Source organism: Coregonus lavaretus (genome assembly GCF_964263955.1).
Source record: "Coregonus lavaretus genome assembly, chromosome: 18".
Classification (NCBI taxonomy): Eukaryota; Metazoa; Chordata; class Actinopteri; order Salmoniformes; family Salmonidae; genus Coregonus; species Coregonus lavaretus.
In genome coordinates this window covers 42,148,770-42,292,948 of record NC_140005.1, presented here as the reverse complement: position 1 = coordinate 42,292,948, position 144,179 = coordinate 42,148,770, and the positions used below count along the sequence as shown (strand labels likewise).

The window sequence follows — 144,179 nt, the reverse complement described above, 5'->3', positions numbered from 1 at the left end:
TTCTAAACTCTAAAACTAATTGGAGAAAGTTTGAAGATGAAAAAATATTTTTTTAAAGGTTTTTTTTTCTCCACTTTCTTCCTCTCCCCTCTCTTCTGTAATCTGCTAACGGAGGAGCTCCCTGTACCGAGATGCATATTTGTTGGTGGGGAAATGCTCTCTAGTCATTAACGACAAAAGTCTTCACTTCCTCCCTACCGCTGTACAGCATGCTGGGTAGTGTATAATTAGAGCTAAACTAAATGTACCTACAAATTGCTGCTCGCACAGAGAGTTTTTCTTTTTACATGGATGGTCGGGCAAAATATCCAATCTGTCTGTAAGTGGAGCTCTTAACGACAATTATTTTCAGCATTTTTTCTGCAGCATTTATGTTTTTTTTTTGTCTGTATATTCTTCCCTATTATGTTGTCTTTGAAAAAGCCAAATGCATGGCCTTAGTTTATGGCATCGTTTCTATTGTATAGCGAATGGACTGTACTTAATGTAGTTAACCGTGGTTCAATTAGGTTAGCCTAGACTTTTAAATAGTTATAGCCATCCATATAAAGTGAGTCCAATCTCTGTGAATTGAGAATCATTATCTGGTCGTTCTGCACGTATCAACAGCAGACTCACGCAAGAAAAAAAGGATAAATAGCCCAGACACTAACATCTGTCGCCACCCAACGTGTTCCAATAAAGTCCTATAAGGCAGAGAGATCAGAGTGTACAGGAAATCTATGGTGTTGATTGGTACTAATCAGCAGGGAGCATAACTACATTTTGCCCGTTGATTTTCATTCAGGAGAAAACCTCCTCCGCAGACGCATCAATATGCCACGGACCCTCTCCCACTGCTATCAGCAGGTAATAGCATTAGGGGAGAGAGGTAGCACATTACCTGTGCTTGTTTGGTTTTACGGCTGTTTCGACTGGGGACGAGAGCTGCCATTATAGGTGTAATAGAACTTTTCGTTCCCCTCTATGTTGGGATTGTGAAAGCTAGACGGCAGACACTCCAAAGGAAAAATCTGACTTCATCTTTAAACCACCTAGCTGACATTGACTGTTGTATTCATTGAACTGGTGGTGTTAGGAGAATTTAAGAACTTCATGTGATCAAGTGAGACACTTGCCAAACTGTCTTGTAAAACAGCTAGCTCCTGAGGTAGAGCAGATTTAAAGGTATGCAGATATTACTGAGATATATGGGTCCCGTTTGGCTCAGTTGGTAGAGCATGGTGCTTCCAATGCCAGGGTTGTGGGATTGATTCCCGCGAGGGACAGTATGAAATTGTATGTACTCACTACTGTAAATCGCTCTGGATAGGAGTGTCTGCTAAATAACTAACATTTAAATGTCAAATATGTAACTTTCACTTCAAATGTATTTATGGATAGAAAGAAGGGATTGAAAGAAAGTGAAGTTTTAATGAGGAAACCCACTTATTGTGTTGTTATTACTGAGCTGATTCCCTCCCCTGATGGAAGTAATGAAAGGTACAGTTGAAGTCGGAAGTTTACATACACCTTAGCCAAATACATTTAAACTCAGTTTTTCACAACTCCTGACATTTAATCCTAGTAAGAATTCCCTGTCTTAAGTCAGTTAGGATCACCACTTTATTTTAAGAATGTGAAATGTCAGAATAATAGTAGAGAGAATGATTTATTTCAGCTTTTATTTCTTTCATCACATTCCCAGTGGGTCAGAAGTTTACATACACTCAATTAGTATTTGGTAGCATTGCCTTTAAATTGTTTAACTTGGGTCAAACGTTTCGGGTAGCCTTCCACAAGCTTCCCACAATAAGTTAGGTGAAATTTGGCCCATTTCTCCTGACAGAGCAGGTGTAACTGAGTCAGGTTTGTAGGCCTCTTTGCTCGCACATGCTTTTTCAGTTCTGCCCACACATTTTCTATAGGATTGAGGTCAGGGCTTTGTGGTGGCCACTTCAATACCTTGACTTTGTTGTCCTTAAGCCATTTTGGCACGACTTTGGAAGTATGCTTGGGGTCATTGTCCATTTGGAAGACCCATTTGCGAACAAGCTTTAACTTCCTGACTGATGTCTTGAGATGTTGCTTCAATATATCCACATAATTTTCCTTCCTCATGATGCCATCTATTTTGTGAAGTGCACCAGTCCCTCCTGCAGCAAAGCACCCCCACAGCATGATGCTGCCACCCCCGTGCTTCACGGTTGGGATGGTGTTCTTCGGCTTGCAAGCTTCCCCCTTTTTCCTCCAAACATAATGATGGTCATTATGGCCAAACAGTTCTATTTTTGTTTCATCAGACTAGAGGACATTTCTCCAAAAAGTAAGATCTTTGTCCCCATGTGCAGTTGCAAACCGTAGTCTGGCTTTTTTATGGCGGTTTTGGAACAGTGTCTTCTTCCTTGCTGAGCAGCCTTTCAGGTTATGTCGATATAGGACTCGTTTTACTGTGGATATAGATACTTTTGTACCTGTTTCCTCCAGCATCTTCACAAGGTCCTTTGCTGTTGTTCTGGGATTGATTTGCACTTTTCCCACCAAAGTACGTAAATCTCTAGGAGACAGAACGCGTCTCCTTCCTGAGCGGTATGACGGCTGTGTGGTCCCATGGTGTTTATACTTGCATACTATTGTTTGTACAGATGAACGTGGTACCTTCAGGCATTTGGGAATTGCTCCCAAGGATGAACCAGACTTGTGGAGGTCTACAATTTTTTTCTGAGGTCTTGGCTGATTTCTTTTGATTTTCCCATGATGTCAAGCAAAGAGGCACTGAGTTTGAAGGTAGGCCTTGAAATACATCCACAGTTACACCTCCAATTTACTCAAATTATGTCAATTAGCCTATCAAAAGCTTCTAAAGCCATGACATCATTTTCTGGAATTGTCCAAGCTGTTTAAAGGCACAGTCAACTTAATGTATGTAAACTTCTGACCCACTGAAATTGTGATACAATGAATTATAAGTGAAATAATCTGTCTGTAAACAATTGTTGGAAACATTTCTTGTGTCATGCACAAAGTAGATATCCTAACCGACTTGCCAAAACTATAGTTTGTTAACAAGAAATGTGTGTAGTGTTTGAAAAACGAGTTTTTTAATGACTCCAACCTACGTGTATGTAAACTTCCGTCTTCAACTGTACATCTGCATCAACCAAGCAGGACAACAAGACATTACATTGTCATTCATTTGAATGAATAAAGCAGGCAGATGTAAGACGTACTAATGAGGACCATAGCGGGATATAGTACACTATGAAAGGAAGTCGTTAGCCAGCCATCTAAATAGCAACAAGACCTAGTGGAGACAAGCAGGAAGGTAGTTCTAACAGTTTGATTTACCTAGATTCTAAAGAGAAAGGGAGAGGGGAGAGAATACATCCCGTGACGTCTTGTTCCTATTTAAAAAAATATTAATATATTTGTGTATAAAATTGAGTTTGGGCAAAAATGATGTTGGTTTGACACACAGGCATTTCCAATTCAAAGTTTTATGAAGACAGAAGTCATTGCAGTTATTGCTACCAAGCCCATTGTTTTTTATGATGAGCATGGCAAGGCACCCCGAGATACCAGAGATGCCTCATTAGACTCTGACTGACGATATCAAACAGTCATAGTCTTGTCACAGCGAGGCAGGTTAAATACTCTTGAAGTCTGTAAGGATCAGGGCAGATGCTTTCTGAGGGTTTTCCTTTCATGTGTCCCTCCCTCCTCAGAAAGACCTGACTTTTATCTCTATTATCCTGGCTTTATGAATCAAACACACACACCAACTGACACATACTCACACACACTGTGTCTGTCGCTCTCTCTCTCTCTCTATATATATATATATATATAATCTCTCTCAATTCAGAGGGCTTTAATGGCATGGGAAACATATGTTCACATTGCCAAAGCAAGTGAAAAAGATAATACACTCACAAAAGTATGAGTAGAGACATTTCAAATGTCATATTATGGCTTTATACAGTGTTGTAACGATGTGCAAATAGTTAAAGTACAAAAGTGAAGATAAATAAACATAAATATGGGTTGTATTTACAATGGTGTTTGTTCTTCACTGGCAACTGGTCACAAATCTTGCTGCTGTGACGGCACACTGTGGTATTTCACCCAATAGATATGGGAGTTTATCAAAATTGGATTTTTTTTCTTCTAATTCTTTGTGGGTTTGTGTAATCTGAAGGAAATATGTGTCTCTAATATGGTCATACATTTGGCAAGAGGTTAGGAAGTGAGCCTAGAGGGGGGTGTAATGCTCCCCCCTCCCCAAACCCCCTGGCCCCTCTTATCAGCATGAGTAATGGAATCAGTTTAGGATGGAAGTCATAATTATGTGTACACTCTTTGGAGAAAGGCAGGCTTAGCTGTAGCCCCTTCAGGCTTCTTTGTGTCTCAGAGCGAGCAGGCAATAGTTGTAATGCGATCCCCCTAAGGTATATTTCTGAACTGGAAGTTGCATTAAATTGGATGGTGGTCGGTTTTGATAGCCAATGAATTTGAGCTGCATGTTTTTCAGAAGTGGCTGAACCCAAGCTGAGATGAAGCAGGAAGATGGAAAAAATGCATTTGGCCACAAAGGTCAGGTCCAGCACTGCCTATCGATCCACCGGGTCCGTTTCGGGTTTGCAAAAACTCGAAAATCAGACCGGCTCAGAAAACCGGAGAGGACGGTGGGGGATGCGTCCGGATAGACCTGCCTTAATGCTGGTTTCAATTTCATTGGCTAATCAGTTTCCATTCCCTGTTCTCGCCAGCCTGTCGTTTGAGTGACACTGATGGATTCTCGATGGAAAGTGGAAAACTGTCACTCTGTTTTGGCTTGTTCTAATGTGGTCAGAGGTATAGGGTTGTGACAGGCCGTGTTTGCCAATACTTAGGAAGTGCTGAGACTGATGTGAGAGCGTGAGGACCAAGTCTCTAAATGCGTACAGTAACTTCAGGGATAATCACTGTAAGCATAGGGGAGAGTGGAGCTGGGTCTCACGTTGGGTTAGTTGTCACAGTGCTCACTACCAAATATCTGCAGAGTGCTGTGAATTGAGCTGTAATTTCTAGGTAAGAGTGTAAAGTGTGAGAACCAACCCCGTCTCTGTTGCTGCGTTATTATTATCGTGATAGTAATAGCAACACTGCAACTGAAGCGCTAGTGATGTCATCGGCCCTGAAAGGAGTGTCTGAACGACTCATCATGTTTTAAACATGGCCGGCAGCTTCTGAGAGGAGATTTGCATAAACAGCTGTCTCTGAGACGACGGCCGAGGTGTCGGCGGGCTGTAGGCGTATCCCTGAAGACAGTGCTTCCAGAGGGATGGGAGAAACTTGTGTTCTCTGACTTTCAATGGATCACTTTTTTATATCCATCTTCCTCTCTCCTCTCTCTCCCTTCCCATCTGTCCTTCACCATCACATTTTTACCCCAAAGAGAGAAAACATGGCATTCTCTCGAGCCCGAAGATGTTGTTTTCTTTCAGCTGTTTTTTGTCCATGTTTTTTGTTATGCATTCACCAAATGCAGGCCATCATATCCTGTGAAAATTGCTGCCGGTCCAACTCACCTCCACCTCTCCAATTAGCTAACAGCAGGGGGCAACAGGAGGGTGGGGTTCTTCTCAGAAATAATTTGTTGTATTTCTTTATTCACAGTGACCTCCTACATGCAGACACACCTTGAGATGGAGTTGGAGTGTGTCTGTGTGAACGCCGAGCTAGAGATGACACACAGACAGTAATTATCACTCTCAGATTGGCAGAGTAGATACCGTGCTCTACAGGACATTATGTTGAACAGACGTGGCTCAGACGTTTGATTCGATTTGATTTATTAGGATCCCCATTAGCCGACGTCAATGGCAACAGCTAGTCTTACTGGGGTCTGACACATAACGAAAATTACATTACAGACAAAAGACTTTACAATTTACATGCATTTAAAAAATCAACATGTAGTGTGTGTGCATCTATCAGTTACACATACATGTCAGTACATACACACAACAAGTAGGTCACATGGGCGAGAGGCGTTGCTTTATTTGCGGCTCAGTACTAGCCTCGTATAAGGAAAGATGTTCCTAAAATATAAAATATAAATTAGATTAGTATGGCCACTCTCAACAGTGACAAAGTAGGCCAAATGTAAGATTTCAGAACAGCTAGACTTGATACTGATAGGTGAACACAAATAATATAACTTAAATCAAGCTTCAAGTCGTACGTAAAGTTTCAAAGCATTAGATTGTAATGATTATGCCATCATCTATAAAATCACCTGTCCATCCCTAAGCACGACTCAGATCAATTCTGCCCTCAACAGAGATGGATATTAAAGTGAATATCTATTTCCACTCCAAAATAAAGAGAGGAGCTTTTAGCCCGTCTTAATATAGAGAGGATCCAGGAAGGGCAGCATTTCCATTTCAGTTTTTGACTTTGTGAATTATCAAAAGAGAGCGTAATGAAACCACAGAAGAGTGGCAGTTTAGTTGAAGGTTTTATAGTAATCAGAATCGTATAAAAGTGTGAATACATCCATTATGTCCCAAAAGTAGGGTAGAAAACGAACTTAGTCCAACTGTTAATAGGCTGGTTAAGTCTTTACTATACTGTTATTCTGGGTTTGGAAGCAGTGTTATTACACCCTTTTCTTTACATAAACAGTAAGATGCGAAAGCTATCACTTTTTCTGTAACCCAAGTGGTTAGAAACACAGCTTGGCAGTTTCTTCTTATCAAGGCAGACTTCTTTCATCTGAACCTTTCAATGGTACTAGCTCTCTATCTGGGGTAGAGAGAAACTTCAATCAGTAGTGGGAAGGACGGTTTCCCTTTTGTCCATTTCACAGTATGTACTTTATGCTATCATTAAATAATCAGACATATTGAAAATTAAAGTGTGTGTGTGTGCTAATGGAATGAAGACCTGGTCAGGATGATGGGGAAGGCGTTAGTGCAGGTCAGCGTGTGTTCTCGCCCACTCATGTTTATTTTATAAAGCCCAGCCGCTGGCGAAAGCTTGCTACCTTCTTGCTGTCGCCATGGTAATGGATGTTACCGCCTTGACGTGTTGCCTTGTCTGTTTATTTCAGTCCATTTAAGTCGTGGCATGTGAAGTTCTGTGGCAGGCGGCGAATGGGAGTGTTTTGAGTGGTTCACGATGAGGTACTCTAAACTTTTCAAAGTATACTAACAGCGGCCTGGCAGTTGTTAGGCTAAGTGTTGTTGTTTTATTTATTTAATAAGTAAGAAACCCTGGTCTGCCAATGTAACATCGGTTTGGGTGTGCTATTTTATCAGGAGAGGAGAAGAGCTACACATTTCCATGCATATTTTCTCTGCAAGCATTATAAACCCTGGTAAATAAGCACTTCCTTCCAAAAACACTGACAGATGTACAAAGCTGGACCATGTTTTTAAATGTTTCTAGTTTGGGTAACCAGGTGTTTGAGACCAGTCATTTCCTTCCTCTTCAAAATCGTACAAACCCTCACAGGGGGAACTGAGGTTTGAGCCGAGTGGTTTTGAAGGTGTCCAACTCCATACTCCATAGCAAAGGGTGTCTAGCAGGGGTAAAATAGTACCCCTCTGCTACTAAGTTAGTATGGTAAAAGGACAGTCAGGTAATTGGAAGTCAGTTGATTTCCAGGCAGTCACTAGAGGTGAGGAGGAGAGCCTTGTGGAGCCTGAAGATTCAGGTCACCGCAACCACACACACAATAAAGAACAGCCTGTCAAAATACACCTGCAGAGTCAGTGGTAGAAAATCGACCACTCTCAGGGGAAGGATAAGCCATCAGGTAGAGAGAGGGAGGGAGGGATAGAGAGGAGGTATGGGGAGGGATAGAAAGAGTGAGGGCGAGAGAAACAGAGAGATGGAGAGAAAGGTGGGAGAGGAGCTTTACACCTGTTCTAAAGGAGAGGCTAATCTTTTTTTGTTCTTCTACAACATTTATGAGAGCACTGGGGATGAAAGGTGGGTGTATGTGTGTGTGTGTGTGCGCGTGTGTGTAACCACTGCTTACCCCCTACTATTATGTCAAGCAGCAGCCTGTCAATCCAATCATTAATTGGATGGGATTTAAACATTGACTGAGCAAGATGTAAGAACTAGCTGTTTGTTTTGATTGAAGACCCATCACATTCCAGAACTAAACCGCTTATTATCTTGTTTTCCATAGCAATAAAGAGAAAAAAACAAGCCACAATTTTATACAGCCTCAGTCAAAGATACGCAAGATCAACATAGCACTTGAACATTGGAATCCTTTGTCATTGATTTGGCCTGAAATATAATTTACACCTGAAATATAATTTCCATCATACTCAGAATTGTACAATACATGCCCTCATCTATAGCATGTATATCTAAAGTTAATAAGATACAGGTACTATTTTTACCTGACAACCTTATTGTGTCAACTAAAGTAGAGATGTGAAGAGAATGCCTTCAAACACCTCTCTAAACCACACCAGCTCGCTAAGGCAGCGTCCCTGTCCATCTCAGTGCTGTTTGCCCTCTCTACCTGTCATTCCCTTGTCTTGTTTGACAGATCACAGAAAGCCTGGTTTACTTTGAGCCTGACGGGAATCAAGGCAGGTAAATAAAAACAGATGAGGTAGAGGATTTGAAAGACAAACAGGTAGATACCATCAGGGGGATTTTGTTTGATTCGACCATCCAATCTCTGTCATTCAGTTTATTACTTGAAATGGTGGCCACCAGCCAGTCCTTCCAATAGAATTCAGCCAGTCCTTCCAATAGAATTCAGCCAGTCCTTCCAATAGAACTCAGCCAGTCCTTCCAATAGAATTCAGCCAGTCCTTCCAATAGAACTCAGCCAGTCCTTTCAATAGAAGTCAGCCTGTCCTTCCAATAGAACTCCGTCAATCCTTCCAATAGAACTCAATCAGTCCTTCCTAATATAACTCATGACAGGCTCTGTCACTTTCCCTCTGTCACTTTCCCTTCTCCTTCTATGGTCCCATCCCTTCTCTCTCTATCTATCTGTGTCTGTGACTCCCAGTGCTGCTCCCATCAGTCCTCCACATCTCTCAGTCACCTGCTGCTCCTCATTAAGACAAAAACAAGTTTCCAGGGAGCTGGGGGTCAAAGGTAAGAAATACACACCATTAAAGTCTTTCTGTCACCCAGACACAGACACCATAGCAGCCAGACATACTGTAAATAAGGCAAGACAAGAGAAAAAACACAAATTACTGAAAACAGGCCTCGCTTTAGCTACAATCGACTCAAACTCCAACTCCAGACCCTCTTCACAGTCACACAGATGAAAACTTCAGTGTTGTCTCTCCGCCGCGGTCAGTGTCAGATAGCGTTGACTCTCTGACTAATGCAAAATATTTCGCTGTGTAGCGTCGCTCACCTGTGAACTCTGCTTGGCTTCCCGCACCCTCTGGTCTCTGAACACGACTGATACTATACTAGTGTAGATGGCAATTATGGGATGTGCTTTTACAGAGCGAGACATGGTAATGATACGGTACATTGGGTAAACTTCGGTAGCCTAAACAGTACTCCCACGCAAGGGCCAGCCAATTATGGGGGCCAATCTGTCTCTGGTATCATTACAGCTGCTGGGATAAAAGCATCAACGATGACAAAAATACCTTTTAGAGGTTTCTCCTGTGGTGTTGAAGCCTCTTTTTTGGCTATGACCTATATGTTCTCGCCTTTCCAGTGTTGAATACACATCCCCACTCACAATGTACAGCATCTTTGTCATGATTTTGGTAAAGCAAACCAGTGGTCAACATTTCAGATCTATCAACATTATATCAACAGTATATCAACAGTTAACAATGTTGTATTTTGGTTGGTTGCTTGTCCATGTGTCATCATGACCAATATTAGAAATTAAACTATACACGCCTGTCTTAAACTGCAAACTGGAAGCTTATATCTGTGAGTGGGTACTATCTTGCGATGTCATTTGACAACATGTAAAAAAGGTATGTTTGTATGCAATGCAAGTTGTTGAATGGAGCCCTTAATCGGCAGTTAGGAAACCCCAAAGTGCTGTCACTGCAAGTAGATCAATAGGAAGAAGAAATTAGTCATCTTAAAAAATATAAAAAATCTCTAAAGGCACAATATGGTTTCTCACCAAAATAACTAATAGCAAGGAAGTTTAGAAGTCGTAAATCAAAATATAAGTCACTGTATTCTTCTCAGCTCTGCATTTCAGTATCCAGCAGTAGCTGTCAATATTAACTCAAATTAACCCATTGCCTTAAGCTGCAGATAAACTTGATCTCTTTTCTTATTTCATTCCACAAATCAAAGTGTTGACAGGGAGACAAATTGCAGGGAAGGGAAGCGTGAGTTTCAGTGAATCCTGCTCTGTATGTGGTCCAGACACAATCATGACTCAAATGACAGGTTATTCACACCGCTCCTGAAAAAAACAGAGAACTGGGTCATTTTAGAATGATATTTTGGCCGTTTTATTCCAGGTAGAATAAATAAGTACAAATAATCCAAAACTAGAATGATCTATCTTCCGGTATCATTTTTCATCCCCTCCAGCTACCCACAAGAGATGGAATAGCTTGATCTCGCCTTAATGGCCACATGTACTCTTAAATCTCCACCTGGTACAGCCAGAAGAGGACTGGCCACCCCTCTGAGCCTGGTTCCTCTCTAGGTTTCTTCCTGGGTTCCTGCCTTCTAGGGAGTTTTTCCTAGCCACTGCTTCTGCATCTGTATTGCTTGCACTTTGGGGTTTTAAGCTGGGTATCTGTAAAGCATTTTGTGACAATTGCTAATGTAAAAAGGGCTTCATAAAATACATTTTATTGATTGATTGAATAGCTTGTAAAATAGCCTTATGGCTGAATATCACTAATGATGATGGAGCACATATCCTTGTACTCAGTTCATGCATGCCTGTGTGTGTCAGTGACAGTGAGTGTCCTGTCCTGTCCTGGCTTGTCCTGTGCAGACCATGCTTTCTGGTCAGCATTTCAGATTCATTACAAAGTCATTTCAAGTTCTCTCCCTCCAGCTCTCTTGCTCTCAACGCTCTCTTCATCCCTTTTTTCTCTATTTTCCCTCACTCTCTGGCTCTCTCCCTCTCTCCTTCATTTCTCTCCCTCCTTTCCTCCCCCCTCTCCCTCGCTTTCTTTCCCTCCATTCCTCCTCTCCTCGCAGGGACTGTCGATTCAAGCAAGTTCTCAGCAGTTTAAATGGCCTGGCATCTGCCTGTGTTTGCAGTATACTGCATGGCTTGGCAGGCACAGCGGCAGTGGCAGCAGCAGCAACAGCAGCAGCCAGTGAATTAAAAGGCTCGTTCTGCCTCATCAACACCTTTGATATCTTCATAAGCCACAGCCATGGGAGCTCCTGAGTGTGTGTGCGCGAGCGTGCATGTGTGTGCGCGGCTGTGTGTGTGTCTGTGCGCGTGTGTGTGTGCGTGTAATGGCATGTAGACCTGGTCAGGATGATGGAAGAGGCGTAAGTGCAGGTCAGCGTGTATCAGGGTTCTCATTAGGAATTTGTTTTTGTGGCACCGGACATTTGACCAGCAGCATTTTAATTTACCGGACATTTGAGAAATGTACAGGACCAATATGGGTGCGTAACCTGATTGGGGCATCCACCCATTGTGCTCAGAATGACAGAAATCACATTTTGATTATGGCAATTCATATTAACAGAACATGCAAGTCGAGGATGCAGTGATGTGCGGTCCTTCTTACCAAATTTTTATGCGCACTTTGAAGATAGAATAACTGTCCACATTTACTTTTCCTCAGCCAACAAGACAAGTAACGAACAGTAAAATCACTAGCCTATGTCAATCTATTATCCCCCATAGTAGAACAGTTTACCTATTCCTGTCGAGAAAGAAATGTGACCGACCAGCTCGATTCGGTCTTATGTAGCAAAATTTGAAATTGGGTTTTTTACATTGGATATAGGTAGAGACTCAGAGCTAGAAAATGGTATATCATACACTACAGTTGAGGAACAATGGGAAAGTAATTCTGCTTTGAAAGTTGATACATTTGTAAAATCCCTTTTGAAAAATGGCCCTTGAATGTTTTGGTACACCTACTGGAGAGCTCTTCTTTGTCTACACCCATTCAGCATCGTTCACACCCTCTTAAGCTTTAGCCCCACCCATGTCTCTAAGGATTCACATAAACAACCAAAGAGTTCAAGACTAAAGGCTGGTTTATACTACTGGTGTGTTTGTACATTTTATCTGGAGTGCCAGAGTGTTTTCTGGGCGTTCGTAAACTCAGAGCATTGTCAAATTGTCAGTTCGTAATTTCAGAGCGTTTCGCTCTCGGAGCGTTCAGAGCGCACACTGGATGCTCTGGCCGAGGAGTAGGGTTGATTCGAGCGTTCTGACCTAACAACAGCAGTCAAGCACCCAAGCAGTAGATAGCCAGATCGAATTTACCAGCTATGTCTATCGACAGTGACATCATAAACATTCTATTGAAATGGTTACTTGCATAGTGGAGTCTTTTGTTTAGACATGTAGCTAGCTAGCTAGCTAAACAATGAACCATAATCCCAACTAATAACATTACTACCCTGCATGAATCTGCAGGTAGCTAACCAACCAGGTTCAAGTTAGCTAGCTAACATTAGGCTATAACTAGCAATGCAAATTGCTCTGATATACAAATTATATTACTACACAGATCATACATGTAACGTTAGCTAGCGAGCCAGCCAGCTAATGTTAGCTAGCTAGCTAACAGTACACTTTAGTTTGGAAAGAAAATGACTTTCTGACAAAATTAGAAACGTGTAATATCTGAAAATGTAGCTAGCTAGACTATCTTACCCGTATACATGGATGGACACTTCACCCTCTCTGTCTTGGATGCCATGGTTGCCCTTAGTTTGAAGATGTAATCCAGAGACAGGTGTTCTCTTTTCGACTCCGTCTGCATATTTGCAATCAAATGCCAAATTTTTCTCCATCTCCTTAGCTATCATACTCTAATTCCACTGATTTCTAAACTCAGTCCTCCAGAAAGTGGAGAGCAACACTTATGCAGTTCTACTACGTGATATCGTTAAAAAAAGCTGAGTTAGAAAGGATTACTTACACATTCTGACCAGCTCATATGAAGACAGAAGCGCGCTACGTGGCAGACCAATCCAAACTCATCTCTCGGCATGTCCAGCCCACTCATTATCTCAGCCAATCATGGCTAGCGGGAAGGTTGCTGTCTTTTTCCGTGGCTAAACCAATTTATTTGTATTTACAGATGGCATACAAGTTTGTTATTGAGGCACATGAAAGTTCACATGTTCCAGAAGGCATTTCTGCCAAAAGACGCATTTTGATTTAAAAAAAAAAGTTTAAATGGCTCTCCTGTGAAGTAGTGATGCGCGACATACACCTAGTCTCCTGAAACGAGTCACAAATAGCCTATTCCAAACAGACTCTGGGACAGTTGTGGGATGAGAGATCCCAAATTCATACAAGAAGTAGGCCTAGGCTATATAAAAATAAAACGTTAAAAAGCAATGAGTCTGATGCAACAGATAAACTATTATTTCTTAACATCATAAGCACTGCAATGCACACAAGGCAGTAGGCTAGGCGCAGATGTTCGTTCCATAATGCAATTAGCCGGAAAACACCTTTGTCAAAATCACATTGCACATGCCAGTGGTTTCATGTAACAGAGATGAAAATATCCATTAGAAATTTAAGAAAGAGGGGAGATCTAATATGCAACAACTAGCATGGGTTGCTAATATGACTAAGATTGTGCCTTTGGCTACTGGACAATGAAAGAAAGTTGATATAAAATAATTGCCTCCACGGATATGGTCTGATTTTGACTGTTTTCCGTTGCCTGTGCATTTGCTGTTTGAGATGCTGTAGCAGCAGCTCTCGTACTGTCTGACAGATTTTCCACTCAAAGGTTCTGTATCTGTATGCTGTACGCGTGTGATAAATAAGATACATAACAAATATACTGTACACGCACCAATTTAATTACACTAAATTATGCAAATTATCCTATAGACCGATAAGCATGACTAGTCAAATGTATTTCCATTGAATGGTATTTCCATTAATGAATAGGCTGAAAAGCATTATTTCGCAATGGGATATTTTCTTCTTCTCCCGGACAATTTTATTTATCTGCTTTTCAATTTTTTTATAGTTCAAAAGCCGGCTATTACCGGCTAACGGAAACCCTGGCGTGTGTTCAGCCCCACTCATGTTTATTTTATAAAGCCCAGCTGGTGTGCGTGTGTGTTTGTGTATGTGTTCCTCCTCTCCCATTGATAGCAGCTTGAAGATTGTTAGTGGATGGTAACCATATGGTTTATTGCCCCTCTCTGTGAGAGTGTTGAGGGAGTTACTGCTGATTGTCAAAGCGATGCGTTTAAAAGTTTTGTTTTACGGTGGATCATTGTTGAGTCGGCTGATTTAGGTGTGAAGGTGTATCTTTAAGTATCCATTTAGTGGGTAGGAGTCTGTGCTTTATCTCTCCCTCTCGTCCTATCTCTCTTTCTCTCCATCTTTTTCTCTCTTTCTCCTGCTCCCTCGCTCTCTCTCCTTATCTTAATGTATCTTATTCTAATGATCCAGTTAGTTGACCTTATCTTGCCTGCATAGCTTTTTCTTAGATGCGAGCTTAATGTTCAGACCCATCCATTTTGTTTACTCTCCTTTCTTTTTTAAATGCACCAATTTAAACTCAATTTTCAACTTATAACTTTAACAAGCAAAGCACAATGCACATTCCATAAAATAACTGAATTAGAGCAGCAATGTGACCCTTTGTCTCTACACTAATTGTCTGCGTTTGTACATGGCATTAACCTTCTGACCCAACATAATTGTTTTGCTTTTAGCAATTCAGTATTCAGGGTTGCCATGGTAATCTAGGATAGACGTCCTTCCTTTTCTGCATGCCTGCGGAGAGAAGGACAGACTCGAAAAGTCACACATACTTGTTTGTAATAAAGTCATGCACAAACACACACACATGCACAAATGGAAACACACACACACACACATACACACACAAACACACACGGACACACAGGCTCTTCATACAGTCACAATGTCTTGACCTTGATGTTAATAACTACAGTTATGATCTCCTTTCAACAAAGGCCATATTGTATCAGTGTCAAGTTGAGTCTCACAGATGCTCTTTAAAGAAAGGCATCCAGATTAAATTATTAATGAGCCATGGTCTGCCCTATTCAAGCAGATTATCATAGAACAGATACACCAGACAGATGACTTTGAGACACACTTTTACCCTCCAGCAGGACTCTATAACCACTTGATATAGTTATACACAAGCTATATAGGTTTTGTACATGTGAAATACATATTACGCATGTGTTTTGAATGCAGTATAAACGCATTTTTCATGGAGATGACATGCAGCTTGTAATTGTGGCCCCCAATCGTGCTCCCAACATGCATCATGTACAGTGAGGGAAAAAACGTTTTTGATCCCCTGCTGATTTTGTACATTTGACAAATAAATGATCAGATTGTAATTTTAATGGTAGGTTTATTTGAACAGTGAGAGACAGAATAACAACAACAAAATCCAGAAAAACGCATGTCAAAAATGTTATAAATTGATTTGCATTTTAATGAGGGAAATAAGTATTTGACCCCCTCTCAATCAGAAAGATTTCTGGCTCCCAGGTGTCTTTTATACAGGTAGCGAGCTGAGATTAGGAGCACACTCTTAATGGGAGTGCTCCTAATCTCAGTTTGTCACCTGTATAAAAGACACCTGTCCACAGAAGCAATCAATCAATCAGATTCCAAACTCTCCACCATGGCCAAGACCAAAGAGCTCTCCAAGGATGTCAGGGACAAGATTGTAGACCTACACAAGGCTGGAATGGGCTACAAGACCATTGCCAAGCAGCTTGGTGAGATGGTGACAACAGTTGGTGCGATTATTCGCAAATGGAAGAAACACAAAATAACTGTCAATCTCCCTCGGCCTGGGGCTCCATGCAAGATCTCACCTCGTGGAGTTGCAATGATCATGAGAACGGTGAGGAATCAGCCCAGAACTACACGGGAGGATCTTGTCAATGATCTCAAGGCAGTTGGGACCATAGTCACCAAGAAAACAATTGGTAACACACTACGCCGTGAAGGACTGAAATCCTGCAGCGCCCGCAAGGTCCCCCTGCTCAAGAAAGAACATATACAGGCCCGTCTGAAGTTTGCCAATGAACATCTGAATGATTCAGAGAAGAACTGGGTGAAAGTGTTGTGGTCAGATGAGACCAAAATCAAGCTCTTTGGCATCAACTCAACTCGCAATGTTTGGAGGAGGAGGAATGCTGCCTATGACCCCAAGAACACCATCCCCACCGTCAAACATGGAGGTGGAAACATTATGCTTTGGGTGTGTTTTTCTGCTAAGAGGACAGGACAGCTTCACCGCATCAAAGGGACAATGGACGGGGCTATGTACCGTCAAATCTTGGGTGAGAACCTCCTTTCCTCAGCCAGGGCATTGAAAATGGGTCGTGGATGGGTATTCCAGCATGACAATGACCCAAAACACACGGCCAAGGCAACAAAGGAGTGGCTCAAGAAGAAGCACATTAAGGTCCTGGAGTGGCCTAGCCAGTCTCCAGACCTTAATCCCATATAAAATCAGTGGAGGGAGCTAAAGGTTCGAGTTGCCAAACGTCAGGCTCGAAACCTTAATGACTTGGAGAAGATCTGCAAAGAGGAGTGGGACAAAATCCCTCCTGAGATGTGTGCAACCTGGTGGCCAACTACAAGAAACATCTGACCTCTGTGATTGCCAACAAGGGTTTTGCCACCAAGTACTAAGTCATGTTTTGCAGAGGGGTCAAATACTTATTTCCCTCATTAAAATGCAAATCAATTTATAACATTTTTGACATGCGTTTTTCTGGATTTTTTTGTTGTTATTCTCTCTCTCACTGTTCAAATAAACCTACCATTAAAATGATAGACTGATCATGTCTTTGTCAGTGGGCAAACGTACAAAATCAGCAGGGGATCAAATACTTTTTTTTCCCTCACTGTATAAACGCCTACGTAGGTACATACTGTTGAGGTGAGTTTAATGTTCTTTTAGGCCCTTCTGATGTTGTTAATAATATGGTAAAATGACTGTCACCACTGTGTAAGTGCCTGAGCCTGAAAATACCTCTGTCTGAACACTAAACTACCAACCTCACATGCCTCAATTATCTAGCATTAGTTAAATTGCCTTTTTACTCTTCCCTAGCTCACGTTAAAGAGGTAATGTCTTCATGAAAGGCTTACTCATTTGTTGATAATTGTTCTAATTCCTTGTAAATGTTGGCTTTTAAGACAAATAATATATCAAGCTATTACATCTAAAGCAACTTCTGAGAAAACGTCTACCTAAGACATCAACAACAAAACCCTTTTTTCACTTGCCTGTTATTCCCTGTTATGGCTGTTAGCAATGCTATGTCTTGTAGAATATGTCATCTAAGAGACCCCTTAGTCCAAACGTACTGTACACTCTGTCTCATGTGTTTGTTGAAAACATCAATAATTATAAATTGTGGCTTTGGGCAGGGTTGGGCAGTTACTTTCTAAATGTAATCCGTTATAGTTACTAGTTAGCTGTCCAAAATTGAAATCAGTAACGTAACTTTTGGATTACCCAAACTCAGTAACATAATCTGATTACTTTCTGTTACTTTTGGATGACTTTCCCCTTAAGAGGCATTAGAAGAAGACTAAAAAGGATCCATCAAACAAATTTCATGTGTCATCATAGTGGTCTCTGATTTATGGTCAGACTCGCTCAGGGGGAAGAAACTTAAATTTACGCCTTTTTTCAATGCTGAATTAAATGTCATTGAGAAAACAGAAAGGTGTCAATGTTTTTCTACTTTTAAAAGTAGTACAAGAAGTAATCATGTACTTTTTCAAAAGTATCTGTAATCTGATGTCAATATTTTGGGTGGTAACCAAAATCAGATTACATGTAACTGATCACATGTTATCGGTTACTCCCCAACCCTGACCTTGGGTCAGAGTAACTGCCATTTGAACGTTGTAATTATATTTCCTGGTACCCAACGCAAGATGTTGACTCGAATCAAGTGGCCAAACGTTACGAACAAAAAATATATAATTCTATTCTATCCCGGAAAGTTGTTTGTAATGCTATTGAAGAACAAACAGACTGTTTGTATTGTTCCATCAGTGACTCATAGCTAAACCCAGCCTTTTATTGATGAAACACTTGTTGTCTCTGCTTCGCTGCCCCTCTTGGCTGCCATCTCTAGAGCCAAACCTCCATTATGTTCTCAGCAGTTTACACGCCATTCTCAAACAGGAAGCTCTGTGAATTTCTTAGCCACTTATCAATTTGTGCAGGTGACACCATGGAATCAACCTGCCATCCCTGGGTGCTCAGCACTGTAGCGCACTGCCGCGCTCCAAGGGATGGATCACTATTATGCGCTGTGTCTTTATCTCACCGTAGAGTGAGGCGCGTTAAATGGTAGCGCCATTAGGGGACTATCTCAAAGGAGCCATGGTAATGGAGTGTTGCCTTTTGGTTTGTTCAATGTTTAAAGGAGTCCCCCAATGCTCCCTGAAGCCTTCTAATATTTCAAGGCTAATTATGTAGTAGATTGTTCTCATATATACAGTACCAGTCAGAAGTTTGGACACACCTACTCATTCAAGGGTTTTTCTTTATTTTTACTATATTCTACATTGTAGAATAATAGTAAAGACATCAAAACGTTGGAATAACACATATGGAATCATGTAGTAACCAAAAAAGTGTTAAACAAATCAATATACTGTATATTTTATATTCTTCAAAGTAGCCACCCGTTGAGCTTTCTCTCAACCAGCTTCACCTGGAATGCTTTTCCAACAGTCTTGAAGGAGTTCCCACATATGCTGAGCACTTGTTGGCTGCTTTTCCTTCACTCTGCAACTCATCCCAAACCATCTCAATTGGGTTGAGGTTGGGTGATTGTGGAGGCCAGGTCATCTGATGCAGCACTCCATCACTATCCTTCTTGATCAAATAGCCCTTACACAGCCTGGAGGTGTGTTGGGTCATTGTCCTGTTGAAAAACAAATGATAGTCCCACTAAGCGCAAACCAGATGGGATGGTGTATTGCTGCAGAATGCTGTGGTAGCCATGCTGGTTAAGTGTGCCTTGAATTCTAAATAATCACTGACAGTGTCACCAGCACCCCCACACCATCACACCACCTCCTCCATGCTTCACGATGGGAACCACACATGCAGAGATAATCCGTTTACTTACTCTGCGCCTCACAAAGACACAACGGTTGGAACCAAAAATCTCAAATTTGGACTCATCAGACCAAAGGACAGATTTCCACTGGTCTACTGTCCATTGCTCATGTTTCTTGGCCCAAGCAAGTCTCTTCTTATTATTTGTAAGGTTCTGTATTTGTTTTCTTAGTTCACCTTGTGTTCTTGAACGTAGCCCTGTTTCTTTGTGTTCTTGAACGTAGCCCTGTTTCTTTGTGTTCTTGAACATAGCCCTGTTTCTTTGTGTTCTTGAATGTAGCCCTGTCTTTCATTTTTGTTCATGGATTTCACCTGTGTTAGTTACTCACCTGGTCTCATCAGCTCCTTATTTAGTTCAGTTCATTTTGATTGTGCCTTGTGAGGTATTGTTCATTTTGACTCTACTAAGCCTTTTCCTAGCTCGTTTGTGAGAACCAGTTGTAGCCTTCAGTCCTAGTTTTGTTTCACCTGCCTGTTTGCCAACCTGTGTATGACCATTGCCTGCCTGTGACCACGATTCCTGCCTTTTGCGAAGGCGTAATAAACACCTGCCGCGCTCTGTGCGTGAATCTACACCTTTTTCTCCCTGAGTATTCATTACAGTGTTGGTGTCCTTTAGTAGTGGTTTCTTTGCAGCAATTCAACCATGAAGGCCTGATTCCCGCAGTCTTCTCTGAACAGTTGATGTTGAGATGTGTCTGTTACTTGAACTCTGTGAAGCATTTATTTGGGCTGCAATCTGAGGTGCAGTTCACTTTAATGAACTTATCCTCTGCAGCAGATGTAACTGTGGGTCTTCCTTTCCCGTAGCGGTCCTCATGAGAGCCAGTTTCATCGTAGCGCTTGATGGTTTTTGTGACTGCACTTGAAGAAACGTTCAAAGTTCTTGAAATGTTCTGGATTGACTGACCTTCAAGTCTTAAAGGAATGATGGACTGTCATTTCTCTTTGCTTATTTGATCTGTTCTTGCCATAATATGGACTTGGTCTTTTACCAAATATATCTTCTGTATACCACCCCTACCTTGTCACAACACAACTGATTGGCTCAAACGCGTTAAGAAGGAAGAAATTCCACAAATTAACTTTTAAGGAGGCACACCTGTTAATTGAAATACATTCCAAGTGACTACCTCATGAAGCTGGTTGAGAGAATGCCAAGAGTGTACAAAGCTGTCATCAAGGCAAAAGGGTGGCTACTTTGAAGAATCTCAAATATAAAATATATTTTTATTTGTTTAACACCTTTTTGGTTACTACATGATTCCATATGTGTTATTTCAAAGTATTGATGGCTTCACTATCATTCTACAATGTAGAAAATAGTACAAATAAAGAAAAACCCTGGAGTAGGTGTGTCCAAACTTTTGACTGGTACTGTATATATTTTTTAAAGACATTCATAGTGAACGATTCACTACAGAGGCATTTGTATAAGCTTACTGCTGCTAGCTGTACAAAAAGCTACATATCATCACAACAACATATTGTCACTGAAATGCATCAGAAAGGTATTGTGAAATTCAGAAGATGATTATCAGGCAATAATTGTGTAAGATCTTCTGTGTAGAAAATAACAGCTGTTATTTTTTCCCCAGTCTGATTTAGTGCCTTGACTTGTCCACTCTGTTCTAACGAGACCTGTGAGGCTTGTGGTCATTGTAGAGGGAAATGTACAAGTTCATGAGAGTCTTGTCGTTCAGGAAGATTAGAGCCACATTTGTAGGAAGAAAACAGAAACCACTCTGTTTATTACAACCTCACAAGCGCAGTTCTATGAAAATTTTAATTTTTGTCATTTAGCAGACGCTCTTATCCAGAGCGACTTACAGGAGCAATTAGGGTTAAGTGCCTTGCTCAAGGGCACATCGACAGATTTTTCACCTAGTCGGCTCTGGGATTAGAACCAGCAACCTTTCGGTCACTGGCACAACGCTCTTAACCACTAAGCTACCTGCCGCCCCAAAGCACCATTTTATTTTTTCGGAGTTTCTATAGCGACCCCATTTTAAAATCCTTGCGACCCCTAGTTTGGGAAACGCTGATCTAGAACAATTCCTCATTAATCTCAATCCCCTTGTTAACACTGATCAAATGACTGTCCGTAACTCCATACAGTGTCTTCCACTTGCTGTCTGATGTCTTCCAAACGAACTTGAGAGTCCTGGCCTACATTCCCCCCAGTGCCTTTCTCTGATCAGTGGTGATAAATACTCGACGTGATGATTATACACATCTCCCTCGATACTATTCATCATCTGTCCTTAGATTCTGCTTTGTATACAGATGAGGTGATTCCATCTCTGGTTAACTACAGAGGAAATATGAGGGAAGTAGAAAAGAGGTTGAAAAGTAGAGAGGTTGGAGAAAGGGGATGCGGTCAAGGTTTAGCATGTCATTTCGGTACATTCTGGAAGGTTATAAGTAACACCAGCGCCTCGTTCATTAGCCAAACGTTGTTGAACGTTGCAGATAGAAGCAGGGGTTGAAACCAAAACTATTTTCAAATCGTTTTGTTCTGAACAGAGCCACTATTGTTTTTGTTCTGTTCCACTGTTTCCGACCAGCGTAATAAAGTTCTGAACCGGTTCGAACAACAAAAGAATACCGGTTTATGTCTTTAATTTCTGTCAAATCGACTTGGTTGTTACATTTAGCACATTAAATTAGATACACTACATGACCAAAAGTATGTGGACACCTGCCCGTCGAAGATCTCATTCCAAAATAATGGGCATTAATATGGAGTTGCTATAACAGCCTCCACTCTTCTGGGAAGGCTTTCCACTAGATGTTAGAACATTGCTGTGGGAACTTGCTTCCATTCAGCCACAAGAGCATTAGTGAGGTCGAGCACTGATGTTCGGCGATGAGGCCTGGCTCGCAGTCGGCGTTCCAACTCATCCCAAAGGTGTTCGCGTTTCCACTGCTCTAGAGGGCTCTGTGCAGGCCAGTCTTCCACACCGAACTCGACAAAACATTTCTATATGGACCTCACTTTGTGCACAGGGGCATTGTCATGCTGAAACAGGAAAGGGCCTTCCCCAAACAGTTGCCACAAAGTTGGAAGCACAGAATCGTCTACAATGTCATTGTATGCTGTAGCGTTAAGATTTCCCTTCACTGGAACCAAGGGGCCAAAACTAAACCATGAAAAACAGCCCCAGACCATTATTCCTCCTCCACCAAACTTTACAGTTGGCACTATGCATTGGGGCAGATAGCGTTCTCCGCCAGGAGAACTGCCAGATGGTGAAGCGTGATTCATCACTCCAGAGAACGCGTTTCCACTGCTCTAGAGTCCAATAGCGGCAAGCTTTACACCACTCCAGCTGACACTTGGCATTGCGCATGGTGATCTTAGGCTTGTGTGCAGCTGCTCAGCCATGGAAACCCATGTCATGAAGCTCCTGACGAACAGTTATTGTGCTGACATTGCTTCCAGAGGCAGTTTGGAACTCGGTAGTGACCGAGGACAGACAATTTTTACGCGCTACGCGCTTCAGCACTTGGCGGTCCCGTTCTGAGAGCTTGTGTGGCCTACCACTTCGCGGATGAGCCGTTGTTGCTCCTAGACGTTTCCACTTCACTATAACAGCACTTACAGTTGACCAGGGATGCTCTAACAGGGCAGAAATTTTACGAACTGACTTGTTGGAAAGCAATTCTACTGCCAGTGTTTGTCTATGGAGATTGCATGGCTGTGTACTTGATTTTATACACCTGTCAGCAACTTGTGTGGCTGAAATAGCCAAATCCACTAATTTGAAGGGGTGTCACCATACTTTTGTATATATAGTGTACCTACGGAGGAGCGGCTAATATGGAGGACCTTTGAACATCTGAAAGTTGTCTCAACGCCCTGGACCAGAGCTAGCTATCAAGCTTCTGTGTGATGCGGCACCAGAATTCAAAACACGTCTTACCTTTTTGTATTTAATGAATCCAATGTGAAATGTGCTAACTTTAGTATCCTTAACTAGCCTAGAAAACATGCTGGCAGGCAGACACTGGAAGGAGACGTTTCTGAGCAACAGAGTGAGTGCTTTGCATAGGCGCTATGATGGCATTTTTTTTTGTAAAAAATGCTTGGAACGTAAAGGAACGTTATTAATCGGTTCCCATGCTTTTAAAACAATGGTTTCATGGTACAGCTATATGGACGCTCAATCACTATGGTATTCTTTATTGGTAAGTTTACAAACATATATTATGATAAATAGATTTGAAACTTATATCTCATTATGGTAAGTGGTGAAATAAGAATAGCCAGTTATAATTGTAATGGCTTAGCAGATAATAACAAAAGAATAACAATATTTACATGGCTCAAAGAGAAGGAATATAATATCTATTGTTTACAGGAAACTCATTCAAGAATTCTAGATGAAGTTGTGTGGAAAAAGGACTGGGGGGGGGGGGGGGGGGGGGAATATACTTCTCCCATGGGCAAAGGAACTCAAAAGGGGTGATGATATTAATTAACAGTAATTTCAATCCGAATGTGCAAATTGTTCAAACAGATCCACAAGGTAGATGGATGATTTAAAATATGTTATTGGACCATAAACAGATATGGCTCATTAATCTTTACGGACCAAATAATGATGATCCCCACTTCTTTGACAATATATATAATAAATTATCAACCCTGCAAGCAATACAATACTCTATTATTATGGTGGGAGATTATAATACTGTTTTAAATAGCTCAATGGACCGTAACGGAAATCACACTACAAACTATCACCCTCACGCCCTTAAGGAAATCATGAAGTAGATATATGGAGGCTTAAATATCCTGACCTAGTGAGATATACATGGCGGAGACTCAATCAAGCTAGTCGTCTTGACTTCTTTCTTATGTCATTCTTGTTGGCACCAAAACTTTAAAAAGTGCTGATAGGGGACAGAATGCTGTCGGACCATCATATAATTGGCATATACATTACTCTTACTGAATTTCCACGTGGGCGAGGATATTGGAAATGTAATCGAAGCCTATTGGATGATAACTTGTTTTTAACTAGGACAGAGGAATTTATAACTGTTTTTTTTCTGACATAACATAGGTACAGCAAATCCCCTTATTGTATGGGACACTTTTAAATGTGTCTTTAGAGGCCATGCAATTCAGTACTCATCTCGAAAACAAAAGCAATTTAGGTCAAAAGAGTCCATACTAACAAAGGAAATAGAAGGTCTAACAGAACAGATAGATAGCAATAAAAACTGTAACATAGAGGCTCAGAATAAATTAGAGGAAAAACAAAAAGAAATGGAGAAACTTATTCAAGAAAGATCAAGTGTAATATATTATAAAAATGAAGCAAACTGGATGGAATATGGGGAAAAATGCTCCAAATTCTTTTTTAATCTTCAACATAGAAATGCTACCAAAAATAATTGACTGAAACTGGTTACAAATTACGGAGTCACCCATAATTCACCAAATTATATTTTGAAGGATGATACTTTAAGCATATGTTTTCGTTTCAGTCGCCTCCATCTAAATGTAGGGATTATTGTTCTATTGCTAATGTAAAATTAACAGCCATACAGAAAGACGCATGTAAAGGTGAAATTACAGAGGAGGAACTTCTGGATGCAATTAAAGACTTTAAGTCCGGGAAAACTCCAGGGTTGAATGGAATACCGAGGTATACCAAACCTTTTTTTGATATACTCAGAGGACTGTTATTAGCATGTTTTAACCACTCCTATGTAAATGGTAGATTATCAGACACTCACGAAGAAGGTCTGATTTCATTATTACTGAAACAGGATACAAGTGGGAAATATAAGATCCAGTCCATAAAAAAAATTGGAGGCCCCTTACACTTCAGTGTTGTGATTCAAAAAATTTAGCAACATGTATACCGCATAGAATTAAAAAGGTATTATCGGACATTATTCATTCTAATCAGACAGGTTTTTTACATGGACGATACATTGGAGATAATATAAGGCAAGTACTGGAAACAATAGAGCACTATGAAAAATCTGGGAAACCAGGCCTGCTATTCATAGCAGACTTTGAAAAGGAATTTGTTAAAGTACGACTGGAGTTTATATTTAAATGTCTGGAGCATTTCAATTTAGGAGAATCTCTTATATAATGGGTTAAAAACATGTATAGTAACCCTAGGTGTACAATTTTAAATAATGGCTATTTCTCCTAAAGTTTTAAACTGTCAAGAGGAGTAAAACAAGGATTCCACTATCGGCATATCTATTTATTACGGACATTGAAATGTTAGCTATTAAAATCAGATCCAACAATAATATCAAGGGATTAGAAATCCAGGGCTTAAAAACAAAGGTGTCATTGTACGCTGATGATTCATGTTTTCTTTTAAATCCACAATTTGAATCCCTCCACAGCCTCATAGAGGATCTAGATACATTTTCTAACCTCTCTGGATTACAACCAAATTATGATAAATGTACTATATTACGTATTGGATCACTAAAAAATAAAAAATTTACATTACCATGTAGTTTACCAATAAAATGGTCTGATGGTGATGTGTGTCACGATCGTTGAACGGAATGGACCAAGGCGCAGCGTGATGAGCGAACATACTTTATTATCGAAAGAGATAACACGAACAAAACAATAAACGATAACGTGACGTCCTAGGTTAAACAACCAACACGGAACAAACCAAAAGGAACAAGATCCCACAACTATTGTGGGAAAACAGCCTGTTTAAATGTGGTTCCCAATCAGAGACAACCAGCCACAGCTGACACTCGTTGCCTCTGATTGAGAACCACACTGGCCAACATAGAAATAGAACACATAGAATATACAACACAGAACAAGAACACATAGAATCTACACACCCTGGCTCAACATATAGAGTCCCCAGAGCCAGGGTGTGACAGTACCCCCCCCCCCCAAAGGCGCGGACTGCGACCGCGCCTCAACATAAACCAAACAGGGGAGGGCTGGGTGGGCATTCCTCCTCGGAGGCGGTTCCGGCTCCGGGCTTGCCCACCACCCTCCAATAATCCCCCCGTAGCGCCCCTGGTCCGGTCCCGCTGGCTGGAGCTGGACTGGACATCGTAGGAGCGGATTGCTTAAGCTCCGGTGTGGAGCAGCTGACCGGTACCTGACCAGGCACCGGTGACCCAGGCACGGGTTGTGCCGGACTGACGACGCGCACCCCTGGCTTGGTGCGTGGAGCAGGAACGGGCCGGACCGGGCTGACGATGCGCACCCCTGGCTTGGTGCGTGAAGCAGCAACGGGCCGGACCGGGCTGACGATGCGCACCCCTGGCTTGGTGCGTGGAGCCGGAACGGGCCGTACCGGGCTGACAATGCGCACCCCTGGCTTGGTGCGTGGAGCAGGAACGGGCCGGACCGGGCTGACGATGCGCACCCCTGGCTTGGTGCGTGGAGCAGCAACGGGCCGGACCGGGCTGACGATGCGCACCCCTGGCTTGGTGCGAGTGGCAGGAACAGGCCGGGCCGGGCTGGCGACGCGCACTGTAGGCTCGGTGAGAGTGGCAGGAACAGGCCGGGCCGGGCTGGCGACGCGCACCGTAGGCTTGGTGCGAGTGGCAGGAACAGGCCGGGCCGGGCTGGCGACGCGCACCGTAGGCTTGGTGCGAGTGGCAGGAACAGGCCGGGCAGGGCTGGCGACGCGCACCATTAGCTTGGTGCGGGGAGCAGGAACAGGCCGGGCCGGGCTGGCGACGCGCACCATTAGCTTGGTGCGGGGAGCAGGAACAGACGGGCTGGGCTGGCGATGCGCACCGTAGGCTTGGTGCGAGTGGCAGGAACAGGCCGGGCCGGGCTGGCGACGCACACCGTAGGCTTGGTGCGAGTGGCAGGAACAGGCCGGGCCGGGCTGGCGACGCGCACCGTAGGCTTTGTGCGAGTGGCAGGAACAGGCCGGACTGGGCTGGCGACGCGCACCGGAGGCTTGGTGCGAGGAGCAGGAACAGGCCGGGCCGGGCTGTGGAGACGGATAGGAGGCCTGGAGTGAAGAGCTGCCACAACCCGTCCTGGCTGAATGCCTACCTTCACACACTCTGTGTGAGGCATCAGCACAGGACGTACAGGGCTGTGTACCCGTACTGGCATAACAGCACGTGACACTGGCGCAGGATATCCGGGACCGAGGAGAGGCACTGGAGGCCACGAGCGCTGAGCCGGCACACTCCGTCCTGGCTGCATGCCCACCTTCGCACGACACGTGCGGGGTGCTCGCACAGGACGTACCGGACTATGCCGGACCACTCGTGGCACAGTACGCAGCTCCGCATACCCCGGAACCTGCCCAGTCTCATGCTGCCATGCCTGAGTACGGGGAGTTGGCTCTGCTCTCCATCCAGGCTCCGCCAACCTGCCTTCTGGCCCCCCAAACCCGGTGGCCTCCTCTCCTAATCTCCCATTTTGCCCTGTGGCAGCCTCCTGCTGCCCAGTCGCCCATGCCGTGTGCCCCCCCCCCCTAAACAATTTCTGGGGTTGCCTCTCGTCCGTCCGACGACGACACTGTTGACGCCGTTGCTCCTCTCTCGCCAGGGCCTTAACCTTAGCCCATGGCCCTTTTCCCCCGAGCATGTCCTCCCAGGACCACAATTTGCCCACCTGGGCCATCGCCAACCTCTCCAGCTCCTTTCCCGGCGCTTCCTCCCATGTCCAGGCCGCCTGCTCCTGGACACGCTGCTTGGTCCTGGTGTGGTGGGATCTTCTGTCACGATCGTTGAACGGAATGGACCAAGGCGCAGCGTGATGAGCGAACATACTTTATTATCGAAAGAGATAACACGAACAAAACAATAAACGATAACGTGACGTCCTAGGTTAAACAACCAACACGGAACAAACCAAAAAGAACAAGATCCCACAACTATTGTGGGAAAACAGCCTGTTTAAATGTGGTTCCCAATCAGAGGCAACGAGTGTCAGCTGTGGCTGGTTGTCTCTGATTGGGAACCACATTTAAACAGGCTGTTTTCCCACAATAGTTGTGGGATCTTGTTCCTTTTGGTTTGTTCCGTGTTGGTTGTTTAACCTAGGACGTCACGTTATCGTTTATTGTTTTGTTCGTGTTATCTCTTTCGATAATAAAGTATGTTCGCTCATCACGCTGCGCCTTGGTCCATTCCGTTCAACGATCGTGACAATGTGGATATACTCGGAATACATATCCCAAATGAAATAAATGATCTCACTCCAATACATTTTAATAGAAAGTTAGCAAAAATAGATAAGATCATGCTACCATGGAAAGGTAAATACCTGTCTATTTGTGGAAAAATCACCCTGATTAACTCTTTAGTATTATCCCAGTTTACCTATTTGCTTATGGTCTTGCCTACACCTAGTGAACAGTTTTTGAAACTAGTTTACTCCAATTAGGGAAGGGGTGGTGGGGTTGGAAAGTAATAAAGGGAAATTTATTTTTTTAAATGTAAATGTATATACAGTTGAAGTCGGAGGTTTACATATAAATTTGCCAAATACATTTAAACTCAGTTTTTCACAATTCCTGACATTTAATCCTAGTAAAGATTCCCTGTTTTAGGTCAGTTAGGATCACCACTTTATTTTAAGAATGTGAGATGTCAGAATAATAGTAGACAGAATGATTTATTTCAGGTTTTATTTATTTCACCACATTCCCAGTGGGTCAGAAGTTTACATACCCTCAATTAGTTTTTGGTAGCATTGCCTTTAAATTGTTTAACTTGGGTCAAACGTTTCGGGTAGCCTTCCACAAGCTTCCCACAATAAGTTGGGTGAATTTTGGCCCATTCCTCCTGACAGAGCTGGTGTAACTGAGTCAGGTTTGTAGGCCTCCTTGCTCACACACGCTTTTTCAGTTCTGCCCACAAATTTTCTACAGGATTGAAGTCAGGGCTTTGTGATGGCCACTCCGATACCTTGACTTTGTTGTCATTAAGCTATTTTGGCAAAACTTTGGAAGTATGCTTTGGGTCATTGTCCATTTGGAAGGCCCATATGCGACCAAGCTTTAACTTCCTGACTGATGTCTTGAGATGTTGCTTCAATATATCCACATAATTTTCCTTCCTCATGATGCCGTCTATTTTGTGAAGTGGACCAGTCCCTCCTGCAGCAAGCACCCCCACAGCATGATGCTGCCACCCCCGTGCTTCACGGTTGGGATTGTGTTCTTCGGCTTGCAAAACATCCCCTTTTTCCTCCAAACATAACAATGGTCATTATGGGCAAACAGTTCTATTTTTGTTTCATCAGACCAGAGGACATTTCTCCAAAAAGTACGATCTTTGTCCCCATGTGCAGTTGCAAACCATAGTCTGGCTTTTTTATGGCGGTTTTGGAGCAGTGGCTTCTTTCTTGCTGAGCGGCCTTTCAGGTTATTTCAATATAGGACTTGTTTTACTGTGGATATAGATACTTTTGTACCTGTTTCCCCCAGCATCTTCACAAGGTCCTTTGCTGTTGTTCTGGGATTGATTTGCACTTTTCGCACCAAAGTATGTTCATCTCTAGGAGACAGAACGCGTCTCCTTCCTGAACGGTATGACGGCTGCGTGGTCCCATGGCGTTTATACTTGCATACTATTGTTTGTACAGATGAACGTGGTACCTTCATGCATTTGTAAATTGCTCCCAAGGATGAACCAGACTTTTTTCTGAGGTCTTGGCTGATTTCTTTTGATTTTCGCAAGATGTCAAGCAAAGAGGCACTGAGTTTGAAGGTAGGCCTTGAAATACATCCACAGGTACACCTCCAATTGACTCAAATTATGTCAATTAGCCTATCAGAAGCTTCTAAGCCATGACATCATTTTCTGGAATTTTCCAAGCTGTTTAAAGGCGCCTCTCAACTTAGTGTATGTAAACTTCTGACCCACTGGAATTGTGATACAGTGAATTATAAGTGAAATAATCTGTCTGTACACAATTGTTGGAAAAATTACTTGTGTCATGCACAAAGTAGATGTCCTAACCGACTTGCCAAAACTATAGTTTGTTAACAAGAAATGTGTGTAGTGGTTGAAAAACAAGTTTTAATGACTCCAACCTAAGTGTATGTAAACTTCCGACTTCAACTGTATATGTTTGTATATATATTTATATGTATGTATGTGTATATGAATGTGTATGTATGTATGTATGTATATATATATACATATATTTGCGAGAAAAATAAACATACGGGGGATTGGATGTGATGCAGACAATTACATTGATGGAAGTTATAATCTATCTGCAATATTAAAGCTGATATACCCCCTAAACATTTTCCAAAATAAATAAAAAATAAACAATGGTTCTGTTCCGGAACACGAGAGATCACTTTTCGATTCTGTTCCCTGTTCCCTAAATCTTAATTCTACATGTCAGAGAGGGATGTTTGTTCTACAAACTGTAGCATATTTCTAAACGTTCCAAAACTTTGCGTCCTGCTGAAAGTGTCCCAGCATTGCAGCTAAATGACTGAGTTTGACACATTGATGAATGTGGTGTAGATAGGGTTGCAAATTCTGGTAACTTTCTCTAAATTCCCCTGTTTTCTAGAAATCCTGGTTGGATAATCCCCTGAAACTGGGGGGAATCAACAGGAAATCCAGAACCCTCCAACCAGGATTTCTGGAAAACTGGGGAATTTAGAGAAAGCTACCGAACTTTTGAAACTCTAGTGGATCAGTTTATTTTAGTTTGGCAAGATGGGAAGGGTATGTCATAGAATTAGTATGTGTTGTGTGGATTTGCCCCAAACATAACACTTTGTATTCAGGACATTTCTTTGCCAATTCTTTTGCAGTTTTACTTTCATGCCTTATTGCAAACAGGGTGCATGTTTTGAAATATTTGTATTCTTTCACTCTGTCATTTAAGTTAGTATTGTGGAGTAACTACAATGTTGTTGATCATCCTCAGATTTTTCCTATCACACTCATTAAACTCTGTAACTGTTTTAAAGTCACCATTGGCCTCATGGCGAAATCCCTGAGCGGTTTCCTTCCTCTCCAGCAACTGAGTTAGGAAGGACGCCTTTATCTTTGTAGTGACTGGGTGTATTGATACACCATCCAAAGTGTAATTAATAACTTCATCATGCTTAAAGGGATATTTAATGGCTGCTTTTTTTTTTTTTTTACTATCTACCAATATTTTTAACATTTACATTTTTTTGTAATTTAGCAGATGCTCTTATCCAGAGCGACTTACAGTAGTGAGTGCATGCATTTTCTTATTTGTTCGTACTGGTCCCCTGTGGGAATGGGACCCACAACCCTGGCATTGCAACTGCCATGCTCTACCAACTGAGCCACATGGGACTATAGGTGCCCTTCTTTGCAAGGCATTGGAAAACCTCCCTGGTCTTTGCGGTTGAATCTGTGTTTGAAATTCACTGCTCGACTGAGGGACCTTACAGATAATTGTGTGTGTGGGGTACAGAGATGAGGTAGTCATTATAAAATCATGTTAAACACTATTATTGCACACAGAGTGAGTCCATGCAACGTATTACGTTACTTATTTAGCACATTTTTATTCCTGAACTTATTTAGGCTTGCCATAACAAAGGGGTTGAATACTTATTGACTGAACACATTTCAGATATACATTTTTAATTAATTTGTAAAAATGTCGAAAAACCTAATTCCACTTTGACATTATGGGGTATTGTGAGTAGGCCAGTGACACAAAATCCCATTTTAAATTCAGGCTATAACATTTACATTTTAGTCATTTAGCAGACGCTCTTATCCAGAGCGACTTACAGTTAGTGAGTGCATACATTATTTTTTTAAAATATTTTTTCATACTGGCCCCCTGTGGGAATCGAACCCACAACCCTGGCGTTGCAAACGCCATGCTCTACCAACTGAGCTACATCCCTGCCAGCCATTCCGTCCCCTACCCTGGACCAATTGTGCACCGCCCCATGGGTCTCCCGGTCACGGCCGGCTACGACAGAGCCTGGATTCGAACCAGGATCTCTAGTGGCACAGCTAGCACTGCAATACAGTGCCTTAGACCACTGCGCCACTCGGGAGACTTCCATAACACAACACAGCTTCCTGGGGAAGAAGTCAAGGAGTGTGCCTACTTTCTGAACCAAACAGTGACATTTAGTTCAACCCATCAGCCACTATAGAGTAGGATTGTAAACCATATCTCCCAGATTGGTTCATAATCACAGGTTGGTTTACAGTGAGGAGGTGGAATTGGTCACCTGACCTATCACGTCTGTTCTCTTCCACTATGTGACTCTGTGAGCCTTCACTGCTCATTAATCTAGCTTATCTCTCTGGTTTATTTAACACCATTGATTTTTACAAGTGTGTGTGTGTGTGTTTTAGTGTGTGTGTGTTATCCAGCAGAAGGGGGCCATTAAGGTTAATATAATTACTGATATATTAAGGACTGAGCGAATTGAACGAATAGAGAGAAAGAGAATTCAACCTTGAATTCCTTACTTTCCTACATTCCACAGACTAAGCAATAAAGCAATACATTTCTAGGATTCATTCATTAAATTAACCTATTTTTTAGCAACAAGATCAGAGCATTTAGAACAAAGCATGAGAATTCTATCTAAAATGTGACGCTACAAAATAGTAATTTGTCTGAAAAAATGCAAAGATAGTAAAAAAAAAAAAGAAATCACAAAATGAATTCCTTTGTTTGCGACTTCTTCTAGGAACAAGGGAAGATCGGTGTGACGTTTAACATCGGCACGATGGACATCAGTGTGAGAGAGAGCAGCACCCCTGTGAATGACGGGAAGTACCATGTGGTGCGCTTCACCAGGAACGGGGGCAACGCCACGCTCCAGGTGGACAACTGGTCCATCAACGAACACTTCCCAGGAGGTATGGAAGGCCTCTCTCACTACACCTGCATGGTTTAACCTGTGCTGTGACCTACCTGTTACTTTTGCGTGCGTGGTGTAGGCCTGTGTTATTTGCCTGTAACCTTTGCACGCAAGTTGTGTTTCACCTACCTTTTATCTTTACATGTATTGTTTAACTCATGCACGCAACAAGTTGTAAATGTACCCTTGCATACCCTAACCTCACTGGACACCATCTGCCTCGAAACTCCTTCCCAGAGACCACACCACACCACCCTGGCATTCAGTGCCCACACGACTACTACTCCTTCTGTTCTCTCCTCTACTCTTCCTCCCTCATCTACTTGAAGCTTTTAAGTGCTTTGTTGTCATTATACTACTAGCATATGTTTACAGTTACCACACTATAAAGCCCTTTTGGCAGCTTTGTGTTTGCAGTGCTAAGGAAAGGAAACTAGAGACAAATTGGAAATGTAAAGATCTCCAGCATCTCTTCGAGGAAAACCTTGATGAATGCAACATGTCAGAACTCTTGGTTCTTAATAATATATAGGTATTGACTAGTCAACTTCCAAGAGTTATCAGACATCTTTGATGTTTCCAGTTGGTCCCATGTTCGGCCATAATATGAAAAGACTTCTTCACTTTTATCTAAGGAAGTGTTAGACCATAAGCAGTTCTCTGGAGTGGGTTGCTGTTTTAACCCAGCCAAACACTCTGGCTGTTTAGTGAATGAATAATGATGGACATGGAAGTGGACTTCAGGCTCTCTGGGTTTGCAATTGGTCTGAATACAAATGGAGCGATCAATTCTCAGGACTGGTCGTGATGCCTCAACAGTTGGTTTATTTAGCGGTTGGAAGAGCCGGCCTTATCCCTGTCAGAGTACTTATTTACTAAGGTTGAGCTCTGATATTAAATGGTTTGACAGGTATCAGTATGACAATGACAATACTGGACTGATTCAAGAATGTTTAGCAAGACTCAGGCTAATGAACCTGCAACTACTGGTAGTAATGTAGCTCTCACTGAAGCTGCAACTACTGGTAGAAATGTATCTTACACTTTACATTACACTTGAGTCATTTAGCAGACACTCCTATCCAGAGCGACTTACAGTTAGTGCATCAATCTTTAGATAGCTAGGTGGGACAACCACATATCACAGTCATAGTATGTACATTTTTCCTCAATAAAGTGCCAGCAAGGTCTGAGCTAGTAAGGGAGAAAAAAAGTCAAGCTCACAAAATTATATATTTTTTCAGGTTGAGGAGGTGGTGCAAGGGGGGTGTGCTGTGGGATTATGTAAGATACTCTTTGAACACCAGGCGGGCTGCAGCATTCTGGATATGTTGCAGGGGTTTGATGGCACAAGCGAGGAGCCCAGCCAACAGTGAGTTGCAGTAGTCCAGATGGGAAATGACAAGCGCCTGGATTAGGACCTGCGCCGCTTCCTGAGTGAGGTAGGGTCGTATTCTACGTATGTTGTAGAGAATGAACCTGCAGGAGCGAATCACTGCTTTGATGATTGCAGAGAATATATGTTTGTAGAGAGAGAAGAGGAAAGGAAAGCCTAGAACCGAGCCCTGGGGGACACCAGTAGTGAGAGTATGTGGTGCAGACACAGATCCTCTCCACGTCACCTGGTAGGAGCGGCCTGCCAGGTACGATGCAATCCAAGAGTGTGCAGAGCCTGACATGCCCAGCTCTGAGAGGGTGGAGTGGAGGATCTGATGGTTCACGGTGTCAAAGGCAGTAGATAGATCTAGGAGGAGAGAGAGTCAGCTTTGGCAGTGCGGAGAGCCTCTGTGACACAGAAAAGAGCAGTCTCGGTTGAGTGAAACCCTCTCTTCTTCTCTCTATAAAAACATATATTCTCTGCAATCATCAAAGCAGTGATTCGCTCCTATAGGTTCATTCTCTACAACATACATAGAGTATGACCCTACCTCACACAATAAGCATCAAGAAGATAGTTCTGAGAGAGATAGCGAGAGAGTTGGTCAGAGACAGCGTGTTTTGGAAAGAAAGAATGAAGGGATATCGGTCTGTAGTTTTTGAGGAGAGGAATAGAGTGTTGGTTTCTTGAGGAGGGGAGCGACTCGGGCTATTTTGAAGTCAGAAGGGACGCATCCATTGTCAAGGATGAGTTGATGAGGGAAGTGAGGAATGGGAGAAGGTCTCCAGAGATGGTCTGGAGAAGGGAGTAGGGGAAGGGGTCGAGCGGGCAGGTTGTCGGGCGGCCGGACCTCCCTCACTAGTCGCAGAAATCCATCTGGAGAGAGAGTGGAGAAAGAGGTCAAGGCGTAGGGTAGTTTTGTGTGAGTTGGACCAGTGGACTCAATAGGCTGAGTGAATGAGGAGCAGATGTCGTCAACCTCCTTTTCAAAGTGGTTGACAAAGTTGTCCGCAGAGAGGGAGGAGGGAGCGGAAGGGGGTGGAGATTTAAGGAGGAGAAGGTGGAAAATAGTTTCCTTGGGTTAGAGGCAGAAGCTTGACATTTAGTGTGATATAAAGAAAGTGGCTTTAGCAGTGGATACAGGGGAAGAGAATCCCTGTTCTGTAATCTCACAATGAGTCACTCAGCCACGGAAAAGGAGGGGAGGGACGTGCTGGCCGGGAGGAAAGAGGACAGTGAGAGTCATAGGATGTGGAAAGGGAGGAGAGAAGGGTCGATGAGGTAGAATCAGGAGACAGGAGGGAGAAGGATTTAGCAGAAGGGAGAGATGATGGGATAGAAGTGGAGAGAGTAGTGGGAGATAGAGAGCGAAGATTGTGACGGCGCATGACCATCTGGGTAGGTGCTGAGTGGCTAGGGTTGGAGAAAAGGGACACAGAAAAGGAAAGAAAATAGACCTGGAGGGAGGTTGCAGTGAGATTAATAGGCGAACAGCCTCTAGTAAAGATGAGGTCACGCGTATTGCCTGTCTTGTGAGTGGGAGGGGACTGGGAAAGGGTGCGGTCAAAAGAGGCAAGGAGGGGAATTAATCGAAGGCAGACGTCGGGCAGTTGAAGTCGCCAAGTTTGAAGAGCGGTGAGCCATCGTCAAGAAATGTGCTTATTAAGGTGTCAAGCTCATTGAAGAACTCTCTAAGGACTCCTGATGGGCGATAGATCAAAACAATGTTAAGCTTGAGTGGACAAGTGACAGTGACAGCATGGAATTAAAATGAGGAGATGGACAGGTGAGAGAGGGAGAAATAGAAAATCTCCACTTATGAGAAATGAGTAGCAGTGTGCCACCTCCGTGACGGCCAGATGCTCTCGGAGTATGAGAAAAAACGTAGTCAGATGAAGAGAGAGCAGCTGGAGTAGCAGTGTTGTCTGAGGTGATCCATGACTCCATCAGAGCCAAAAAGTCAAGAGACTGAAGGGCAGCATAAGCTGAGTTGAACTCGCCGTTCTTGACCGCAGATAGGCAGTTCCAAATGCTGCCAGAGAACAGAAATTCCACAAGAGTTGTGCGCGCAGGGTACACTAAATTAGAAGGGTTGCAGGCAAGGGGTGTGGAGCATCTGTAAAGCTTACAGGGAGGGGAGCGAACCAGTATAGAAAACACAAAGTTGCCAAAGATACAAAAGGGCTAAATGAGATAATCTGAAAATAACTAGGTAAGATACTAAAGTGAGAGAATGGTCTGGAGCCTTCCTCTCCTTCCTTCCTTGAACAACTTCGCAGAACAACTCGGCAGAACCTTCTTTGTTTCGCCGACGATCTTAGTTTTGTGATGTGACCTCCGCTTACAGCTGCCGCTGAGAAAACAGGGGAGACTGAAGTACTGATACTTATTGCTAATTGCCTTGCAAAGGTGAAGAGCACACCTCCCGGTACTAATTGCTGATTGCCTAGCAAAGGAGAAACCACTCCCCCTCCAATACAGCCACTGATTACCAAAACAACTACTGTCACAAATTGCCCTGCCCCTTAATCCTGGTTGATGTGTCAACAATCATCTGTAAATGAATAGTAGTCAGCAGTTCACACACCAAGTAGGCTGCTGGGAAGACAGGCAGCACTTAAAGTAGATGGCCCTAGCTAGCAAAATGACAGTACTAGACAACAACAGATAAAGACAAAAATTATACTCCTGGAGATACAGCTCTCACTGCCAACACTGTAAAATGCTGTACAGTACATTATACCATGAGCATTCCCCTTGAAAACATCCCCCGTTGGCATGTGATGTCTCGTTGTCTTCCTGTGTTGAGTACAGTAACAGTACAGTACATCTCCCATAAGAGCTGAATCTTCCCTCTAACCTGCCACACACACTGAGCAGAGCAGCATTGCCTCAGCATCTCCTAGGCCTGCCAGTATCACTCACATTAATGCTTCAGACTGTTCCACGCTGCGCCACTCGGCCTCATTACTTCAACACAGACATGGACTCTGATGGGAATAGGAGCCAGGAGAGAAATCACTTCCCTTGCATTCTCTCTTCGTTTGTCCTTTACATTTACATTTACATTTTAGTCATTTAGCAGACGCTCTTATCCAGAGCGACTTACAGGAGCAATTAGGGTTAAGTGCCTTGCTCAAGGGCACATCAACGTCATTTAGCAGACGCTCTTAGCCAGAGCGACTCACAAATTGGTGCGTTCACCCTATAGCCAGTGGGATAACCACTTTACAATTGGGGGGGGGGGGGGGGGTAGAAGGATTCCTTTATCCTATCCCAGGTATTCCTTAAAGAGGTGGGGTTTCAAATGTCTCCGGAAGGTGGTGAGTGACTCCGCTGTCCTGGCGTCGTGAGGGAGCTTGTTCCACCATTGGGGTGCCAGAGCAGCGAACAGTTTTGACTGGGCTGAGCGGGAACTATGCTTCCGCAGAGGAAGGGGAGCCAGCAGGCCAGAGGTGGATGAGCGCAATACTCTCGTTTGGGTGTAGGGACTGATCAGAGCCTGAAGGTACAGAGGTGCCGTTCCCCTCACTGCTCCATAGGCAAGCACCATGGTCTTGTAGCGGATGCGAGCTTCAACTGGAAGCCAGTGGAGTGTGCGGAGGAGGGGGGTGACGTGAGAGAACTTGGGAAGGTTGAACACCAGACGGGCTGCGGCATTCTGGATGAGTTGTAGGGGTTTAATGGCACAGGCAGGGAGGCCAGCCAACAGCGAGTTGCAGTAGTCCAGACGGGAGATGACAAGCGCCTGGACCAGGACCTGTGCCGCTTCCTGTGTAAGGCAGGGTCGTACTCTCCGAATGTTGTAGAGCATGAACCTGCAGGAGCGGGTCACCGCCTTGATGTTGGCGGAGAACGACAGGGTGTTGTCCAGGGTCACGCCTAGGCTCTTCGCACTCTGGGAGGAGGACACAGCGGAGTTGTCAACCGTGATGGCGAGATCATGGAACGGGCAGTCCTTCCCCGGGAGGAAGAGCAGCTCCGTCTTGCCAGGGTTCAGCTTGAGGTGGTGATCCGTCATCCATACTGATATGTCTGCCAGACATGCAGAGATGCGATTCGCCACCTGGTTATCAGAAGGGGGAAAGGAGAAGATTAGTTGTGTATCGTCAGCGTAGCAATGATAGGAGAGACCATGTGAGGATATGACAGAGCCAAGTGACTTGGTGTATAGGGAGAAAAGGAGAGGGCCTAGAACTGAGCCTTGGGGGACGCCAGTGGTGAGAGCACGTGGTGCGGAGACAGCTTCTCGCCACGCCACTTGGTAGGAGCGACCGGTCAGGTAGGACGCAATCCAGGAGTGAGCCGCGCCGGAGATGCCCAGCTCGGAGAGGGTGGAGAGGAGGATCTGATGGTTCACAGTATCAAAGGCAGCAGACAGGTCTAGAAGGACAAGAGCAGAGGAGAGAGAGTTAGCTTTAGCAGTGAGGAGAGTTTCCGTGACACAGAGAAGAGCAGTCTCAGTTGAATGACCAGTCCTGAAACCTGATTGGTTTGGATCAAGAAGGTCATTCTGAGAGAGATAGCAAGAGAGTTGGCTAAAGACGGCACGCTCAATAGTTTTGGAAAGAAAAGAAAGAAGGGATACTGGTCTGTAGTTGTTGACATCAGTGGGGTCGAGTGTTGGTTTTTTGAGAAGGGGAGCAACTCTCGCTCTCTTGAAGACGGAAGGGACATGGCCAGCGGTCAAGGATGAGTTGATCAGCGAGGTGAGGTAGGGGAGAAGGTCACCGGAGATGGTCTGGAGAAGGGAGGAGGGGATGGGGTCAAGCGGGCAGGTTGTTGGGCGGCCTGCAGTCACAAGTCGCAGGATTTTATCTGGAGAGAGAGGGGAGAAAGAAGTCAAAGCATAGGGTAGGGCAGTGTGAGCAGGACCAGCAGTGTCATTAGACTTAACAAACGAGGATCGGATGTCGTCAACCTTCTTTTCAAAGTGGTTGACGAAGTCATCCACAGAGAGAGAGGAGGGGGGGGGGGGGGGGGGGGAGGAGGATTCAGGAGGGAGGAAAATGTGGCAAAGAGCTTCCTAGGGTTAGAGGCAGATGCTTGGAATTTAGAGTGGTAGAAGGTGGCTTTAGCAGCAGAAACAGATGAAGAAAATGTAGAGAGGAGGGAGTGAAAAGATGCCAGGTCGGCAGGGAGTTTAGTTTTCTTCCATTTCCGCTCCGCTGCGCGGAGCTCTGTTCTGTGAGCTCGCAATGAGTCATCAAGCCACGGAGCTGGAGGGGAGGACCGAGCCGGCCGGGAGGATAGGGGACACAGAGAGTCAAAGGATGCAGAAAGGGAGGAGAGGAGGGTTGAGGAGGCAGAATCAGGAGATTGGAGGGAGAAGGATTGAGCAGAGGGAAGAGATGATAGGATGGAAGAGGAGAGAGTAGTGGGAGAGAGAGAGCGAAGGTTGCGGCGGCGCATTACCATCTGTGTAGGGGCAGAGTGAGTAGTGTGGGAGGAGAGCGAGAGAGAAAAGGAAACAAAGTAGTGGTCGGAGACATGGAGGGGAGTTGCAGTGAGATTAGTAGAGGAGCAGCATCTAGTGAAGATGAGGTCAAGCGTATTGCCTGCCTTGTGAGTAGGGGGGGACGGTGAGAGGGTGAGGTCAAAAGAGGAGAGGAGTGGAAAGAAGGAGGCAGAGAGAAATGAGTCAAATGTGGACATAGGGAGGTTGAAATCCCCCAAAACTGTGAGGGGTGAGCCATCCTCAGGGAAGGAACTTATCAAGGCGTCAAGCTCATCGATGAACTCTCCAAGGGAACCTGGAGGGCGATAGATGACAAGGATATTAAGCTTAAATGGGCTAGTGACTGTGACAGCATGGAATTCAAATGAGGAGATAGACAGATGGGTTAGGGGAAGAATTGAGAATGTCCACTTGGGAGAAATGAGGATTCCTGTACCACCACCCCTCTGACCAGATGCTCTCGGGGTATGCGAGAACACATGGTCAGACGAGGAGAGAGCAGTAGGAGTAGCAGTGTTTTCAGTGGTGATCCATGTTTCCGTCAGCGCCAGGAAGTCGAGGGACTGGAGGTTGGCATAGGCTGGGATGAAGTCAGCTTTGTTGGCAGCAGAACGGCAGTTCCAGAGGCTGCCTGCGACCTGGAACTCCACGTGGGTGGTGCGTGCAGGGACCACCAGGTTAGAGAGGCAGCAGCCACGCGGTGTGGTGCGTTTGTGTAGCCTGTGCAGAGAGGAGAGAACAGGGATAGGCAGAGGCATAGTTGACAGGCTGTAGCAAATGGCTACAAAAATGCAGAGGAGATCGGAATGAAATGAGCTAAGCATCTGGGAGCGGAGAGAGCAGGGCCTCCCTCACCAAAAACTTCTACCTCAGAAACTAAAATTGTTTCACTGAACCACCCGAACAAAAACTCTCCCAACTTCCACCTTTAGAAATCAGAATTGTTGTGAACCACAGCGGTTCAATGTTTAAAGGAATAGACTCAACCCACTTTATTCAACTATGACACCATAGCTAACTAGCAAGCTAGTATCCAATAACAATAACACACCGTATAGCACCAACCCTTGGTCACAACAAACCAACTATGACACCATAGCTATAGCTAACTAGCAAGCTTTACCTTCTTTCTTTCTTTCTTTCTTTCTTTCTTTCTTTCTTTCTTTCTTTCTTTCTTTCTTTCTTTCTTTCTTTCTTTCTTTCTTTCTTTCTTTCTTTCTTTCTTTCTTTCTTTCTTTCTTTCTTTCTTTCTGTGTATCTTTCTTTCCTTATGTGTATCTTTATTTCCTTATGTGTATCTACTGCTCTCTCTCTCTGACACACACACACACACACAATCACATACACTGATCAACACTTGACAAGAGCCCTTTCATTTCTAAATAGGGACTTCTTGATGACTCTATAGCCTAGTCAGTTCCTGTTTGGTTTAAAATGAGCCCATTTAGGCATTTTATCCAGCCCTCTCTCCCCTGAATTTGCAGTTAATTTCCAGATTAGTAACGCCTGTAATTCAACCATCATTGATCTCCCTCCCCTCCTGTAATATCAATGTAATTTACAGTCTAATTGCTAGTTTGGCCACTGCCCTGGGGGACTTGAAATTACACTTGAAAAAGCTTAATGGGAGAGTCTGCACTTGAATCAAGGCCTTTTATACTCTGACAATGAGCCACAGCAGGCCCATAAAATGAATGGCCAGACTTCCATGTCGTCAATGCTCATTTTTCAGTCTCCCCATGTCTTCTGCTTCGTCAAGTAATAGACAGCCATGAAATATGGATGGAATGACACTGGATGGGCTGACACTGCTACATGACTTAGGGTAGTGGAGACTTTGTACATCACTCTCTGGATAAAAGTGTCTGCTAAATGACAAAAATGTAAAGAGTTAGCTGTGCTAATGCCGAGGACCTGGGTTCTCTGGGTTAATTTGCAGTTTAAAAGGGTCTAGGATATGGGACGAGTTGACAGTTGTGTAAGAAACTAGTTGGTTTTATGGGTGTCACATGTTTAAGGTTATCATAAATGTTAGGAAAAGGGTTAAATATTTAAAACTATAATTATGCTATATCTTAAAATGTGTCCTGTGAGATCTCTATCTGGGTGACAACCCTCACCTCACCTAGATACGGGAACCATTTTAGGACACCCTCAGCCTCGAGCCTCAAACCTCATCCGTACAATTTAGTGCTTATTGTCACTTTTTGTCCCAAAGGATGCCTCGTCTTTGTTTGTCCTGGTGTTTTTAGTATAGACATTTTATGCCATGCTAACATAAACAGCCATATACAGCCATCTACAGTGGCAAACTGTAAAGTGAGACTTTTTCATGTGCCGCCTTGGGGACTATAAAGCTTATTAAATCTGAAGACGGGGAAATGGACCAAGGTGTTCTGCGGTAATGGCACCAAACATCTGTGCTTTTTATTTTCTTAATGCTTGGAGGTACTAATCCTTAATGGCTCCTTGGCAGCTCTTTGCCAAATCTGTGATTGCTATTACAGCTGACCTATCAGTCTCTTACCAGGGGAGGGAAGGGCACATATTACTACTTCCTTCACAAGAGGCTTCAGGCTTTAGAAAGTATAGGGAATTAAGTTATGCTCCGAAGCTCCGATAGAATAATGTGTGGTGATAACTTTTACACAGCAATGTTTCATTGGTTAGCAAGCTGCTTCTAGTAGATTGGTACAGGATTTAAGTGTACCCTCCATGAATGCTAGTGGTTTACAGTGTCTTAAAGGATCCCGGGGTCTTGAGATTTTTGTTAATATCCTCACTTAATTACTTAATGTTCTACATTTTATCTTATAGTTAAAGGGATACTTCGGGATTTTGGCAGTGATGCCCTTTATCTATTCCCCCAGAGTCAGAAGAACCCGTGGATACCATGTTTATGTCTCTGTGTCCAGTATGAAGGAAGCTAGAGGTAGTTTTGTGAGCCAATGCTAACTAGTGTTAGTGCAATGAGTAGATAAAGGCCCTCATTGCCAAAGTCCCGAAGTATCCCTTTAACAATGTGGATGTTGGCTCATAGAATGGGATTAGGTTCAACCTGACGTAATCCTACATCCATTCGATTTCTCTATGGCTAGGTTTGAAAGACTCGTCTCTCTCCACCATGTCAGTGGTCTCAGATGGAAGGTAAAGGGTCACCTGGATACACCTGCATACCTATAAACGGGGGGACACTAGAGCTCACAACCTTCATTACTGTTTGGGCCGGGAGCCATTCTCAGATGACGAGCGCTTTTCCAGGAACACTGCCAAGATTCTGATTGAGACCAAACTGCATGTACTGTGCCTGTTCACTCACCCTTACTCTCATAGTCCCCCTTTTAAAAAGTAATCTCTCTCTCTCTCTCTCTCTCTCTCTCTCTCTCTCTCTCTCTCTCTCTCTCTCTCTCTCTCTCTCTCTCTCTCTCTCTCTCTCTCTCTCTCTCTCTCTCTCTCTCTCTCTCTCTCTCTCTCTCTCTCTCTCTCTCTCTCTTCCCTGCTTCCAGTAACTTTGTGCACAATCTCCAAAGTAATTGATTGGTAGGAAAGCATAAACCTGTTCTATGATGCTCACATATTTCAAAGTAAGGTCAAGTAATGAAGTAGCAAAATTACAGTTTTGTGTGTAACACCGTGAAAAAGGTTTGACTAATTGTATTATTTTATTATATAGTATTTGCACACATCTCTTACTGAAGTTCAGAACCACGGCAACTGGCGTGAGAATGAGCACCACATTGCTATGGACACCTTACCTGTAATAAACCAAGGTGTCATGTGATTTGAATATCTCAGCAAGATGAGGTTAGGGTAACTCACAGAGACCCAATCAGCTGACTCCAGGAAAGAGAAAAGTGTGAGCGCATGTATAAATAAGTCAAGCTGTTGCAAGAGAAAATAACAGGTGTGTGATCAGGTAGTTTTGTCCCCTGCGATGGCAGAGAAAAAGGAAGCTATGAAAAGTGAAGACTGTATTTAAGAGACAAGAGAGAAAATGGGGAGATGGACAATGGAGGAGGAGACAGGTGAATGCACAAATGAGTAACTTGGTATCTGGGTAAAATGATTGAGGAAGAGAGAAAAAGAGAGCTGGAGAGAAGGGTGAAGGACAGAACAAAGGCAAGGTCAACAAGACTGGAAGGAAGCGCTGAAAGACACACAGAGACACGGTCATAAGACCAGTGATGACATTAGACAGCCGTAGACAACACTCAAAGACGTTAAAGGTGATTAGGAATACTGTCTGATTGCAGGAAATCCATGGAAAGTTTACATTTCAACACCAAGACCGTTTATTTTGCCAACAGTATATTTCAGTAGTAGCATAAATGTACAGTATATACCCATGAGCTCCAAAAGTATTGGGACAGGGATTTTTTTTGTTATTTTGGCTCTGTACTTGAAATGATAGTGCAGACTGTCAGCTTTAATTTGAGGGTATTTTCATCCATATCAAGTGTACCGTTTAGAAATTACAGCACTTTTTGTACATAGTCCCCCCATTTTGGGGGACCAAAAGCATTGGGACAAATTCACTTATACGCGTATTAAAGTAATAAAAAGTTAAAGCTGCAATATGTAACTTTTTGGGTGACCTGACCTAATTCACATAGAAATGTAAGTTATAGATCTGTCATTCTCATTGAAAGCAAGTCTAAGAAGCGGTAGATCTGTTCTAAGTGCGCTATTTCTATACTTCCAGGTCTTAAGTTTAGTTTCTGTGTCTTTTACTTTAAGTTTTGTACACCAGCTTCAAATACTGAAAATACATTTTTTTTGGTTATGAAAAAGATTGGGATGGAGGTGAGATGAGAAAAGATTGGGATGGAGGTGAGATGAGAAAAGATTGGGATGGAGGTGAGATGAGAAAAGATTGGGATGGAGGTGAGATGAGAAAAGATTGGGATGGAGGTGAGATGAGAAAAGATTGGGATGGAGGTGAGATGAGAAAAGATTGGGATGGAGGTGAGATGAGAAAAGATTGGGATGGAGGTGAGATGAGAAAAGATTGGGATGGAGGTGAGATGAGAAAAGATTGGGATGGAGGTGAGATGAGAAAAGATTGGGATGGAGGTGAGATGAGAAAAGATTGGGATGGAGGTGAGATGAGAAAAGATTGGGATGGAGGTGAGATGAGAAAAGATTGGGATGGAGGTGAGATGAGAAAAGATTGGGATGGAGGTGAGATGAGAAAAGATTGGGATGGAGGTGAGATGAGAAAAGATTGGGATGGAGGTGAGATGAGAAAAGATTGGGATGGAGGTGAGATGAGAAAGATATTTCACAGTGATTTAGATGGTACAATGATTCTCTACACTGTACTTTCTTGATTTGTCACATAAACTGAAATTAGGCAAACTATTAGAATTTTAGCAACCAGAAAAATGGCGGAGCGATTTCTGTATTTGGGCCCATATTCATAGCACGCAATTACTCCATCAAGCTTTTGACTTTACAAATGGACGCATTTTCTGTTTGTTTTTATTGTGTTTCAGATTATTTTGTGCCCAATAGAAATGAATGGTAAGTAATGCATTGTGTCATTTTGGAGTCACTTGTATTGTAAATAAGAATAGAATATATTTCTAAACACTTAATGTGGATGCTACCATGATTATAGATAATAATACATTTGACTCCAAAATGACACAATACATTATTTACCATTCATTTGTATTGGGCACAAAATAATCTGAAACACAACCAAAACAAACAGAAAATGCATCCAACAAACGTGTAGAGTCACAAGCTTGATGTAGTCATTGCGTGCTATGAATATGGGACCAAATACTACACCTTTTACTGCTTTAATACCCATATAAGTGAATTTGTCCCAATACTTTTGGTCCCCAAAATGGGGGGACTATGTACAAAAAGTGCTGTAACTTCTAAACGGTTCAACCGATAGGGATGAAAATACCCTCAAATTAAAGCTGTCAGTCTCTACTTTAACCTCATAGTCATTGTATTATCCAAAGTGCTGGAGTACAGAGCCACAACAACAAAGAATGTGTCACTGTCCCAATACTTTTGGAGCTCACTGTATATTCTGTGTAGTATATTTCTGTAAGGACATCAGACAGCCTTTGTGAGGCCAGTGCCATCCAGGCTGTGTGATGCATGGTGATGTCCCTATGTCTGCCTCAGCCTCCCCTCCAGGCCTCAGTGTCAGTAATAGCCAGCGACAGCGGGGAAAATGGTTGTCAATTACCTCAGCCATTGGGCTGTTCTGTCCTGTTACCCGGGTTACGCTGGCCCGGGTCCCCGCGTGTGGCAGTCAAATCACTGGATCATTTTGCTGGCGTCGGGGAGCTGCGGGACGGCGTGTGGTGAACAATTTCTCTGGAACTGCTGACTGCTCATGATGGAAAAGACACAGACAGGCTCATCTCACGCATATACACTTGCACATTCAATTTTGAGAATGCATGTTATGACATGGTAAAGGTTGTCGTCGTTGTGAACACAGATAGTCTTTGGACGTTCTAGAAAGATGCTAGATTGACTTTGGTGTTAGCTTATGATTTAGCCTGTTTGGCTGTTGTTCAGTTGGTTTTTGATATGGTATGGTGTCACATTACTGATTTAATTGTAGTTAATTATGGGGCTTAGATAGACCACTGTTTTGTTGTTTTGTCCGTAGTGTTTTCACTGTGTCTAGTATACTGTTGATTCTGCTTCAAAACCCCATTGCCATTTTTAATGATCCTTCTGAAAAGCCCATTCTTGTTGCCTTGGGGCAGGAAAGGCAGGAAAGGCCCCGAGCCGACTAGGCGAAAAATCTTTAAATGTACCCTTGAGCAAGGCACTCAACCCTAGTTGCTCCCGTCTGCTAAATGACTAAAATTGTAAATGTAAACTGTAAAATGACTACCCAAAAGGCACTCTTCGTACAATGACCCAGAAGCACAACGTTATACAATGCTACAGTTGCTAGGCACATTCAGCACATGATCAGAAAAGCCCTTTATTTTGTGATTCTGCGACCTCTACGTTTGAAAAATCTACTTCTTGCCTCTAATTCCCATATTATTTCACAGCCATTTAATACAGAGTTATCCCGCGAATTTTCCTTTATCTATTCTCACCAAAATATGTAGTAAAATATGTAGTACTTTAAACTTCATTTGCTCCCTTTCCGCTCAACAGAACATTCATTCCTGTGTGTATGCATGTTTGTGAATAGGTTCCCCCTCCTTATAACATATGAAGAGGTGGTTTAGTATTTTCTTTGTATTTATTAGGATCCCCGTTAGCTGCTGACAATGCAGCAGCTACTCTTCCTGGGGTCCAAACAGGAATGAAACAATATATTATAATAAAACAATACATCAAACTAAACATTGTGCATTATGCATATGTACATTGCTCCATTACTACAGATTGACAGTATAAAATGTACAATATTACAGTAATACAACATTGCAATATTTACAATATGTGGGTGTGTGTACAGTGCGTGTGTTAGAGTGTGTGTGCGTATGTGTGTGTGTGTCTCTTCACAGTCCGCGTTGTGTTGTTTGATGTTTTTTAAATCAGATTTTATTGCTCACTTGAGTTACTTGATGGGGAAGAGATTTCCATGTAGTACTGTGCGTTTCCCAGACTCTATTCTAGACTTGGGGACTGTGAAGAGACCCCTGCTGGTATGTCTTATGGGGTATGTATGAGTGTCTGAGAAGTGTGTTAGCTGTTTGAACAGACAGTTTGATGCTTTCAAAATGTCAATACCTCTCACAAAGACAAGTAGTCAATCTCTCCTCTACTTTGAGCCAGGAGAGATTGACATGCATGTTATTGATTTAAGGGCCAGATGTGCTTCTCTGCTCTAGGCTAACTGTAATTTGCCTATGTCCTTCTTTTTGTCATTTTACCATATAACTGGGCAGTAGTCCAGGTTTGATAAAACTAGGGCCTGTAGGACTTGTTGTTGATTGTGATGTCAAGAAAGCAGAGCAGCGCTTTATCACAGACAGACCTCTCCCCATTTTAGCTACCGTTGAATCAATATGTTTTGACCGTGTCAGTTTACAATCTAGGGTTACACCAAGCAGTTTAGTCTCCTCAATTGCCTCATTATTCATTTCAAGATTTAGATGAGGTGTAGGGTTTAGTGAATGATTTGTCACAAATACAATGTTTTTAGATTTGATATATTTAGGACTAGCTTATTACTAGCCACCTATTCTAAAACCAACTGCATCTCTTTGTTAAGTGTTGCAGTGATTTCACTTGCTGTGGTGGCTGACGTGTATAATGTGGAGTCATCAGCATACATAGACACACAGGCTTTACTCAAGGCTAGTTGTAGGTCATTAGTAAAAATATTAAAAAGTAAGGGGCCAAGACCGCTACGTTGAAGTATGCCAAACTCTACCTGGTTTACGTTCCCCCTACAGAGTTCCATCTCACTTATGGGAGCCAGCCATGCAGATATGATATGTTGTAATCCCACAGGAACTAGCTTAGAGAAACACTTTTTCAGCTCAGCCATGGTCTGCATGCTAAGATGCCGGCGTGGTAGTCGGTGGGAAAGGAGGGTGCAGAGGGACAGCTTCCAAGGAAGGATTTTGAGCACTTAATTATGACACTTTATCATGTCAAAGCTATGACAGCAATTTCTGAGAATAGAGTATAGAGAAGAAAAGTCTGTTTATAAGTTTTAGGGTGCAGAGATACTGTAAGTAAGGCTTTTCAGGACTATATTACTGCAAAAGACTGTCATTTAGACCGTGTCAGTTGTCCTGATCAGATTACATAGTTGGGCAAAACTCATATCCCAATGACTAACTTTAATAGGAAACCTTAACAATGTTCCTTCTTTCCCTCCCTTTAGGGTTTTTCTGTATTCTATTCAGAACCACTCGTTCTGTTCAGGTAGTACTAAAGCACTCCAAACAGTGGTTCATTGCCTCTGAGTTTTCTTGTCCGTGAGGTATACAGTGATGGAAAAAAGTATTTGATCCCTTGCTGATTTTGAACGTTTGCCCACTGACAAAGAAATGATCAGTCTATAATTTTAATGGTAGGTTTATTTGAACAGTGAGAGACAGAATAACAACAACAAAAATGTCAAAAATGTTATAAATTGATTTGCATTTTAATGAGGGAAATAAGTGTTTGACCCCCTCTCAATCAGAAAGATTTCTGGCTCCCAGGTGTCTTTTATACAGGTAACGAGCTGAGATTAGAAGCACACTCTTAAAGGGAGTGCTCCTAATCTCAGCTTGTTACCTGTATAAAAGACACCTGTCCACAGAAGCAATCAATCAATCAGATTCCAAACTCTCCACCATGGGAGGATCTTGTCAATGATCTCAAGGCAGCTGGGACCATAGTCACCAAGAAAACCATTGGTAACACACTACGCCGTGAAGGACTGAAATCCTGCAGAGCCCGCAAGGTCCCCCTGCTCAAGAAAGCACATATACAGGCCCATCTGAAGTTTGCCAATGAACATCTGAATGATTCAGAGGAGAACTGGGTGAAAGTGTTGTGGTCAGATGAGACCAAAATCGAGCTCTTTGGCATCAACTCAACTCGCCGTGTTTGGAGGAGGAGGAATGCTGCCCCACCGTCAAACATGGAGGTGGAAACATTATGCTTTGGGGGTAATTTTCTGCTAAGGGGACAGGACAACTTCACCGCATCAAAGGGACGATGGACGGGGCCATGTACCGTCAAATCTTGGGTGAGAACCTCCTTCCCTCAGCCAGGGCATTGAAAATGGGTCGTGGATGGGTATTCCAGCATGACAATGACCCAAAACACATGGCCAAGGCAACAAAGGAGTGGCTCAAGAAGAAGCACATTAAGGTCCTGGAGTGGCCTAGCCAGTCTCCAGACCTTAATCCCATAGAAAATCTGTGGAGGGAGCTGTAGGTTCGAGTTGCCAAACCTTAGTGACTTGGAGAAGATCTGCAAAGATGAGTGGGACAAAATCCCTCCTGAGATGTGTGCAAACCTGGTGGCCAACTACAAGAGACGTCTGACCTCTGTGATTGCCAACAAGGGTTTTGCCACCAAGTACTAAGTCATGTTTTGTAGAGGGGTCAAATACTTATTTCCCTAATTAAAATGCAAATCAATTTATAACATTTTTGACATGCGTGTTTTTGGATTATTTTGTTGTTATTCTGTCTCTCACTGTTCAAATAAACCTACCATTAAAATTATAGACAGATCATGTCTTTGTCAGTGGGCAAACGTACAAAATCAGCAGGGGATCAAATACTTTTTCCCTCACTGTAGCTAGTAGGCTTGGGCAGTATACCGTATATAACGTATACCGAGGTATTTTAAAATGCCCACGGTATGATTTTCAATACCATCAATTTTTGTTATTTTTAAATAAATACCTGAAGTCAACTTGTGCACTAGGTTAATAGATAAAGCAGATTGCGTTCTTCATTTCGTCTGTTGTATTATTTTTTCATTATGAAGCTGTTCCCTTAAGCAGCTGATTGAGCCAGCCACATGGCATGTTTGTTTACAAAGAGCACACATAGCAAATGGAAGCTTTCGTGATGTGATGATCCATTGTTGTACAGCTCAATGAAGGTGATCAAGTTGCTCTTGAAATTCACTATTGTTTTCCAGCTAAATATCTTATAAATATAAGTTTAACTATCTGAGATGTGCCACATAAATTCTCTCCAGCTCAGGGCTCCAGCTATGCATTTGGTTTGCTAATTTGCTAGCTAAATGGCTAGCATGGAAGATCAAGCTTCTTGGTTACATCAGAGACGATCAATCACCTCATGGATCAAGATCCCTGCTGGGGAGTTGAGGTGTCTGTCCTTGCAGTTAGTTTATGTTCGCTTAGGCTTGTTATCATTTAGCTAGCATCCACTATGGGAATTCACTAGTACTTTGTTAGCATTTGTTAGCATAATTATTATAATAAAAAAATGTACGCTTGGAAATAAATAATTTCCCCTTGTGTGCACTGCTGGTAATACCGTATACCCCGGTATGGTACAGGAACAGTATGAAGGTATGAAAATCTGGATATCGCCCAACCCTAAAAGCTAGAGAGATAGGGATCGATTACCAGAGTCACGCTTGTTGTGGAGAAGAGAGGAATGGAGAAAAGAGAAAGAGAAGAAATACTCTGCGGCAAATTGCCTTGAAAAAGCAGCACCTCATCCTAGCTTATCAGGAGCTGCATTCAAAAGACACACTGCATGTTTGAGGATGATTGCTTTCATTTGCACAGGCCCCCTGTTTCATACGAATGAAGCTGCGCTTCGTCTGAGCCACTCTGTGACAGTAACACCGTCGCAGGTTTATTTTCCCTCTAGCTTTCTGCAACTGGCTCGACACACAATGGAGACAAGGGAGCGGAACGCTATAGCATGCCTCTGAGGCCAGCTCCTCCCCTTTGACTGGCAAAAGGCATCAAGCTGGCATCTCAGAACTTGATAAGTAGGGAGAATTGACCTCCTATCAAGAGTGATCAGATTGATATATAGGTCTGTCAGCCTATGGCTCCATCTGGGAGATGATACGGAGGAGTCTACCGTGCCCGGGGACGTTCCGCTCTCTTCTCGGTATCGGGAACGCGTGTCCATGATCTGAAGGGAGGAGGAGAGCAATACGATGGTCCATGTGAGACCTTTGATGCTGCCTTACGCACTGCAGAACAGTTCACAACATGGACCCAACTCTGTCACTTTCAGAAAACCTGACAATACATACATTTTCTCAAAGGGAGAGAGAGAGAGAAAGCTAGATAGAGAGAGGTGGTGTGGTTGGATAAGAAACACCTTGGGCCACCTTTATCTGCAGAGGATTTAAGGTAATGGTGTCGTGGATAAATACTTGTGTACCCTACAAGCCAAATACAATTACTGCTATCGAAAACAGAATCTCCCGCCCCTATAAATCTCTGCTGAGGGCCGCGGGGAATGGAGGAATGGAGGGAGGAAGGGATGGAGGGAAGGGGGAGAGATAAGCCTTTCAGTATGAGCCAGGCATCTAATCCTGCGATTTAAATGAGAGCAGTGTGGATGGCCAGATAAAGGACCCGGGCTGCCATTGTCTCCTGGAGATACTGAGGGGAAATCTTCCAGAATGAGGCTCCCATTTCCATGGGCAAGGCAGTCAGCATCAAGGAGAGTGAAGAGAGGGGAGGGGGGATGGAGGGGGAGGGACTGAGCAAGGGGAGAGGGAGAGAGGGAGAGAGCGAGACGGCCCTCTGGGAGAGTCAGAGAGCCCTGCGCAAATGAATTCTGTCAGTGGTTCCACTCAGGGAGGAAATGTAAGGGGAAGAAAGAGAGAATTTTAGATGTAAGCCTATAGAATTAAGAGAGTGGTAATAGAGAGAGAGGTAGTGTGGGATGGTGAGCAGGACTGATAGAGAGTGAGGGATAAACACAGACCCACACACACACAGTCCAGGCATAAGATTGCTTTCCATAGCAATCACAAGGGTGATTGGGTGAATGAATCATTATGAAAATGATATGCCTCCTGTTTTGTATAGAGGCGAAAGAAACGCACACCTATTTCAGGCGAGGTGCTGGCTAACGGAGTACAACACTTGAAAAAGAAAAGGAAAGCCGCACACTCCAGGAACTCAGATGCAATAATTGAATATCCTAATAACCAACGTTTCGACAGACAAGCTGTCTTCATCAGGGTATAATGACAAACACTGAGGGTCACTAGTTTATATAGTGTCAAAGGACACACGCAGGTGTCTGTAATCATGGCGGGGTGTAGCCTAATAGCATTGGTTAATTCACAGATAAACAGAACATACAAAAAAAATGGATAGCATACGATCATAGATACAACTTGGCTACATAGGCCCACAAACATTTACAATGAATAGCAAAATCACAATAATCACAAGAATGGCTTCAAATCAAAGTCTACGTTGAGACCGAAGGGAGCAAGGGTCTTTAAATTAAAGATCCAGGCCGCCTCTCGTTTTAACAATAAGTTGTCGAGGTCACCCCCTCTCCTAGGGAGGGTGACATGTTCGATGCCGATATAACGTAGGGACAAAATCGAGTGGGCAGCGACAGGGTATGTCGAGTTTTTGCACCTAATGGTGCTACGATGTTCCGAGATTCGTACATTTAATTCGCACTTTGTTTTTCCCACATAATCTTTACCACAAGGACAAATTATAAGATAAATAACTGCCTTAGTGGAGCACGTAATAACACCTTTGATTGGGATCTGTTTCCCTGTTTGCGGGTGTTTAAAGGATCTACATTTGTAAGTGCCATTGCATTGAGCGCAGCAGTTACACTTGTAGTTTCCATCCGGTAGAGGCGTAAATAGACGTTGTGCAGGGATATTTAGGGGTGGTAAATCCGAGTTTACCAATACAACCAAGGGAGGGTCCAAAAACACATTACCAATACTGTCATCGGATCTTAGAATGTGCCAATGTTTGTGAAAGATTCCCTTATTTGTTCAGAGCACTTTGAATAGCGTGTAGTTAGAACACAAGAATGCTTCTTTTTGCGAGACTGTCCCTGAAAGAGGTCAAGTCTCGATTTGTTTTGAATTTTCTCAATGGCAGTATTAATCTGACCATTTTTGTACCCCCTCTCCTTGAATTTTCTTTGCGTCTTAGCCATATTTCGGTCGAAATCTGATAGTTTTTTACAAATTCCTTTGATTAGACAGAATTGGCTGTAGGGCAAACTGTTTTTCAAGGGAAGTGGGTGACAACTATCAGCCCTCAACAAACTGTTACGATCAGTAGGTTTCCTGTAAAGATCAGTGTATAGAACATTATCCTCACACAAAATCAGAAGATCAAGGAAACTGATTTGACGTGTGTCAGATTGCATAGTAAATCTCAGGTGCTCAGAACAAGAGTTAAGAAAAGCATAGAATGCCTGGAGCTGTTTTAAGTCACCCCTCAATAGAACAAAAATATCATCAATGTACCGTTTCCAAATAATAATGTTAGGCAAGAAAACATTTTTGAGAGGATTGAAGATTGACTGTTTCTCAATGTAACCCACATACAAATTAGCATAGTTAGGAGCCATAGGGGATCCCATAGCAGTACCCTTCGTCTGATTAAAGAAATAATTTAGAAACATGAAGTAGTTGTGTGTGAGTACTATTTCAGCCAGTGTTAAAATGAATGCACTGGAAGGTAGTTCATTTGGGTCACGTTGCAGATTATTTTTTTCCATGGCTTCAATACCGCCCTCGTGTGGAATATTCGTATATAACAACTCAACATCAAAAGTAACTAACAAGGTATTATCAGGGAGAGGATCAAGAGATTCAATAATAGAGATCATACTGCTGGTGTCCTTTACAAAGGAGGGGAGCTGTTCTGCAAGTGGTCTAATAAAAAAGTTAACAAAGGTTGATAAAGGGGTTGTTACTGCATCAATGGCCGCTACAATAGGGCGCCCTGGAGGTTTTGTAACATTCTTGTGTAATTTTGGCAATTTTAGGGTGTTGAATAGTCAAAAAATCTTGTTCTTTTTTGGTGATTTGACCAGAACTGAAATACCCATCTAGGACAGTAAAGATAGTGTTCTGAAATTGGGAAGTGGGGTCACTTCTGACTTTCTTGTAAAAGGTGTTGTCAAGCAGTTGTCTGTGACACTCATTTACATAAACTGTCCTATCCATGAGTACAACCGACCTACCCTTATCAGCAGGGCGGGTAAGAACTGACGTATCGGATTGTAAATCAAGCAAAGCTTGTTTTTCATCCTTGGGTACATTTTGAAATGATATGTACTCCTGTTTGTTCTTAAGGAGATTACCAACATATTTTTCAACGAGTCTGCAATATGTCTCAATAGAATGATTGCGATTGGCTGGAGGTACAAAATAACTCTTTCTTCTGAAAGGAGTCGGAGTAGATGCAGGTGAGCCACCTACATGTTAAGTTGAAATATCACGATTAGGGTAGCTAAAGTATTCCCCTAAATGGATGTTTCTAAAAAACTTAAGCATGTCTACCTTAACATCGAAATCGTTGCACTGAGTTGTAGGCACAAAAGATAACCCTTTATTAAGCAAGGAGACATGGGCTGGACTCAATATCTTGCTTGATAAATTAAAGACACTCAGTCCCGTGGGTTCTGGGACCGTGTGAACTGTCCCCTCTGCCTCTGATAGTCATTTCTTCTTACCCCTTCGGGTACGGCATCTCGTCGGTACGCGTGACCGCGGCCACCTCCGCGCTTCTGTCAGTCCAGTCTCTCATTGGATAAAAAACTGGCACTGGAAGCGGATGAGGCGCTAGTTGTAGAGCGTTGGTCAGACGGGAGTGGATAGAAGTTAGCGGCCTCCCTCCTGCATCTGTCATGGAGAGGAGGAGCAGGACTTCTTTTGTCAGGGTTTCTCCAGAAGTAGACTTTGTCCACGGCCTCCTGTTTTGACAGTAACTGATGCAAATATAAACTGCATCATGCAATAAGTATAGAGGCATCCATAATGTCTTACTCCGCCTTTCTCTTTGTTCTATATCTTGAAATGCTGTCAGTCTTCAGACAGTAACACCAATGAAAGGTGACATCTATGGGACTGATGCTATTTTAGTGCCTGGGAAGGATCTATTTAATTTGTAAAGCAATTTGACAACATCTGGGCTTCATTTATAAACCTTGCATAGGTACAAAATATACCCCAAAATGTGTGTGCGCCAGTTTTCACGCAAAGGTTGACATTTATTTTAAAAAAATACTTGACGTGAGAATGTTCTCACCTCCCCGCAAACTTTAGACCATGCCTACGCCCATTTTCAAGTGGTTGAAATATTGTATTGCAAGCTGGCAAGTAAGTCTTTTGTGCAAATGGGGGATATGATGAAAAGCTTATTCATAAAAAAAACTTAAAACAGGATAACATATTAACAAGAATGCAACCATTTGCCATTAGTGAGAAGAGCTCAAATCTATGTTTTATAATTAGACATAGGAATCTTATAATTAGACATAGGAATATTTTTCCAATTTTATTTTCGTAACCATTACAGAATATATTCCTTACCTTTTCTGGCCATAATGGGTTCATTAGGGAAGGAGCCATACAACAAATTACCATGTGCATCTCTCATTTAATTGGACCTAGTAGCCTAGTAAATATATAGGCTATATGTATTTCAAGTTTTGCAATATCATAGCTGATCTTTTACAGTGAAGTAGGCCTATGTATCAAGTTTCAAGTTTTTATTGTCACATGCACAAGTACAGTAAAATGCCATTTTTTGCTTGCTCTTTCCCAACAATGCAGTAATTAATATCAGTAGTACTATAAAAATATATATTAAAAAGTCAAGTAGATTAAAAACACACAATAAATATTTTTTTTGGGCCTGCCCTACAATGTTTTAGAATTTGCGGGCAGTGACAGTCCATCATATTTAGATTGGGGGAAAAGTCGATATGAAACATTGTTAAATTCAAACGTTCTGCTGACACGTCCATGACAATTTACCATTGTTTTCTCTTTCAGAAATGGACACGATCCTTTACCAGATACAGCATAAATTACTGCTAAAGATGAAAACATTCTGCCAACACAGTAAATAGACTGGTATGGGAAATATCTCAGAGCCTACACTAAGGCAGGATATGTAAACCCAATAATCTATTGATTAACTAAATATTGAACAACAATTTGTCTTCTGCATGCCACGGCCTAATGCCAATAGTTCCACATTATACAGCAAATAAAGGACGTTATTGGCACCATAAAAGGTGAATGGAGGCGTTTTCCAGGCGGAGTTTTAATGCCTCGTTCACGCTTGCACAGTTTTCGACATCTGGTTTATAACGGGAAACATGCATTTGTATGGCATACTTTTTACGGCAAGTTTATACGTCTCAATATTTGTGTACTTGGGCAGACTTTTCAGAAATGGCACATGCAGAAATTGAGTGTGAAATTTATGCAACAGTTATAAATAAGGCCCCTGTAGAGCATCTGACATACAGCAGGCAGGGTAAAGAGCATGAAACACACACATACAGACACATACACACTCAACACGCACACACACAGCCACCTGCTGTCTACCTACAGTTGCTTGCGAAAGTATTCACCCCCCTTGGCATTTTTCCTATTATATGTTGCCTTAGAACCTGGAATTAAAATGGATTTTTTGGGGGTTTGTATCATTTGATTTACACAACATGCCTACAACTTTGAAGATGCAAAATGAAGTGAAACAAACAAGAAATAAGACAAAAAAATAGAAAACTTGAGCATGCATAACTATTCACCCCCCCAAAGTCAATACTTTGTAGAGCCACCTTTTGCAGCAATTACAGCTGCAAGTCTCTTGGGGTATGTCTCTATAAGCTTGGCACATCCAGCCACTGGGAATTTTGCCCATTCTTCAAGGCAAAACTGCTCCAGCTCCTTCAAGTTGGATGGGTTCCGCTGGTGTACAGCAATCTTTACGTCATACCACAGATTCTCAATTGGAATGAGATCTGGGCTTTGACTAGGCCATTGAGGTGTTGGTTTGCGCCAGACATAGCGTTTTCCTTGATAGGCAAAAACCTCAATTTTAGTCTCATCTGACCAGAGTACCTTCTTCCATATGTTTGGGGCGTCTCCAACATGCCTTTTGCTTATTTTTTTCTTTAAGCAATTACTTTTTTTCTGGACACTCTTCCGGAAAACCCAGCTCTGTTGAGTGTACGGCTTAAAGTTGTCCTATGGATAGATACTCCAATCTCTGCTGTTGAGCTTTGCTGCTCCTTCAGGGTTATTTTTGGTCTCTTTGTTGCTTCTCTGATTAATGCCCTCCTTGCCTGGTCCATGAGTTTTGGTGGGCGGCCCTCTCTTGGCAGGTTTGTTGTGGTGCCAATTTTTTTATAATGGATTTAATTGTGCTCCGTTGGATGTTCAAAGTTTCTGATATTTTTTTATAACCCAACCCTGATCTGTACTTCTCCACAACTTTGTCCCTGACCTGTTTGGAGAGCTCCTTGGTCTTCATGGTGCTGCTTGCTTGGTGGTGCCCCTTGCTTAGTGGTGTTGCAGACTCTGGGGCCTTTCAGAACAGGTGTATATATACTAAGATCATGTGACAGATCATGTGACACTTATATTGCACACAGGTGGACTTTATTTAACTAATTATGTGACTTCTGAAGGTAATTGGTTGCACCCCGCCTTATCTTAGCTCATTGGTCACCATAGCAACACCCACCCATAGTATGCGCTCCAGCAGGTATATCTCACTGGTCATCCCCAAAGCCAACACCTCCTTTGGCCGCCATTCCTTCCAGTTCTCTGCTGCCAATGACTGGAATGAACTGCAAAAATCTCTGAAGCTGGAGACTCATATCTCCCTCACTAACTTTAAGCATCAGTTGTCAGAACAGCTTACCGATCACTGCACCTGTACACAGCCCATTTGTAATTAGCCAACCAACTACCTCATCCCCATATTGTGCTCATTTGCACCCCAGTATCTCTATTTGCACATCATCTTCTGCACATCTATCACTCCAGTGTTAATACTAAATTGTAATTATTTTGCACTATGGCCTATTTATTGCCTTACCTCCATAACTTACTACATTTGCACACACTGTATATAGATTTTCTATTTTTTTATTGTGTTATTGACTGTACGTTTTGTTTATCCCATGTGTAACTCTGTGTTGTTGTTTTTATCGCCCTGTTTTGCTTTATCTTGGCCAGGTCGCAGTTGTAAATGAGAACTTGTTCTCAACTGTCCTACCTGGTTAAATAAATGTGAAATAAAATAAAATACAACATTTAGGGGCTTCATAGCAAAGGGGGTGAAAACATATGCACGCACCACTTTTCCGTTATTTATTTTTTTGAATTTTATGAATTTTTTTTTTTTTTTTTTTTCACTTAACCAATTTGGACTATTTTGTGTATGTCAATTACATTAAATCCAAATAAAAATCCATTTAAATTACAGGTTGTAAAGCAACAAAATAGGAAAAATGTACTTTTGCAAGGCACTGTATCTTTGCAGAAGGCTCAAATGAGGTCTCTCTTTCGGGGATAGAAAAGGAGGGAATATACTTGGTAGGGGTGCTCACTTTGGGTAGGCCCTCAGGTACCCCTGTCTCTTTGGGGTCCTGGAATTTGGTTCCTACCTTGGTTCCTTTGGTTCCTACCCCGTGGCAGCTTGTCTCCCCATGGGGTTCCTTGTCTCCCATCACAATTTGACTCTGGTGTAGAAACAGCAGGCGTTAACAGATACCCATCCTAAAACATCCAAAAGCATATTCAACCCTATTCCTTTGCCACCCCTACTGTACCACCTCCATTTGCCCTAAAGTCCTTTTCCTGTTTCCCAGCATGGTGTGTAAATGCACACACGCACACACATGCACACACGCTAAACCTTCTTTGAGTACTGAGGTGAACTGGTTTCTGGGGAAGAAAAAGCAAATGCTGTCCAGTGAAAATTGTTATTATCACAGCTTTACTCCTATTTTTTGTTCTTAATGTTGGATTTGAAGAATGCAAAAAAAAAAATCACCTTAATGCCCATGAACTGTCTGCTAATAGTATGAAATGGTTGCATGGTGAATGTGCATTGGAAGGGTCTGTTAACTGTTATTAGTTTTAAGATACTTGAATACACTTCATCCCATGAGAAACAAATGCTGGTTTTTATGAAGGCTCAGTTCTAAATATCTTTGTCAATGTTTAAATGAATGCAAAAATATAGAGGCGCTTCTGTCGCCTGTGAGTAAAGCCTCGTGAAAACCAGCAGAGCAGCAAATGACCTATTTTTGTTATCACTTTATTTATAACACTTCACCTATCTCATAAACAAGACATAAATTCTAACCTGCAATTAAAAGTGTTAAACTTTTTTAAAATGCTTGCATGAAAATGAAAACAAAAGTTTGAAGTGAGCATGTGTTAAAATGTGTTAAAATGCCTGATGCCAAATGCATACTGTTTTCTAAATGTTTTAAATGTTTTTTAAACTTTAAACAGCGACAACCGATAGTGAACGCCTTGAAATTGCCACTAAGAAATTCCCATTGAAATACGCCCGGCCAGTAGTGGATTGGCTACAAGAGAAAGGTAACCTTAACACAACATCTAACTTTTAAATTCTCTTCTATTGAACTCAACATTTAACTTTTTATTTTTGCATTTGCCTGCTGAACTGTTGCTGATGCTTTGAATTTATTTTACCACTTTAAAATATGATTTTAACATGACCTAATAACTTCCTAACCTAATTTTCTTTCTCAATTCGAATACATTTGATTTGATTTTGTTACCCAAGTTAATTACCCAAATAAATCTCATGGTAATTCATAATTCATAATCACTCTACTCAGTTAAAGGGACTGCTATTGTAGATAATATTTCATCCTATCTCATATTACACATGGAAATATTATTTCATATACTCTACATCTTGAATCCTTCGAAAAATAGCTTTACGATAAAACAGAAATAACATAAAGTTCAAGTATTTCCTAAAGTCCCTTTAACATCCATTTAAACTTGAATGCCATTTTCAACATGTTGTTGTACATCTACAATATTGAGTCAGTTAATAATCTTTTGATGTACAATCATTTATTCATTTATTATTTCAGTAACCAGAATGCAATGTTAATGATATTGGAGAATGATTGCATCAAACTGGGTAAACGATTTGCTAACAGGTTAACAATTTACTCCATTCTTGCTAAATTGAATATTACAATTTGTAGGTTTCATTTTTTGTTGTTTTAGGTTTCAAATATACACTTATTCAAGATGTTGTGTATCGGGTGATGTTACTTAGATTTCTTAGATTTTACATGTATATATCCTTTCAGTAATAATTGTACCCATTTGAAACTCGAAAGCCCCTTGTACTGCTTTTCTCTTTCAGATTCCTGCCCTTCTGATTCATACCTTTGGTATTAGTCCTAGCCTTTTAAACATTAGTTCCTTCCTCTGCTTTCAGGCTTCAGCATTTGCCTTAGCCTTTTAAATATTGGTTCCTACCCCAGTCTTCATCTTCTTAGCTATGGCATTAGCTCTAGACTTTTTAGATGCAGCTGATCAGAGGCTGCCCCAAAGGGCCAGTTTGAGGAGACAGACATAAAGCTTTGACCTTTTCTCCTCCTTTCCATCCTCCTCTCTCCTCTCCTCCCTCAGCCTCAGATCACAACCCGTAATCTCGTAATTACAGCTAACAACACGATGACCTTTCTACAGTGAATCAATCCTGGGAGACATCACCCTTGTAGCCAGAAGTGTTGACCCTGTATATTTGGGGTTAGCTCCCTGGGCCCAGGCTAGTTATAGCCTCTTCAGTTGACCTTTCTTTGTAGTTTCACCTTAAAGGTTTTTACAACCGACCTCATCGTGACCTCTACAATATACTGTAAGGACCATTTCATTGTCAAGGACTCATAAGTACACATAGTGATGCACGCACGCACGCACGCACGCACGCACACACACACACACAATGAGGTCATGGCAGACCAACATTTATCATATGAAGCTCGAGCTTTGAGTCAACCAACATCTCCTCCCATTTCAAGATCAGTTTGGACACGGAAAAAAAACAAAATAGAAACCTTATTTTGCTACTCAGTACCTTGATATTCCTTGATGTGAATGACCTCTGTCTGGTTCCATTCTCTAGGCCGGCAGCTAACGATATTCAACACCCAGGCCACAGTCACCATCGGTGGCAGCGACCGCAGTCGGCCCTTCCAGGGTCAGCTATCCGGCCTCTACTACAACGGCCTCAAGGTCCTCAACATGGCTGCCGAGGGCAACCTCAACATCAAGATCAACGGCAGTGTCCGATTGGTGGGCGACGTGCCCTCTGTGGCCGGGTCGGCTCGCACCACCGCCCAGCCCCCCGAGATGTCCACCACCTTTATCGAGACCACCACCACCATGTCCACCACCACCACCCGCAAGCACCGCTCCTCTCCCACCATACAGGTAGGTCCTGGGGACGGGGAGTAGAGGATGGGGGGCTATCAACGGGCGGAGGTGGTGATAGGGTGAGGTAGAACATGAGAGAGGAGGGTAGGGTTAGGGATGCTGGGCATTCCTTTGACAAATCAAGACACCCATGTAAGTGTTACATTTATTAATGTGGATACCACCATTGGCATAGAAAATATCTCTATTCACATATTTATGTTATTATTGTTATGTGACTGGGGATATACAGATTATGTCATGCTAACCTGCGAATACATGCATACAGCCATATCAACAGCATAGAGATTACCAGCCACATACCAGCGTATTCTATATGTGCTCCATACATGTCCCCTGAACAGCTGCGTTTCAAGGACCACGACAGCCCCATCCTCTCCCCAGAGACAGAGGCTCAGAGACCCTGTGGTCTAGATGGAGAAATTAGCTCAAAGCCCTTCATCATCTTTACACCACAAATAACCACATAGCCCAGATAGCATTTTTATTTTTTGGGTAATGAGGCCAGGAAAGGGAAAGCTATGGAAAACCTACATGTCTGTCAGACCTATGGGTTGAAATACTATTTTTAATTATTCAAATACTTTATCTGTGCTTGATTGAGCTTGCCTGGTTTGATGGACTAAAGAATTGTTACAAAATAGAAAACCCCACCGATCTGGCACTTTCTCGAGCAAACACTCAATGTTTTTGAAAGATTTCAAATAGTATTAGATTAGATTAGATGATTAGATTAGTTTATTAGTCACATGCACAGGGTCACAGATGTAATCGCAGGGTACAGTGAAATTCAGATGCTCCGAGCCCCAACAGTGCAGGTCAAAAAAAGAGAAGTGAAGTATTTGAACCAAGGTCTGTGTCTGTTCATTCCGTTTCTGGGAAACAGAGAGAGAGTTATTGTCACGCTTACCCAGGTGTGTTCAGGTGTGCTAGGTGTTTTAAATATTATGCAAACCATTGTGTACAAAGCCCTGCATGTTTTCAAGCACAGTCAGCCACTGTATCAGGTGTCTGTTGGGATGGTTTGTTCAGGGCCAGGTGTGGTTATGGGTGCTTTGATTTTCAGGTAACTTCAATGAGTGTGTTTTTGTATACCAGACTTTCCCAATTCCTTATCTACTGGACATCTATGAAATATTATATTAATATTACACATGGAAATATAAAATAGTAACAAATAGTGAACAAAAATATAAATGCAACAATTTCAACAATTTTACTGAGTTACAGTTCATATAAAGAAAACAGTCAATTGAAAAAATTCATTAGGCCCTAATCTATGGATTTCACATGACTGGGCAGGGGTGCAGCGATGGGGAGCCAGGCCCAGACAATCAGAATGAGTTTTTCCGAAGAAAGGGCTTTATTACAGACAGAAATACTCCTCAGTTTCATCAGCTGCCGGGTGGCTGGTCTCAGACGATCTTGCAGGTGAAGAAGCTGGATGTGGAGGTCCTGGGCTGGCGTGGTTACACGTGGTCTGCGGTTGTGAGTCTGGTTGAAAGTACTGCCAAATTCTCTAAAGCAACGTTGGAGGCGGCTTATGGATTCAATAAAACCATTTCCTCAGCAATCTACAAACATAATGACAAAGCAAAAACAGGTTTTTAGAAATGTTTGCAAATGTATTAATAACAAAAAACAGAAACACTTTGCTATGAGACTTGAAATTGAGCTCAGGTGCATCCTGTTTCCATTGATCATCCTTGAAATGTTTCTACAACTTGATTGGAGTCCACCTGTGGTAAATTCAATTGATTGGACATGATTTGGAAAGGCACACACCTGCCTATATAAGGTCCCACAGTTGACAGTGCATGTCAGAGAAAAAAACCAAGCCATGAGGTCGAAGGAATTGTCTGTAGAGCTCTGAGACAGGATTGTGTTGAGGCACAGATCTGGGGAAGGGTACCAAAAAATGTATGAGCATTTAAGGTCCCCAAGAACACAGTGGCCTCCATCATTCTTAAATGGAAGAAGGTTGGAACCACAAAGACTCTTCCTAGAGCTGGCCGTCTGGCCAAACTGAGCAATCGGGGGAGAAGGGCGTTGGTCAGGGAGGTGACCAAGAACCCGATGGTCACTCTGTGGAGATGGGAGAACCTTCCAGAAGGAGAACCATCTCTGCAGCACTCCACCAATTAGACCTTTATGGTAGAGTGGCCAGATGAAGCCACTCCTCAGTAAAAGGCACATGACAGCCCGCTTGGAGTTTGCCAAAATGCACCTAAAGACTCTCAGACTATGAGAAACAAGATTATCTGGTCTGATAAAACCAAGATTGAACTCTTTGGCCGGAATACTAAGCATCACGTCTGGAGGAAACCTGGCACCATCCCTACGGTGAAGCATGGTGGTTACAGCATCATGCTGTGGGGATGTTTTTCAGAGACAGGGACTGGGAGACTAGTCAGGATTGAGGCAAAGATGAACGGAGCAAAGTACAGAGAGAACCTTGATGAAAACCTGCTCCAGAGCACTCAAGACCTCAGACTGGGGCGAAGACTCACCTTCCAACAGGACAACGACCCTAAGCACACAGCCAAGACAACGTAGTGGCTTCGGAACAAGTCTCTGAATGTCCTTGAGTGGCCCAGCCAGAGCCTGGATTTGAACCCGATCGAACATCTCTGGAGAGACCTGAAAATAGCTGTGCAGCAATGCTCCCCATCCAACCTGACAGAGCTTGAGAGGATCTGCAGAGAAGAATGGGATAAACTCCCCAAATACAGGTGTGCGAACCTTGTAGTGTCATACCCAAGAAGATTCTAGGCTTTAATCGCTGCCAAAGGTGCTTCAACAAAGTACTGAGTAAAGGGTCTGAATACTTATGTAAATATGACATTTAAGTTTTTTATTTTTAATCAATTAGCAGGAATTTCTAAAAACCTGTTTTTGCTTTGTCATTATGGGGTATTGTGTGTAGATTGATAAGGGGTAAAAAACAATTTAATCAATTTTAGAATAAGGCTGTAACCTAAGAAAATGTGGAAAAAGTCAATGTGTCTGAATAGTTTCCGAAGGCGCTGTACGTAATGTCAGGATTCAATTTTTGTCTTAGTATACTGTATGTGTCCCCTCCACAAAAAAATATATAAAATAATAATAATCGAAAAGCATCTTCATTCCAACTGACCTCCATCTCTCTCTCTCTCTCTCTCTCTCTCTCTCTCTCTCTCTCTCTCTCTCCTCTCTCTCTCTCTCTCTCGCTCTCTCCGGCTGTCTAAATCAAAACGCTTTACAAACACATTTCAGCTTGGAGCCAATAAAAGTCTGTGGCTGAGTAAAAACATAATCATGTTGACCATTTCATAGGTGCCCTGGAGAACAAATGGACCTGGCTAGTGGTCATGATATTAAAGCCATAACTCTCCACAGAGAGACTTTGACATACAGTATGGAGGGGCTAATGTTGAAGGACGCTAGCTCTGCATGAGCTAGCGCCACAAGCCTTTCTCTGCACAGAGCACAGCTACTGTAGAGTAGTACACTGTACCTGGAAAGGCGGAAAGGATCTTGTGAATGTTTAACTACACCCTGATGTTGTACCCATGTAAAGTTTATATGTTTAAACTACTGATGCCTGCAACACCCTTGCTATGAGGTGAATGAAATCTAGAACTATATTGAACAAAAATATAAACACAACATGCAACAATTTCAACGATTTTACTGAGTTACAGTTCATATAAGGAAATCAGTCATTTGAAATTAATTAGGCCCTAATCTATGGATTTCACATGACTGGGCAGGGGCACAGCCATGGGTGGGCCTGGGAGGGCATAGGCCCACTCACTTGGGAGCCAGGCCCACCCACTGGGGAGCCAGGCCCAGCCAATCAGAATGAGTTTTTCCCCACAAAAAAACTTCATTACAGACAGAAATACTCCTCAGTTTCATCAGCTGTCCGGGTGGCTGGTCTCAGATGATCCCACAGGTGAAGAAGCTGGATGTGGAGGTCCTTGGCTGGCAGGGTTTCATGTGGTCTGCGGTTGTGAGGCCGGTTGATACAAACTGCCAAATTCTTTAAAACGACGCTGATGGTAGAGAAATTAACATTCAATTCTCTGGCAATAGCTCTGGTGGACATTCCTCCAGTCAGCATGCCAATTGCACGTTCCCTCAAAACTTGAGACATCTGTGGCATTGTGTGATGTTGCAAAAATTCACATTTTAAAGTGGCCTTTTATAGTCCTCAGTAGAAGGTGCACATGTGTAATGATCATACTGTTTTTCTTGCCCAATTTGTAGTTACAGTCTTGTTCCATCACTGCAACTCCCTTACGGACTCGGGAGAAGCAAAGGTCGAGAGCCATGCGTCCTCCGAAACACGACCCTGCCAAGCCGCACTGCTTCTTGACACACTGCTCGCTTAACCCGGAAGCCAGCTGCACCAATGTGTCGGAGGAAACACCGTCCAGCTGGCGACCGATGTCAGCTTGCAGGTGCCCGGGCCCACCACAAGGAGTCGCTAGAGCGCGATGGGACAAGGAAATCCTGTCCGGCCAAACCCTCCCCTAACCCGGATGACGCTGGGCCAATTGTGCGCCGCCTCATGGGTCTCCCGGTCACGGCCAGCTGTGACAGAGCCTGGGATCGAACCCAGGGCTGTAGTGACGCCTCAACCACTGTGATGCAATGCATTAGACCGCTGTTCCACTCGGCAGACCCCTATGATCATACTGTTTAATCCATTTCTTGATAAGCCACACATGTCAGGAGGATGGATTATCTTGAAAAGGAGAAACGCTCACTAACAGGGATGTAAACAAATTTGTGCACAGCATTTTAGAGAAATGAGCTTTTTGTGCATATGGAACATTTCTGGGATCTTTTATTTCAGCTCATGAAACATGGGACCAACACTTTACATGTTGCGTTCATATTTTTGTTCAGTATACATACAGTGCATTCGGAAAGTATTCAGACCCCTTCACTTTTTCCACATTTTGTTACGTTACAGCCTTATTCTCAAATGGATTCCCCCAAAAAATATTCTCATCAATCTACGCACAATACCACATAATGACAAAGCAAAAACAGGTTTTTAGAAATGTTTGTAAATGTATAAAAAAACATAAATACCTTATTTACATAAGTATTCAGACCCTTTGCTATGAGACTCGAAATTGAGCTCAGGTGCGTCCTGTTTCCAATGATCATCCTTGAGATGTTTCTACAACTTGATTGTAGTCCACCTGTGGTAGATTCAATTGATTGGACATGATTTGGAAAGACACACGTCTATATAAGGTCCCGCAGTTGACAGTGCATGTCAGTGCAAAAACCAAGCCATGAGGTCGAAGGAATTGTCAGTAGAGCTCTGAGACAGGATTGTGTTGAGTCACAGATCTTGGGAAGAGTACCAAAACATTTCTGCAGCATTGAAGGTCCCCAAGAACACAGTGGCCTCCATCATTCTTAAATGGAAGAAGTTAAGAACCACCAAGACTCTTCCTAGAGCTGGCCACCCGGCCAAACTGAGCAATCTGGGGAGAAGGGCCTTGGTCAGGAGGTGACCAAGAACCCGATGGTCACTCTGAGAGAGCTCTAGAGTTCCTCTGTGGAGATGGCAGAACCTTCCAAAAGGACAACCATCTCTGCAGCACTCCACCAATCAGGCCTCCACTCCTCAGTAAAAGGCATGACAGCCCACTTGGAGTTTGCCAAAGGGCACCTAAAGGACTCTCAGACCATGAGAAACAAAATTCTCTAGTCTGATGAAACCAAGATTGAACTATTTGGCCTGAATGCCAAGTGTCACGTCTGGAGGAAACCTGGCATCATCCCTACGGTGAAGCATGGTGGTGGCAGCATCATGCTGTGGGAATGTTTTTCAGAGACAGGGATGGGGAGACTAGTCAGGATCGAGGGAAAGATGAATGGAGCAAAGTACAGAGCGATCCTTGATGAAAACCTGCTCCAGAGCGCTCAGGACCTCAGACTGGGGCAAAGGTTCACCTTCCAACAGGACAACGACCCTAAGCACACAGCCAAGACAATGCAGGAGTGGCTTCGGGACAAGTCTCTTAATGTCCTTGTGTGGCCTAGCCAGAGCCCGTACTTGAACCCGATCGAACATCTCTGGAGAGACCTGAATATAGCTGTGCAGCAATGTTCCCCCATCCAACCTGACAGAACTTGAGAGGAACTGCAGAGAAGATTGGGAGAAACTCCCCAAATACAGGTGTGCCAAGGTTGTAGCGTCATACCCAAGAAGAGTCAAGGCTGTAATCGCTGCCAAAGGTGCTTCAACAAAATACTAAGTAAAGGGTCTGAAAACGTATGTAAATGTCGTTCAAATGTTTGGGGTCACTTAGAAATGTCCTTGTTTCGAAAGAAAAGCATTTTTTTTGTCCATTAAAATAACATCTAATTAATCAGAAATACAGTGTAGACGTTGTTCATGTTGTAAATGGCTATTTTAGCTGGAAACGGCTGATTTTTAATGGAATATCTACATAGACGTACAGAGGCCCATTATCAGCAACCATCAGCCCTGTGTTCCAATGGCACATTGTGTTTGCTAATCCAAGTTTATCATTTTAAAAGGCTATGCACTCACAGTTACAGTTAGTAAGTCGCTCTGGATAAGAGCGTCTGCTAAATGACTAAAATGTAAAATGTAATTGATCGTTAGAAAACCCTTTTGCAATTATGTTAGCACAGCTGAAAACTGTTGTGCTGATTAAAGAAGCAATAAAACTGAACTTCTTGAGTCTAGTTGAGTATCTAAAGCATCAGCAATTGTGGGTTCGATTACAGGCTCAAAATGGCCAGAAACAAATAACCTTCTTCTGAAACTTGTCAGTCTATTCTTGTTCTAAGAAATGAAGTCTATTCTATGCGAGAAATTGCCAAGAAAATGAAGATCTCGTACAATGCTGTGTACTACTCCCTTCACAGAACAGCGCAAACTGGCTCTAACCAGAATAGAAAGAGGAGTGGGAGGCCCCAGTGCACAACTGAGAAAGAGGACAAATACATTAGAGTGTCTAGTTTGAGAAACAGACTTCTCACAGGTCCTCAACTGGCAGCTTCATTAAATAGTACACGCAAAACACCAGTCTCAACGTCAACAGTAAAGAGGCGACTCCGGGATGCTGACCTTCTAGGCAGAGTTGCAAAGAAAAAGCCATATCTCAGACTGGCCAATAAAAAGAAAAGATTAAGATCGGCAGTCTGAGATATTGCTTTTTCTTTGCAACTCTGCCTAGAAGGTCAGCATCCCGGAGTCGCCTCTTCACTGTTCACGTTGAGACTGGTGTTTTGTGGGTACTATTTAATGAAGCTGCCAGTTGAGGACCTGTTTGCACCTGTTTCTCAAACTAGACACTCTAATGTATTTGTCCTCTTGCTCAGTTGTTGTATTCTGGTTAGAGCCAGTTTGCGATGTTCTTTGTTTCTTGCCATTTTGAGCCTGTAATCGAACCCACAATTGCTGATGCTCCAGATACTCAACTAGTCTCAAGAAGGCCAGTTGTATTGGTTCATTAATCAGCACAACAGTTTTCAGCTGTGCTAACATAATTGCAAAAGGGTATTCTAATGATCAATTAGCCTTTTAAAATGATAAACTTGGATTAGCAAACACAACGTGCTATTGGAACACAGGACTGATGGTTGCTGATAATGGGCCTCTGTACGCCTATGTAGATATTCCATAAAAAATCAGCCGTTTCAAGCTACAATAGCCATTTACAATTTTAACAATGTCTACACTGTATTTCTGATCAATTTTATGTTATTTTAATGCTTTTCTTTTGAAAACAAGGACATTTCTAAGTGACCCCAAACTTTGTGTACATTTGCAAAATTTTCTAAAAGCCAGTTTTTGCTTTGTCATTATGGGGTATTGTGTGGAGATTGATGAGGGGAATAAAACAATTTAATCAATTTTAGAATAAGGCTGTAATGTAACAAAATGTGGAAAAAGTCAATGGGTCTGGGAGTTTCCTCTTCATGTGAAAGGAACACACCTGGTGACCCTGTTAGGGTTAAAACAGCTGATCTTACCGTAACTCAGTCAGGCATCACAAACCTAACCCTGTTTTCTCTGGATGACAGACACTTGAAACCCTACCTGGAATAGTATAAAAGTAATCCTTCTACCCACCCCCCCACCCCACCCCCCATAAAAAAAGTGGTTGTCCCACTGGCTATCATAAGTTGAATGCACCAATTTGTAAGTCGCTCTGGATAAGAGCGTCTGCTAAATGATGTAAATGTAAATGGATGGACTGCAGGCAAATTATATGCAAAACACAAGAGACAATCAGAAGAGCAGAAAAGAAAACAGACAAAGGAAAGTTGAGAGAGAGTTTCAAGTTTCAAGTTGTATTACTTGTATGTACAGGATACGCATGGTATACAACAAAATGCTTACTTGCAGGTTCCTTCTCGAAAATGCAACAACAATAAGAAATAATAAAAGATAAGAATAGTGAACATAAAGTAAATGGCTCAGTAGAATAGAATAAACATTTTAGTATAAGTATAATACAGGAAGGCACAATGTAGTCCAATATTTACACGTGTATTGGGGAAGGAGGGGATGAGGGGCAAGTGTATAAATTGAGCAGTACAATAAGAGTCTGGTAGCAGCAGTTGTGATGTGTGTAGCATGCATGTACACTGAGTATACCAAACATTAGGAACACCTTCCTAATATTGAGTTGCAACCCCCCAATTCGTCGGGGCATGGACTCTACAAGGTGTCGAAAGCGTTCCACAGTGATGCTGGCCCATGTTGACTCCAATGCTTCCCACAGTTGTGTCAAGTTGGCTGGATGTCCTTTGGGTGGTGGACCATTCTTGATACACACAGGAAACTGTTGAGCATGAAAAACCCAGCAGCATTGCAGTTCTTGACACAAACCGGTGCACCTGGTACCTACTACCATAACCCATTCAAAGGCCCTTAAATCTTTCGTCTTGACAATTCACCCTCTGAATGGCACACATACACAATCCATGTCTCAATTGTCTCAAGGCTTTACAATCCTTCTTTAACCTGTCTCCTCCGCTTCATCTACACTGATTGAAGTGGATTTAACAAGTGATATCAATAAGGGATCATAGCTTTCACCTGCATTTACCTGGTCAGTCTATGTCACGGAAAGAGCAGGAGTTCTTAATATTTTGTCAGTGTATATGTGTGTGTGTGTGTAAGTCTCTGTGGGTGTGTGCATGTGTGCTAAGGTGCGGAGAATCAGAGCAGGTGGTCAGTCCAGTTCAAGTGTTCAGCAGTCTGATGTCTTGTTGATAGAAAATGTCTCTGAGCCTGTTGGTATCAGATCTCATGCTCCGATTCCGTCTGCCCGACAGTAAGGGAGACAATAGCTCGTGGCTGGGGTGTGAGGGGTCCTTGTTGATGCTGCGTGCCTTCCTCAGGCACTGTTTCGAGTAGATGTCCTGGATGGGTGGGAACACGGTCCCAATGATGTACTGGGCCGTCTTCACCACCCTGCGGTCGTGGACGGAGCAATTCCTGTGCCAGGCCGTGATGCAACCAGTCAGGAAGCTCTCGATGGTGCAGCAGTAGTATTTGGAGAGGACCCGGGGTGGCATGCTGAATTTCTTAAAACTCGTGACTCTCTCTACTGCAGTCCTGTTGATGTGGATCGGGGCATGTTCCCTCCTCTGCTTCCTGAAGTCAACAATCAACTCCTTTCTTTTGCTGATGTTGAGGAAGAGGTTGTTGTCATGACACCACAATGCCAGTTCACTTACCTCCTCCCTTACTCTTCGTTGTTGGTTATCAGGCCTATAACCGGGTGTCGTCAGCAAACTTGATGATGGAGTAGGTGTCGTGCAAAGCCACGCAGTTGTGGCTGAACAGGGAGTACAGTAGAGGACTGACGACACACCCCTGGGGGGGCCCTGTGTTAATAGTCAGTGTCGAGGAGGTGTTGTTGCCAATCCTCACAGCCTGTGGTCTGCCTGTCAGGAATTAGAGGATCCAGTTGCAGAGGGTGGAACATTAGCTTGGATGAAATATACATCTTAACAATTTTTATTCTACATTTGTAGCTAGTGTTCTTGTCAGACCATTTCTTAACCTCCTCATGAACTGTTGCTTATTTTCGATCGCAGTTTCTCTTAGCACAATTTGTTCCACTTATATAGATCCCGAGTAATTTAATTTAATCTTTACTTTCTATATGGATGGGAGGTTTAGAACGCTGTAGTCCTTGTCACATGCGACGCGAGTCTGAGTTGTTGAACATCAATTCAAGTTTGAGTCTGTAATGTATTTTTGCGTCCCTAAAGGATTTGCGGAGCTCGTAGAGAGAGCGAACGAGAGAGCGATAGAGAGAGATTAGAAATGGGAGATTTGAGAGGCTTCCAATGCTCAATAGCAGGTACTCTATTGAATAAAACATATTAAAGGGGGCCAGAGGAAGGAAGTGATTTTTCTTATTTCTTCTAATTTAATGGAGGATGAATTTCCTGTGGAGGTCAATCTGGAGCAGGTGATGAATAACAGCCCAGAGAGGAAGTGACACGTACAGGAGAGCCGTGTTAATCACAGCCTCTTCCTCTTTCTCTCTCTGGATGACCAGGCATTTGTCATCTCACCAATAAAACCCAGGGAAGAAATGAGAAAGAGAGAGGAAGGGAGAGAGAGAGAGAGAGAGAGAGAGAGAGAGAGGAGAGAGAGAGAGAGAGAGAGAGAGAGATGAGAGAGGAGAGAGAGAGAAGAGAGAGAGAGAGAGAGAGAGAGAGAGAGAGATAGACGAGAGAAGAGAGGAGAGAGAGAGAGAGAGAGAGAGAGAGAGAGAGAGAGAGATCGAGAGAGAGAGAGAGAGAGAGGAGAGAGAGAGAGAGAGAGAGAGAGAGAGAGAGAGAGAGAGAGAGAGAGAGAGAGAGAGAGAAGGGGAGGGGGGGGTGTAGAGAGAGAGGCTGTAGAAGATGACTGGTGGTCAGTGGGTTGAGTGGCCCTCAATCAATGTACTCATACACTCCCCATCTAACTACTCATGTCTGCAGAGGGCATGTGTATCACTGCAGCAGTACTACAATAGTGATGTGTGTGTGTGTGTGTGTCAGTGTAGTGGAACTGGCAGGGGGATTCTCATTAAAGACTCAACAGTAGGCTAGGTTAACAAGCTGCTGCTACACACACACCACACAAAGTGGCCCTTACAGTCATGTTTGCTTTCCCTCGTCTTAATTTGAGCAAACAGGATGGGTAAACAAGCTGTCTGTCATAGTTTGGAGGTAATATAATTGTGCTCCTTAGTGTCTGAAGTGGCCTTTCTGGGGAGAGTGTGTGTGTCTATTTATACAGTGGGGTCCGGAATTATTGATCCCTTGATAAAGATGAGAAAATAATACTGTATAATTAGTCTAATGTGAATAAACATTGTGATTGGATTATAATTTTGTATCAAATGACCATAGCACCGGTTCCAATCCAAGCATTACCGAAATAAAATAATAAAATAATAATTTAAAAAATATTTTAAAAATGTGTGAACTAGGCCTTTTTTGTTCCTGTATGAGCGGACAAAAAAACTCCTCAGCACCCCCCCTATAGTGCTCAGTAGGGGCTCCTCAGAGGAGGAAGGGGAGGACCATCTTCCTCAGTGAATTTCATAAAAATAGTGAAACATTAAAAAAGTTATAATCTTTGCTAAAACTATACTAAATATATTCACATCACCAAATAATTAATTAAAACACACTACTTTGCAATGAAGGTCTGCAGTAGCCTAAACAGCACTCTCTGGGGTAGCACCATGGTGTAGCCAGAGGACAGCTAGTTTCCCTCCTCCGCTGGGTACATTGGCTTCTATACAAAACCTAGGAGGCTCGTGGTTCTCACCCTCTTTCATAGACTTCCACAGTAATTATGATAACTTCCGGAGGACGTCCTCCAACCTATCAGAGCTCTTGCAGCATGAACTGACATGTTGTCCACCCAATCAAAGGATTAGAAAATGAATCTAGTATGAAAGCATAAGCTACAGCTAGCTAGCACTGCAGTGCATAAATTGTGGTTAGTAGTTGACTCAGAGAGAAAGACAATAGTTGAACAGTTTTGAACAAATTAATTTCTTATAAAATGAAGAAGAACAAGAGAGAGAGAGAGAGAGAGAGATAGCTATATTTTGTTGTATTACATTTTTTTTCACTTACTTAGCTAGCAAATGCAGCTAGCTAGTTTAGCCTACTCAAACACCCGGCTCAAACAGAGAGGGATGCTATGTTAGCTAGCTGGCTATGGCTAGCCAACACTGGAACTCTTCAAAGTCAAGGTAAGCTTTTGGTTTTATTAATTTATTGCCACCGGGGCCTGCCGGTGTAACTGCTAAACTGCTTGCTGTATACTGTACTGCACGCGTTAGTTCTAGTAGCTATGTTGACTATAACGTTAGCTAATATAGTGGCAACGATGTAGGCTGTGTGTAGTGGTTATCGGTTATGGTATGAAGGTTTGGCTTGGAAAGGTTTTTTTGCCTGGCCACAGACAGCGGTTGTGTTGTGCAATGAAGTCCACAAGCAAAGGGAAAAGCTGACAGGAGGAGAGCGCATAGATGCGAGAAGGAATTATACAATGAGCATGTGATCATGCTGTTTGTATGTGGCTGCTATGAAAGTGAGCTGTGTTTGCTGGTGATCAGGGGTGTATTCATTCCACCGATTCTGTTGAAAAAAAATTCTTAAACGGAAGTAAATGGAACGAAAAGGGGATAGACATATCTGAATTTGTCCAATAGAAACTCTTGTTTTCAACTGTTGGACTAATGATGACACCCTAGATCAGCTAGATGCAGGCAAGAGTGTGCAAGGCGATATTGAATGTGTCACTGTCTGTCACTTTGATAACTCAAATTTGTATCATGTAGTAGCATAAACCTATCAACGTTACATTAAACTGGGTGAATGGAATTTGAATGACAGTCATCCAATATGCTGTAATAGAAATAAGGCAATGCTCATTTAAAAAAAATTGTTTCCTCCTCATCTTAAACGGCACCGACCGCCACTGATAGAGCTTAGATAACAAGATGAAATAGATTTTTTTGAACAGTGTAGAGCTACAGTAGAATTAACATGGTCAAGCCTCCAAGGTACTCCATTAACATCCTTTTAATACATTCTGACTTTCGGTGCGAGTGTGCTCAGAATACGAGAGAGAGAGAGAGAGAGAGAGAGAGAGAGAGAGAGAGAGAGAATCATATTATATTTCCCTTGATGTAGTAATGCTGAATATTAAAAATGGCTCAACTTACCATACTCTCCCCTACATGAGATGTTTTTGTATTCAATTAATTCTTATTACAGTAAAGGTAGCCTATTCTGGATGGGCTGTGAGTTCCTATAGACAGACCCTGTTATTAAAGCAGAGATAGGGAGTACCTGGGGGTGTATGCACAAATACTGTAGCATAGTACGCCACAAACAGTCTACTGTATGTATACTTCATCATTATTCAATTACCTGTCATTCAACGTATTTTAGACTGTGATTTATTAACTCAGCCTTTGGAGGCAGAATAATGTAATTTCTAAAGTTTATCACTCTTCTTAAACTGTATTGCTGGGGTTTCTCCTTTGAAGCTGGATTAGAATAGTGTCTGTCTGGGGCTTATTGAATATCCATCGTCCTCTCTGTCTTCTGTGTTCTCTTTTTTTTCTGAAAAACTATATTTATTCCCCTCTCTCTATCTCTCTCGCTCTCCCTATCTCCCTCCTTCTCTCCTCCCCTGGGTCGATTATTATAGGGGCATTCGTTTGGCTTCATATGTTTGGAGATACCCTCACTGCAGCCTCTGCATTATTCACAACCAGGAAGGGTGTCCTCTTTCACCCCCCCCCCCCCTCCCCAAACACACATACACCACACACAGGATAGTGGATATATTTGGCACTTAGTAGACAGACTCACTATTGGGGAAGGTAGATGGTAAGGTAAGGAAATAAAGTGTCAGGTGCCGAGGGGAGCATGTCTCCATGTGACCAGCCCTGTGGCAGAGGCCTTCATTTAGCTTGACAGTGGGCTGTAAAAATGTTATTGTGTCAATTTATGGAGCAGTAAAAACAGACAAGGGCAGATAAATCGGAACTTTACTGTGATGCTGCGCTAACAGATTCTAATCATAGCTGTTTTAACACCAAATGTAACTTCATCTAACTCTTTTGCTTTACTGAGCTACATTTCAATGCAGTGTTTTAGTTCTAATAACCACTGTAGGTCAAAACAACCCATGTCCTCAATTTGCAGGTAAACAGGTTTGATAGAACAACAATAGGTAAACATTCGAAGGTCATGTCGATAAGTCATAAAGATGCTTTACTGTCTCAATATGACGGGTGTTTTTGTATCCCTCTATGGAGATGGAACAAGCTTATTCCTCTGGTGAAGTTGGATCAGAGGTTGTGTGTGTGTGTGTGTGTGTGTGTGTGTGTGTGTGTGTGTGTGTGTGTGTGTGTGTGTGTGTGTGTGTGTGTGTGTGTTTAGTGCACACTGGCGGGTGTACTTCCTTAAACAGGAAGGTTTGCAGAGAGAGAGAAGACAAACTGCTTTAGCCCTGAGTCCCAATCCCACTTAGGACGAACGCCCATGAAAACAGCCCACTATGAAGATTTATGTTCGCCTCCTTTAAAGGGAAGGCCTTTCTAATTGTCTTTGTAGGCTGAGCTGTGTGTTCCACCATGTCAACTTAATACATGGCCACTTCTCCTTTTAATGGCTTAATAAAGTGTGGGCCCCTCTGAGTGGGCCCCTCTCAAAGTCGGCGAGTGTGTTGATGTTTATCTTTTATACACTAATCGTCCTTGTCTTGGCGTGGAGTTATCCTATAAATGTTTTTTTGTCTAGGGGAAATGTGTGTGCGCGTGCACGCTATAACAGTATTTCGGGGTAACTGCCCGTTCCACTCTATTTCATTCATCTGCATTAAAGTGGCCAGTGGTAGAAAATCACACTTCAGCCCAAGAGTGTGTTTTGTGCTTTAATTTATACATGTTTTGCATTAGTTCTAGTTCTTTGACTCTTATACTTTTAAGAGGCACATTCATCTTCATGGTCCATTGCATTAATAATCTATGATTTGAATTCTGTGATAGCACTGGTTGCAAGGTAATACAATCTGACAGCAGTTGAGAAACTTTCATGATGAATTAAGTGAGTAAATAGCCTAACAAACTATTGAATATTCAACCTCTCTGTCTTACAAACACAAAGTACACATGCCTCCCCATATTTCAGCTGTAACTGTATTACAGTCTAAGCAAACACAAACACTCCATAAAACTGGCTGTTACACCAAAGACCAATAGAAGAATGTGTGTCAGCAAAAACAAGTGAAAACGACCTCAAAATAAAGAGGAATATTCCAGTGGAGTGGTGTCTAAAATCCAATTACACAGTAGTAGCAGTAGTGGGGCTCTGAGGATAGGCTGGGAGGCTGGGAGCGTTATGCAGATCAAATCAAATCAAATGTTATTGGTCACATACACATGTTTAGCAGATGTTATTGCGGGTGTAGCGAATTGCTTGTGTTTCTAGCTCCAACAGTGCAGTAATATCTAACAAGTAATATCTAACAATTTCACAACAATACACACAATACACACAAATCTAAAGTAAAGGAATGGAATTAAGAATATATAAATATTTGGACGAGCAATGTCGGAGTGGCATAGACTAAGATACAGTAGAAAAGTATACAGTATATACATATGAGATGAGTAATGCAAAATATTTACATTTACATTTACATCATTTAGCATGTAAATATTATTAAAGTGACTTGTGTTCCATTATTATTACTAGTGTCCCCTGTAGCTCAGTTGGTAGAGCATGGCGCTTGCAATGCCAGGGTTGTGGATTCGTTTCCAACGGGGGGCCAGTATGAAAATGTATGCACTCACTAACTGTAAATCGCTCTGGATAAGAGCGTCTGCTAAATTACTAAAATGTAAACATTAAAGTGGCCAGTGGTTTCAAGTCTATGTATATAGGGCAGCAGCCTCTACGGTGCTAGTGATGGCTATTTAACAGTCTGATGGCCTTGATATAGAAGCTGTTTTTCAGTCTCTCGGTCCCAGCTTTGATGCACCTGTACTGACCTCGCCTTCTGGATGATAGCGGGGTGAACAGGCAGTGGCTCGGGTGGTTGTTGTCCTTGATTATCTTTTTGGCCTTCCTGTGACATCGGGTGCTGTAGGTGTCCTGGAGGGCAGGTAGTTTGCCCCCGGTGATGCATTGGGCAGACTGCACCACCCTCTGGAGAGCCCTGCGGTTGCCCGGGGTGCAGTTGCCGTACCAGGCGGTGGTACAGCCTGACAGGATGCTCTGAATTGTGCATCTGTAACAGTTTGTGAGGGTTTTAGGTGCCAAGCCAAATTTCTTCAGCCTCCTGAGGTTGAAGAGGCGCTGTTGCGCCTTCTTCACCACATTGTCTGTGTAGGTGGACCATTTCAGTTTGTCAGTGATGTGTACGCAAAGGAACTTCAAACAGTGAAATGCTTACTTACAGCCCTTAACCAACAATGCATTTATTTTTTAATAAAAAAGTTAAATAAAACAACAACAACAAAAAAGTGTTGAGAAAAAAAAGAGCAGAAGTAAAATAAAATAACAGTATGGAGGCTATATATACAGGGGGGTACCGGTGCAGAGTCAATGTGCGGGGGCACCGGCTAGTTTAGGTAGTTGAGGTAATATGTACATGTGGGTAGAGTTAAAGTGACTATGCATAAATCATTAACAGAGTAGCAGCACTGTAAAAAGATGGGGTGGGGGTGGGGGGGCAGTGCAAATAGTCCGGGTAGCCATGATTAGCTGTTGAGGAGTCTTATGGCTTGGGGGTAGAAGCTGTTGAGAAGTCTTTTGGACCTAGACTTGGCACTCCGGTACCGCTTGCCGTGCGGTAGCAGAGAGAACATTCTATGACTAGGGTGGCTGGAGTCTTTGACAATTTTGAGGGCCTTCCTCTGACACCGCCTGGTATAGAGGTCCTGGATGGCAGGAAGCTTGGCCCCAGTGACGTACAGTGACCCTCTGTAGTGCCTTGCGGTCGGAGGCCGAGCAGTTGCCATACCAGGCGGTGATGCAACCAGTCAGGATGCTCTCGATGGTGCAGCTGTAAAAAAATTGAGGATCTGAGGACCCATGCCAACTCTTTTCAGTCTCCTGAGGGGGAATAGGCTTTTTCGTGCCCTCTTCACGACTGTCTTGGTGTGTTTGGACCATGATAGTTCGTTGATGATGTGGACACCAAGGAACTTGAAGCTATCAACCTGTTCCACTACAGCCCCGTCGATGAGAATGGGGGCGTGCTCAGTCCTCTTTTTTTTCCTGTAGTCCACAATTATCTCCTTTGTCTTGGTCACATTGAGGGAGAGGTTGTTATCCTGGCACCACACGGTAATCAGGCCTACTACTGTTGTGTCGTCTGCAAACTTGATGATTGAGTTGGAGGCGTGCGTGGCCACGCAGTCATGGGTGAACAGGGAGTACAGTAGGGGGCTGAGCACGCACCCTTGTGGGGCCCCTGTGTTGAGGATCAGCGAAGTGGAGGTGTTGTTTCCTACCTTCACCACCTGGGGTCGGCCCGTTAGGAAGTCCAGGACCCAGTTCCACAGGGCGGGGTTCAGACCCAGGGCCCCGAGCTTAATGATGAGCTTGGAGGGTACTATGGTGTTGAATGCTGAGCTATAGTCAATGAACAGCATTCTTACATAGGTATTCCACTTGTCCAGATGGGATAGGGCAGTGTGCAGTGCAATGGCAATTGCATCATCTGTGGATCTACTGGGGCGGTAAGCAAATTGAAGTAGGTCTAGGGTGACAAATAAGTTATAGGTGATATGATCCTTGACAAGTCTCTCAAAGCACTTCATGATGACAGAAGTGAGTGCTATGGGGCAATAGACATTTAGTTCAGTTACCTTTGCTTTCTTGGGTACAGGAACAATGGTGGACATCTTGAAGCATGTGGGGACAGCAGACTGGGACAGGGAGAGATTGAATATGTCCGTAAACACTCCAGCCAGCTGGTCTGCGCATGCTCTGAGGACGCGGCTAGGGATGCCGTCTGGGCCGGCAGCCTTGCGAGGGTTAACATGCTTAAATGTCTTACTAATTTCGGCCATGGAGAAGGAGAGCCCGCAGTCCTAGGTAGCTGGCCACGTCGGTGGCACTGTGTTATCCTCAAAGTGGGCGAAAAAGGTGTTTAGCTTATCCGGAAGCAAGACGTGGTTTCCGCGATGTGGCTGGTTTTCACTTTGTAGTCCGTGATTGTCTGTAGACCCTGCCACATACGTCTCGTGTCTGAGCCATTGAATTGCGACTCCACTTTGTCTCTGTACTGACGTTTTGCCTGTTTGATTGCCTTACAGAGGGAATAGCTACACTGTTTGTATTCGGCCATATTTCCCGTCACCTTGCCATGGTTAATTGCGGTTGTTCGCGCTTTCAGTTTTGCTCGAATGCTGCCATCTATCCACGGTTTCTGGTTTTGGTAGGTTTTAATAGTCACAGTGGGTACAACATCTCCTAAACATTTCCTGATAAAGTCAGTCACCGTATCCGTGTATTTGTTGATATTATTCTCAGAGGCTACCCGGAACATATCCCAGTCCGCATGATCAAAACAATCTTGAAGCATGGATTCCAATTGGTCAGATCAGCATTGAATAGTCCGTAGCACGGGTACTTCCTGGTTGAGTTTCTGCCTATAGGAAGGGAGGAGCAAAATGGAGTCGTGATCAGATTTGCCGAAGGGAGGACCTTGTAGGCATTTCGAAAAGTTGAGTAGCAGTGGTCCAGTGTTTTCTCAGAGCGAGTGCTAAAGTCTATGTGTTGGTAGAACTTCGGTAGCGTTTTCCTCATATTAGCTTTGTTAAAATCCTCGACTACAATAAATGTGGCCTCAGGATATGTGGTTTCCAGTTTGCATAGAGTCCAGTGTAGTTCTTTGAGGGCCATCGTGGTATCGGCTTGGGGGGGAATATACACTATAACCGAAGATAATTCTCTTGGGAGGTAATACGGTCTGCATTTGATTGTGAGGTATTCTAAGACAGGTGAACAAAATGACTTGAGTTTCTGTATGTTATCACAATCACACCATGAGTAGTTAATCATGAAACATACCCCCCCGCCCTTCTTCTTCCCGGAGAGATCTTTATTTCTGTCTGCGCGATGAACTGAGTACCCAACTTGCTGTACGGACTCAGACAGTATATCCCGAGAGAGCCATGTTTCCGTGAAACAGAGTATATTACAATCCCTGACGTCTCTCTGGAAGTAGGTCCTCGCCCTGAGCTCGTCAACTTTATTATCCAGAGACTGAACATTAGCGAATAATATACTTGGAAGCGGTGGATGGTGTGCGCGCCTCCTGAGTCGGACTAGGTGTCCACTCCGAATACCTCTTCTCCGCTGGCTGTGTTTTGGATTAGCCTCTGGAATCAGTTAAATTGCCCTTGGGGGTACGAACAAAGGATCCAATTCGGGTAAGTTGTATTCCTGGTCGTAATGCTGGTATTGCTGGTGAGATACCGCCGCTCTGATATTCAAAATTCAGATTGTATGTAATATCACAAAAAATAATATTGGCTAATAATGTAAGAAATAACACATAAAAATAGAAAATACTGCAAAGTTGCTTAGGAGCTAGAAGCACGGCTGCCCTATCTGTCGGCGCTATATTAAAAGCACTAGGAGTGTCACGATCGTCATAAGAGGCAGACCAAGGCGCAGCGTGATAGGCGTACATCTTTTAATGAGTACTTAATAACATGAACAAAACAACAAAACAATACGTGAAGTCTAAAGGTTCACAAACACAAACCTATAAAGAACAAGATCCCACCAATAACTGTGCAAAGCAGGCTGCCTAAGTATGGTTCCCAATCAGAGACAACGAGCAACAGCTGCCTCTGATCGGGAACCACCCTGGCCAACATAGATCTAAACGATCTAGAATAAACACATAGAAACTATAACATAGAAACTAACACCCTGGCTCAACATAAAAGAGTCCCCAGAGCCAGGGCGTGACAAGGAGCTGTAGGGGAGACAGACATACAGATATACAGGGATAACCATAATAGACGCCACAGCCCGATTTAGTGTAGCCCTTTCCTGCAGTCAAATGACCTAATGGCCTCATGGGTGGAATGCTATTAATATGTTAAATAATTTCATAATTAATCAACATTATTTAAAAAACCCACCAAAAAGCTGGTGTTTCTGTCAAACGGTTTTGTTATAGTTCAGTCTTCTGTGATGCATATAAAGTGTCATATTGGGATGCAAACTCAAAATTGAATTCATTTAAACTCTATATCTGACATGGTACAGGTGTCTTCTTTTTTTAATGCCCATAACCATGAGGTGTATACTTTTGTTTCAAAGTAGATTTGTTTAAGACTACCAAGAAACACTCTGTGTGAGCCTGATTTAACCCACTGCAGTAAAAGGTTAACAGAGGCATCTAGAGCTAATGCGACAGGATTGATAAAAATTGTAAGGAATGGTACACGTAGATAGATGAGAAAAATATATGTGTTTACAGTAAATACATAATTTTTTATTCTTTACAGTAACGTAAAAAAAAAACGACCTGTCCAACTTATCATACCCAGCGCCTCCTCCCCTGCTGATATGGCTTCCCATTCATGCTGGGGTTAGGACTGTGACCTTCTCTATTGAACTGCCCCCATGACCCCAGCAAGGCCCAGCCAGGCTCAGTTTCATGGGAATGGGAGAGTTCATATAGCTATAGTCAATAACACAAAAATTCTGATTACATCTAATGATAGCATTTGATCTGATATAGATTTATGTACATTTCACTGCTCAGACATGGCGATCCAACATCCCTCTCAAAACAGATTGAGATCGAGATAGACTAAAGTGGCATTCCTGCATTCTTGTGCTTTTTCTCTGGGTCCCACTTTACTTTGTGACTCATGAGAAACTCAACTCTCCACCTAATAGTGAGGAAATAGACACTCATAGCAGTTTGGAGGAGAAGAAATACCAAACCCTTTATTCCCACCAAATCTATACATCTTCAAGTACATTGACCCATTCTGCATTTTAAATATCTCAGAGGTAGAAGAACATGGCAGAGAGGACTGCAGGAGTCAGCGTTCTACTGTTTTACCCAGGTGCACTATAATCGATTAGGAGCTACCGCAGGGAGGTGTGTTTGTGTGTGCGTGTGTGTGTGTGTGTGTGTGTGTGTGTGTGTGTGTGTGTGTGTCTGTGCGTGCACATGTGCACGTGTGCTCTTATACGTGTGTGTGATTGTGCACGAGCATGGGTGTGCGTGTGTGAGAATAAACAACCCTGTCTGTTTCCTGTGTAAATCAGGATACAGGCGGCTCCACTGTACATCTACATGATCAACGTCCTGTCTAAAGTCCACATCACCACACAGCTGATGTATGGGGACCTGAGCGATTGAGCTGGGCTAGGCTGGAATAGCATGTAGAGTTGGCTTTGATTACAGAGAGTTGTAAAATGTAGTATTAGCAGACGTTTTGGAAGTTGAGAGAGTGATTTTTGGATTAAAGAGCATCCATTCATTAACATTCTTTATCCTATAGCCAGTGAAAGCCTTGGTACTAGAAATGATTCCGCAAAGAAAAGCATATTGGAAGATGTATAAGAGTTAATACACTATAAAGCTAAACCTCACTTAGTTTCAGACCCACATCTTCACTTGACCATTTACTAACCCTATTTACCATGTCTTATCCACTGCTCCCTGTATTCAGCCAAATCACATTAGTCAAATGGCAGAGTCAAGAGACGTAGGCTAACACCACAGGTCAGCTTTGCTTATTTATCTAAGCATCCTACACTCTTAGAGAAAAAGGTGCTATCTAGAACTGTAAAGGGTTCTTCGGCTGTCCCCATAGGAGAACCCTTTGAATAACCCTTTTTGGTTCCAGGTAGAACCCTTTTGGGTTCCATGTAGAATCCTTTCTACAGAGTGTTCTACCTGGAACCAAAAAGGGTTCTAACTGGAACCAAAAAGGGTTATCCTATGGAGACAGCCAAAGATCTCTTTTGGAACATTTCTTTCTGAGAGTGTAATGGTCACCTTGATTCCTTTAGGCCTTGTCTTCTTTTCTTTCGCCCAGACTCCGAACACATTCTACATTTCTCAGAAATCTTCCTCTCTCCGATCCCTTCAAGAGAATTAGTGCTAAAATCTGTGAACTCAGAAGCCTATGTGAGCCTCAGCTCCTCTCTCCCCTCTGTCTCTAGTAGCCGTGAATAATTGCATGTTTAGGCCTGGGCTGTTGTCAGCTTAATAATGGTCTTCTTCTGTGGTAATGGGTCTAAGTCCTCATCTCTTGTTATTCATGACAGTATTAGTCTAATTGTGCCGTCTCACACCAGCGGAGATGTCTGACCTCCCATTCAATTACTGGGGGAGCCAGAACCAAGCCTATACGCAGGTTAAATCAGTTCACTTCAGGCGCTGGATGCTTTAAGTTGTAGGGTCAGCAGCTTTTAGTGTCTGCTAGTGCTGGTTTAGAGTTGTGTTAAGTGTTTTTTTGTTATCAATCCCAACCAATCGATTAGTTACGAAGAATAATATATCTGTTTGGTGGACTGGATGCTTACAGTGCAAACTAAAGTTCTATACTTCCAGGCCATAAAAAGAGGATAGTCAATCGTCTGTGTGACCATATCGGAACTGATGGCCCACCAACTAGAGGTACTCAACTACTGGCTGCATATAAAGCAGAAGCAGTTGGTACATACAAAAGTTTAAAATATGACAAAGGGTCCAGATATTTCACACAATTGCTGGCGAAGTCAATAAGCATATTTTTAATGGGGAGAATACTCTGTTTGACCGGTCAGTTGACTGTTGAGTCTGTCTCTATTGGACTGTTTAGAGTCTTCTGCCTGGCTGGTCCCCAAAACCTGTCCCTGTCCCCAGCAGAGCCCAATGGTGAGGTACACACTATTACCTTTGACTGCCAAACCACACCTGTATCAACTACCACCCAGGGACTCATTTCACAGAAGCCATTTGCTACCAAAATATCTCTAAAATCGCAAAATGTCGCCCAAATGTGTTTCACTAAAGTTCAGAAAAGTCACAGCAGGCCGCCCAGTGCCTAAGCCCTATCCGTCCTCCCCTGGTAGCGTGAATACATGGGGCTGCATTAGGTATGTATGAGCAGGCTCCTGGACAGTGAGGCTTGAGTGTTGACTCATCCATCCGAGACTAAAATCCTCACTGCAGCATTTTGTTCACGATTAATCAAAGTCAATCAAAGTCAATCCTAACTTCCCCAGAACCTACATTAGGGTACTTACAATGTCTGATCACAGTGTTTCTTTTGTCATAGCATCAAAGGGTGTTTATGCGTCAAAAATATATCTTTTCAGAAATCCAACAGTTGGACTGCATGCTGTTGCCTGAAGGAATGTGTTCTTATTTTACAGTGAAGTCTCTATCACAGAGGGCTATAAACGTTTTGTTCCATCCGTATTGGAACCATATTCCTTGGCAGCTAGCTACCTCATCAAGGTAATTAGCCAGCTACATCTAAGCTTACAGGGGATTTCACTGCACTGGCTTCTGTTTGTCATCGGGTTGCCAAAACACTTAATGGATCAACTAATTGAGTTGCTAGCCTCTTTCTGATTTGCCCCCCTTTCTTTTCTACCTCATTCCCTCTCTCTCTTTCTGTCCCTCTCTGTTTATCTCTATAGTTTTCTCTGTTTCTCTACATTTCACTCTCTCTCTCTCTCTGTCTCCCTCTCTCCCTCAGTGGGATGCTAATATTGCCTGGCATGGCTAGCAGCGGCTGTCAGTTAGCAAGCCGGCCAGCCGAGGTAAATATCCTGCATTGATTGGGCAGATTTACATAGACACCACAGGCCTGGGGAAGGCAGGAGAGGAGTCAGAGTGGAATGCTAAAAAACCCAACAGCATATTACATAGACAACAAGACAGAGCCTCAAAATACTCCAAATATCTCTCACTATTACCAGGGGGATGTTAGTGTGTGTGTGTGTGTGTGTGTGTGTGTGTGTGTGTGTGTGTGTGTGTGTGTGTGTGTGTGTGTGTGTGTGTGTGTGTGTGTGTGTGTGTGTGTGTGTGTGTGTGTGTGTGTCTGTCTTTCTGTCTCAGAGGCGAAGCCCTGCCAGATTGAATACTGGCCCACACAATCAGCCTGGCTTGAAATATAAAAAATCCAAAATTAAATAAATTAACTTAGTTGTTGGTTGTATTGTCTCCTCACTAATCAGAAATGTTGAAAATGAAGTAGGAGGTTCTTGGGATCTAACTGGTTACATCGCAATCATATGGTAAATTTCATGCTCATAGCCTACAGTCGGGAAGGCCGCAATTTGGGCAGCGCGTGCATGGCAAAAATGAAATAGCTGATTGTCGAGTTGGGGCTGTCAGTGAGAAGGATCGAAAATAGGCCAAAATTCAATCGCGGGATAGCCTAAACACAAAAATACACTTAGGTTGGAGTCATTAAAACTCATTTTTCAACCACTCCACAAATTTCTTGTTAACAAACTATAGTTTTGGCAAGTCTACTTTGTGAATGACACAAGTAATTTTTCCAACAATTGTTTACAGACAGATTATTTCACTTATAATTCACTGTATCACAATTCCAGTGGGTCAGAAGTTTATATACACTAAGTTGACTGTGCCTTTAAACAGCTTGGAACATTCCAGAAAATGATGTCATGGCTTTAGAAGCTTCTGATAGGCTAATTGACATAATTTGAGTCAATTGGAGGTGTACCTGTGGATGTATTTCAAGGCCTACCTTCAAACTCAGTGCGTCTTCGCTTGACATCATGGGAAAATCAAAAGAAATCAGCCAAGACCTCAGAAAAAAATTGTAGACGTCCACAAGTCTGGTTCATCCTTGGGAGCAATTTCCAAATGCCTGAAGGTACCACGTTCATCTGTACAAACAATAGTACGCAAGTATAAACACCATGGGACCACGCAGCCGTCATACCACTCAGGAAGGAGACGAATTCTGTCTCCTAGAGATGAACGTACTTTGGTGCAAAAAGTGCAAATCAATCCCAGAACAACAGCAAAGGACCTTGTGAAGATGCTGGGGGAAACAGGTACAAAAGTATCTATATCCACAGTAAAACAAGTCCTATATTGACATAACCTGAAAGGCCGCTCAGCAAGGAAGAAGCCACTGCTCCAAAACCGCCATAAAAAAGCCAGACTACGGTTTGCAACTGCACATGGGGACAAAGATCGTACTTTTTGGAGAAATGTCCTCTGGTCTGATGAAACAAAAATAGAGCTGTTTGGCCATAATGACCATCGTTATGTTTGGAGGAGAAAGGGGGTGCCTTGCAAGCCGAAGAACACCATCCCAACCGTGAAGCACGGGGGTGGCAGCATCATGCTGTGGGGGTGCTTTGCTGCAGGAGGGACTGGTGCACTTCACAAAATAGATGGCATCATGAGGTTGGAAAATTATGTGGATATAATGAAGCAACATCTCAAGACATCAGTCAGGAAGTTAAAGCTTGGTCGCAAATGGGTTTTCCAAATGGACAATGACCCCAAGCATACTTCCAAAGTTGTGGCAAAATGGCTTAAGGACAACAAAGTCAAGGTATTGGAGTGGCCATTACAAAGCCCTGACCTCAATCCTATAGAAAATGTGTGAGTAGAACTGAAAAAGCGTGTGCGAGCGAGGCCTACAAACCTGACTCAGTTACACTTTCTCTGTCAGGAGGAATGGGCCAAAATTCACCCAACTTATTGTGGGAAGCTTGTGGAAGGCTACCTGAAACGTTTGACCCAAGGTAAACAATTTAAAGGCAATGCTACCAAATACTAATTGAGTGTATGTACACTTCTGACCCACTGGGAATGTGATGAAAGACAGAAAAGCTGAAAGAAATCATTCTCTCTACTATTATTCTGACATTTCACATTCTTAAAATAAAGTGGTGATTCTAACTGACCTAAAACAGGGCATTTTTACTAGGATTAAATGTCAGGAATTGTGAAAAACTGAGTTTAAATGTATTTGGCTAAGGTGTATGTAAACTTCCGACTTCAACTGTATTCTGAATGATCCTTTCAAATGATTTAAGCGTGCAGTGTAGTGTAGTTTATTCCCATGAGTAGGCTACACAAGGACTAATCTCTTGGCACTAGCAGAGAGCGTTGGCCATATCCCCGGTGAGTGCGCATATTCACTGTCTTTATCATTGGGGGAGTCAGTGCCATTGGAAAGTTTAGGACAATCATTTCCTCCTCCAGATGGACGTCATATTGTACAGTGTGTCGCTACTTTCTGTAGGCCTAGATTAGATGGTTACATTCAAGGGGCGGCAGGTAGCTTAGTGGTTAAGAGCGTTGTGCCAGTAACCGAAAGGTCGCTGGTTCTAATCCCCGAGCCGACTAGGTGAAAATCTGTTGATGTGCCCTTGAGCAAGGCACTTAATCCTAAATGCTCATGTAAGTCGCTCTGGATAAGAGGTGGTCAGTGTCACCAGAGTAGCCTAGGCCTGAAATTCAATTTTTGGAGTAGCCTATTAAAGATTGTGATAATGTCATGTAAAGTGTAGTAGAATTGCATGAAATGTGTTTATAAAACCCAGTAAAATACTACTTGAGTAAAAGTCGAAAAGTATTCAAGTTTTCAACGTACTTAAGTACAGTGGTGGAAAAAATACTCAATTGTCAAAGATCACATAAAAGTAAATGCTATACATCAAATTCCTTATATTAAGCAAACCAGACGGCACAATTTTCTTGTTTTATTTACTTATGGACAGAAACAAGTACTTTTGGGTGTCAGGAAAAAGTACATATTTTCTTAGGAAATGTAGTGGAGTAAAAGTCAAAATCAAAAATATAAATAGTAAAGTACAGCTACATCAAAGTACTTACAGTACCAGTCAAAAGTTTGGACACACCTACTCATTCAAGGGTTGTTCTTTATTTTTACTATTTTCTACATTGTAGAATAATAGTGAAGACATTAAAACTATGAAATAACACATATGGTATCATGTAGTATCCAAAAAAGTGTTAAACAATTCAAAATATATTTGCACACTCTTGGCATTCTCTCAACCAACTCCACCTGGAATGCTTTTCCAACAGTCTTGAAGGAGTTCCCACATATCCTGAGTACTTGTTGGCTGCTTTTCCTTCACTCTGCTGTCCAAATCAACCCAAACCATCTCAATTGGGTTGAGGTCGGTTGATTGTGGAGGCCAGGTCATATGATGCAGCACTCCATTACTCTCCTTCTTGGTAAAATAGCCCTTACACAGCCTGGAGGTTTGTTGGGTCATTGTCCTGTTGAAAAACAAATGATAGTCCCACTATGCGCAAACCAGAATGCTGTGGTAGCCATGCTGGTTAAGTGTGCCTTGAATTCTAAATAAATCTAAGACCGTGTCACCAGCAAAGCACCCCCACACCATCACACCTCCTCCTCCATGCTTCACGGTGGGAACCACACATGCAGAGATCATACGTTCACCTACTCTGTGTCTCACAAAGACACAGCGGTTGGAACCAAAAATCTCAAATTTGGACTCATCAGACCAAAGGACTGATTTCCACCAGTCTAATGTCCATTGCTCGTGTTTCTTGGCCCAATCAAATCAAATCAAATCACATCAAATTTTATTGGTCACATGCGCCTAATACAACAGGTGCAGACATTACAGTGAAATGCTTACTTACAGCCCTTAACCAACAGTGCATTTATTTTAAACAAAAAAAGTAAGAATAAAACAACAACCAAAAAAGTGTTGAGAAAAAAAAGAGCAGAAGTAAAATAAAGTGACAGTAGGGAGGCTATATATACAGGGGGGTACCGTTGCAGAGTCAATGTGCGGGGGCACCGGCTAGTTGAGGTAGTTGAGGTAATATGTACATGTGGGTAGAGTTAAAGTGACTATGCATAAATACTTAACAGAGTAGCAGCAGCGTAAAAAGGATGGGGTGGGGGGGCAGTGCAAATAGTCCGGGTAGCCATGATTAGCTGTTCAGGAGTCTTATGGCTTGGGGGTAGAAGCTGTTGAGAAGTCTTTTGGACCTAGACTTGGCACTCCGGTACCGCTTGCCATGCGGTAGCAGAGAGAACAGTCTATGACTAGGGTGGCTGGAGTCTTTGACAATTTTGAGGGCCTTCCTCTGACACCGCCTGGTATAGAGGTCCTGGATGGCAGGAAGCTTTGCCCCAGTGATGTACTGGGCCGTACGCACTACCCTCTGTAGTGCCTTGCGGTCGGAGGCCAAGCAGTTGCCATACCAGGCGGTGATGCAACCAGTCAGGATGCTCTCGATGGTGCAGCTGTATAATTTTTTGAGGATCTGAGGACCCATGCCAAATCTTTTTAGTCTCCTGATGGGGAATAGGCTTTGTCGTGCCCTCTTCACGACTGTCTTGGTGTGTTTGGACCATGATAGTTCGTTGGTGATGTGGACACCAAGGAACTTGAAGCTCTCAACCTGTTCAACCAAGCAAGTCTCTTCTTATTATTGATGTCATTTAGTAGTGATTTCTTTGCAGCAATTTGACCATGAAGGCCTGATTCACGCAGTCTCCACTGAACAGTTGATGTTGAGATGTGTCTGTTACTTGAACTCTGTGAAGCATTTATTTGGGCTGCAATTTCTGAGGCTGGTAAATGAACTTATCCTCTGCAGCAGAGATAACTCTGGGTCTTCCTTTCCTGTGGCAGTCCTCATGAGAACGGGTTTCATCATAGCACTTGATGGTTTTTGTGACTCCACTTGAAGAAACTTTAAAAGTTCTCGAAATTTTCCAGATTGACGGACTGTCGTGGAAATTCTTACACAGGGACACTCAAAGTCAATCTTAAAGGAATCATTGTTTATTATCAGCATGCTGGAGAGGTTCCAACAAACTCAATGCACCAGGTAGCACATGTCGATTAGGAGCTCTATTGGGGCAGTCCCGTTAGTTCCCGTATATACTGACAAGTTGTATTTGCATGATTTAGCTTATTCATCATTCATAATTAATGTTTTCTTCATTCATGTGACGACCAATACTGGTCATGCATGTGACAGACCAATGCCTCATGAGGCTTCTTCTCTCTATGCTGAGACCTTGAAACTGAGATATCCCTTTCACTAAACAAGTATCTGGGCGTACTGTCAAATTGCAGATACTGATAGTGAGGATTCGTTCAATCAGTCAATTGCATGAACACAGAAATTGGTTTATAGAAAAGCACAAACAGATCACAGAAATTGGTTAATAGAAAAGCACAAACATACAAATATCCATCACATTCCATCCTCTTATCACTTGTGTGATAATAGTCATTACATTTTAATGTAAGCATTTAGATTTTAGCTTCTTTATCAAAATATTCTATGCTCCTATTAAAGTAAGGGAAATCAACACAGAAAAAAACACACTTCATAATTTCAAACCCTTCATTCTGGGTTAAAAAATCTAATAGTATGGTAATACTATCATCATAATTAATAAAGGTTATACTTCTATTAACGGGAGTGAATTTATCCAAATACAAACACATACAGAGTATGTTAAATACCACAATTTAAACAAACTAAGAAGAAAAAAAACACGCTGCAGCCCATTTGGCAATTTGGGATCCCCAACTTCCAAACAGGGATTCCAACCAAGTTGCAGGCGTCCACTCTGGTTGTGGGGAATTATTCTTAACAACAGTGGCAATGTATTCGTCGAGATCAGTCATATTAGAATAGTGATCTGGGACAAAAGTACAACATTCATCGCCAATGATTGCACAAGTGCCCCTTTGACCTGCCAAAAGATAGTCAAGAGCCTCTCTGTTTTGCAGAGCCAATTTACGCAATTCTTTTAGCATTTCCAATTTTCTCTACGTCTCTAGAGATCTCCCGAATTTGGTCTAGGGCATATGCATATTGACTTTCACGGGGAAGAGAGAGAACACATGTTATAACAGTTTCACACCAACCTTGATAAGAATGAGATTGTGGCAAGGTTAGCCCAAGCTACAATCTAGTGGCTCTCCTCACAATTTAGGGGCATATCTCTGTCTCTAGAAGCCTCGCCTTTTCAAATCATAATTATAACTATTGATAAAATATCCAATCCAAATTTAGAATGACAGTCCTTAGTGCTTCACATTGGTTCTATCACTTTCATTTAAGACCCTCAACTTAGCACACACCGATACTGGCAGAATGTACATTTACATTGACATACAGTATATTCATCTTAATTTTCTAGCGTTAACTTTTCTCATCACTTGTGTAAATGACAGATTGGTATCTCAATGCATTCTTAGTCTAAATTACTATACATTTTGCAGTGTGCAGACTTCCACAATCAATCTGATATCCCAACTAAACAATTTTGGATAAGCCTATATAAATTACGGGCACTGTTGACCACCCCCATCCCTCCCGGCACTCATCCTTCTGGCGTTTCTTCATGTTATCCTTCAGATAGTGTTTCAGTTCATCCTCCCAATGGCACATGTTCAAAGTGGATGACCCTTAATAATGTCTCTCACCTGAGCCGCCACTGTCCTTACAGTCCATTATGTCTTGTCCATTTTCCTACCAGTACACCAGCAGCATGAGAGAAGTTTGGACTCATATCGCACTCCTGAGAGAAAAGGCATGAGAGAAAAGGCAGTTGATAGCTTCAACTGGATGCTGTGTACAGGTTGCTGGCTCGGACTCAGGTCTCACGGTAGAAATGGTGAAGGATCATATTGAACGCCATTTTCGCCATTACTTCAGCCGGTTAGGGGGGGGGGTTGAGGTTCACACTGTTCTTGGTCAAATTATCCCTTCCATGCATCTAGTACCTTCTGTGGTCACCTTCGCCATAACCTCGAGAGAGGACAGACCAGAACAACAGTTTAGGGCATTTCTGATTTAAGAAAGCCAGACAAATGATTTACTGTGGGACAAATTATTACTACTACCTGATTCAGGAAATCCAGACAAATTATTTACTGTATGACAAATTATTACTACAACCAATATTCTTAATACAGATTTCTAAAACAAATGTCAAAGAGAATAACAACACACAGTTGAAACCATTTCTTCCCCCCAAATTGGCTTATACTCCCCTATCATCTTGGCAATCTCACTGCAGAGTTACCGGTCAGGGAGTTAGAGGGCTAATCCTTAGGGAGAAATCCCGACCATCCAGCAGACCCAATCTGGTGAGATTTGTTATTGAAGCAAGACAAAAACAAAGAAAATAAAAGAAAACAACAACAGCAATACACATATCACTTGATGTGGGGAAAACTTCAATCCATTTGGAGGAACTGTCAACCATTACCAACATACCTTTTTTCCTTTTACAGGCAGGCATGTAAAAAAAAAAAAAATCTGCATATTTACCAAAGGGCCCAAGAAACTGGTAATAATTCCCCCTTTGGACACATGACTCACATCGTGATTCATGCGTCCAAAAAACAACAACACTGCCTGTTAAATCAAAAATAAACAAATTAGAATAACAAATCAAATTAGAATTACAACTCTTGATAACTCCATAAGGAAATGATTGTATCACATAAGGTAATGGTAAAATAGACTAGAGACAGGTGTCCCTCATTCAGGGGCAGCGCTCTCTCTCTGTCCTTCTCGTGGTCCGAATCACACATGGGACTATTGATAAATTATAAACTTCTTCTAATTATTAGTGTTTACTTAGCCCATTTAAATCTCACCCAATGTCTCTAGTCTTTCTAGTGAGGGTGATCAGGCCTCATGTGCTACCCAAACTAAAGAATTGAGAAATAAATTGTCAAAAACGTGTCTTATTCAATTATTCATTCCTCTGTCCCAAATTACAGCCTGTTTGAGTTCAGTGTGTACTGGTGGCTATCTATTGTTCCACAGGAAGCTTATCTCTAACCCAAACAACAGACTTAAACACGAGAACAGTGGACCATGCCTTGAAGAGTGAGCGGCCTCTAATTTAAAATCAGTCCCAATGCTCAATCCCTCTGTCTTACTTTTTCAAATCACTAAAATATTGCATTATTAGAATGCTATCTGAAAGCCAATTACCATTCACTTTGTTACTTTCACTAGTCTCCATAACTCAAACAACATTCAGTTTTTCCCCGTATTGCAAGGTTTAAAACAAAACAAAACAAACATGATAACTTTCTCCATGTTGGAAGGCATTGTTTTCATTTTAGTCTAACCTAACAATGTTACTCTTAGTATTTATTTCAAATTTCTGTTCGATATTAACTTTCTGCTTCACACTTATTAAATGTCTATTATTTTAAGATTCATATGTAATGTGCTGAATTTATAAAACACATCGGTAAATTCAGAAGGGGAGAGATAAACAGTTATTATAACTGGGCTAGCACTGCCTATCATTCCACTATCCATAAGGTTTCTGGCACCTGAGACAAAATAGACTAGGAGGCAGTGTCAGACCCCCACTCCTCCTGGTGGAGTGGTTCAATTTGCCTGCTTACTCATTGGTTTAATATCTCATCGTTTGGGATATCAACGAAAACTCCATCAGGAGTACAATCAATTGTAGCCTTAAGTTTAGTTAACAGAAAACCATGTTCAACATTCATTGGTTCTATATATAGTTTTATTGGTTGGGGTAAGTCAAGTCCTGTAAAATGCTTTAACCTTATCATACCTCAAATGATCCATAAAGGGACCACTCTGAACATTTCTCCGAATACTCTTTACACCACTTACGTATGTCTACGTGTGGGTGTGCAAGTTGTATATTATTATTAATGTTTCTATTGTTACTTCATCAGATCTCTAGTAACCCATTATACTCAATATTATGTTACTTTATCTCTAGTAACCCATTATACTCAATATTATGTTACTTTATCTCTAGTAACCCATTATACATTTGTGTTACATCACAAATGATATTGTTCTATTCATACAGGGGTTTAAATATTCACTCTAGTGTTCTATTTAACAGCATATTCGGGAATAATACTCCATACAGAATCTCTTTATAACGTTGTAAATCTTTAGCTTTTCACCTCCATACTGCAGCAACGATCACAGTGCAGCAGCCCGAGAGGTACACATCTCTTTCATATCGAGGAAACCAGTGTCCGGGGGCTGTTACCCTCTCAAATATTTCAATGGCTTCTCCTGTCAGTGCTCACTACCTGTAGATCGATGGGCGGTGGTGGACAGAACCCCTAGATAACATTATAGATCGAAAAGCTCAGCTCAACTGGTTGGGGTATTCATTACTTTCCCTATATAACTATACCTAGGTATTCACACCCACACCACTCCATGTGCATCTCTGCACCATATGTATCTTCAACGGTTCTAGCCTCCCAGAGACAGTGGTCCCAGACTACATAGACAATTCAGAAATGCATATACAGTGGGGGAAAAAAGTATTTAGTCAGCCACCAATTGTGCAAGTTCTCCCACTTAAAAAGATGAGAGAGGCCTGTAATTTTCATCATAGGTACACGTCAACTATGACAGACAAAATGAGGAAAAAAAATCCAGAAAATCACATTGTAGGATTTTTAATGAATTTATTTGCAAATTATGTTGGAAAATAAGTATTTGGTCAATAACAAACGTTTCTTAATACTTTGTTATATACTCTTTGTTGGCAATGCCACAGGTCAAACATTTTCTGTAAGTCTTCACAAGGTTTTCACACACTGTTGCTGGCCCAATTTTGGCCCATTCCTCCATGCAGATCTCCTCTAGAGCAGTGATGTTTTGGGGCTGTCGCTGGGCAACACGGACTTTCAACTCCCTCCAAAGATGTTCTATGGGGTTGAGATCTGGAGACTGGCTAGGCCACTCCAGGACCTTGAAATGCTTCTTACGAAGCCACTCCTTCGTTGCCCGGGCGGTGTGTTTGGGATCATTGTCATGCTGAAAGACCCAGCCACGTTTCATCTTCAATGCCCTTGCTGATGGAAGGAGGTTTTCACTTAAAAATTCACGATACAAGGCCCCATTCATTCTTTCCTTAACACGGATCAGTCGTCCTGGTCCCTTTGAAGAAAAACAGCCCCAAAGCATGATGTTTCCACCCCCATGCTTCACAGTAGGTATGGTGTTCTTTGGATGCAACTCAGCATTCTTTGTCCTCCAAACACGACGAGTTGAGTTTTTACCAAAAAGTTATATTTTGGTTTCATCTGACCATATGACATTCTCCCAATCCTCTTCTGGATCATCCAAATGCACTCTAGCACACTTCAGACGGGCCTGGAAATGTACTGGCTTAAGCAGGGGGACACGTCTGGCGCAGCAGAATTTGAGACCCTGGCGGCGTACTGTGTTACTGATGGTAGGCTTTGTTACTTTGGTCCCAGCTCTCTGCAGGTCATTCACTAGGTCCCCCCGTGTGGTTCTGGGATTTTTGCTCACCGTTCTTGTGATCATTTTGACCCCACGGGGTGAGATCTTGCGTGGAGCCTCAGATCGAGGGAGATTATCAGTGGTCTTGTATGTCTTCCATTTCCTAATAATTGCTCCCACAGTTGATTTCTTCAAACCAAGCTGCTTACCTATTGCAGATTCAGTCTTCCCAGCCTGTTGCAGGTCTACAATTTTGTTTCTGGTGTCCTTTGACAGCTCTTTGGTCTTGGCCATAGTGGAGTTTGGAGTGTGACTGTTTGAGGTTGTGGACAGGTGTCTTTTATACTGATAACAAGTTCAAACAGGTGCCATTAATACAGGTAACGAGTGGAGGACAGAGGAGCCTCTTAAAGAAGAAGTTACAGGTCTGTGAGAGCCAGAAATCTTGATTGTTTGTAGGTGACCAAATACTTATTTTCCACCATAATTTGCAAATAAATTCATAAAAAATCCTACAGTGTGATTTTCAGGATTTTGTTTTAAAAATGTGTCTGTCATAGTTGACGTGTACCTATGATGAAAATTACAGGCCTCTCTCATCTTTTTAAGTTGGAGAACTTGCACAATTGGTGGCTGACTAAATACTTTTTTTCCCCACTGTAGACCGCTACTTCCTATACAAATAAAACAACACTGTGTTCAGTAACACCACGTGCTATTATTAGTAGTCCCAGACTACGATGGGCAGTGGTGGACGGAACGCCTAGATAATGTTATAGATGGAAAAACTCTCTCACACAGAACTGGAAAACTCAGCTCACACAGAACTGGAAAACTCAGCTCACATTCACACTGGAGCTAGTCCCCTGACAGCGCTCATCACTCAGTACGCTCTAGCTACATTTCAATCTCTTGTTATCCAAATTTCAATCAGCTTACTATCCAAATTTCAATCCAAGTTTCAATCTTAATAGTACTAATTTCAATCTATTTATTATCCAAATTCCAATCAGCTTAAAATGTCATATCTCACAATCACACAACTTTCACATCCACATTCACTTAGTACTATTTCCGAACACACTCGGTAATCTCCCTTATTACCCATGTGCATCTTCAATGATTCTCTTGTCATTACTTGCTATGCACCATATGTATCTCCTGTACATATTTAATAACACCATGTATTCAAAAACACCTCATGTTATTTGTGGTGGCTGCAGACCACATAGACATTTCTTATAAATGCCTACAGACAGCTGTCATGGTACCATTACGCCCTCGCTCTAGTCTTCTCATAAAACTAGTGAAAAGCCTTCTCTCTATAAGACTATGGGTACATTTTAATACATTACTCGCCTTGATTTCTTTTTAAATCATAAAATAATGCATAAATATATATACATTACCGGTCAAAAGTTTTAGAACACCTACTCATTCAAGGGTTTTTCTTTATTTTTACTATTTTCTACATTGTATAATAATAGTGAAGACATCAAAACTATGAAATAACACATATGGAATCATGTACTAAACAAAAAGTGATAAACAAATCAAAATAGATTCATTTAAATTGACTTACTGAAATACAGTGGGGGGAAAAAGTATTTAGTCAGCCACCAATTGTGCAAGTTCTCCCACTTAAAAAGATGAGAGAGGCCTGTAATTTTCATCATAGGTACACGTCAACTATGACAGACAAAATGAGGAAAAAAAATCCAGAAAATCACATTGTAGGATTTTTAATGAATTTATTTGCAAATTATGGTGGAAAATAAGTTTTGGTCAATAACAAAAGTTTCTCAATACTTTGTTATATACTCTTTGTTGGCAATGACACAGGTCAAACGTTTTCTGTAAGTCTTCACAAGGTTTTCACACACTGTTGCTGGTATTTTGGCCCATTCCTCCATGCAGATCTCCTCTAGAGCAGTGATGTTTTGGGGCTGTCGCTGGGCAACACGGACTTTCAACTCCCTCCAAAGATTTTCTATGTGGTTGAGATCTGGAGACTGGCTAGGCCACTCCATGACCTTGAAATGCTTCTTAGGAAGCCTGTCCTTCGTTGCCCGGGCGGTGTGTTTGGGATCATTGTCATGCTGAAAGACACAGCCACGTTTCATCTTCAATGCCCTTGCTGATGGAAGGACGTTTTCACTCAAAATCTCACGATACATGGCCCCATTCATTCTTTCCTTTACACGGATCAGTCGTCCTGGTCCCTTTGCAGAAAAACAGCCCCAAAGCATGATGTTTCCACCCCCATGATTCACAGTAGGTATGGTGTTCTTTGGATGCAACTCAGCATTCTTTGTCCTCCAAACACGACGAGTTGAGTTTTTACCAAAAAGTTATATTTTGGTTTCATCTGACCATATGACATTCTCCCAATCCTCTTCTGGATCATCCCAATGTACTCTAGCAAACTTCAGACGGGCTTGGACATGTACTGGCTTAAGCAGGGGGACACGTCTTGCACTGCAGGATTTGAGTCCCTGGCGGCGTAGTGTGTCACTGATGGTAGGCTTTGTTACTTTGGTCCCAGCTCTCTGCAGGTCATTCACTAGGTCCCCCCGTGTGGTTCTGGGATTTTTGCTCACCGTTCTTGTGATCATTTTGAACCCACTGGGTGAGATCTTGCGTGGAGCCCCAGATCGAGGGAGATTATCAGTGGTCTTGTATGTCTTCCATTTCCTAATAATTGCTCCCACAGTTGATTTCTTCAAACCAAGCTGCTTACCTATTGCAGATTCAGTCTTCCCAGCCTGGTGCAGGTCTACAATTTTGTTTCTGGTGTCCTTTGACAGCTCTTTGGTCTTGGCCATAGTGGAGTTTGGAGTGTGACTGTTTGAGGTTGTGGACAGGTGTCTTTTATACTGATAACAAGTTCAAACAGGTGCCATTAATACAGGTAACGAGTGGAGGACAGAGGAGCCTCTTAAAGAAGAAGTTACAGGTCTGTGAGAGCCAGAAATCTTGCTTGTTTGTAGGTGACCAAATACTTATTTTCCACCATAATTTGCAAATAAATTCATTAAAAATCCTACAATGTGATTTTCTGGATTTTTTTCCCTCAATTTGTCTGTCATAGTTGGCGTGTACCTATGATTAAAATTACAGGCCTCTCTCATCTTTTGAAGTGGGAGAACTTGCACAATTGGTGGCTGACTAAATACTTTTTTTCCCCACTGCAGGTAGGCTACACTGTTTTTGCCAGGCAAAACCAAAGAACATGAAACAAGCCTTTCTGGTCAGTAATCTGGATATGTGCGACTGGTTTTGCGCGTCAATGCTTATGACTGGTCATTGGTCAACATTCGAGACATATAATTTTTTGGTTCTGAAGCACAGATTAGATTTGGTGCAATGCTGTAGGCAGGCCTATGTGCCCAGATTGAATAAGCAAAGGTATAAATATATAATATAAATGGCAGGCTAAATGTAGCCTGTTAAAATATGTTATTTTTCCCATTCAGTTTCACACTCGCAACGCACCAAACCGTTCTCACTGCGCTAGCTGATCCGACCTATGTTGACTGACAGTTTGCTGGTCCAATCAAATCAAAATCAAATCACATCAAATTTTGTTGGTCACATGCGCCGAATACAACAGGTGCAGACATTACAGTGAAATGTTTACTTACAGCCCTTAACCAACAGTGCATTTATTTTTAACAAAAAAAGTAAAAATAAAACAACAACAAAGAAAGTGTTGAGAAAAAAAAAGAGCAGAAGTAAAATAAAATAACAGTAATAATAATAATAATATGCCATTTAGCAGACGCTTTTATCCAAAGCGACTTACAGTCATGCGTGCATACATTTTTTTTGTGTATGGGTGGTCCCGGGGATCGAACCCACTACCTTGGCGTTACAAGCGCCGTGCTCTACCAGCTGAGCTACAGAGGACCACAGTAGGGAGGCTATATATACAGGGGGGTACCGGTGCAGAGTCAATGTGCGGGGGCACCGGCTAGTTGAGGTAGTTGAAGTAATATGTACATGTGGGTAGAGTTAAAGTGACTATGCATAAATAATTAACAGAGTAGCAGCAGCGTAAAAAGGATGGGGTGGGGGGGCAGTGCAAATAGTCCGGTTAGCCATGATTAGCTGTTCAGGAGTCTTATGTGTTCAGAAGGCCAAGTGTGCGTTTCACTTTTTTGCAAGGGCAATACTGTCTGGCTGTGTGGAGAGTAATCCACAGAGACTCTGTGCCACAAAATGAGTGACAAAACGTAACACAACCTGGCCAGATAATTTAGCAGAAACCCATAGACTTTCAGTCATTGTGCTAATGCTAGTTAGCAATTGCGCTAGTGCTAATTAGCAACTTCCTTCAAACTGCACGCAGAGACATGAAAATGTTATCCACGACTTCATCTGACTCTGGGGAAGTAGTGAAAGGGCCTCATTGCCAAACTCCCGAAGTATCCATTTAAGCAGGGGCGTAATTTATGCGCGTTATCGCTCACCAATGGCACCAATGTCGTTGAATGCTTAGTCCTGGAGGGAGAGCTGAGCGATTTCCACTAGATGCGGCCAGCTGCAAAGTCAAAATTGGCTATATATTGGCTATAAAAATGCTTTTTGGTCTTAATTTAAGGATAGGGTTAGGCATAAGGTTAGCAGTGTGGTTAGGGTTGAGGTTAGGGTTAGGTTTAGAATCTGATTGTATTACTTTGTGGCTTTGCCAGCTAGTGACTACCCTGCAGAGCTACCTCCTGTGCATGAGTCATCCCAATAAATGCCAACCTGCATAACTGAGGCCAGCTCCAGGTTTTGTCTGTTAATAACCTCAGGGATATTGGTCAGACTCCAGTCAGAGTAGCGTTATGTGATAAAGCTACAAACAGCCATCTTTTAATCTGTTGTACTCATGCAGATGGCTATAGAAAGCTTTCATCCCCTTTGTGTCGGTCCCCCAGGTTGCAGTGAGGGCGGTTTTAGAGAAGGGCTGTAGTGTGTGTCGGCTTTAGTTTGTGTGTGTGTCTGTGTGTCTCTGTGTCTTTGTGTCTGTGCGTGTGTGTGTGTGCGTGTGTTTTGGCCCTGGTCTTTCGGGAGCTTAGAGGCTCTTTAACTTGTGGACAGCCTAAAAGCATCAGTATGCAGACACACAGACACAGACACACACACACAGACACAGACACACACAGACACAGACACATACACATCCACACACACACAGGAATGGGACCTGATTCAGGGCTGCCAGCAGTTTGATGCTTGGCTTGGATATTGGTCGCAGGCTGTATGGGCTTATCTTAGAGGCCTGTGTGTGTTTGTGTTTGTGTTTGTGTGTGTGTGTGTGTGTGTGTGTGTGTGTGTGTGTGTGTGTGTGTGTGTGTGTGTGTGTGTGTGTGTGTGTGTGTGTGTGTGCGTGTGTGCGCTCAGTGAGTTTGGTTGCCCTTTGCTGCAGTCAAATGACCAAATCACCCTCTAGTGGCCTCATGGGTGGAATGTTATATTTCATAATTGTATTATTCAATCTGGTGTTTCTATGTCAAACGGTTTTGTTATATTTCAGTCTTCTATGATGTTTGTAAAGTCTAATATTGTAATACATTTCAACTCTATATCTGACATGGTACAGGTGTCTTCTTTTTTTAAGCCCATAGCCATGTGTGTGAGGTGTGTACTTTTGTTTCAAAGTAGATTTGTTTAAGTCTACCGAAGAAACACTCTGTGTGACCCTGATTTAGCCCACTGCAGTAAAAGGTTAAAGGGGGGTTAAGAGGAGCAGCTAGGTTGGTGAGTAAACAACTTCATGTGTGTAGTTGTGAGTATGTGAATATTTTTAGTGTGCATTTGTCAAACAATGCACACAGCTTTTCTAAAGCAGGTTTATCATGGTGATATATATAGTATATTGTACTCTCCTTGAATAATGTGTGTAATCCACCAGCGCTGACCTGTGCCCTCTCTAATACAGTAATATCTCTCTCTGGTGCTCTGGAAGTGCACACATTGATTTATCGATTCAGGCTGTGGTTTTTCATCACTAAGATTGTGAGCCACCAAACGCAGTATGTTTAGTACAGCGATATACAGATATGACTCTGTTCAGCTCGGCCGTCTTTGGTCTAAATACTCTTAGGACACACCTTCCTTCCTTAATTCCTTCCTTCCTTTCCTTCGTTTCTTCTTTCCTTCATGCCTTCCTTCATTATTTTTCTTCTTTCCTTAATTCCTTAATTTCTTCCTTCTTTGTTGAGACAGGGTTTTGGCTTAGCTAGTGCAGGTGTTCAAGTAATTATATTAGCCTGTGCTGTAGATAGACATACATACATACATACATACATACAGACAGACTGACATCCAAAGCTCACCTCCCCTTCACAGGGACAAATGTTGTGTGAAATCAATGACAGATTCATCTTGATATGAGATGTTTGCGCTCTGAATAATGCTTGATTTCCTGAAAATAAATTGAAAAGGATTTGTGTGGATTTGCTTATCAGTGGGCCAGTGTGAAGCCTGCTCTCCTTTAAGGCTTGCGGACACATCAGAATAGAGCTAATCTTCTACAGAGGTTCAATACGGAGTTCCCCCTTTCTGTCAGACCTGGGATGGGGGATGGACTGAGTGAAAGGATTGAGCCAGCTTATGAGACTGATAGAAGACTTATACCATGTAGAAATATATTTATGTTTATGTTATGGCAGGAATTAGGCTATTTTCTCTATCCCCTCTTCATCCTTTCAAATATGAAATGTAGGATACAGTACATTGGCAGCTAACATGTTGTCAGACAGCAGTGAGAGTGAAGAGATGGGTATGTACTGTCTCTTAGGTGACATTAGAGAGCGAATGAGAAATATCCCTTCTTGTCTTTTGTCACCCCCCACTGGAGAAATCAACCATAATGTATAATAATAATAATAATAATAATAATAATAATAATAATAATAATAATAATAATAATACAATTAAAGAAATGCATACAGTACTTATATAGTAGGCGTTATGAATTAGTTACAAAAAAATGATAATATGTGTTTTTGGGAACATTGGTAACCTATCGTCTAAATTAATTTCCACACATTGTGGTGACATGTTGTGGTGCAGTCAGGACTCTTGGCACCATTCTTCTCTAATGAGGGATATGGTAAACGTGACGCCAGTGGGACACAGTCGCCTAGGGCACATATAGATTTGTAAAATTTTCCACCGGTTTACACAGGAGGGGTGTGCGTGCGTGTGTTCTAATGCTGAAACATACCAAAATAGACTACCATTGCAAGCCATGGCTGGATTCAATTACACTCCTAGATAAGAGGTGTAATTCTACACTTACACACTCCATTGATTTTGGCTTCAGCCTAATGTGTCTAAGAGAAATATCCCTAAATGCAGTGGTGTACATAAGTAAGCTTGCAGACAGCTTTGGCATTACTCTTAGCACCGTGAAAGGGGATGGAGGAAGCCAGGCGTTGGGTTGTTTATGACATTAAGCGCTGTCATTCTCAGCCATTTGGCTGCGAAATCTGAGATAATTTCACATTTTTCCTTGGAATCAGTCAATTACTTTTCTCATTGCTTTTCGCATCTGCGATCTCCTCCCTCTGAACGACGGCAAGCAGTCTTTTTCCACACTAAATATAAATTCAATGAATAATTTCATATTTACTGAGGGGCCGTATTTTACAGCACTCTAGTGTGGATGCCCCCAATGCCTGCTTATTCATCTTTCTGCATTTGAATTATTTTTACTCCACTATAAACTTTTTAAATGTTTGCGTGCGTGCGGGCGTGAGTGCGTGTGTTTCTCCCCACCACACACACCCTCTCTATGGCCAGGTGTAGATCTCATGCTCCTAGTGTGTGTGTGTGTGTGTGTGTGTGTGTGTATGTGTGTGTATGTGTGTGTGTGTGTGTGTGTGTGTGTGTGTGTGTGTGTGTGTGTGTGTGTGTGTGTGTGTGTGTGTGTGTGTGTGTGTGTGTGTGTAGAATACACACACATGCGCCGAATACAACGGCTGTAGACTTTTTTATTTCTTTATTCCTTTTTATTTCACCTTTATTTAACCAGGTAGGCCAGTTGAGAACAAGTTCTCATTTACATCTGTGACCTGGCCAAGATAAAGCAAAGCAGTGCGATAAAAACAACAAACACAGAGTTACATTTGGAATAAACAAAACGTACAGTCAATAACACAATAGAAAATATATATACAGTGTGTGCAAATGTAGTAAGTTATGGAGGTAAGGCAATAAATAGGCCATAGTGCAAAATAATTACAATTTCGTATTAACACTGGAGTGAAGATGTGCAAATAGAGATACTGGGGTGCAAATGAGCAAAATAAACAACAATATGGGGATGAGGTAGGTGGGTGGGCTAATTACAGATGGGCTGCGTACATTTAAGTCATTTAGCAGACGCTCTTATCCAGAGCGACTTACATGAGCAATTAGGGTTAAGTGCCTTGCTTAAGGGCACATCAACAGATTTTTCACCTAGTCGGCTCGGGATTAGAACCAGCGACCTTTCGGTTACTGGCACAACGCTCTTACCCACTAAGCTACCTGCCGCCCGCATACAGGTGCAGTGATCGGTAAGCTGCTCTGACAACTGATGCTTAAAGTTAGTGAGGAAGATAACTGTCTCCAGCTTCAGAGAGTTTTGCAGTTTGTTTCACTTTACCGTGAAATGCTTACTTACGAGCTCTTTCCCAACAATGCAGAGTTAAAACGTAAGACGTAAATAAATAAATAAAAACGCTTATTTCTCTCAAATGTTGTGTACAAATTTATTTACATCCCTGTAGTGTGCATTTCTCCTTTGTCAAGATATTCCATCCACCTGACAGGTGTGGCACATCAAGAAGCTGATTAAACAGCATGATCATTACACAAGTGCACCTTGTGCTGGGGACAATAAAAGACCACTCTAAAATGTACAGTTTTGTTACACAATACAATGCCACAGATGTCTCAAGTTTTGAGGGTGTGCGCAATTGGCATGCTGACTGCAGGAATGTCCACCACAGCTGTTGCCAGAGAATTGAGAGTAAATTTCTCTATGCCCTCCAAAGCCTGTTTTAGAGAATTTGGCAGTACGCCCAACCAGCCTCACAATCGCAGACCACGTGTAACCACACCAGCCCAGGACCTGATTTCCTTATATGAACTGTAACTCAGTAAAATCTTTGAAATTGTTGCATTTATATTTTTGTTCAGTATAACAAACAGAGTAGCAGCAGCGTATGTGAAGAGTGTGAAAGTGTGTCTATGTGTGAGCGTGTGTGTGTGGCGTCAATATGTGTGTGTGTGTGTGTGTGTGTGTGTTGGAGTGTCAGTGTAGTATGTGTGAGTGTGTGGGTAGTGTCCAGTGAGTGTACATCGAGCCAGTGCAAAAAAAAGGGGGTCAATGCAAGTTGTCCGGGCATCCATTTGATTAACTGTTCATCAGTCTTATGGCTTGGGGGTAGAAGCTGTTCAGGAGCCTTTTGGTCCCAGACTTGGCGCTCCGATACCTGTGAGTGTGTGTGTGTGTGCGTGTGTGTGTGTGTGTGTGTATGTGTGTGTGTGTGTGTGTGTGTGTGTGTGTGTGTATTTTACAGTCCCATCAGCCCCAGTAGTATTTACGGTGCTGTTGGTCTGTCCAACCCCTGACGACTCCATTACTCCCCCTGATATTTATAATTTCATAAAGCTGCTCCATGACAACGCTTATTTTATCCCCCTCCTAATCTCCTACTAATAAAGATATGCCAAACGCTGGGGTTGAAAAACGAGTGAGGCCTGTGCAAGGGAGGGAGAGAAGAGATAAATCAGAGATGGAGGTGCAGGAGATTGTCAATGATCGGGCCGCTACGATCGAGCTGCCATCGATAGCCATGATCTATAGTAATGAAAATCCATGCAAACTATTGAGAGGGTAAGATGGAGGTGACAGGGGTGAGGAATTGGGCCGAGTTAACAACCGCGATGAGGAGATGTCGCCGGGGAAATATTATGGCAGCCGTTTGAAAGAAAGGCTTTGATAAACACGGCAGAAGTTTTTCAATTACCCGACTGCCCATGCAGTAAAGAGTAAAAGATGGAAAGCCGGCAGCCGCCCAGATCAGAACTATAATGCAATAATACAATTCACAGAGGAGTTTGACTTTTGTTTTTCTACTTTGCCTGAAATTAACTACTGTACAGTATAATGCATTCATTTCAGAGAGGAGTTTGACTTCTGTTTTTCTACTTTGCCTGAAATGAACTACTGTACAGTATAATGCATTCATTTCAGAGAGGAGTTTGACTTCTGTTTTTCTACTTTGCCTGAAATGAACTACTGTACAGTATAATTCATTCATTTCAGAGAGGAGTTTGACTTCTGTTTTTCTACTTTGCCTGAAATGAACTACTGTACAGTATAATGCTTTCATTTCAGAGAGGAGTTTGACTTATGTTTTTCTACTTTGCCTGAAATGAACTACTGTACAGTATAATGCTTTCATTTCAGAGAGGAGTTTGACTTTTTTTTTTACAGTGCCTGGATATGAACTCAAGGAAGCAAATTAAATGTAAAATAACTTTGTGTATTTTCCCTCTAATTCCAAAGCTTTTTTAGTAAGGCAATAGGAAATTAAAGATTGTGCATGAAATGTCACATCTTTAATTACTGTATATTGTCCTCTGAAATTGGAAAAAAACTGAACATTGAAACTAATGATTTTCTTGTCTGTGTGTTTTTGTCATTTTCCTCTGTGTCTGTGTGTGTCCCTGTGTGTGTATCTGTTTGTCTTTGTTTCTTTCTGTTCTTCCCACGTTTGGCCCATGAAGCAGACAACGGATGACATCGTGTCGTCGGCAGAGTGTTCGAGTGATGACGAGGACCTGGAAGAGTGCGACTCTGGCCATGCAGGTGGGCTAGGTTAGTTTACCTCTGTTTTCTCTCACCCTGCTCTCTCACTCCATACACACCTGAGGATGAAGCATTGCATCCTCTAAGCATCACAGCCCCATGGACACACAAAGTGTAACTTCCAAAAATATAAACGAAATGTAGTGAAATATAACAAAATAAAATAAGTAATTCAACACTTAGATGGAATATTGGGTAAGACTGGAGATTTTATATGGTAAGAGATCTGACTAAATTACATAAAACATATTATATACAGATTTCACTATTTTCCACTTTGGTATATACCAAAGTGGAAAATAGTTAAATCTGTCATGAAGGACTATCCACTTTATAAAATAATTATGTTGCTTTAAAAATCAATAAAAAACATAATTGTTTTACGAGTTACACTTGCCCATGGGGTCCTCTGAAGTGGTTAACATGGTCACCTAGACATGGTCACCTAAACACATACAAATTTTGTCCTCTCAGCATTGAATGAGAGAGAACATTTTAAATACTTTAATATAAAGATACAAAATTAGTATGGAGATGTGCCATGTGCCATTGATGCTTCAAAATGTATCATACCGTGTTTGGGTCCAGCGCTCTTGCCATGTGGTACTGTACTGACTTGCATTTTGACTCATGATACATTTTGAGATTATCTTAAAGATTTGCTTTCAGCGAAATTACTGTGATATCTAGCAGGAATTTAAATAGTGGTTTATTTATGTTTGTTTTTCATTTTTGTTTCTTCCATATTTAGAGGCTTGCCTTGTTAAAACATTTATTAATAGAGAACAGACATCATCGAATTTCTGTGTACGATTTTTTATTTATTTATTTTTTATATAGTTTTGCTTCAAGGTGAACATGTTATCCTGCTGTCTTTTTCCAACCCAAATATGAAAAATAGAATATTAAGTTCCAAATCATATTCCTCTAAGCTTTTTGAGAGAACTTGGGAATTGCCTTTTCTTATTTGAATAAAATATCACTAACCAGCTGTCAGTCATGGAACTGTGTGTACCAAAACAACAATTGTACCTTAAATGTTTACTTCCCAAATAAAAATGAAAACTATTGACTTTGATTTTTGACAGGTTTGGACAGTTTATATCGGTACACTACAGATATAAGCCAGGTAGTCAGTCAAAATGTTCTTATAGCTTCAGTTATTTGCATGAATGACTCAGCTTCTTTGAGCCAAGCAAACTGGGTGTGATTTTTTCCCCTCTGATAAACATGCAGCAATGGTCCATTACATATTAGCTTCTACACCTTCCTTTACATTACCTCCTGTAAATTCAATCATTGGTGTTAAAGAGACTGAGGATTCTCATATTTAGTGCTCAGATATTATGCTTTAAAAAAGATATAAACCTTGTCAACTTATGGCAGTCCGTTATGAGGTGAACCATAAAGAGACCTCTACTAACATCAATCAAAGCACATTGGCTGTTTAGTATGGCAACCTCAAGTCCTTTATAATTGCTTTTATTTGTGGCTCAAATGAGGCCAGTAAGAAGTCAAGAAACTCGAAATGCGGCAGAGGTAGAATATATTTCAGACGCAGACAGTGTACTGCAGTAGCTTTCGTGCAGCATTTTAACTACTCCGTATAATGTTTTTGATTGAATAGTGCCTTAATGTATCTCAAGTAGGCCTACAGCACCTGATCACATGACAGACAGCTGACCGAGGGTTCACATTTCTCAGCCTGTGCTGTTATCAGGACAAGCTGATCATCATCCTGTGAAAGGTCAATCCCAAGTCCTCCCAAAGTTCCTGGAAGAGATAGCAGTGTAAAAGAGCCCAGGTCTGCTCTGTACTGTAGCCCTATGAGCTCTCCAGATCTCTGAAGACAGATATCGTCAGGGCCCCAGTCATCCAATCATATGTTTACACAGAAATTCACACCATTCTAACCCTGACATCAGTTGACGTGGACAGCTGCATGCTACATGCCTGTGGTCTCGATATTAATTTTTTACGCTTGGGGTCGTCGTTGTTGTTGTTTGCGAGTGAAGCATGTGTGAGTTTTTCTTTTCTTCATTTTTAATAGTTTTATTTGACGTTTTGTATGTTCAGGTCTCTTGCATTTCGGTTTGTGTTTGTTTTGTTTTTGAGTCATTGTCGTCATCTATCTGCCAATTATCCGAAATACGACATTCCTGTTGTCTCGCCTCATCATGTGCAGCATGAATTTTCGGTGGTTAAAAACAATTTTTTCCCTCATCTCTTTTCAAGCATTTGTGCCATGAGGCTTTTTAGAGAAAACATTTCCATTTTTTGATGATAAAAGGCAACAAAGTATTTTCTTGCCATCAACTTTTATGGCCTCAAGCAGGCAACCGTAATATGTAACCAAAGAAAGTTGTGTATGAAGAATGATATCTTCCTAGCCCCCCTCCCTTCCTTCACTCCTTCCCTTCCTTCCTCTCCTCTCCCCTCCCTCGCCAAGCTGTTCTGCATTTAAATTTATTTCAATGCAGATGGCATAAAAATAATTTTATTTTCACAAAAGTATATCTGTTTTCCTCTTTTGAGTTGCTCTCCAGCAGTCATTTTGTGGCATGCATTAACAGTAGTGGCTAACTCAACATCAACCCATTCTCTTCCTGGTCACCACCTGGTTACCTCCATCCCTTCAAAGCATGGACCCCTAACCCTGCATTTAGGCTAACTGGGCTGGTTTGTCTTCTGGTCACTTTGAGTTCCGCACCCATCTGTACGGTCGTAGTGACATTGCCTGTTGCGACATTCTTTCTCTCTCTCTCTGTTCTGCACTTGTCTGTTTTTGGTCTGTCTGTTTTTGTCTGTTTGTCTGTCTGTTTATCTGTGTTTCTGTCTTGAGGTGTCGTCATGTGATTCTGTTCTCTGTAAAACTGTTGGATATCCCCCCTTTCCCTTAAAGGAATTCCATAAGACGGATAACACTGGTGCTAATAATAACATACATTTTAAACTAATTGCATACATTTTATTAATTGATAGTAACCTGTTACTCCAATGATAACGTCACGGTAGTGTTCATTTCCAGCACAGTCTACGTACAACCAGCTATTGACTGAAGACAACAGTAACATCATGCAGTGTGGTGACGAAAGCATTCATGTGATTATCTAAATGAATATTAGCATTAGACATTTCACTCAACCAACAAAACAGTGTCAAATGCACTCGGTTCCGTCGTCTCTCTGAGGGTTATAAACAACTAGAGGATACGTATTTCACTTTAAAGACAAGAAGGTGAACTTATCAAATACGAAAGTGCAAACTCTCTCCAGAGAACTTATTAGATCTGTAACTCGTCCATCTATCCACCAACCTTAAGGTTTTTAGTTGAGTCTCTATATAAATGGCAGTGCTTCAGACAAGCCTCACCTCCCTGTTCGTTGACATCTTTTATAACAGGAGTAAGGGCTGAGCTAAGGAAAGTCTGTATCTTTCCGGCAATCATGATCTATTCTACAGTATACTTACAAAACTAACCAGTTATTATAAGCCTACTATACCTATACTGTATTTTGTGTGGCCGACTTTCAACCTGGGTAGTCTATGCAGAGAAAGACTGTGTTAGCCCGCTGAGCCAAAGCTTCCAGCATAGTGGAAACACACAGATACACTGCTGAACAAATTTCTGTCAGACAGACAAGGAGGCGAAGTGAGGACAGAGGATGCAACCGCCCAGCCATTCAACTGTAGCAATAAAAGATGGCGTTTGACAAGGAATGTAACGCAGGTTGGCATTTATTGGGATGACTCATTTACTGGAGGCAGCTCTGCAATGTAGTCACTAGTTGGTACAGCCACAAAGTCATAAAATCTTATTTTAAACCTAACCTTAACCCTAACTTTAACCTCACTGCTAACCTTATGCCTAACCCTAACCTTAACCTTAAATTAATTTAGACGATATATAGCCAATTTTTTAATCGCTCAGCTCTGCCTCCAAGACAAGATTCATCCAAACAAATGTCAACTTGGGAATGTAACACTGCTTCCAGCCAAGAAATTCCTTGGCATCAGTCTTAAAGTTCTATTCCAGTTTCCTTTTCAGCTCATTTATTACCTGATTTACTTAACAAAAGGCTTAATCTCAATAGGTGGTCCAGGTGTCCTCTGACATGGCACAAGTGTGTGTGTGTGTGGGGGAGGGGAGGGGGGTGGGGTCCTCTTCTGTTCTCTATTGATCCTCTATTGTTCCTCAAGCAAGGGGGAGGCCGATGACATCAGAGGGCACCATCAGACCAACTCCTTGAATGGCCTACTCCATGAAGTTTGCTCAAAACATATTGTTTTACATTTACATTTACATTTTCGTCATTTAGCAGGCGCTCTTATCCAGAGCGACTTACAAATTGGTTTTACACTTAAGTGTGTGTATTTAAACATGGGATATTGTTTTTCAACAGGAAAAGTTAAAAAGTAGCTTTAAAGTAAACAGTAATTTTCCACTGGCATTCAAATTAATGAAGTTTTCACAACTCTAAACTGCTAAGCCAGCGATATTGGCAGTGTTAATGTAGCTGCCAACACAGAATTTAATTGTTCAACATTTTAAATGCATCACTTTAAAATTAGAAGAGCCTGTTTTTGTTTGCAGACATAGTGTTGACGATTTAGAGTTGTGAAAAGACCGTGGGCAGAAACGTAATTAGACAGCCTTAAAGCAAACTCTATGTTGAATCTTACCTTGAGATGTGAGTGCATTACTCGAATGTTTAACTCAATGCCAATCCTCCTATCAGGATCAATGCATGAGATACACAAAAGTTCGAGTGATGCACCGGTGTATTTTAAGTTCAGGTTCGGTCCACTGCACAAACAATCAAGACAGGAGTCAACAGAGATGGAAAACCATGTCTCACGGCAGACCCCTCCTAGTTTATCAGACACAGCCAGGTGGGCTACAATATATATATCCCCAGGTATCACCTGTTATTAATGGGAGAAGAGTCTGGGGCAACTCTGGGAATCACAACATGTCCACTCTTCCAGGTTTCTGGTTGTAGATTGTGAGTGTGATGTCAGTCAGGGAGAGTAAATCCACCTGAATGACCTTACATCATCACTGTGAAGAGGGTGATTACACATAATCAAGTAATGGCTCAGTCACAGTTTAAAACCACTATCATTTTCATCAGAACCTCTACACTTACCACTTAAAATAATCATAGTCTTTATGAGGTATCAACAGCCTCAACACACTTCTCTGACCATGGCCCAGCTCACAGAGGTGTTAGAGAGGCGGATCAGGACTAAGGACTCAGGACTCCTAAGGTTCTGCTAGGGGTTGGAGTAGTTCTACATCAGATAGAGACTGAGGTGGACACTCAACTCTCAGGTGCCAGTAAGCGAAGACCATTCACAAAGTTCTGATCTTAATTTAAATACTGAAATATCTATAACAGGTAGGCCACAATCAGAGGAATTAGCCACTTAACCAGTTAATAATAGGTTTTAACGTTTATGCACCTTAGGTAAGTATGGAATGGTGATAAATCAGAAAGCATACTTATTTAACCCTATAATTTGGTATTATTATGGATCGTTTCCAACATATGCTTTTCTATATGAATATAAATAAGAAAGCATACTTATTTAAAGGTCCAATGCAGTTGTTTTGATCTCAGTATGAAATCATTTCTGAGTAACGGTTACGTACCTTACTGTGATTGTTTTCAATTAAAATGGTCAAAAATAAACAGAAATAGCTTCTTAGCAAAGAGCAATTTCTCAAGCAATAATTTTGCTAGGACTGCCTGGGAGTGGTCTGAGTGTGGAGGGGAAAACAGAAAATTAGCTGTTGTTGGCAGAGAGGTTTGGAACTCTCTTTCTTATTGGTCTAGTTACCGCATAGTGATGTCACCTGGCAGGCCAAAACTCCAGCCCACCTAAACAAGCTGAAATTTCAGGTGGTCTTTTCACACTAAAAGGGTATTATCATTTTCACAATTTCACAATATTATTTCAACCTCATAGTGTGGAAATATATATAAAACACAGAAAAATGTAATTGTTTGATGCACTGGGCCTTTAACCCCAAAATGTAGCATTATAATGGATTGTTTCCAATTTATGCTTTTCTCTATGGTTCTCCTCCAAAGTAATATGAACACACTCCCAGCTTTCTGTAGCTTTCTCTGCACTACACAAGGGAAGCAAGCAATCAAGCACCAGCTTCAGACACACTGTTATAGGTGAAATCTGTCAAAGTGTCCTCTGCCTCCTCCGCTGTCCACAGTGCTGTCTGTTTTTGCAAGATAAGAGCGCCTGTGTCTCTCTTCCGAGTGCTTCTCAGACATTCGCTAGTTACTATCTCTCTCCGGAAGGGTTGTTTTACCCTCATGCCAATATTAATGTTCCATTCGACATTACACATCTTTATGATGCAATGATTTGTGTCCACAATAATAATATCTCACTGTACACCGCTCTGTAGCTGAATGACATTGACATGATTATTAAACATGTGGGTCAGAAAGGCTTCGCAATGAAGTTAATCTCCTAGTGAAATTACAGATGATAAAGAAACCCACTGTGCACAGACGCTAATTCAACGTCCATTCCACATTGGTTCCACGTAATTTCATTAAAATGACGTGGAAACAATGTTGATTCAACCAGTGTGTGCCCAGTGGGAACTTTGTTATGACCAAGGAGTCTTGCTATGGAGATTACCCTAGTTTATTGAGATCATCATTTTAAAGCGTTTATGAGATATATTCAGTTTGCATATAACTTCAGAAACCATACATAATAATAGTCTTGTGGAATTCCTCTATCTATTTCTGTCTAGCTGTGAAACTAAAGGCTGTGGGAATCAAAAAAAATTTTTAAATCTTGAATGTAATAACTTATTTATCGATCAATTACGGTATAATACCTACAGCCCTTGGTTGAACTGGCTCCTATACTTCTCTAACTTTACTCAACCGTTGATGTCTTACTTTACCTGACCCCAGCTTGCCGTACATTGTTTTTCTACTTTCCCTAAATGCAACTTACTTTAAGCATGCATCAACATCTTGCAGTACAACCAAAAAAAGATTAACCCATTCTCAGCCAGTATGTTCTCTCTGACGTACACCCCGACTGCACGCCGGGTCCATGTCTTAAGACTAACATAAACAGATATATTTGTCATCCAAAACACATGACAGAGGGAAAGTCGCCACCCGACTGCCCCTCTCGACTGTGTCTGTTTTCTAGTGTGTGCATCTGGTTGTAGTGTGTGCAAATTTAAATGGCTTTGTTCTATCATCTTATATGGACATTTATGATTTGATAATTTATCCGTTCATATTTTTGTATAGATACATTCAAATTGATATATGACATTTTAATTATATGATTTAGATTTTTTGGATTGCATAGTTGACTTAGTTCGTTTCGGTTAAATATTAGTTTTGACCACTGAATATTTGGAATCACAGTTTTATAATTTTTATAGAATACATTTGAATTCTTTACTTCTTTTTGGGGACTTGGAACAACTTCAGCAAATGGACTGTGTGCTTTAGACCACTGCTTTTCTTTAAATAATCCAAGCATGAAAGACAAAACATATAGCTATCCTTCATAGTTATCCTCCAGTTATCCTCCATTTTGTCCAAACCAAGTCCATTAAAGTTGACACAATATTTGGTGAAGCGGTTCCAGATCCAAATGATATCTTCCTTGGTTTTCAGATTTTTTTAGAGCTATTTTGATAAACAATTGAACTTTTTTATTGAATGATTGATTACTTAAAAAACAAAACTGCATGGCTAAGAAGTTGCAGTTTAGGGTTTGTCAGACTGTCAGTGTTATTAGAGTTATGTTCTTCTCTGTAGATGGGCATGTATATGCTCATTGTTTGTATATCCCCATCCCTTCCTTACAGCCAAAAGCTCTAATGCCGCCCGACCGCTTCGTACTGCCTTTACATGGACATGGCAACTGACTTACACTATCACCCTCATCATCCTCATCTCCTCTGTAGTATGTTCATAGGCCCCTCCCCCTTGTCACTCCCCTCCCCTCCCCCTCTTTAGCGATGTTAAAATATGGACAGTCATCCATCCATTCTAAACTAAAGAACAAATACAAACTAAGCAAAAACTTAACATTAATAGAATGTAGATATTTATTGAGAAGTCTATTAAAGCGAAAACTTATAGATGTACAGTTTTTTGTAAAAACTGGATTATTTATTGAAGATAAAAAAATTAAATAAAAATGATGGTGAAGTTTATTTTTCATGTTATGTGGTGTGGATGTATGTGTTGTTGCCTCCCTGTACCATCATGTCTAAGATAAATTAAACAAGAAGTCTAATTGCTAAATGATTTTTCTATCTATACAAACTATACTCAGCCAAGAACATTCTTACACAACTTTCTTTTGTAAACTTTTTTTCTTCATGCCAAAATCATGCGGGCAATTTGTTGATGTAAGTTGACAAAGACTATGTGGTATGCTTTCTTCCTTGAATAATGTTTTAGTGGGCTGTTATGATGTTTATAACTGACTTGTGTTTTTTAACGTTTGATTTGTAGAATATGTAGCTAGTCTTTATTTAATAGATCTAACTGTGCTCTTAGCTTGTGAATGTCTAACCTAATAGTGTTTGCCGTAACTTGTGAGTGATACAATATAAACGTATGTTTGGCCTGATTCTTATTGTATTTTATTGTTTTGCATCAATTTGTAGTGCTTTGTAATAAGATATACACAACTGTATACACAAACCTTGATGGCAGTGGAATTTGGCAGCTGCAATGACAGCCTGAATGTTCACCATATGCCTTTGAGAAACAGACCATCTACACTCTCCTTTTATGCAACACGAATCTCAGCATGTGATGGGATACTACCATATTTTCTCCCAAAATCTTTTTTAATCCTTTAGAAAAACTATGGGATTTGTTACCTCATATGTTGGCCTCCTCTCTCTCGCACACACACCATACACACACACACACACACAGGCACTCACAATTAATGCACATTCTTTGTCGGCATCCTCCTCTTAAATTAGCTTTGTCATCTTTTGCACCATTCTCCCGTAAGTGCCGGCAAGATGTGTGAATTTGCAAGTCTAATTCCAACCTCTCGGCTCCCAGTGCAGCCCTAATCACTACATAAGCTCTTTATTGCTCCTGTGTAGCTTTTTCAGGTTTTTAATGAGATACTTAGTTTGAAGCTGGGAACAATGTTGCTGGGAGAAAAATAATTTGCCTGGCTTACTTTATACTTAGAGCAATGCTCTCTGAAGTGCAGAGAGAGGGAGAAAGCCAGAGAAAGAGAGTCTGAGATATTCTATTAGATGTAGAAGTGTACAATCAGGGTCAATGAGAAAGCATAATGAACAGCTTTTTGTATTTTAATCCGCTGGATGATCATTTGTTTACATTGACCCATTGCTTACAGTTAATTAGTGGACATGTGAAAGGACCTGTTGTTTCTTAATTATTCAATATGGTACCATTTTCACTAAAGGCCTCTTTTGCTGGAGTGAAAAAATGAAAGTTATAGAAAAAACGGCTCTTGAATTTAATTGTGCAAGTGTAACTTTATTAAGTAATCATCCATTGGTGCATGCTACCATACATCACATTGTGAGTTGATCACACAGTTATGTCGCAAATGCACACAAATACTCACACAGATATGCCACAGACACAGGACACAAATCACACAAGGGTACATGACACATGCACAGATACGCCATTAGAGGGTGAACATTCAGCTGTCATTGGTTTGCCCTGAGGTCCTGCCATTATGGAAGCTGTATAGAGCCATTCAAAAGGCGAGAGGCTGGGGCCGACTGGGGAGCCAGAACTTTCCAGATCCTTCCATGGGGGTGACACTGTATGGTAATTTAGCCAGCTTGGACATGTGGTTCTGTCTGTGACACGTATCTTATTGTAGAATTATAAATATACTGAACAACAATATAAACGCAACATGCAACAATTTCAAAGTTTTACTGAGTTACAGTTCATATAAGGAAATCAGTCAATTGAAATAAATTCATTAGTCGCTAATCTATGGATTTCACATGACTGGGAATACAGATATGCATCTGTTGGTCACAGATACCTTAAAACAAAAGTAGGGGCATGGATCAGAAAAGCAGTCAGTATCTGGTGTGACCACCATTTGCCTCATGCAGCGCGACAGATCTCCTTCGCATAGAGTTGATAAAGTTGTTGATTGTGGCCTGTAGAATGTTGTCCCACTCCTCTTCAATGGCTGTGCGAAGTTGCTAGATATTGGCGGGAACTGGAACACACTGATCCAGAGCATCTCAAACATGCTCAATGCATGTCTGGTGTTTATGCAGGCCATGGAAGAACTGGAACATGTTCAGCTTCCAGGAATTGTGTACAGATCCTTGTGACGTGGGGCGTGCATTACCATGCTGAAACATGAGGTGATGGCGGCGGATGAATGGCACGACATTGGGCCTCAGAATCCAATTTCGGGGATCTTTTATTTCAGCTCATGAAACATGGGCCAACACTTTACATGTTGAGTTTATATTTTTGTTCAGTCTACATCCAATTTAAGTCAATATGCTACTTGATTTTAATATAATAGGAGTATAGTTAATGTACATTAGCTACATAATAACTTCAGTGTCAGATGTGAGAGGATATTATTTAAAAGGTAAATACGCTTAAATCCACATTATGTTGGCCCTATTAGTTATGTATTCTTAAGTGCTTTCTTTGATTACACGTTATGTCTGGCTCACCCTCACAGCCCCTGAAGCCTTTTGATGCACAACCTTTTTAGTTGACCCTTTGTTTCGTTTTGTGGCATTTTTGTTCTTATTTAAAGCTGTGTAATGTAGGTACAGTAAGTACAGTGTATGTACATGTTTATTTTGTTTTGTACAGTATCGTGTTCTGTTTTCCGTGTTGGATGAATGTGATAGACGTGTGTAGTTGCCATTACTTTCTTACTGCTCTCTAACATGTATTTTCTCTGTCTCTACCTCTAGGAGGTGAATTAGTGATCCCAGTACTCTTAGAGGAACCGTTAGTGCTGCCCCCTGTAGCTACTCGTGCACCCTCCATCCCCCTCCCCCCAACCCTCCGCCCACCCCTCACCATTATTGAGACCACCAAAGAGTCCCTGTCCACGGCCACTGAGGCGAGGGTACCTTGCTTGTCGGATCGAGGCAGCGATGATTGTGATGATGATGATGGCTTGGTGATATCGGGGTATGGCTCAGGGGAAGCGTTCGACTCTAACCTGCCCCCTACTGATGATGAAGATTTTTACACCACCTTCTCCTTGGTAACAGATAAGACCTTGTCCACGTCGGCCTTTGAAGGTGGCTACAAAGTTCATGCGCCCAAGTGGGAAACCAAGGACTTTAGCTCTAACAAACCGTCCTCAGACCACGGTAGGACTACCACTACCGCCGCGCTGCCGCTAGCCCCCAACCAGAGCCGCTACACCTCCACCGCAACCCTGCACCACGCGCCACCCGCCAAGCTGCCTGCTGGCAAAATGAATAACCGCGAGCTAAAACCCCAGCCTGACGTAGTGTTGCTCCCGTTGCCCACGCTACCCTATGAGGTAGACAGCACCAAGCAGAGGGCTCCTGTAATAACCTCCCCCATGTTCCGTAATGTACCCACAGCCCTGCCCACCCAGCCCGGCGTCAACCGAGTCCCGGGACCCCCGGAAGTGTCCCGCCAGTCTAGCAGCACCACCGGGATGGTCGTCGGGATAGTGGCGGCCGCCGCCCTGTGCATCCTCATCCTCCTGTACGCCATGTATAAGTACAGGAACAGGGACGAGGGCTCCTACCAGGTGGACGAGAGCAGGAATTACATCACCAACTCGGCCACGCAGAGCAATGGAGCCGTCATGAAGGACAAACAGCAGAGTGCAAAAGGCAGCAAAGTAAAACAGAAAAACAAGGACAAGGAGTATTACGTGTGAGTGACGGACGTTGCGAGATAAAAAGAGAGAGAAAGCAAGGAAGAGAAAGAGAAAGAAATATGTAGAACTTTATTTACCAGTTACCTTCTATGGAGCTGCGACGACGAAAGATGGTTAAAATGGAACTGTTACTTGATGCTGTGCAGAGTGGTTGAACTATGACATGTTCTGTAATATAAAGCACACTTACTATTGTAAGCATACCGAGAAGGCTAATAGCAACTGTAGTGACCTTACTCTTCCATCTGGTTGGAGACGTAATCAGTGTAGAACTACTTCACGGCTACTGCATCATTATCCTAAGTGACTTTTAGAGCTATGTGATCCTTAACGTAAATTCTAGTTTTTTTTTTGTAAACCTGTACAAAATGAAAGATGTTCATATATCTTGACCATGTCCAGCATGTAAGCAACATGTAGTGCTTAACAAGAGTGAGTGGGTCAGGATAAAAAGGATAATTGTAAAGTCAATGAAAAAAATGGACTCCTGCCGTAAAAAGATATGACTAATTTGTATTGTTTATACATTATAAACGTGTGGTGTCTTAAAACGTTTAAAAAAACAAGTACTACTTTATGTATCAAATGAAACCAAGTGAGCTCAAATGGCTAAGGACAGATCTCTTAGGATCTCTTCAGATCTCATAGCTCTGTCATCTGATCTCGACATGATTACTCTCATTGTGTGACGGACGGAGGACAGAGTGACTCTGACGTGATCGTGGCGAGAAGTGGTCCGTTTTTCTTGTCTCGGTAAAAAGCAACTGATTGTAATGCATGCCCATCCTACTGCGACAGCCAAGTAAAGTACAGTACAGTACAATATACAGTGTTCAACTTTGCTTGAACAGTCCAGTTCTCACCAAGGCCAAACGTTATACTACTTAATCATCAGGACTACACAACTCTTTTAATTTTGTTCCCAAAAAACCTAAACAAAGAAAATGTGATTATCCCTGACGATAAAAAGGTATAATATTGGTTTGCAGCCAGTGCTGGTTGTATCTTTTGCAGGCCTCTGTGTGTTGGTTCATCGCCTCTTGTTCTATTTTCTATGGAGCTGTCCCATTGAGGACAGAATGCAGTACTATAACACTGTTAAAGATGTCTATACAGAAATAAATCTAACGTGAAAAGTGTGAATTCTTGTCACAGTCAACTGTGTCAAACAAACAATTTTGTTTACATATTTTATTACATTATAGCCGTTGTACGTTGTAGGTACTAGATATTGTACATACCATCTAAGTTGTAATTTTCTAGTACTTCTATTGTACAGACTGATCATATGGTTTATCAGTGTATTTCATGAAGAAAACTCTATAACTGTTAACTGACATGAAGAAAGACGTTGAAGCATTGAGAACATACACATATTTTGTAAAGAAATTAGAAAAACTGATCTACTCGCAGATGTTTTTAAGTCGCATGAATATTTGACTACTTGAAGTGTCAATCAAATACAAGACGCCCAATCTTAAATGTACCAAGGCTTTCTTGTTCTTCTGGGTTATTTTAGTGTTATTTCTATTTTGAAAATAATAAAGAGAAGCTATATTAAAGAAAGAATATAACGGATGGATGCGGAGATGGAGTTCAGAGTTCAGAGTTCACCTCCTGAAACACAGTGTGATTCTTTCCTCCAGGTCTGGACACTAACACTCATGTCAAATCATTCACTTTTCATATTTGTTTTATATAGTTTTGTTTTATATATTTGTATATATAGTTTCCATACATTTTTTGTATATTTTTCTTACCCATGATTTATAATTCCCTTTAATTTATGAATATGGACAGATTGTTCATAATCATTGACACTTTCATCTTTTGTTTGACTTCATGTTTAACAAAATAATAATTTAGATATCATTTTCTAGGAGTTTTCATATTTTTTCATACAATTTTTTCCACCCAGAAATTGCATTGCAATAAAATGATTCTTCCCAAACGTGTTTTCAAGTCACTGCTTTTGAACTCTCTCTTTTTACCTCTTGAGGCAAAGTGTTAAGCTCATTACTAAATGAGTAAGCTCAATTAATATGTGTGTACATTAGGGCTATGTTAGAGAGTTAGGGCAATACATATTAGGGACCTTCTCCATTCTTCTCATAAAACCTCATGAAACCCAATAGGCCTTAGTAATTTATGTGTTAGTCAACTATAATTTAGTGTACATGTACATTTCCTTCGTCTAACTGCTGATTTGGGATTTTCAGGCCACTATACCCTCCCCCACAATGGAGTACACATGTTACTGTTACAGTAATAATCCTAACTGTTACCTCATATCATAATATACTGTTACCCAGGTATAAAAAAAGTCAACTTTGAGGGGTATCCGTTATCTAATACTGGTGACTAATTTTGTGTTCCCTTTAGCTCTCTGTGAACTTTGAAATCTGTCTGCCAGGAAGATTAGCACTTTGTACAGCGATAGATGTACACTTTATACAGCATCAGTGATATTTCTCTAAAGCTAAACAGTACAGCAGCCTTGCTTCCATTTGGATTGACATCCGGGACACTTGATTTTACATCCCAGACCTGATGTACGGTGTGTGCCAACAGTGAGAAATACCACTCGCCCTCCACGGGATTCTCAGACAGGAATGGCCTTTTACTGTGTGTCTAGACCACAGCACTAAGAGAGAGAGAGAGAGAGAGAGAGAGAGAGCGAGACAGCGAGAGGGAGAGAGATAGAGAGACAGAGAGAGAGAGAGAGAGTACTCTCAATTTCCTGTCTAATGCTGATATACAGTAAGAGAGAAAGAGAGAGAGAGAGAGTACTCTCAATTTCCTGTCAAATGCTTATATACAGCACTGAGAGAGAGAGAGAGAGAGACAGAGAGAGAGAGAGAGAGAGAGAGAGAGAGAGAGTACTCTCAATTTCCTGTCTAATGCTGATAAACAGTATTTTATGACTCCTGGTGTGACTTGATCAGCGAATTGAGACTAAAGAGTTTCTGAAATGCTTGTTGTTCATTCAGGTCTTGGTGTGGGATTGTTACATGATATCATAACTCCCGAGTGGCGCAGTGGTCTAAGGCACTGCATTGCAGTGCTAGCTGTGCCACTAGAGATCCTGGTTCCAATCCAGGCTCTGTCGTAGCCGGCCGCGACCGGGAGACCCATGGGGCGGCGCACAATTGGCCCAGCGTCGTCCATGGTAGGGGAGGGAATGGCCGGCTGGGATGTAGCTCAGTTGGTAGAGCATGGTGTTTGCAACGCCAGGGTTGTGGGTTCACTTCCCACGGGGGGCTAGTATGAAGAATAAAATAATGTATGCACTCACTAACTGTAAGTTGCTCTGGATAAGAGTGTCTGCTAAATGACTAAAATGTAAAAATATCATGCTATGTGATGTACTTTTTTCCCTTATTCACATCACAGTATAATATTGTGATTGGGTTGTTTTTTCTCACTGATACCTTTGGTCCTTCCTTTAGAACTCTCCAACAACATAGACTAGGGATTGATTTGGCACTAGACAGGGGTGACCACTCTCCCTGTTTTCTTATCCTACCTGATGTGAACTCTCCCGGCCGTAACAAAAACAAAAAAAAGCATCAAAGTTGGGACAGAAAGACTAATAAACAGACATCACGAGCCGACCCCCGCCCAGTACCCTGCCCTGACACTGTGATAAAGAATTGTGTGAGTAAGATATGACTAAAATGTCACACCCTCAGTTAAACTAATAATGTATGACTATTAGAAGACTAGAGCTTAGAGAGTTAATCATATGTGCTTGTAAAAGCTTCATATTTGCCCAGCAACAGAGTATTTGTGTCTAGTGAAACCAGTAAAGGAAGTCTGTGTATGTGTGACCTGATAATCAAGAAAACAGAAGATAACCACATGAGCTAAACCCAGGTGTGAAATAGCTACAAGAGGGGAAAAAAGGCTGTTGTGTGAGCTTGCAAGAAGACTGATATGTGTACAGTGGAAAAATACAGCCCGCCTAAAGCGGGGTGTGATTTTTCGTCTGACGTGTGAGTATAAAAAGACTGGGCAGCCATTTTGGGGCAGAGCGCTCTCATGAATAAAAAAGACTGACCTATTGCAGAACGGGACTTTGTTTAATTCATTATTAAACCAGAGCCTTACACCCTCTGGGAATGATTCAAAGCTAGAGTTTCAACCATTGAGATAACAAAATTCTCGTGACACACTGTCACGAGCCGGCTACCACACGGTACTCTACCCTGCACCTTAGAGACTGCTGCCCTATGTACACAGAGTCATTGAACGTTGGTCATTTTAAAAATGTTTACATACTGTTTTACCCACTTCATATGTATATACTGTATTCTAGTCATGGCCCATCCTATATAACTGCTGTACACACCTATTCTATTCCCATACTGTCCATACTGTCTATACACACCATTCACACACATATATATTTATCTATATTCCGGAATCTGACATTGCTCGTTCTGATACTGCTCATTCAGATATGTCTTAATTTATTGTTCTTTCTTTCTATTTTTTTTATTATGTGTGTACACTGGGCGAAAGGGGTCCATGTCAGGGGATATCTTTAAATGACATGTTTTTGATATTCTACAGAATACAGACCATTTCCTATGCATATTTTGGAGTTTTGTGGATATGCAGCATATCCTGACAAATTCTGAATCCAGATGTGTCTTTTAGACATACAGTATATGATATTGGGATTACTCCGAATATCACACATGGACATTTCCTATGGCCGGATATGGACTCATTCAATATCCTGAGATATGTGACATCCTATTTTCTCTCCATGTTGACAAATACTGACATAGCATATCTGTGTTTTCTCAGCACATTCAAATATTAAGCTATATTGATTCCAGATATTCTTCTCTAGGCTGAGGTTCATGTCTGGATCTTGATATGCTTTTTAATATGCTGAAAATAAGGACAATTTCTGATGCATTTCTGAGTTTTCAGCACATGCTCAATAATTTGACAAATATGAAATCCATGCACAAATCATTTTGGGATTCCCTCCGGATATCATACATGGTATGGCCGGATATTGACTCATTCGATATCCTGAGATAGGCATATGTGGACATCTTATTTTCTCTATACAGTGGGGAAAAAAAGTATTTAGTCAGCCACCAATTGTGCAAGTTCTCCCACTTAAAAAGATGAGAGAGGCCTGTAATTTTCATCATATTATCAACTATCAACTATGACAGACAAATTGAGGAAAAAAAATCCAGAAAATCACATTGTAGGATTTTTAATGAATTTATTTGCAAATTATGGTGGAAAATAAGTATTTGGTCACCTACAAACAAGCAAGATTTCTGGCTCTCACAGACCTGTAACTTCTTCTTTAAGAGGCTCCTCTGTCCTCCACTCATTACCTGTATTAATGGCACCTGTTTGAACTTGTTATCAGTATAAAAGACACCTGTCCACAACCTCAAACAGTCACACTCCAAACTCCACTATGGCCAAGACCAAAGAGCTGTCAAAGGACACCAGAAACAAAATTGTAGACCTGCACCAGGCTGGGAAGACTGAATCTGCAATAGGTAAGCAGCTTGGTTTGAAGAAATCAACTGTGGGAGCAATTATTAGGAAATGGAAGACATACGATCTGGGGCTCCACGCATGATCTCACCCCGTGGGGTCAAAATGATCACAAGAACGGTGAGCAAAAATCCCAGAACCACACGGGGGGACCTAGTGAATGACCTGCAGAGAGCTGGGACCAAAGTAACAAAGCCTACCATCAGTAACACACTACGCCGCCAGGGACTCAAATCCTGCAGTGCCAGACGTGGCGCCCTGCTTAAGCTAGTACATGTCCAGGCCCGTCCGAAGTTTGCTAGAGTGCATTTGGATGATCCAGAAGAGGATTGGGAGAATGTCATATGGTCAGATGAAACCAAAATAGAACTTTTTGGTAAAAACTCAACTCGTCGTGTTTGGAGGACAAAGAATGCTGAGTTGCATCCAAAGAACACCATACCTACTGTGAAGCATGGGGGTGGAAACATCATGCTTTGGGGCTGTTTTTCTGCAAAGGGACCAGGACGACTGATCTGTGTAAAGGAAAGAATGAATGGGGCCATGTATCGTGAGATTTTGAGTGAAAACCTCCTTCCATCAGCAAGGGCATTGAAGATGAAACGTGGCTGGGTCTTTCAGCATGACAATGATCCCAAACACACCGCCCGGGCAACGAAGGAGTGGCTTCGTAAGAAGCATTTCAAGGTCCTGGAGTGGCCTAGCCAGTCTCCAGATCTCAACCCCATAGAAAATCTTTGGAGGGAGTTGAAAGTCTGTGTTGCCCAGCGACAGCCCCAAAACATCACTGCTCTAGAGGAGATCTGCATGGAGGAATGAGCCAAAATACCAGCAACAGTGTGTGAAAACCTTGTGAAGACTTACAGAAAACGTTTGACCTGTGTCATTGCCAACAAAGGGTATATAACAAAGTATTGAGAAACTTTTGTTATTGACCAAATACGTATTTTCCACCATAATTTGCAAATAAATTCATTAAAATCCTATAATGTGATTTTCTGGATTTTTTTTTCTAATTTTGTCTGTCATAGTTGACGTGTACCTATGATGAAAATTACAGGCCTCTCTCACCTTTTTAAGTGGGAGAACTTGCACAATTGGTGGCTGACTAAATACTTTTTTCCCCCACTGTATGCTGTCAACTGCATTTATTTTCAGCAAACTTAACATGTGTAAATATTTGTATGAACATAACAAGATTCAACAACTGAGACAAAAATTGAACAAGTTCCACAGACATGTGACTAACAGAAATTGAATAATGTGTCCCTGAACAAAGGGGGGGTCAAAATCAAAAGTAACAGTCAGTATCTGGTGTGGCCACCAGCTGCATTAAGTACTGCAGTGCATCTCCTCCTCATGGACTGCACCATATTTGCCAGTTCTTGCTGTGAGATGTTACCCCACTCTTCCACCAAGGCACCTGCAAGTTCCCAGACATTTCTGGGGGGAACGGCCCTAGCCCTCACCCTCTGATCCAACAGGTCCCAGACGTGCTCAAAGGGATTGAGATCCTGGCTCTTCGCTGGCCGTGGCAGAACACTGACATTCCTGTCTTGCAGGAAATCACGCACAGAAAGAGCAGTATGGCTGGTGGCATTGTCATGCTGGAGGGTCATGTCAGGATGAGCCTGCAGGAAGGGTACCACATGAGGGAGGAGGATGTCTTCCCTGTAACGCACAGTGTTGAGATTGCCTGCAATGCCCACACCGCCCCAGACCATGACGGACCCTCCACCTCCAAATCGATCCCACTCCAGAGTACAGGCCTCGGTGTAACGCTCATTCCTTTGACGATAAACGCGAATCTGACCATCACCCCTGAGACAAAACCGTGACTCGTCAGTTAAGAGCACTTTTTGCCAGTCCTGTCTGGTCCAGCGACAGTGGGTTTGTGCCCATAAGCGACATTGTTGCCAGTGATGTCTGGTGAGGACCTGCCTTACAACAGGCCTACAAGCCCTCAGTCCAGCCTCTCTCAGCCTATTGTGGACAGTCTGAGCACTGATGGAGGGATTGTGCGTTCCTGCTGTAACTCGGGCAGTTGCCATCCTGTACCTGTCCCGCAGGTGTGATGTTCGGATGTACCGATCCTGTGCAGGTGTTGTTACACGTGGCCTGCCACTGCGAGGACGATCAGCTGTCCGTCTCCCTGTAGCGCTGTCTTAGGCGTCTCACAGTACGGACATTGCAATTTATTGCCCTGGCCACATCTGCAGTCCTCACGCCTCCTTGCAGCATGCCTAAGGCACATTCACGCAGATGAGCAGGGACCCTGGGCATCTTTCTTTTGGTGTTTTTCAGAGTCAGTAGAAAGGCCTCTTTAGTGTCCTAAGTTTTTATAACTGTGACCTTAATTGCTTACCGTCTGTAAATCGTCTAGAATGTCATTGTATGCTGTAGCGTTAAGATTTCCCTTCACTACAACTAAAGGGCCTAGCCCGAACCATGAAAAACAGCCCTAGACCATTATTCCTTCCACCAAACTTTACAGTTGGCACTACGCGTTGGGGCAGATAGCGTTCTCCTGTTATCCCCCAAACCCAGATTTGTCCGTCAGACTGCCAGAGGGTGAAGCGTAATTCATCACTCCAGAGAACGTGTTTCCAATGCTCCAGAGTCCAATGGTGGTGAGCTTTACACCACTCCAGCCGATGCTTGGCATTGCACATGGTGATCTTCGGCTTGTGTGTGGCTGCTTGGCCATGGAAACCCATTTCATGAAAATCCCGACGAACAGTTCAACATTGCTTCCAGAGGCAGTTTGGAACTCGGTAGTGAGTGTTGCAACCGAGAACGCGCTACACGCTTCAGCACTCGGCGGTCCCATTCTGTGAGCTTGTGTGGACTACCAATTCGAGGCTGACGTTTCCACTTCACAATAACAGCACTTACAGTTGACCAGGGCAGCTCTAGCTGGGCAGAAATGTTATGAATTGACTTGTTAGAAAGGAAACTTCCTATGACGGTGCCACGTTGAAAGTCACTGAGCTATTCAGTAAGGCCATTCTACTGCCAATGTTTGTCTATGGAGATTGCATGGCTGTTTGCGCGATTTTATAGAACGTGTGTGGCTGAAATACCCGAATCCACTAATTTGAAGAAGTGATCACATAGTGTTGTATGACATTTTCAACCCCTCCCTGACCCAGTCTGTAATACCTACATGTTTCAAGCAGACTCAAACGCCAAGGTAACCTTCCTAAATGACTATCTCCCCGTAGCACTCACCTCTGTAGCCATGAAATGCTTTGAAAGGCTGGTCATGGCTCACATCAACACCATCATTTACATTTACATTTTAGTCATTTAGCAGACACTCTTATCCAGAGCGACTTACAGTTAGTTAGTGCATACATTTTTCATACTGGCCCCCGTGGGAAACGAACCCAGAACCCTGGCGTTGCAAGCGCCATACTCTACCAACTGAGCTACAGGAGGCTAGGCACCTTGACTAAAGTGTAATGTTAAACACCATAGTGCCCTCCAAGTTCATCACTAAGCTCAGGACCCTGGGACTGAACACCTCCCTCTGCAACTGGATCCTGGAATTCCTGACAGGCCGCCTCCAGGTGGTGAGGTGGGCAACAACACATCCACCACTCTGACCCTCAACACAGGGGCCCCTCAGTGGTTTGTGCTTAGTCCCCTCCTGTACTCCCTGTTCACCCACGACTGCATGGCAGCGCACGACTCCAACACCATCATTAAGTTTGCTGGCGACACAACGGTGGTTGTCCTGATCACCAACGACGATGAGACAGCCTATAGGGAGGAGGTCACTGACCTGGCAGTGTGGTGCAACAACCTCTCCCTCACCGTCAGTAAGACAAAAGCTGATCGTGGACTACAGGACTACAGGACTACAGGAAACGGAGGGCCGAGCTTGCCCCCATCCACATCGACAGGGCTGTAATGGAGTGTGTCGAGAGCTTCAAGTTCCTTGGTGTCCACAGCACTAAGGAATTATCATGGTCCACACACACCAACACAGCCGGCAGGAGACTGAAAAGATTTGGCATGGGCCCTCAGATCCTCATCATTGGGGCCAAGCTCCCTGCCATCCAGGACCTCTATACCAGGTGGTGTCAGAGGAAAGCCCTAAAAATTTTCGAAGACTCCAGTCACCAATGTCATAGATTGTTCTCTCTGCTACCACACGGAAAGCGGTACCGATGCACAAGTCTGGAACCAACAGGACCCTGAATAGCTTCTACCCCCAAGCCATAAGACTGCTAAATAATAAGTATGGGTAACTATTGGTTAACTATTTAACTATTTGTAATGACTATTTTTTGCATTAACTATTTTGACTCATTACATACGCTGCTGCTACTGTTTATCATCTATCCTGTTGCCATCCCTACCTATATGTACATACAGTGGGGAGAACAACTATTTGATACACTGCCAATTTTGCAGGTTTTCCTACTTACAAAGCATGTAGAGGTCTGTAATTTTGTTCATATGTACACTTCAACTGTGAGAGATGGAATCTAAAACAAAAATCCAGAAAATCACATTGTATGAATTTTAAGTAATTAATTTGCATTTTATTGCATGACATAAGTATTTGATCACCTACCAACCAGTAAGAATTCCGGCTCTCACAGACCTGTTAGTTTTTCTTTAAGAAGCCCTCCTGTTCTCCACTCATTACCTGTATTAACTGCACCTGTTTGAACTCGTTACCTGTATAAAAGACAACTGTGCACACACTCAATCAAACAGACTCCAACATCTTCACAATGGCCAAGACCAGAGATATGTGTAAGGACATCAGGGATAAAATTGTAGACCTGCACAAGTCTGGGATGGGCTACAGGACAATAGGCAAGCAGCTTGGTGAGAAGGCAACAAATGTTGGCGCAATTATTAGAAAATGGAAGAAGTTCAAGATGACGGTCAATCACCCTCGGTCTGGGGCTCCATGCAAGATCTCATCTTGTGGGGCATCAATGATCATGAGGAAGGTGAGGGATCAGCCCAGAACTACACGGCAGGACCTGGTCAATGACCTGAAGAGAGCTGGGACCACAGTCTCAAAGAAAACCATTAGTAACACACTACGCCGTCATGGATTAAAATCCTGCAGCGCACGCAAGGTCCCCCTGCTCAAGCCAGTGCATGTCCAGGCCCATCTGAAGTTTGCCAATGACCATCTGGATGATCCAGAGGAGGAATGGGAGAAGGTCATGTGGTCTGATGAGACAAAAATAGAGCTTTTTGGTCTAAACTCCACTCGCCGTGTTTGGAGGAAGAAGAAGGATGAGTACAACCCCAAGAACACCATCCCAACCGTGAAGCATGGATGTGGAAACATCATTCTTTAGGGATGCTTTTCTGCAAAGGGGACAGGACGACTGCACCGTATTGAGGGGAGGATGGATGGGGCCATGTATCGCGAGATCTTGGCCAACAACCTCCTTCCCTCAGTAAGAGCATTGAAGATGGGTCGTGGCTGGGTCTTCCAGCATGACAATGACCCGAAACACACAGCCAGGGCAACTAAGGAGTGGCTCCGTAAGAAGCATCTCAAGGTCCTGGAGTGGCCTAGCCAGTCTCCAGACCTGAACCCAATAGAAAATCTTTGGAGGGAGCTGAAAGTCCGTATTGCCCAGCGACAGCCCCGAAACCTGAAGGATCTGGAGAAGGTCTGTATGGAGGAGTGGGCCAAAATCCCTGCTGCAGTGTGTGCAAACCTGGTCAAGACCTACAGGAAACAAATGATCTCTGTAATTGCAAACAAAGGTTTCTGTACCAAATATTAAGTTCTGCTTTTCTGATGTATCAAATACTTATGTCATGCAATAAAATGCAAATTACTTAAAAATCATACAATTTGATTTTCTGGATTTTTGTTTTAGATTCCGTCTCTCACAGTTGAAGTGTACCTATGATAAAAATTACAGACCTCTACATGCTTTGTAAGTAGGAAAACCTGCAAAATCGGCAGTGTATCAAATACTTGTTCTCCCCACTGTATTTTTTATTTATTTATTTATTTCACCTTTATTTAACCAGGTAAGCCAGTTGAGAACAAGTTCTCATTTACAACTGCGACCTGGCCAAGATAAAGCAAAGCAGTGCGATAAAAACAACAACACAGAGTTACATATGGGGTAAAAAAAACATAAAGTCCAAAAATACAACAGAAAATACATATACAGTGTGTGCAAATGTAGCAAGTTATGGAGGTAAGAGCTCCCGAGTGGCCCAGTGGTCTAAGGCACTGCATCTCAGTGCCTGAGGCGTCACTACAGACCCCCTGGTTCGATTCCAGGCTGTATCACAACCGGCCGTGATTGGGAGTCCCATAGGGCGGCACACAATTGGCCCAGCGTCGTCCGGGTTTGGCCGGTGTAGGCCGTCATTGTAAATAAGAATTTGTTCTTAACTGACTTGCCTAGTTAAATAAAGGTAATATAAATAAATAAAGGCAATAAATAGGATATAGTGCAAAATAATTACAATTAGTATTAACACTGGAATGCTAGATGTGCAAGAGATGATGTGCAAATAGAGGTGCAAAATAAATAACAATATAGGGATGAGGTAGTTGGGTGGGCTAATTTCAGATGGGCTGTGTACAGGTGCAGTGATCGGTAAGGTGCTCTGACAACTGATGCTTAAGGTTAGTGAGGGAGATAAGAGTCTCCAGCTTCAGAGATTTTTGCAAATCGTTCCAGTCATTGGCAGCAGAGAACTGGAAGGAATGGCGGCCAAAGGAGGTGTTGGCTTTGGGGATGACCAGTGAGATATACCTGCTGGAGCGCAGACTACGGGTGGGTGCTGCTATGGTGACCAATGAGCTAAGATAAAGCGGGGATTTGCCTAGCAGTGATTTATAGATGGCCTGGAGCCAGTGGGTTTGACGTCGAACATGTAGTGAGGACCAGCCAACAAGAGCGTACAGGTCACAGTGGTGGGTAGTGTATGGGGCTTTGGAGACAAAACGGATGGCACTGTGATAGACTACATCCAATTTGCTGAGTAGAGTGTTGGAGGCTATTTTGTAAATGACATCGCCGAAGTCAAGGATCGGTAGGATAGTCCGTTTTACGAGGGCATGTTTGGCAGCATGAGTGAAGGAGGCTTTGTTGCGAAATACGAAGCCGATTCTAGATTTAACTTTGGATTGGAGATTCTTAATGTGAGTCTGGAAGGAGAGTTTACAGTCTAACCAGACACCTAGGTATTTGTAGTTGTCCACATACTCTAGGTCAGACCGGTCAAGAGTTGTGATTCTAGTCGGGTGGGTGGGTGCCAGCAGCGTTCGATTGAAGAGCATGCATTTCGTTTTACTAGTGTTTAAGAGCAGTTGGAGGCTACTGAAGGAGTGTTGTATGGCATTGAAGCTCGTTTGGAGGTTTGTTAACACAGTGTCCAATGAAGGGCCAGATGTATACAAAATGGTGTCGTCTGCGTAGAGGTGGATCTGAGAGACACCAGCAGCAAGAGTGACATCATTGATATACACAGAGAAAAGAGTCGGCCCAAGAATTGAACCCTGTGGCACCCCCATAGAGACTGCATAGGTCCAGACAAAGGCCCTCCGATTTGACACATTGAACTCTATCTGAGAAGTAGTTGGTGAACCAGGCGAGGCAGTCATTTGAGAAACCAAGGCTATTTAGTCTGCCAATAAGAATGCGGTGGTTGACAGAGTCGAAAGCCTTGGCCAGGTCGATGAAGACGGCTGCACAGTACTGTCTATTATCGATTGCGGTTATAATATCGTTTAGGACCTTGAGCGTGGCTGAAGTACACCCATGACCAGCTCGGAAACCGGATTGTATCTACATCAATTACCTCGTACCCCTGCACATCGACTCTGTACTGATACCCCATGTACATAGCCAAGTTATCGTTAATCATTGTGTATTCCTCTTATTGTTATTTTTATATGATTTCTCTTTGTTTCTCTTTGCATTGTTGGGAAGGGCCAGTAACTAAGCATTTCACTGTTAGTCTACACCTGTTGTTTATGAAGCATGTGACAAATACCATTTTATTTTATTTTGATCAGAGAGGATGTGGGAAATACTGATAGATTCGAAAGATGTCTCTAATATAAAGATATTTGTGAATGTATTTCTGTAGAGAGTATTTATGTTTGCTTTAAGTGGGAGTCTTGATTAAAATGGAGAGAGTGTGTAGGAGGAGAGGAGGTGGTGAAAGAGAGAGGGTCACGCTTTTCTTCAAACCCACTTTTCTTAAGAAGTCCTCCGCCTCTCCCCGGAGCTTCTTCACCAAATGAGATTTCATTTTCTGTAGGTGCACATGGTGCTCTGACGTTAACATGAAAGCCAGGTAAGATTTACTCCTCCACACTGGCAGAGATGTTGACTGAGACAATGTCAACTCCACCGCAATCACAGAAGTCGTGCTGTGGCTTTTATATAACTCAGGTGTGTGTGTCTGTGTGTGTCGGTGTTTGTCAGTGTGTGTCGATGTGTGTGTGGGTGTGTGTGTGTAGGTTGCCAGGGATCCTGTGAAAATGGTTACATTAGTCAATGCCTAAGCAGTAACTGTTTTCCAAAGCTTGATGTACAAATAAAGCCTTATTTTTCCAAGCTGATGAAATGCTCATAAAATACCTGAGAACAGGAGTGAATCTTTAGCAGGTATCCATATGCAACTGACCCATAACTTCACTGTACAATACAGTTCCTTTTCAGCCCGTATTACCTGGTACAGACTAGGAATCTGTACACTCTAGTACAAAAATGTGCATATTTTTCTCCCTAGGATCAATGGAATGATAGTATTCGCTGTTATTCAAAAGCTACCTACATTAAAAACGATCTAACAGACTCAAATATTCCATGTTCACTTTGCTTTTGCTTTCTCTAAAGGGAATGTGCTTTTACAGCAATCATATATTCAGGATCGAGTCATCCCCTATATCATATTTTGTGAATACAGTGTATTGGCATTGAATGTCTTTCTAGTCATTCTCAATAGCTTCCCCATTCTTGCGAACACTCTAAATGAAAATGTCTGCTATTTGGTTTACGACCATTACACTCATCCATTCTGGAACATGGGAGAGAGGGCTTCACGGGAATCTCATGGGTGTGAATGTCAGTTACTGAATTGTCACAGTTACCTGAGCATGCCTCAGAGTCTATTCCGATAGAAACAGCATTCCACATAATGACACCATTGTTTTCCCAAATTACTTTCTGCTGTAAACTGCCCATGTGCAATTGTAACTTCCAGTTTATAACAACTTAAAATCAGGTCCCTCGCAGTATGGGGTGAAACCTAAGCAATTCTATTAGTAGTCTCCTCTTTTTGAAGATAACTCTGCTATTGAGATGCAGATGGCAAAATAACAATAACACTTTCATACTTTCGGGCAGTCTTTCATAAGTCCCCCTGGTTAGGGGAAATCTACTGTACCAAGCGTGTTGGGTTAGTGCTCTCTCGTTCTCTCTCTCTATATCTCGCTCTCTCTCTCACACTCTGTCTCGCTCTCTTTTTCTCCAGGTATAAAGAGCAGAGGGCCAAATGTAGGATTTCAAATTACATGGATCTTATTACATGGATGGCTGCCTTATTGAGCGCCGTTGACCGAGGGAAGGAGGGAGGCCTTTTCACAGGTGTAGACAAAGTTCATTAAAATTCCTCCAAGGCTGAGAATTCAATAATCCTCCTACCAGCTCCCGATGAGCTCGCTTGATTAGGAAGATTCATTAGAGTGTATTATCTCTTTCTACATTTCTCTCTCTGTCTCTCTTTTTCTCCATCTCTCGCTTTGTTTAGGGCTTTCTAGGCTTGAAGTAACCATCTTATCAGACTCTGTGAAGGTTTTAGAATACAGTATGCAGAATAAATGAACTTACGATCCTTTCCTTAGATTTTGGGTAAGCATTATAGCCTACTTACATATGCCATACCCTGAAACTATGTTACCTTACATACATACCCAGAGTTCTTTCTTTGGATGATCTGCCATTCATAACAACCATTGCTCACCAGCAATCCCTTACGGCATGTACTTAGCAGTCAATTAATATTTGACTGTGTAATTACCGAGGTTATGTCGCTGAAATGTACTCTGCTGTTGAACCATACAGGGGAGGGCTGGATACACAGGTGGTGTCCATGGTGTGTAATGATCAGATTTTGACACACTGGCTGTGTCCAAATTCACGTACTTGCGTTCTAAATATTAGGCTTTTTGGGTATGCAAAAATATTATGTTTTATAGGTTGTGAAATTGTTATAATTGAGTATGACTTTTCATCTGGTAGAATTCGCTGCATGCTATTGAGGTAGAGAATCTTCTTTTCAGACCCACGTGCGTTTGACAACAGCTGATAATCAGGTAAGGGGACTGACTGTACCAAAATGAAGGACTGGCGGGAAGCAACGCAATTGTACATTATATGATGTATTCTCAGTATGGGTGGGCCTAGTATGTTGATATTGCTTAGTGCATACATTTTAATTATGGGGTGTGGTGCTGTCTGTAGTGCCGTCTATAGATAATGGAGTGTGCCTACCACTGGAATTGAACCTGCGATGCTCAGAGATGTAGCTTACGGTTTAGGCCTGTCCTCAACCCCATCCCCTACACCCTAGCTCAGTGGTTTCCAGCCTTTTTCGGTTACTCTACCATCAACAGAATTTTGCTCTGCCCGGAGTACCCCTGAAGTTCCCCCTCATATACATTTGACCAGGAAGCCTATGCTCTCATGAGTCTTCTCAAGAACCCCTTGTGGGTAGGCCAAGTACCCCTGGTTGGGATCCACTGCCATAGCTCATCGCGGGCCTACAAGATAAGTGGTTCCCAACCAGGGGACCCTGGGGGTACTTGGCCTATCCACAGGGGGTACTTGAGAAGACTCATGAGATCATAGGGTTACTGGTAAAATGCACATGAGGGGGTACTTCAGGTGTACTCCGGGCAGAGCAAAATTCTGTTGGTGGTACAGTAACCGAAAAAGATTGGGAACCACTGTACTAGATGGTAACAGGCACTCACATTGCCCCTGGTGGACAGTTGGAAATTGCCATGGAAAGAAAATGCCACACCATGCCATAACTTCACCATTACAAACTGTCTGGACAGCGCATGATCCACTTGAGGTTGGGCTGGGTTTGCTTCACTGATCCATCCAGCCAATGCTGACTTGTTCACTGATGGCTGTTAATAACATGATTACAACAACACAACAACTGCCCTGAGAGTAAGCAGAAATGCAAGTTGTTTTGACACTCTATTGAAAGGAATTATGTGTTTTCCTAGTTCATTTAAACTTGTCACACACATGGGTGCCACCACCCACCCACCACCGCTTGCCAGGCAGATTGTGACAAATGCTTTTTTCCCAGAGGAAATCATTTAAATCATGCAGAGACCAAGCACATCAACAACAACACAACAGCATGTCAACGCTGTAATGGTAATTAAATAGATTGGAAACATTAGACGTGCTCGTGTAGTGGGGTTTGACGAACGACTCTGACTTGTCAGGGAAGACTGAGGAGCAATAATCACTCACACACATTTACACACACACACACAATCAATCAGTGTCATAACGACTCACTAACTTGCAGTAAGTCACTTTGGACTGCGTAAGTGTGGTACCGCATTGTAACAGTTATAGTGTCAAGTTCGTTGAATACAGGATTGGACCAAGGTGCAGCGTGGTATGCGTACATGTTTGTTTATTAAATAAACACCGAACAAAACAACAAAAGCAATGTAACGTGAAGTTCTAAAGGCTAACATCAAACAAGCCAAACACACAGAAACAAGATCCCACAAAACAGGTAGGCAACATGGCTACCTAAGTATGATCCCCAATCAGAGACAACGATCGACAGCTGCCTCTGATTGGGAACCACACCCGGCCAACATAGAAATACACATTCTAGAAACTCTCAACATTCACACCCTGACCAAACTAACAAGAAACAACAGGCATTAAAGGTCAGGGCGTGACAGTACCCCCCCCCAAAGGTGCGGACTCCGGCCGCAAAACCTAACTTAACAGGGGAGGGTCCGGGTGGGCATCTAGCCTCGGTGGCGGCTCCGGGTGTGACGTCCTCTCCCTTACTGCCTCCCCGTTGCACCCCTGGTCTGGTCTGGACCTCGGCGCGATGCTTCCCCTCTCAGTCCTCCCACGATGCACCAAGCCCTGTCTGGACCCTGGTGTGGGAGGCCCCGACCCTGGAGAGTAGTTTCCGTATGGCCAAAACAAAAGTGAAAAAATGTATTCCTTTAAAATTAAAGTTAAAAAACAGATAGTCACAATAATCTATGTCTAAACAACTCAGTGTTATATGGCCACTTTCAATTTTGAGTTTATGTCCAATATAATGAACCATTTCATATTAGTGCCTTGAATTTGTCCTCTGTTGTGACATTACAATTCATGTTAATATAAAGGTTTAATGATTCCCAAATAGACAAGAAAAATATTTGTACTCATTATTTAGTTACTTCTGTCTTTAAATCAGTCATCATTTTCTGGCATTTCAAATGAAAATCACATAATTTCCTTGTATAATGATGATAACCAACTGTCTCGCTATTACATTTTGGGTAAGATTCACAGTAATTTCACTAAACCTAGATAAAATAAATGATCTTACTTGTGTATTATATAATCAGGGGTTGGAACCGGTTCAGAGAACAGAACAGAAAACAACACATTCTTTTCAAGGAACAGAAACGGAACCGGGAACGAATGTGAACCATACTGTTCCGGAACAGAACCGTTATATTAAAAGCATAGGAACTGGTTGATAACGATATTTTACGTTCCAGGCATTTTTTCTACTCCTACAAAAAAACACAACAAAGCGCCTATGCAAAGCCCTCATTCTGTCACTCAGAAACCTATTCAAGTGTCTGCCTGCAAGCTGAAAATCTTTGCCAGTGTGTGTGCGTGTGTTTAGGCTACCTGCCTATCCCCCCTACGAAGCATAGGCTACTGTACTGACGTTAGAAGCATGATTCAGAAGATAGGGGGAGAGATTTTTTATTAGCTAGAGAAGAATGGATTAACTTTTTCAATGCTAGTTAAGGATACTTTAGGCCTAGTTGTCACATTACACATTGGATTTATTAACTACAAAAAGGTAAGACATGTTTTTAATTTTGGTGCCGCTCTGCACACACAAGCTTCTTAGCTAACTAGCTCAAAGAACATTCCAAGGTCCTCCATTGAAGCAACTCCTTCTAGGTATAACTCTGTGGACCTAATTCAGATAATACATGTCATAACAAGATGCCCAATGCTTCAAGGCTCCTCCTCAACCCTCTCTGTTCTCTCCCCACCTGCAAAATTTCAGTCGCATCTTGCGCCATAGGCTACACTAGGTATGTCCATCACGCATGTAAACAACTAGCTTACCTGCTCTATCCGCACTGGTGGTGAAGTAATTTTGTGAGCTAAATGTTTAAAAAATGTTGATTTCACAGGTTAACATTTTTACAAAAAGGAACAAAAGAAACCGTTACTTTTTTGGGGTTCGGACCGGCTCAAAACCTTATTTTGCAGGTCAGAACAGTGGAATAGAACAAAATAAATAGCGGTTCTGTTCAGAATGAAACGATTGGAAAATAATTTGGGTTCCAACCCCTGATTATAATGTTACCTGCCTCATGCTTAACAATATTTTTTATATTTTGTTCAAGACAACACCTTTTTTTCCTTCAATTTATTGGTGTCACCCATACGACATTGTCACACCGATGGACAATTCACAACAGGCAGTCAAATGTTACTGCTAAAACTTAATTAATTACACTTTCAGAAGTTCCTGACCACTGTAAAAATGCTTATAATTAAAGGATTTAAAGCGTACTTGTTCCAATTACAGGGACTCGAAAGAGTCCTGTATTGTTATTTTTCGTCACTACCTCCCCGAATCGGGAGTGGATAATTTGCGTTCCTGCTGCATTTCTTGGATGTGGTAGCCGTTTCTCAGGCTCCCTCTCCGAAATCGAACTCTTATTCTCTGTTACCCGTGGTCACCATGGTAGGCACAGAAACTACCATCGAAGGTTGATAGGGCAGACATTCGAATGAGAAGCCATTGCCATGAAGGGTCACCAAAAGCGTCCAGGGCACTCGAGAGCACCCCGTATGGGTTTTGGGTCTGATAAATGCACATGTCCCCGAAGGTCAGCACTTAGCTCTAGATTTGCCACAGTTGTCCAAGTAACATTGGACAACTGGAATAAATATTGCACTCAGAATCACTTAAAAGGATCAAAATTGCAACAGGATACAAATAGGTCTAATGCAAATAAGAGTTATTTGATAAAAAATAAGTCTAAAAAGGTCATTATAGAAGTTCATTAATGGGTTATGTACCCTGGAGTGACAGCTATTTCCTCTGGTGTGACGCAATCTGTCACACCAAGGTAAAAAAGCTGTCTCACCATTGGAAATCTCAAGCTGTATGGCCCATTTTGGGCCTCATTGTTAACAGTAAGCCTTCCATATGATTTCACCACTACTTGCTTTCATTGCTTTTTATACTTCAGTTGTAAAAAAATTAAATAAATCACATTTTCATATATACATTCAATAGGCATCACACCAAAGGACTAAGAAACTGACCCCTTTTACGGCAATGGCAGAGAAGTGCAATATTTTGATAAATATTTCTGATAATAATCTGTTCAGGTCATGTGCTCCAGCCATGTCTTCTGTACTTCCGCATTGCAAGAGAACCGCTCCACGCGAAACTGTTGTTAGGAAGACAGGAAAACAATTACAGAAGTACTGTGGAAAATGCTTGCCTGGATATGGAGCAGGCTCTGAGTTTATCCTTGGAGAGCAAGGGCCTGATAAAATATCTGCTTCATTATTTACACTGGAGATCAGCTGCTATTTCACCGGAATAATAACACACACCACTGTCTGAGGCTGTGTGTGCGCGTGCGTGTGTGTGTGTTTGTGCGTGAGTGTGTGTGTGTGCCCTGTGCTGTCCTGTGTACATACTGACCCACACCATAGACACATCCTGTGAATCCAGCCCTCCCAGTGTTATCCTAACCATCTCGCCTTGAAGCACCCAAACCCCCTGATTCACATAAAAAATGTTTTAAAAATAATAATTGTTCAAGCGGATAATGTTGTTGGCTTTTTCTGTTGTTTTGCGAGGTACAAGATTGGAAAATGAATAGGACTATGCCACCTCCATAAATTAATGTAGAGCGCAGGAATATCATATAAAGTTACAGAGCAGCCCAGACAAGGCTAATTGATTAGCGTTCTCTCCAGAAAATCTATAGTCTCTATAATTGAAAGTTAATCGGACATGGTAGCATTAGCATCACAATGGACCCACAGGTGTTTATTAGAGCTAGCATATTAGCAATGGTTATCAACAGTGTAGTTCATTATCAAGCCAGTCTATTAGAAAAACAAGGATGTTTTTCACGGTTTCGGACAGTAGGGCTATATCTACTTAGGCCTGAATTCTAACTTAAAATCGATCTGTAATGTTTGTCATGGGAATTTGGCATTTGGAATTCAGGTCAAGATTACACCAAATTTAATCGAGTCAAAATGTAGTGCCTTCAGAAAGCGTTCACACCCCTTGACTTTTTACACACTTTCTTGTGTTACAACCTGAATTTAAAATGGGCTAAATTGAGATTTTGTGTCACTGGACTAAACACAATATGACATTTAAAGCTGAAATGTCTTGGGTGAATAAATATTCAACCCCTTTGTTATGGCAAACTTAAATACGTTCAGGAGTAAAAGTTTGCTCAACAAATCACATAATAAATTGAATGACTTCACTCTGTGTGCAATAATAGTGTTTAACTTGATTTTTGAATGACTACCTCATCTCTGTACCCCACACATTCAATTATCTGTAAGGTCCCTTAGTTGAGCAGTGAATTTCAAACACAGATTCAACCACAAAGACCAGGGAAGTTTTCCAATGCCTCGCAAAGAAGGGCACCTATTGATAAATGGGTAGAAATATAAAAAGCAGACATTGAATATCCCTTTGAGCATGGTGAAGTTATTAATTACACTTTGGATGGTGTATCAATACACCCAGTCACTACAAAGATACAGGCATCCTTCCTAACTTCGCTGCCGGAGAGGAAGGAAACCGCTCAGGGATTTCACCATGAGGCCAATGGTGACTTTAAAACAGTTACCGAGTTTAATGGCTGTGATAGGACACCTCTGAGGAGGGATCAACAACATTGTAGTTACTCCACAATACTAACCTAAATGACAGAGTGAAAAGAAGGAAGCCTGTACAGAATATAAATATTCCAAAACATGCATCCTGTTTGCAACAAGGCACTAATGTAAAACTGCAAAAAATGTGGCAAAGTAATTAACTTTTTGTCCTGAATACAAAGTGTTATGTTTGGGACAACTCCAACACAACACATCACTGAGAACCACTCTTCATACTTGCAAGCATGGTGGTAGCTGCATCATGTTGTGGGCATGATTGTCATCTGCAAGAACTAGTTTTATGATGAGTTTCTGGTATCGAGAGGTTCAGGATGCAAGAGAGTAGTCGACACTCATATGGGGAGTTGATTCAGTCATTATTTAATGGTTACAAAAATGGATTCAATGACAGGCAGTACGTGCATGGCCTCTTGTCATATGAATGACTTCCATATAAAATCTCTCAGTTTATATAATGCTCTCCCGATCTCCTTCTGTCCAACATCTGCCAACCATCATTGAGTGTCACTCATCTACCACAATAGCATCCCCATACTTGGTATTGTGTCACCTTAGCCAGGCCATTTCATCACGTAAACCTTCTAAGATTATCACAAGTGGCCCCCAATCTATCTTGGCACTCAGACCTTCTGTCCCTCACCAGTGACTTATATAACGCATGGCGTGTCCTTGTCCTCTCTCCTACATGCAGCTTAGGAGTTTACCAACATTAAGAATCTTGTATCAAAAGTCATTATAACAATCCCTAATTTTCTTTATTTTTGTTGTTGCTAGAAGAATTCCATTGATATAACATTAATTGAACCAAAGAAACCAAACATACAAATGAATTCCTAACCTCCTGACATCATCCCAGAAAATACATTGATTCATGACAATTTGTAAGCTACATGGAAATTATAATATATTCAAATGAATATATCCCAATAAAAATAACTTCAGTCTTCTTCATCAATGTTCATTCAGAGGAACCCCAATCTTTTCTCTGGTCACTTAGGGCGCTATCTGAGCGACTAAGATAGTCTTGTTTCCACATCTTCAATCCTGTAAACCTTAAATTCCACGTTATACAGTTCCAACTTAACATTCCCCATTCCTCAATCAACATTATCAATGGACTCTACACTGGAATAACCTGATATAGATGAAGAATTAGTACTCTCCCTCCTTGCATTAATATTGACTGATACATCTCTATTCGTACTCTTAATACCTTCCTGTATGTATCTAATATTTCCCATAGCTTTAGTTAAATTCACAAGACCTTCCTAATCCTGATGGCAAGTATGTACAACATGATTCTCCCCCTATAATCACATACATTCCCCCTTTATCTACTATAATAGTGTAAAGAATACTCGGACAGAGTGGTAAGATCCAATCGCAGAATTGCGATGCTTTATTAGAGTACAGACAAGGGAATAGCTTAATCGTGGTCGGGCGGGCTGTGGTCAAAACCGGGCCAGGCATAGACAGGCAGAGGTACCAAGGGAGCGGGCGTAGTCGTAGTCGAGGGCACAGGCACAGGGTCAGAGTACGGTAATCACTGAGATAGACAAGCAGAGGGTTAAGCAATTCGGGGAGTCAAACAACAAGGCACTGGTCGGATACACGGGTAATCAAAAACAACAAACTCTCTCTCTCTCTCTCGGAACAAAACGCTTAGCAAGTCACAATGGAACAATACCTCGCACCGACTGAACTTCTGAGCACACCTTATATCCTACCCTAATTACGGACAGGTGTGCTCAGAACTCAGGTGAACCAGATCGAGTCTGATGACTCCCCCTCTCTGTAGATCGGGGAAGTGTCAGACTCTGTCTAGACCCAGCCAACCCCCGATCCCTTACAGTATCCCCCTCCCCAGGGCCGGCTCCTGACGGCCTTCTACCTCTACCGGGTGGTCTTCCTCTGGGTCGGGGTCCGGGATGATCTGGGTGTTCAGCGTGGAAAGTGGCCTTGAGAGCGGGGTCTAGTATGTCCTTAGCAGGGACCCAGGACCATTCCTCCGGTCCATATCCCTCCCAGTCCACGAGATATTCGATGCCCCCTCGTCTCCGTCTTGACTCCAGTATCTCGTGGACTGTATAGGTGGTGTCCTGTTCATCCTCCAAAGGTGGTGTAGTAGGTTGTTGAGCGATTGGTGGGTACATCGGGCTATAATGGACAGGTTTCAACAGGGAGACGTGGAACGTAGGGTTTATCCTGTAGTGTCGAGGGAGTAACAGACGGTAGGTGACAGGGTTAATACGTCTCTGTACCTTGAAGGGACCAATGTACCTGGGTTGGAGCTTCTTGCAGCTCCGTCGGAACCGCAGGTCTCGGGTAGACAGCCACACTCGCTGCCCGGGTTGATAAGTGGGAGTAGGTCTCCGGCGTCGGTTGGCGTAGGTCTTTTGCTGTTGTGAGGCTTGACTGAGATGTTGATGGGCCGTCTCCCAGACCTGCGCACTCCGACGGAACCACTCGTCCACCGCCGGTACCATCCCTGATGCGGTATCCCACGGGAACAGGGGTGGTTGATACCCTAGAACACACTGGAAGGGCGTTAGGCGTAGGGAGGTGTGAATGAGGGAGTTCTGAGCATACTCTACCCAAGGAAGGAATCGGCTCCACTCTTGCGGCTGCCGCGAACATTGTTGCCGTAGATATTTCCCAATTTCCTGGTTGAGTCGTTCTGTCTGCCCATTGGCCTGGGGATGATATCCGGAGGTTAGGCTAACCGAGATGCCCAAGCGTTCGCAGAAGGCCTTCCATACCCGGGATACAAACTGGGGTCCCCGGTCGGAAACAATATCCTCCGGGACAACAAACTGCCGGAACACCTGGGTAAACATAGTCTCAGCCATCTGAGTGGCGTTAGGCAAACGGGTCATGGGTACCAACCGGCACATCTTGGAGAAACGATCGATGACCACGAGAATTACAGTATGGCCCTCTGATTCTGGTAGGTCGGTAACAAAGTCCATTGCAATGTGCGACCAGGGTCGTTGAGGATTTGGCAATGGCATCAGCTTACCCTCCGGTAGTGCACGAGGTACCTTGGACTGAGCACATACTGGACAGGATAAGACATAGTCTCTGACATCATCTGTGAGGGAATCCCACCAGTATTTTCGGGCTGATGAGTCGTGTAGTTCGAGTGATTCCGGGATGACCAGATCCCAGCGACGTGTGGCACCATTCCATCAGTTGAGGTCGAAGCGGAGCTGGTACAAACACCTTCGACACCGGGGTTTCTGGAGGAGCTGGTTCCGCTTGTAGGCTCTCCTGAATCGTGTCATCGATAGCCCACCTCACAGGACCAGCACGGCAACTCATGGGGAGGATAGGTTCTGGTTCCACCGGTCTTTCAGCGCGCTCGAACCATCGGGAAAGCGCGTCCGCCTTACAATTCTTGGACCCGGGAATATAAAAGACAGTGAATTGGAAACGGGTGAAGAAT

At 42.4% G+C, this 144,179-nt stretch overlaps 1 protein-coding gene and 1 long non-coding RNA gene across 2 annotated transcripts; both read left to right on the top strand.

The window, feature by feature from the left end:
* Positions 1-33,010: 33,010 nt before the first annotated feature.
* LOC311146006 lies at positions 33,011-61,626 on the top strand. The gene is made up of 3 exons (XR_014614649.1): positions 33,011-33,113; positions 59,896-59,985; positions 61,559-61,626. It is a non-coding gene; the product is annotated as an uncharacterized lncRNA (long non-coding RNA).
* On the top strand, positions 61,621-120,085 carry LOC311145659 (neurexin-3-beta-like). The gene is made up of 3 exons (XM_084181924.1): positions 61,621-61,866; positions 106,970-107,051; positions 118,036-120,085. The coding sequence occupies exons 1-3, from the start codon at positions 61,678-61,680 to the stop codon at positions 118,986-118,988; spliced, it is 1,224 nt and encodes a 407-aa protein (XP_084038050.1). The 5' UTR covers positions 61,621-61,677; the 3' UTR covers positions 118,989-120,085.
* Positions 120,086-144,179: the final 24,094 nt, after the last annotated feature.

Bases quoted from the DNA above. Each gene is read 5' to 3' on its own strand.
- LOC311145659 (XM_084181924.1), top strand. From the start codon at position 61,678: ATGGCTGCCGAGGGCAACCTCAACATCAAGATCAACGGCAGTGTCCGA. The intron at 61,867-106,969 runs GTAGGTCCTGGG...TGGCCCATGAAG, and splicing joins GCTCCTCTCCCACCATACAG to CAGACAACGGATGACATCGT. The intron at 107,052-118,035 runs GTGGGCTAGGTT...CTCTACCTCTAG, and splicing joins GTGCGACTCTGGCCATGCAG to GAGGTGAATTAGTGATCCCA.